The 144179-nt window shown below is 41.8% G+C and overlaps 3 protein-coding genes across 5 annotated transcripts; 2 read left to right on the top strand and 1 right to left on the bottom strand.

The window, feature by feature from the left end:
- Positions 1–43962: 43962 nt before the first annotated feature.
- Positions 43963–45829, bottom strand: ch25hl2 (cholesterol 25-hydroxylase like 2). The gene has a single exon (XM_073047672.1). It carries the CDS (start codon positions 45352–45354, stop codon positions 44440–44442), a length of 915 nt encoding a protein of 304 aa, XP_072903773.1. The 5' UTR covers positions 45355–45829; the 3' UTR covers positions 43963–44439.
- Positions 45830–68256: 22427 nt separating this feature from the next.
- Positions 68257–95928, top strand: s100z (S100 calcium binding protein Z). Of its 3 annotated transcripts, none has more exons than XM_073047670.1 (3): positions 68257–68455; positions 79829–79981; positions 95226–95928. In XM_073047670.1, exons 2-3 carry the CDS (start codon positions 79841–79843, stop codon positions 95388–95390), a joined length of 306 nt encoding a protein of 101 aa, XP_072903771.1. In that variant the 5' UTR covers positions 68257–68455; positions 79829–79840; the 3' UTR covers positions 95391–95928. The 3 variants fall into 3 exon arrangements, with proteins under 3 accessions (XP_072903771.1, XP_072903772.1, XP_072903770.1); XM_073047671.1 differs by lacking the exon at positions 68257–68455 and adding an exon at positions 78755–78796; XM_073047669.1 differs by lacking the exon at positions 68257–68455 and adding an exon at positions 79166–79472.
- A 14410-nt stretch (positions 95929–110338) lies between these two features.
- On the top strand, positions 110339–133493 carry crhbp (corticotropin releasing hormone binding protein). Its single transcript, XM_073047668.1, has 7 exons — positions 110339–110510; positions 111436–111526; positions 114139–114296; positions 117562–117772; positions 124407–124549; positions 127356–127473; positions 132991–133493. Exons 1-7 carry the CDS (start codon positions 110430–110432, stop codon positions 133167–133169), a joined length of 981 nt encoding a protein of 326 aa, XP_072903769.1. The 5' UTR covers positions 110339–110429; the 3' UTR covers positions 133170–133493.
- The last annotated feature ends 10686 nt before the right edge of the window (positions 133494–144179 follow it).

Below are 144179 nucleotides of genomic sequence, written 5' to 3'. Positions count from 1 at the left end.
GTCAATGACCCATTTGTGTAATCAAACTCATCAGTCTCTCCGATGTAGCCAGCCATTTCTGATTTTTAAAATTATTGCTATCACACGATACACAAACATGTAAATTTTTCTATTTTCTGATTTAAAAAAAAATTCAATCGTATCTTCCATCCCGAAGAACACGTGCTGCACTTGAACAGGTTAGTCGCCATCTCAGGTTCATTTTAAAAATATCTTGTCACCAATGTTATGTTTAGTAACTTCAAAACATTAAACTACTTCAAAAGTAGACACAGGAGTCCGAAATGTGGATCAAACTTTGAGTTTACTTTAAGCGAGGTGAGCGTGTGTCACATGGCTGTGTGATGACGTATGCAGTTAACACATTTTTACATAAGACTCTCAGACCGTACGATACAGGAGCAGAAATAGGCCATTTGGCCCATCAGGTCTGCTCCGCCATTTCATCATGGCTGATCCATTTTTCCTCTTAGCCCCATCTTCCTGCCTTTCCTCCCATATCCCTTCATGCCCTGACAAATCAAGACTCTATCAACCTCTGCATTAATAAACATTTAGATTTGGCCTTCACAGCTGCCCGTGTCAAGTAGTTCCAGAGCTTCATCAATGGAATACCTGGTAAGGCTCTGAAAACCTGTACCAACCAACTAGCGGGAATATTCAAGGGCATTTTCAACCTCTCACTACTACTAGTGGAAATTCCCACTTGCTTCAAAAAGGCAACAATTATATCAGTGCCAAAGAAGAATATTATGGGTTGCCTTAATGACTATTGCCCGATAGCACTGACATCAACAGTGATGAAATGTTTTGAGAAGTTGGTCATGACTAGATGACTCCTGCCTCAGCAAGGTCCTGGACCCATTGCAATTTGCCAATCGCCACAATAGGTCAATGTCTCTCCATATGGCTCTAGACCACCTAGACAACACAAACATCTATGTCAGGTGAACAGCATCGACTGTAGCTCAGCATTTAATACCATCATTCCCACAATCCTGATTGAGAAGATGCAGAACCTGGGCCTCTGTACCTCCCTCTGAAGTTGGATCCTCGACTTCCTAACTGGAAGACCACAATCTGTGTGGATTAGTGATAACATATCCTCCTCGCTGATGATCAACACTGGTGCATCTCAGGGGTGTGTGCTTAGCCCACTGCTCTACTCTCTATATAAACATGACTGTGTGGCTTGGCATAGCCCAAATACCATCTATAAATTTGCTGACTATGCAACCATTGTTGGTAGAATCTCAGGTGGTGACGAGAGGGTGTACAGGAGTGATATATGCCAATTAGTGGAATGGTGCCACAGCAACAACCTTGCACTCAATGTTAGTAAGACGAAAGAGCTGATTGTGGACTTCAGGAAGGGTAAGGTAAGACAGCGGCTATACTTTATTAGGAGTTTGAAGAGATTTAGCATGTCAACAAATACACTGTAAAACTTACACAGTTGTATCATGGAGAGCATTCTGACATGCTGCATCACGGTCTGGTATGGAGGGGCTACCGCACAGGACCAAACAAAGCTGCAGAAGGTTGTAAATCTAGTTAGCACCAGCTTGGGTATTAGCTTACAAAGTACCCAAGACACCTTTAGGGAGCGATGTCTCAGAAAGTCAGCGTCCATTATTAAGGACCTCCAGCACCCAGGGAATGCCCTTTTCTCACTATTACCATCAGGTAGTGGGTACAGGAGCCTGAAGGCACACACTCAAGTGATTCAGGAACAGCTTCTTCCCCTCTGCCATCGGATTCCTAAATGGACATTGAAACTTTGGACACTACCTCACTTTTTAAAAAATATACAGTATTTCTGTTTTTGCACTTTTTTTGTAATCTATTCAATATACGTAATTGATTTACTTGTTTATTTGTTGTTATTTTTTATTTTATTGATTATTATTTTTTTCTCTCTCTACTAGACTATGTATTGCATTGAACTGCTGCTGCTAAGTTAACAAATTTCATGTCGCAAACCAGTGATAATAAACCTGATTCTGATTCACTGTCTGGCTGATGCACCATCAATAACTCTTGGAGATGGGAGGTGAATGATAGGCTTTTATTAGCTGCAAGAGACCACGATTAGCAGCAAGAGACCACCACACAACATCCTGGAGACTGAGGGAGGAGCAGTGCCTCCAATTGCCTTTATACAGGGGTCTGTGGGAGGAGCCATAGGAGCAGTCAGCAGAGGGGCGTGTCCAGACAGGTATATGTGGTTCACCACATTCACCCTCCGTTTGTTTTAAAAGAGAGTCCCCACGGGGCAAAGTTTCTTACAAGTATATTTACAGGTTAAGTCTATCAGGTGGTCGAATCTGTTGCTGCGATCTATGTAGCACCGGCGGTGATTGCACCGGTGACGGTGGTTGTGCTGGTTCCGGCCTGACTTGAGGTTCCAGCCCATTAGGCGTCAGTAATCCCTCATGCGTGTGCGAGGCGCCCGGTATGGGAGTGTTGTGAGGAGTTTGTGTAGGGCTTGGTGTGCGTGGTGTCAGGTGGGTATACACCTCGGTGGGTACGGGATTCATAGTCACCGTGGAGTGTTCGGGGTAGGGGTCTGGTGCTCCTGCGGGCGCCAGGTCGCGGACGGAGACTGTGTCCTCCCGCCCATCAGGTAAGACCACGTAGGCATACTGGGGGTTTGCATGAAGTAGGTGAACCCTCTCGACCATCGGGGAGTATTTATTGCTCCTCGCATGTTTCCAGAGCAGCACTGGCCCTGGGGACGTCAGCCAAGCCAGTAGGGTGGTTCCAGTGGCAGACTTCCTGGGAAAAGAAAAGAGTCGCTCATGAGGGGTGGCATTGGTGGACGTGCATAACAGGGAGCAGATAGAGTGGAGTGCCTCAGGGAGGACCTCCTGCCAGCGAGAGACCGGCAATCCCTTTGACTTAAGGGCTAAGAGTGTGGCCTTCCACATAGTGGCATTCTCCCTCTCCACCTGTCCATTCCCCCGGGGATTATAGCTCGTGGTCCTACTAGTAGCAATGCCCCTAGCCAGCAGGTACTGGCGCAGCTCGTCACTCATAAAGGAGGACCCTCTATCACTGTGGGTATAGCAGGGATATCCGAACAGAGTGAAGAGCTGGCGCAGGGCTTTTATGACGGATGTGTCAGTGGTATCGGGGCAAGGGATGGCAAAGGGGAACCGCGAGTGCTTGTCGATTATGTTGAGAAAGTAGACATTGCGGTCGGTAGAGGGAAGGGGGCCCTTAAAGTTGACACTCAGTCGCTCAAAGGGGCGGGTGGCCTTGATAAGTTGTGCCTTTTCAGGGTGGTAGAAGTGCGGTTTGCACTCAGCGCAGACTTGGCAGTCCCTGGTCATCGTCCTGATGTCCTCAAGGGAGTAAGGCGGGTTCCGGGCTTTCACGAAATGGTAAAATCGGGTGACCCCCGGGTGGCAAAGATCTGTATGGAGGGCGCATAGCCGGTCGAGCTGCGTGCTGGCACACTCTCCCCAGGATAGGGCATCAGGGGGCTCATTGAGCCTTCCAGGCCGGTACAGGATATCATAGTTGTAGGTGGAGAGTTCCATTCTCCACCGCAATATTTTATCATTTTTGATTTTGCCCCGTTGTTTGTTTCCTAAACATGAACGCAATGGGGTGCCGGTCAGTCAGCAAGGTGAACCTTTTGCCGGCGAGATAGTGCCTCCAGTGCCTAATAGCTTCCACTATGGCCTGGGCTTCTTTCTCCACCGCGGAGTGCCAAATTTCAGGGCCTTGAAGGGTATGAGAGAAGAATGCTACTGGCCTTCCTGCCTGATTGAAGGTAGCAGCCAGCACGAAGTCGGAGGTGGTACTCTCTACTTGGAAGGGAATGGTCTCATCCACCGCATGCATCATTACTTTGGCAATGTCCCCTTTAATGCGGCTGAAGGCCGCACGGGCCTCGGCTGAGAGGGGAAATGCAGTGGACTTGACCAGGGGGCAGGCCTTGTCTGCGTAGTGAGGGACCCGTTGGGCGTAATAGGAAAAGAAGCCCAGGCACTGTTTGAGGGCTCTGAGGGTGGTGGGAAGAGGGAGTTCCAACAGGGGGCGCATACGGTCGGGGTCAGGGCCAATGACCCCATTCTCCACGACATACCCAAGAATAGCAAGTTGGGTGGTTCCAAACACACACTTGTCCCTGTTATAAGTGAGGTTAAGAGCTTTGGCCGCTTGGAAAAATCGTTGGAGGTTAGTGTCGTGATCCTGCCAGTCGTGACCGCAGATGGTGATGTTATCGATATGGGAACGTGGCCTTCAGTTGGCACTGGTCCACCATCTGGTCCATTTCCCTCTGGAAGACAGAGACACCATTCGTGACACCGAAGGGGAGCACAGGAAGTGATAGAGCCTGCCGCCCACCTCGAAGGTGGTGTAGAGGCGGTCCTCCGGGCAGATGGGGAGCTGATGGTAAGCGGATTTCAGGTCTATGGTCAAGTACACCTTGTACTGAGCTATCTGATTGCCCATATCAGCGATGCGGGGTAGGGGGTACGCGTCAAGCTGCGTGAACCTATTGATGGTCTGGCTATAGACCACGACCATCCTATTTTTCTGCCCTGTCCAAACAACGACCACCTGGGCCCTCCAAGGACTTGTGCTTGGCTCAATGATCCCCTCCCTGAGCAGCCGCTGCACCTCCGACATAATGAAGGCCCTGTTCCCCGCGCTGTACCTCCTGCTTTTAGTTGCCACAGGTTTACAGTCGGGGGTCAGGTTGGCGAACAGTGGTGGGGAAGGGATCTTGAGGGTGGAGAGGCTGCAAGTGGTGTCAGTAGCGCGGCTGTTGGCATGGTGTTGGGTGGGATGTGCAGGTCGGTGTGTGTGTGTGGTCAGTAGCGGGGTATATGACGAAGCCCCACAAAACTGAGGATTTCTGACAGAGATTGGTGGGAGGGGCCCATCATACTCCATTGTCACACTTTTCAGGTGGCTCTGGAAGTCGAGCCCCAATAGCACAGGGGCACACAGTTGAGGCATGACCAGTAACGCAAAGTCCCGATATTTTGTGCTCTGCACCACCAATGTCGCTACACAACTCCCCCGGATGTCTGTGGAATGCGATCCAGAAGCCATGGTGACCTTCTGGCTTACCGGCTGTGTCACGAGTCCGCAGCGTTGCACCGTGTCTGGGTGAATAAAACTCTCAGTGCTGCCCGTGTCAAACAGGCAGCTAGTCCTGTGCCCCTCCACCAGGATGTCCATCATTGACCTTGCAAGCTGGTGTGGAGCGCTTTGGTCGAGGGTTACGGAGGCCAGAGTTGAATCGCCGTCTTGGTGCCTGGTAAGCACCCGTGAGTCAGAGGCGGGACGAGTTGGCGCTGACAAAGATGGCCGCCCCCATGCCTCGCACAAGGCAGGCAGGCAAGATGGCGGCGACCATGCCTCACACGCAATGCTGCCCGACCCTGCTCGTGGTTTAGACTTACAGGCCTTGGTGAAGTGGCCCTTCTTTCCGCAGCTGGAGCAGGTAGCTTCTCAGGCCGGGCAGCGTTTTCGGGGGTGCTTTTCGAGTCCGCAGAAGTAACACTGCGCGGACTTGCGACTGGCAGCAGCCGTGGTCGGTTCGCCGGAGGGTTTGCGGGGAGTTCACAGACTCGCGAGTGGCAGCAGCTGTGGTCGATTCGCCGGCGGGTGGCGGGGTCTGCAGCGTCCATGGGACCGGCGGGAGATCGCGTGGCTGGACAGCGTCAGCGTTGTGCAGAGCAGCCTCCAGCGTGTCGGCCAGCTCGATCGCTGACTGTAAGGTAAGATCGGCGTTTTCCAGCAGCCATTGGCGCACGTACACTGACCTGATCCCCATAACAAAGGCGTCTTGTACCAGGAGCTCCGCATGCAGTTCCGCCGTCTGTTCCCTGCAGTTGCAGGCCCGCACGAGTGTCTGTAGGGCCCGGACAAACTCAGCGCTTGACTCTCCAGCCCGCTGCCGCTGCGTCGCTAAGCGATGTCTTGTGTAGACGGTGTTCACCGGCCACAGGTACTGTCTTTTGAGGGGGTCCAGTGCCCCTTGGTAGGTCGGCAGGTCCCTGATTAGGGAGTAGACCCGTGGACTGACCCTGGACAGGAGAACTCTGTGCATGATAGCAGGCTCAGTCACGCGAATCTCTTCCAGGTACGATTGGAAGCATGCAAGCCAGAGTTCAAAGGCAATAGCTGCTTCTGGAGATTGAGGATCAATGTCCAATTTGTCTGGTCGTAAAATGCTCTCCATGTTTTAAAATTGCAGCTCATAAAATTGATGCACCATCAATAACTCTCGGAGATGGGAGGCAAACGATAGGCTTTTATTAGCTGCAAGAGACCACGATTAGCAGCAAGAGACCACCACACAACATCCTGGAGACTGAGGGAGGAGCAGTGCCTCCTATCGCCTTTATACAGGGGTCTGTGGGAGGAGCCACAGGAGCAGTCAGCAGAGGGGTATGTCCAGACAGGTATATGTAGTTCACCACACTGGCAAAAGATATTCTTCCTCATCTCCATTCTAAAAGGATGCCCTCTATTCTGAGGCTGTGTCCTCTGATCTTAGACTATCACACCATATGAAATATCCTCTCCGCATCTACTCTATCAAGAACTTTCACCTTTCAATAGATTTCAAAGAGGTCACCCTTCATTCTTCTGAATTCCAGTAAATACAGGCCCAGCGCCATCAAATGCTTTTCATATGACAAGCCACACAATCCTGTAAATATTTTTGTGAACTTCCTTTGAACCCTCTGCAGTTTCAGAACATCCTTTCTAATATAAGAGGCCCAAAACTGCTCACAATACTCCAAGTGAGGCCTCACTAGTGCTCTATAAAGTCTCAACATTACATCCTTGCTTTTATATTCTAGTCCTCTTGAAATGAATGCTAACATTGCATTTGCCTTCCTCACCATAGACTCAACACGCAAATTAATCTTTACGGAATTCTGCATAGTCCATTTGTGCCTCAGTTTTTTTTGTATTTTGTCTCCATTTAGAAAATAGTCAACACTTCCATTTCTTCTACCAAAGTGCATGACTATACACTTCCCAATACTGTATTCCATCTTCCACTTCTTTGCCCATTCTCTTGTTTGAGTCCTTATGTAGCCTCTATGCTTCTCCAATGCTAACTGCCCCACCACACCTTCCACACAGCTGTTAATTGCATCATGCAAGTCATTGACATTTAAAGTAAGAAGAATCAGTCCCAACACAGACCCCTGAGGAACACCACTACTCACTGGCAGCCAACCAGGAAAGGTTCCCTTTATTCCCACTCTTTGCCTCCTGCCAATCAGCCACTGCTTTATCCATGGTAGAATCTTTCTTCTAATACCATGGACTCTTAGCTTGTTAAGCAGTCTCATGTGTGGTACCTTGTCAAAGGCCTTCTGAAGATTCAAGTACACAATGTCCACCCATTTTCCTTTGTCTATCCTGCTTATTATTTCTTCAAAGAATTCCAACAGATTTGTCAGGCAAGATTTTCCCTTGATGATATTATGCTGACTACAGCCTATCTTATCATATGCAATTTTCCAGTTCCGCAGAACCGTGCCAGATCTACTGATTCTTGAATGGTCATTCCTAAAGCCTCCACATTCTCTTCAGACAACTCTTTCAGAACCCTGGGGTGTAGACCATCTGGTCCAGGTGATTTACTTATCTTCAGACCTTTCAGTTTCTCAAGCACCTTCTCCCTAGTAATGGCAATTTCACTCACTTCTGCCCCTTTACACTCTCGAACTTCTGCTTGCGTCTTCCACAGTGAAGACTGATGCAAAATACTTATTCAGTTCGTACACCATTTTCTTATCCCCCATTACTACCTCTCTAGCACAATTTTCCAGCTGTCCGATATTTACTCTCTCCTCACTTTTACTGCTTATGTATCCGTAGAATCTTATGGTATCCTCTTTAATATTATTGGCTAACTTGTTTCCAAATTCCATCTTTTCCTTCTTTAAGACGTTTTAATTGCCTTCTATTGGTTTTTAAAAGCTTTCCAACTCTCTACCTTCTTCTTTGGAATATATCTACACTGTACTTACAAAATTGCTCCTAGAATCTCCAGCAATTGCTGCTCTGCCGTCATCTCTGCTAGTGTCTCCTTTCAACTAATTTTGGCTAGCTCCTCTCTCATGCCCCTGTAATTCCTGTTAGTCCACTGTAATATGAATAGCTTCTTCTCAAATTGCAGGGTAAATTCTATCATATTATGATCACTGTGCCCCTAAGGTTTCCTTTACCTTAAACTCTTTAATCAGTTTAATCAACACCCAATCTAAAATATCTGAAACCACAGTGGGCTCAAACACAAGCTGCTCTAAAAAGCCACCTTTAAAATTGCCTCTCTTGGGATCCAGCTCCATCTGGAGTTTCCCAATCCAGCATATAGAAATACCCCATGACTACCATAACATTGCCCTTTTGACATGTATTTTCAATCTCCCATTGTAATCAGTCATCCACAACAATTCTACACCTTCCAGTCCTATGTCACATCTTTCTAATGATTTGATTTGATTTCATACCAACAGAGCCATGCAATCCCCTCTAGCTAGCTGCTTGTCCTTTCGATACAAAGTTTATTCCTGGATGTTAAGCTCCCAGCTACAATCTTCTTTCAGCTATAATTCAGAGGTGCCCCACAACATCATACATGCCAATCTGTAACTGTGCTACAAATTCATCTACCTTACTCTGTATACTGTACATACTTTCATATAACACCTTCAGTCCCGTATTCATCACCCTTCTTGATTTTGCCCACCATTTAAATTGCAACTCATCCCGTTGTCTGCAATTTTGCCCTGTTGTCAGGCTGTCCTTGCTAGCAGTCTCACTACACACTGCCTCTGTTTGTAAACCAATTACTTCATCCTCAGCCTCATCACTCCAGTTTCCAGCCCCCTGCTAAATTAGTTTAAACCCTCCATAATAGCACCAGCAAACCTGCCCGCAAGGATATTGGCCCCCCTCAGGTTTAGGTGTAACCTGTCCCATTTGTACACATTGTACCTTCCCCAGAAGAGGTCCTAATGATCCAGAAATCTAAACCTCTGCCCCCTACACTAGTTCTTTAGCCACATATCCTCTTGCCAAATCATCCTACTCTTACCCTCACAGGCAGCAATCCAAAGGGTACTGCCCTGGAGGTCCTGTTTCCAGCTGTCTATGTAGCTCCCTAAAACCTCTCTCCAGGACCTCCTCACCTTTTCTACCTGTGCCAGTGGTGCCAATATGTACAAAGGCTTCTGAATGCTCCCCCTCCCCCTTGAGAATACCATTGATCTGATCCAAAACATCTCTGACCCTGGCACCTGGGAGGCAACATACCATCCGGGTGTCTCTATTGTGACCACAGAATTTCATCTCTATTCCTCTAATTCTGGAATCTGCTATCACTATTGCAGTCCTCTACACCTCCCCTTAGCTGCAATGCCAGACTCTGTGCCAAAAACATGGTTGCTACAGCTACCCATAGTAGTTCATCCTCCTCAACAGTATCCAAAATGGTGTATTTATTAATGAGTCCCCTTTTTCTGCTCTCTTCCCACTCTCAGTTCACAATGGAGACCCATATCAGAATCAGGTTTATCATCACCACCTGCAAGGTGGGCATGCAGGTACAGCAGGTGGTGAAAAGGGCAAATGGTATGTTGGCATTCATAGCAAAAGGTTTTGAGTACAAGAGCGGGGAGGTTCTACTGCAGTTGTACAAGGCCTTGGTGAGACCGCACCTAGAATATTGTGTGCAGTTTTGGTCCCCTAATCTGAGGAAAGACATTCTTGCCATAGAGGGAGTACAGAGAAGGTTCACCAGATTGATTCCTAGGATGGCAGGACTTTCATATGAAGAAAGACTGGATCGACTAGGCTTATACTCACTGGAATTTAGAAGATTGAGGGGGGATCTTATTGAAATGTATAAAATTCTAAAGGGATTGGACAGGCTAGATGCAGGAAGATTGTTTCTGATGTTGGGGAAGTCCAGAACGAGGGGTCACAGTTTAAGGATAAAGGGGAAGCCTTTTAGGACTGAGATGAGGAAAAACTTCTTCACACAGAGAGTGGTGAATCTGTGGAATTCTCTGCCACAGGAAACAGTTGAGGCCGGTTCATTGGCTATATTTAAGAGGAAGTAAGATATGGCCCTTGTGGCTAAAGGGATCAGGGGGTATGGAGAGAAGGCAGGTACAGGGTTCTGAGTTGGATGATCAGCCATGATCATACTGAATGGCGGTGCAGGCTCAAAGGGCCGAAGGGCCTACTCCTGCACCTATTTTCTATGTTTCTATCACTCATATATGTCATGAATTTTTTTTTGCAGAAGCAGTACAGTGCAATACATAAAATTACTACAGTACTGTGTGCTCTGTTGGACTATATGTACTGTGTTTTGCACCTTGGACTCAGAGTAACACTGTTTCATTTAGCTGTATACAAACGGTGAATGACAATTAAACTTCATCTTGAACTTGAACTTGGGTAACAGGGAATTTCAAGGAATTAGACATCATTGTGTTAAAGAGTTGAAAGTATTGCACATTGGAGTGCTGATCAGGACCAAGGACTGTAAGAGGGGATTGAAAAGGATGAATATCACGTGGAGAAAAGGACTGGGGGGGGGGCGGGATTAGGATCAGGAGGATGATGGAGGAGAAAATGTGACTTGGTTCAAAGGATGGGATAAGGGTTGGAGGTGGACAGCCCATGAATGGGAGGAGGGATTGGCTGGAGAGATGGGAAAGGGCAGCTAATGCTTCTAACAGGACATTTGTGCTAATCCATCTTGTATATCTGTGTCCTCAACTTCTCAATGTTTTTTTCTAAGTGAGACTGATAGGTCTTTGAATGTGCAAAACCCATAATAATATTTTATTAAATATTCTTTGCATTTCTTTGCATTTTTGACATAGTACTGTAAGCGTAAAATAATAAATTGCTTAAATTGTTTCCCATTTTCACTGCATTTTTACATTTTCTGTCCTGGTTGATTTGGCATGTTCCTACCTGTAGGTCTCCAAAATTGGCTGCTTGCAATAGCAAGGTGTTATACTGAAATAACCATAGAAAATTGTCAAAATGCAAACTATCATTTAATCATGGATTCAGAAGAGATTCAGATGCTGCAAATCTGGAGCAACACACAAGATGCTGGAGACTCAACTGGTCAAGCAGCCTCGATGGAGGAAATGGAGAGTCAACATTTCAGATCAAGACCCTTCATTAGGACTGGAAAGAAAGAGGGGAGAGAGCCAGTATATGAAGCTGTGGCAGAGTTGCAGGGAAAGGATGGAGAAAGAACTGGTGGGTGTTAGGTGAATCCAGGTGAGGTGGGATGATAATATGATAGGAAGGGACAGTGGACCATGGCATAAATTTGATCATCTGATCATGATACTTAATGGAAACCTACTGTTTTTATGAGAGAGTAAGTGATTCTCCTCCTTAAATAGACCAATGCACACCAAAGTTTATTTCAGATTCTACTTTTTTTTACCCTCCACTACTGCTGGCAAGTGAGTGTTCTCATTGTCTCTCATCACACCTACAGAGGCAAGGACAGACAAAACAAGCAATGCAGGCATTACAGGTAATCTGACTGTCCTATAGATGAATATTTTTTAAAAAAGATAATAAGCAAAGTTAAAGCCATTGGGAACAAACAGAAAGTGTTTTCTTAGATGTAAAAATAATCAGAGTTGACATGAATTGTTACTTAATAAATAGGATGGGGAAGGGAGAAACATTGAGTGGCATCTCCTAGGGGGTAGCATTGGGACTCTGCACTTTTAAAGATATACTAATGTTCACATCTTGGGCATAAAGATCATATTTTCAAACATTGCAAATGATGTAAAACTTTGAAATACATAAACAAGGAGAAGAAAAAGAGATGAAAACTCAGAGTAGGAAGGTGGGGGGAGGGGAGGAAAGAAGTACAAGGTGGCAGGTGATAGGTGAAACAGGGAGAGGGGAAGAGGTGAAGTAAAGAGCTGGGAAGTTGATTAGTGAAAGAGATAAGGGGCTGGAGAAGGGGGAATCTGATAGAAGGGGACAGAAAACCATGGAAGAAAGGGAAGGGGGAGGAGCAACACCGGGAGGTAATGGGCAGGTGAGGCGATAAGGTGAGAGAAATAAATGGGAATTGAGAATGGTGAAGGATAGGGGTGAGGCAATTACCAGAAGTTCAAGAAACTGATGTTCATGCCATCAGGCTGGAGGCTACCCTGATGGAATATGAAGTGTTGCCCCTCCAATCTGAGCGTGGCCTCACTGGGAACATATTCTAATCGTTAAGCAAGGTGAAGGCGTATACACCTATGGATACATATGCAAAGGAAACAGCATTATGAAGGACCCCATGCACCCCTTATACAATCTCTTCTCCCTCCTGCCGTCTGGGAAAAGGCACCAAAGCATTCGGGCTCTCACGACCAGACTATGTAACAGTTTCTTCCCCCAAGCTATCAGACTCCTCAATACCCGAAGCCTGGACTGACACCTTGCCCTATTGTCTTGTTTATTATTTATTGTAATGCCTGCACTGTTTTTGTGCACTTTATGCAGTCCTGTGTAGGTCTGTAGTCTAGTGTAGCTTTCTCTGTGTTTTTTTAACGTAGATCAGTCTAGTTTTTGTACTGTGTCATGTAACACCATGGTCCTGAAAAATGTTGTCTCTTTTTTACTATGTACAGTACCAGCAGTTATGGTTGAAATGACAATAAAAGTGACTTGACTTGATACATTCATATCATTGAAAGTTGCAGATTAAATTTACAAGATTATTTGTAAGGTTTTTGGGAAAACTGACTTTGTAAGTAAAAGCATAGGATATAAATAGTAAGGACATTATGTGTTGGATGCACCCTAGTCCATCACAGGAAAAGCCCTACCCACCTTAGAGCATATCTGCAAGGAGTGCTAACGTATCAAAGCAGCATCCATCATCAGGAACATCCACCTTCCAGGCTATGCTCTCTTTTTGCTGCTGCCATCGAAAGAGGTGCAGGAGACTTAAACCCCACACAGTCAGATTCAGGAACAGATACCACTCTTCAACTATCAGGCTCCTGAACCAGCTTGGATATCTTCACTCACCTCAACACTAAACTAATTACAGAACCTATGGACTCACTTTCAAGGACTCTACAATCTATGTTCTCAGTATTATTTATATATTTGTTTGTACAATTTATATGTCTTTGTTCTACTGTGAATGCCTGTAAGAAAATGTATCCCAGAGTAGTGTATAGAGACATGTATGTACGTATATTCACTTTGAACTTTGAAATCAGTCGCTAAGCCCAAGTTTGTACAACATGGTCGGTTCCAGCAGTACACATTCAAAGGTTAAATCAGATCACCCCAACTGCCCTGATCACCCGATGACTACAATGACTGTATGGTAGCACATCAGATAGTTCTTTTACCTTCATATCTAGAGACCCCAGTTCAAACTTGATATCGGCTTCTGTTTGTGCCAAGTTAGCACTTCCTCCCAAATGTTTTATTTTTTATTTACTTTTTAGACATACAGCACGGTGACAGGTCCATCTGGCCCTTTGAGCACACACGTACTCCCATGTGCCAACTAACCTACCAGCCTGTCCTTCTTTGGAACATGGGAGCAAATCAGAGCACCCAGAAGAAACCCATGTGGTCACAGGGAGAACGTACAAAGGTCTTACAGACAGTGGCAGGAATTGAACTGGGGTTGCCGGTGCTGTAATAGCATTAAGCTAACTGCTACGCTACCATGCTGCCCATGTCTGCATATGTTTCGTCTGGTTTCTTCCACCTTCCAAAAACTGTGTGTGTGCAATTGTCCACTATAAATTACTCCTTTGTGTAGTTAAGGATCAAAACAGAATGGATAGTATAAGAAAGGGAGGGAGGTCAGACGCACGGCTACAGGGATGATAAAGAGAGGTGAAAGGGGATTGCCCTCCTTAGAGCCACATGGATTTGATGGTTCACTCTGTATTGTAAAATCGTTAACAACTACTCAGTTACACTCCCAGCAAAGCGTGTGGACCGAAATTAAACTGAGATTGTAACAGTATGAACTGTGTGTGTGTTTTTAATTCATTTATTTGTTTTTATTTTGATACCCTCTATCTGCATTAAAACATCTAAAACAGATAAAGGAACGAAAGACCCAAGAAAGTACTTGTTGTCCTGGGTTTGCCTTTTTCCCGGGCTACAAAACTTGGTCCCAGGAGTGGTGTAATTCCAAGGCAGTTCAGAGGGCTTTTGATTTTTGAATGCAGTACAATATACAGCAGATAATACGGTCGCGGTGAAGAACAGGCCAGCCGTTCCTGTGGTATGGAAAGAAAGCCTGTAATCGCATGGACAGCCTTGAGACTAGAGGTTCAAGTGATGGGCGTGAAGATACCCAAATGAGATTTTCTAATAGTCAGGGATTCTGTTAGCACTGAACAACCTATCCCACGGATTGGAGGCATGAACATTACAAGCAGATGTGTATGCAGAATTTGACACGACCCTAGAAGGAAAGTTGCATTCTGATTGGAGACTTGTTTTTCAGAAAGTGCAGATGCGCACTACCGAAGTGAAAGCTGTAGTCCGAGTATTGGGAAAAATACTCAGCACGTTCCTGCTGAATCTGTAGTTACCATGGCGGCAAGGAGGGCCACTGGAGATGACCATACAATGTTATTTGAGCCACTTAATACCCCTGTACAAGATGGTCTTGTAGTTATTCCCATGGTCATTGACTCTCGACGTACCAGTACAGGTTTTAAACCTCCCTCGAGAAGATGTAAAGGGCTCACCCAGGACCCAGATGGGTATACTGTAAAAGGTAGAGAGCGTAGACAGTGATCAGCAATGTGCTGAAAGTTTTCAGCGTATCTCAGCTGGCATTGAACTAGTGAGAGTTGGTGTAAAGGAGGAGGGTAGTAAGCACAACTTAAAGAGAATTCTAGACAAGCTCAACATTGGGGGCTTTTGAAGAACAACAAGCTCGGCTAAGAGCTTTATTGGCTAAGTACCTGGATATTTTTGCAGTCGAAGATAAAGACCTTGCGTATACTGACAAGGTCAAGCATGAAATTCATTTAATAGATGATGAGCCTGTTTCACAGTCGCGTTCCGCCCAATCTATGCAATGAAGTGAAAGAGCACATCTCAAAGTTGTTGAAGAACAGTCTGATTCAGGAGAGCAATAGTTCATATGCCTCACCTGTAGTGTTCATAATTCTGTGTGTAGATTAACGGAGACTGAATTTTAAGACTAAAAAGGACGCGTTCTCATTCCTGCATATTGATGAGAGATTTGATACCCTGCAGGGTGCACAATTTATCTCGACAAGAGACCTAGCGAGTGGTTACTACAAAGTGGCGGTAGAGGAGCGTGATATGCCCAAGTCTCTTTTTCTTTGGGCGATTTAAATATCTTCTCATGCTGTTTGGGGTCTGCATTGGGCAGCGATTTTTCAAAAACTCATGCAGGCAACCAAATTATGCTTGTGTACCTGTATGATCTCCTGGCGTATTCACAGACGTTCCAGGAACACTTGGAAAGGTTTGACACTGTGCTTCAGCGACTGAAGGAGACTGGTCTGAAGGTGAAATTGGAAACAATGTCATTTTCTGCAGTCAGAGACCAAGTTCTTAGGACACCAAATATCATCCATGGGGATAGGCACAGATCCCGAGAAGGCATCGGCTGTTCAGCAGTGCCCAGTACCATCTACGGTCAAAGACTTCAGATCATTTCTTGGTTCATTCAGGAATTCTCAAAGATTGCAGGTCTGCTGTATGATGTAGTGAATTTGTGTCTTAATGCAGGGAGTCCCAATAAAACAAACCAGCTGTTAAAACAGTCTTGGACAGAAGAGCATCAAACTGCCTTTAACTTGCTCAAAGAAAAGTTCACCCATCCTCAGCTTTCCTGATTTCACACAACCTTTCATGCTGGAGACCGATGGCAAGCAATCCTGGACTAGGAGCTGTTTTATACCAGCAACAGCAAGAGTCAAAGAGGGTTAGTGCATAAGCAAGCAGGCGATCGAGAAGCGCTGAAAAGAATGATGGGAATTATAACAGCGTGAAATTAGAGCTACAAAAATGCTGGATGAACTCAGCAGGTCGGGTAGCATCCGTTCAATTAGAGCTGTTTGCATTGAAGTGGGCTATAGTAGAGAAGTTTTGTAGTTACTTATTTGGTTCCAAAATTCATTGTAATTACTGACAATAATAAGAACATAAGAAATAGGAACAGGAGTAGGCCATCCGGCCCATCGAGCCTGCCCCACCATTCAATAAGATCATGGCTGATCTGTCCGTAAACTCAGCTCCATCTACATGCCTTTCCCCCATAACCCTTAATTCCTTTACTATGTAAAAACCTATCTAACTGTGTCTTAAATATTTTTAGTGAAGAAGCCTCAACTGCTTCCCTGGACAGAGAATTCCACAGATTCACCACTCTCTGGGAAAAACAGTTTCTCCTCAACTCTGTCCTAAATCTTCTCCCCTGAATCTTGAGGCAATGTCCCCTAGTTCTAGTCTTACGTACCAATGGAATCAACTTTCCTACTATCTTATCTATCCTATTCAAAATTTTGTATGTTTCGATAAGATCCCCTCTCATTCTTCTGAATTCCAGATAGTATAGTTCCAGGTGATTCAATCTCTCCTCATAGGTTAACCCCTTCATCCCTGGAATCAACCTGGTGAACCTCCTCTGTACTGCCTCCAAAACCAGTATATCCTTCCTCAAGTATGGAGACCAGAACTGCACAACGTACTCCAGGTGCGGCCTCACCAGTACCCCACATAGCTGCAGCACGACCTCCCTGCTCTTGAATTCAATCCCTCTAGCAATGAAAACCAACATTCCGTTGTAACCTGTTGTACCTGCAAGGCAACTTTTTGTGATTCATGAACAAGCACTCCCAAGTCCCTCTGCACAACAGCATGCTGCAATCTTTCATACTTTAGATAATAATCTGCTCTTCTATTATTCCTCCCAAAGTAGATGATCTCACATTTACCAACGTTATAGAACATAGAATAGTACAGTCCATTACAGGCCCTTCGGCCCACAATGTTGTGCCGACCCTCAAACCCTGCCTCACATATAGCCCCCCACCTTAAATTCTTCCATATACCTGTCTAGTAGTCTCTTAAACTTCACTAGTGTGTCTGCCTCCACCACTGACTCAGGCAGTGCATTCCACGCACCAACCACTCTCTGAGTGAAAAACCTTCCTCTAATATCCCCCTTGAACTTCCCTCCCCTTAACTTAAAGCCATGTCCTCTTTTACTGAGCAGTGGTGCCCTGGGGAAGAGGTGCTTGCTGTCCACTCTGTCTATTCCTCTTAATATCTTGTACACCTCTATCATGTCTCCTCTCATCCTCCTTCTCTCCAAAGAGTAAAGCCCTAGCTCCCTTAATCTCTGATCATAATCCATACTCTCTAAACCAGGCAGCATCCTGGTAAATCTCCTCTGTACCGTTTCTAATGCTTCCACATCCTTCCTATAGTGAGGCGACCAGAACTGGACACAGTACTCCAAGTGTGGCCTAACTAGAGTTTTATAGAGCTGCATCATTACATTGCGTCTCTTAAACTCTATCCCACTTGAAAACTGCAAAGTTGGAAGCAATTGAACGGAGATGTATCTCAATTCTGTCAGTGTTTGACTTTGATGTTCAGTATCCTCCAGGTCCGAGCGATACAGTGGCTGATGCCCTCTCTGGGCAGCCATTTGCAGGAGAGCCTGAGCCTGTCTCAGAGGATGCTGAGTTTGACGGGTCTGTGGCAATCAGTCACGGCACTGCTCTTGGCCCCGCACTGGTTACTGCTGGTGTTAAAAGCTGTAAAGTTATGCAAATTCGAACTCTTGAAGTTGGTACGACCGATATAAATGGTCTGATGCAAGGAAACCACCCCCCCCCCCCCAAACCCTCCTGGGTTATTCCAATGGAAACTTGCACACTTTTCAGAAGCAAATTAAGTGTCTTCAGAAAATTGTGGGACAAAACAAATGAAAGCCAAATGGCAAGAAACGTAAAGCTCTTCCTAAACCTGCTTTGTCTCAGTTAAAGCACTGGGACAGTATCAAGATACGAAAGGGATTACTGTATCGTGCAGTTGAGGAAGAGAAGTATAGGGTCTATTATCAACTTTTGTTACCTTCCAGCCTGAGGAGTACGTACATGGGCCATCAAGACATAGAGCATACTCTGCAGTTGTTGATAAGCAGATGGTTTTGAGTGGGCATGCACAAGGATATAGCACGGTGGATCAGAAATTGTCCTGGTGTGCCAAGGCGCCGCACTTTAAAATCCGTCTCCCCAAAAAATAATTTCTCACTTCTCGGCCATTCGAAGTTGTTGCTGTAGACTTCACTGTGCTTGAGCCAGCAACTGATGGGCGTGAGAATGCCTTAGTAATCACAGATGCTTTTACAAAATTCACCCAAGCATTCCCAGCTCAGGATCAAAAGGCGGATAGCACAGCAAAGGTGCTCTTGAGGGAATGGTTTATGAAGTACGGTGTTCCTGAGAGGTTGCATTCTGACCCGGGCCGAAACTTCGAAAGTGAGGTCATTGCTCAGCTCTTGCAAACTGTACAGGGTAAAGAAAAGCCGCACACCCCATCATCCTACCGGCAACGCTCAGAGGGAGCATTTCACCAGGACCATGCATGATTTGTAGCGTACGTTGCCTCCAGAAAAGAAACGCAGGTGGCCAGCCAGAGCATCTACCTGAGTTCGTGTATGCGTACAATGTGACACCTCACACAGCCACCGGATATTCCCCTTATTACCTGCCGTTTGGTGCTGATCCAAACTTGTCAATGGATGCTCTGCTGGGGCAAGAACAATCTGAGGACAGGAATTATCTCTGGTTAGCCATACACCAGAAAAGACTGAGTGATGCTCATGCCAGAGCAAAAGAATGCTCTGAAAGAAGGCTGCAGAACACATCGCCTTACAGGAGGATAACATTCATTGCCCTATGATTGACGCAAATGCACTGGGATACCTCAGAAACAGGCCATTAAGCTGTAATAAGTTCCAGGGTGCTTGGAAATCAACATTCCACAGGGTGATAGAGGTACCAGACAACACATACACCATAGAATCTTTGGAGGGAGGGCCCATCAAGAGGGTGAACAGGGTAGACATCAGGCCCTGTGGAACCTTTCCACCCTAAAGGAGACTGCAAACTCCAGTAATTCAGGCTCGCCCTCCCAAGGACATGAATCAGATTCTGGGGATTCAGAGAATGGTGTGATATTGGGAGAAAATGTGTCAGAATAGGGTGTATAGACTCCAGATCTTATAGCATGTCATCTGGAACTGTAAAAACTTCTGGTACGAGAGCGCCCATGACTGCTGATACAGGTAAGATGTTGGTAGTTCTCCTGTGGCAGTATCCCATAGGAGTAAATGCTGGAAAGCACTCTAACCCACATCACGAGCCAAGATCAGTCCCGATGGAGCATCCATAAGTCCCTCAGCAGTGTCGCAGATACTATTTTCAGTTCTCTTCAGAATGCAGTTAAAGAGGTTAAAAGTACCTTTTCAGTGACCGAGCAATGCAGGATACTTACCTGTATGCAGGGGGAAATGAACCAGGTGACTGCTGAAAATTTTTGTTGTTAAAGTGCATTTATGTATTCACACTGCTAGTGCTAAAATAGCTGCCCGTGCCTTTAAGAGAAAATGCTGGCATTATTATACATGCACGGAGTTGAAAGAAGACTTACAAAGTTCTAGAACGAATGTTGAATGCTAGGAACTGCTTTTTCCAGGCGTGGCAAGGAAGGATTTTCGCGAGTATCGGCACTGGATAGTGTGGTTGTGCGAAGTTCCTTATCGGCCTGGTAGGTTAGTCATTCTAGTGATTTTATCTATAAGGCAATATTTTGGAAAAGTTTTTGTAAAGCTTAACTTTTGTCTTTATTGTTTGTTGACTGATCGTGAATGTGTTAATCTGTGTGAGCGAGGAAAGAACTCACTTCAGGGTCTAGCCTATATGTGTTTGCAAGTTAAGCAGGTGTGGACCAAAGTGAGTAGACCTCTTAATTAAGATGAGATGCATTTATTTATATTTTTGATGTTGCGTTTAAGTACAGAGTTGGTGGGATTCTAATGCTGTTTGTATTTTTTTCACATTGTTGCTACCATATTGGTTTTGTATATTTTGTTTTATTTATTTTCATACTGTATATGTAAGTAGTTGATACAAACATGTGTGGACCAAAGTTAAACAGAAATTGTAACACCAGGAACTGTTTTTTTTTAAGAATCACTTTGTTTTTTTTTCATTTTGATACCCTCTTTCTACATTAAAACAGATGAGGAATGAAAGACCCAAAAATGTATTTGTTCTCCTGAGTGTGTACTTTTTTAGGCTACACTATGAATTTGCACATATGTCCAATATTCATCCAGGTGAAAGGTCATTGAGCTTGGTTCTCTAGTCACATGCTCAACCTGGCCTGCTCAGCATTTTTGGTTTTTACTTTAGCTTTTCATCATACTTTTCCTATTGCTCTGGTTTCTACAAACTGTCTCACCCCACACACCTACAGCAGTTGCCAGGCTCATATTCAGATATTGCACCTTTTTTTTTAACAAAAATTGGCAATGCCGCTCTGCATGCACAACACACCAATCACAGCCCTCTTGTTGGATACCTGGAGGCTGCAGCAGCTGGATGAAGTGGGAGAGGCAAGCTGGCAGGCTCTGACTTCCTTTGAGAATGTAATACTGATGATTATGAGAGGGGCATTGCTTAGGCTGAGGCCAGCAGCAATGTTGAAGCTATTGAAGATGACTTTGTCTACAAGCCATATCCTCCTCCTCACATCCTACTTCTTCCCCCATTCCAAACGTCTTCTCTTGGAGAAGATGCAGAAGGTATAAAGAAGAACGGAAATTAAATCACAAAACGCTGGAGGTCAGGCAAAGTGTTGTGGTGGAGACAACAGAGTTCATTCACATCAGTGATTTATCTTCGAACCATCAAATCTTCTAAGATTATAGCACAGAGGTGGCTGTTTGGCCCACATTTACACCAGATCTCTGCCAGAGCACTCATTATGTTTATCTAACTCCCCTTTGAGTGCCACAATAGACAGCGTAAGCTGTCTCCACCATATCCACAGCCACCACAATTCAGACTCCAACCAGAGAATTTATAAAATGAAATGTTTTTTCTTATATAACTTAATTCTCTTTTGTCAATATACGTATACTGTAATTGATTGATTTATTTATTTACTATTATTTTTATTTTATTTATTATTATGCTAAGTTAACAAATTTCACGTCACATGCTGGTGATAATAAACCTGATTCTGAGAAGTTGTTTTCTTGACACCACTGTGTCAGAGAGATGAATTCTTCCCTGTAGGCCACCTTGTTATTGTTTGAGATAAGGCCAATCAATGTAGTGTCATTGGCAAATTAATTATCAGATTGGAGCTGTGGGTGGCAATACAGTCATGGGTGTACAGGGAGTAAAGGAGGGGACTCGGTCTGCGGCCCTGAGGGGCTGCTGTATTGAGAGTCAGAGGGTTGGAGTTAAGGGAGCTCACTCTTACAACCTGCTGGTGATCTGACAGGAAGTCCAGGTTCCAGATGCACAAGGCAGGGTCAAGGCCGAGTTCTCTGAGCTTCTTGTTGAGCCTGGATGGGACTATGGTGTTGAATGCTGAACTGTAGTCCTAGAACAGCATTCTCACATAAAAATCCCTTTTCTCCAGATGTGTGAGGACAGTATGTAGAGCAGGGACTATTGCGTCATCTGTCGATCAGTAGGTGAATTGTAGGGGGTCCATTTTGGGTGGTAGCAAGCTGCAGATGGAATCCTTGACCAGCCTCTCAAAGCATTTACTTATTATTGAGGTGAGTGCGATAGGACGCCAGACATTAAGGCATATTACCTTGGTCTTTTTTGGTAAAGGGACAATGGTGGATAATTTGAAGCAGGAGAGCACTCTACACTGGGAGAGGGAGAGATTAAAAATGTCAGTAAACACACCTGCCAGTTGTGCTGTGCACATCCTAAGTACTCGCACTGGGATGCCGCCTGGTCCCATAGCCTTGTGACTGGCCACTCGGTGGAAACCTCAGCCTCAGAGATGACCAGGTTGTAGCGGTGGCCTTCCTCGGAGGCTCAGAGTTAGCACATCGAACCTAGCATAAAAGCAATTGAGCTCATCTGGAGAGAGGTCGCGATGTTAGCGGCACCACAACATCTGGCTTTGAAGTCTGCGATTGTCTCAGCACTCGCCACAAGTCATGTGTGCTATTCGTTGAGAATCTAGACTCAATCTTCACCCTATATTGTTGTTTCGCAGCCTTGATAGCTTTGCGTAGATCGTAGTTGGTTTTCTTCAGCTCTAGTTGATCACCAGCGATGTAAGCTCTATGGCGCACAGTAAGTGCTGCTCACAAGGAACTATCGATCCAGGATTTCTGGTTCGGGAAGACCCTGACCGACCTCTGGGGGACAACATCGTCGATGCACTTCCGGATGAAGCACGTGACTCCATCAGTGAACTTGGAGACATCCTCATCATGGAGGCTATCAGAAATGTAAAGGGAGCCATTAGGGGAGAGGTGACGGTCAGATAGAACCAAAACGACATAGAGGCAGGATGGTGATGGGGAGAGACCTGTGCGTGCACTGACGGATGGAGCTAGGAGAGTGAGGAGGATGAAGGTGGGTGATGCGGGAGAGGCGTTAGGATTGGGGTGGCATGGGAAAAGGGACAAGAAAATGGGAGGAGTATCCGAAGGAGAGAAAGGTGGGGGGGGCACGTGGTTGGGGAAAACCCACCAGAGGGGATAGTTACCTAAAATTAGAACCTCAATATTTATGCCATTGGGTTGTTGAGTACCCAGGCAAAATGTGAGATGTTATTTCTTATCTTTGCATTGGACCTGACCCTTGCAGTGAAGAACGCCAGGAATGGACAGACCAGTGTGGGAATGGGAAGGGGAATTGAAATGGCATGCAACTAGAGCTCGGGATGGCAAATTTCTGCTCTAGTTGCAATGATAATGACTTTTTGGAAAATTGACAAGAGTTCTAATGGCGTGGTAGGCAGACAGAAAATATTGAATTCTAAGGTCTCATCCCTAGGTGGTCAATCTTCTGCCTGTTACGCTGCATCTCTAGATGAGGGATGCTATCTAAGAAACAGATTAATAAGGAGGATCATTATCCAGAAGAACTTTTTTTTAAATAGGTAGGGGTGCATGCAAATATTAAGTTCATCAGACATGTTTTTTGTCCCACATTACTTCCTCTCCAGCGATGTTTTCTATTAGTTGGATATTCACTCTTGCCTCTCTTACTCTATCTACGGTAGCTGAATAATATACAGCATTCTGGACTATCATCTCCATGGAAGTCACAAATGTAAATTGTTTTTTTGTCGAGACTGTACACTTCCATCTCATAGACCACACAAACGTTTAACTGCCTGATTTTACAGCTTCACCAAGTTTTTGATTCCATGTGCCAAATTAATATTTCTCTTCCTATCTCAAATGGATCACAGCTGAAGCACTCCTTTACTATTTGGACCACATCCACAAACTAGATTAGGCCATAACACCCATAACCTTTGACACCCTTAATATTCAAGAACTTATCAACCTCTACTTTAAATTTACCCAGTGACCTGGTTTATACTGCCATCTGTGCAATTCCACAGATTCACCACCCTTTAAGAAATTCCTCATCATCCATGTTCTAAAGGGACATCGTTTAATTTTGAAGCAGAGCCCTCTGGGCTCTGGACTCTCACACTACTGGAAATACCATGTCAATGACGACACTATTCAGCACTTTTAATATTTGGTAAGGAACAATCAGCACCCCACCCTTCATCCTTCCAAACTCCATTGAGTATAGGCCCAGAGCCATCTTCATACATTAACCCTTTCATCCACAGGATCATTCTCATAAATTGCCTCTGAATCTTCTTTAACACCAGCATATCCTTTCTTAGATATGAAGCACAAAATCATCTGCAAACTTGGCGACAAATTATCAATCTGTCATTCAGATTATTAACCTACAACACGAAAAACAGCAGGCACAGCACTGCCTTCTCCAGAACACCACTGGTCACCAGCAGGCAACCAGAAAAAGACCACTTCATTCCCACTCTGAGGTTCCGCAGGATTTGGTGCTTGGGTCTGTTGTTGTTTGTCATCTATATCAATGACGTGATTAACTGGAACAACAAATTTCCAGATTGCACCAATACTGAGGTGTAGTGGGCAGATGAAATTTAATGCAGACAGATGTGATGTGTTGAACTTTTGTAGGATCACCAGAGTAAGTCTTACATAACGAGCGATCAGGCACTGAAGAGTGTGGTGGAACAAAGATCTGGGAAAATAGATCCATAATTCATTGAAACTGTCATAAAGAAAGGTTTTGGCACATTGGCCTTTATAGATCAAAGGAGTGAGTATAGGAGTTGGAATGTTGTGTTGAAGTTGTATAAGACGTTGATGAGACCTAATTTGGAGTATTGTGCGCAATTTTGTTCACCTACCTAAAGGAAAGAAGTAAATAAGACTGAAAGAGTACAGATAAAATTTATAAGAATATTGTTGAGACTGGAATTACAAGGAAAGTTTGTTCAGGTTAGAACTTTATTCCCTAGGACATACAATGTTGTGGGGAGATTTGATTGATGTATACAGAATTATGAGGGGTATAGATATGGTAAATGCAAGCAGGATTTTTCCACTCAGGTTGGGTGGGACTACAATTAGAGGTCAAGAGTTAAGGGTGAAAGGTGAAATGTTTAAGGGAAATGGGATGAGAAACTTCTTCACTCAGAGGGTGGTGAGAGTGTGGGATTGAGCTTCCAGTGCAAGTGGTGCATGCAATCTTGATTTCAACATTTAAGAGAAGTTTGGATAAATGCATGGATGAGAGAGGTATGGCGGACTATGATTCAGGTGAAAATTGATGGGGCTGGGCTGTTTAAATGGTTTGGTAGGATGAGATGGGATGAATGGCCTGTTTCTGTGCTGTAAGTTAATGGTTTAATTTAATATTAGAGAATGTATATAGTACACAACCTGAAATTCTTAGTCTTCACAAACATCCATGAAACAGAAGAAAACCACAAAGAATGAATGACGGAAAAAGTTTAGAACCCCAAAGCTGGCCCACCCCCTCTCACGCACAAGCAGCAACAAAGCATCAAACCTCCCCCTCACCTCCTCCACTTGTTCCAGCCGGAAGCATCTGTACCACCTCCCACCAAGCAAAGGCCCAAAGAGCCCAAGATCTGCAGAAAACTACAATCCATAATGCAGCATTTCAACATGCCACAGGCTTTGTCTCTTACAAACAAGGGAACAGAATGATGTCACCCTTTCCACAGTGCTAGGGACACCAACAGACCACTGCCTCAATGTCACAAACTGAAGTCACGCTTTTCGCGCCCACCCGACTCGAGAACTGGCAGACACTGCCCGGCACCCCCAGCAAGGGGGTGGGGGGGGGAGAGAGAGAGTTTGATCGTCTGAGGCCTCCGACGGTCATACCCACTGTTCCGATGCTCCAATCTCTGCAACGTTCCAGTTGGCAACACGTGCGAGGAATCGAGTCATCCACAGGGGCTTCCGGAGGCAGCACCACCGAAGGCACTCGTGTTCCCGGCTGCTCCTGAAGATAACAAAAACGCTAGGCCATTCAGCTCTGGAAGTGGGAACACACCGCCCTATGGAACCACAGCTGTAGATTACAGACTTCAACAGGACCCCAGCTACCTTGACTCTATGATTCTATTACTTTCTCCTTAGTAAAAGTGACTGCACCCACTTCTCTTCCTTGACTCTCTTGAATTTCTGGCATGTTGCTGGTATCTTCCACAGTGAAGACTTATGCAATATACTTATTCAGTTCATTCACCATTTTTTTCTTTCCATTATTGCCTCTACAGTGTAATATTCCAGTGGATCAGTGTCCACTCTTCTTACATACCTAAAAGAAAACTTTGGTATCCTCTTTTATATTATTGGCTAGCTTATTTTTAGATTTCATCTTTTCTCCTCTTATTACTTTTTAAATTGCCTTCTGTCGGTTTTTAAAAGATTCTCAATCCTATAGCTTCCTGCTGATTTTTGCAATGTTATATACCCTTTCTTTTGCTCTTATGCTGTCTTTGACTTCCCATGTCAGCCCAAGTGACTTATCCACCCTTTAGAATGCTTCCCCTTCTTTGGGATAAAATGTTCCCACATCTTCAGAAGTACACCTTGAATTCCTGCCCTTGATGCATCACCATGATCCCTGCTAATGTTCCTTTCCAATTAACTTTTGCCAGCTCCACTCTCAAGGCCCTGTAATTACATTTATTCAACACTAATACTGCAAATCTATTTTTGTTTCTCCCTCTCAAACTGCAGAATATTGCAGAACCAGGATACTCTCACTTGTATATGTTGTGAAATTTGTTGTTTTCTGGCAGATGTCTTCATCCGTTACTAAAAGTGCTCCTCTATTCAGCCAAGGTGGCATGCAGAGGTGAGAAATATTGTCCAGAATTGCCAGGGTTTTCCATAGGGTCCTTTGTTCCACCACAGCCTCCAGTGTGTCCAGTTTGACTCCTATAACAGAGCCAGCCTTTCTAATCAGTTTATTGAGCCTGTTGGCATCACCTGTGTTGATGTCGTTGCCCAACACACCACCATGTACAAGATTGTACTGGAGACAGCAGTCTGCTAGAATATGTAAAAATGAGGCCTGAAGTAGAGGCAAATCTGGCCCTTCTTGTACACAGCCTCTGTGTTGGTGCTCCACCCAAGTCTGTCATCCAGGTGCACCCCCAGGTACTTGTAGTTCCTCACCACATCCAGATCAGTAGTAACAGGGAGCAATCCAGGCTCAGTCTTCCTAAAGTCCATCACCATCTCCTTTGTCTTATTAATGTTGAGCTGCCGATGATTCAGCTTGCACCATTTGTCAAAATCCTTCAACAGGGCCCTGTATTCATTCCCCCCCCCCCCGCCCCCATTCTCCCTTATACACCCAAATATTGCTGAGTCATCAGAGAATCTCTCCAGGTGACGACTCAGTGTCGTATCTAAAGTCTGAGGTATACAGGGTGAACAGGAAGGGAGCCAATACAGTCCCCTGTGGGGCCCCATTGTTAGTAGCCAAGTCTGACACACAGCACTGAAACCACACATACTGTGGTCTGCCCATCAGGATACAATGCAAGTGCAAATCTGCATTGAACAGAGTGTTTCCCTCAGAAATGAGGGTTGTATGGTATTGAAGGCACTTGACAAATCAAAAAACATGATCCTCACTACTTCCCTATTTATCTAAATGGGAATAGGCTCTGTCCAGCAGGTAGGCGACAGCATCCTCGACTCTAATGTACTAGACAAACTGGTAACAATGAATGAAACGAGGACATGTCCTGAGTGATGAGAGTCCTTAATGATGGATGCCACTTTTTTGAGGCATTACCTCTTCAAGATGTCATCAATGCTGAGGTGGATACCACCCATAATGGAGCAGGCTGAGTTTATAACACTGCAGTTTTATCCAATCCTGTGCAGTGGCCCCTCCATACCAGATGATGATGCCAACAGTTAGAATCTTCTCCACAGTAGAAATTTGCTGGACTCTTTGGGGACATAACAAATCTCCTCAAACTCCAAATGAAGTATAGCCACTGTTGTGCTTTCTTTGTAATTGCATTTACCTGTTGGGCCCGGAATGGATCTTCGAAGATGTTGACAAACTGGAACTTGAACTTGTTCACTCTTTCTACTGCTCATCCCTTGATGAGCACTGGTGAGAGTTCCCTCAACATCCCCTTCCTGAGTCCACAATCAATTCCTTGGTCTTACTTTTAGAACAATGCTGTTATTACTGGGTGATTATGACTACTATTTCCTGAAGATTCCTTTACCTTAAGCTCCCTAATGAAATCTGGTTCATTGCACAAAGCTCAGTCCATAGTTCCCTTTCCCAATGGGACTGACCACTATAGTTGCACTATAAGCTCATCTACCTTGTTCTGTACACTGCATGCATTCAAATATAACACCTCTCCTCTATTCACTACCCTCTTCTCAAATTTGTCTGCATGTTGCCAGAAGTTAAAATCTTAAGCCTTTCTAAACTTTCTAGTTCTGGAGACTTCAGTAACCTGATCTCTGGCTCGTTCTGTGAAGCTGCTGAATCATTGATTGTGTGACAGACTTCACAGCCAATTCCTGCAAATAAAATAATTTTTTTCCACTGCCTCCCTGCAGCATGTTATCAGCACCATATTCCAGTTCAAGAATATTTATGGCCATGATAAACAGCTCTCTCCTCACCATATCACATGTTTTGTTATACACCCCCAGGTTGGCTTTGAAACCGGCTTTTACATTAATTATCATCTCCTTACATTTCTCAGCAGTACAGACCAAGCCACCTGCTTCACTTTAACTCCCAGTTTGCTCCACTCATTGTAGTAATTCATTGCAAAGAGAATACATTCTGTTCCTTGCTTTGATTTTATTTAAAAATTGGTCACTGTGGATTTAAAATAAATTGTTGCTATTTGGATATCTCTCTCTGTCTTTTTCATGTGATCTGAGAACCTGAACGTGATACTGTTCTTCTCACTTTCAAGGGATGCACAAGATAAAGATGCCCTTTTCTACATTTAGTTTTCTGATTATTTTTAACCTTTTGTATCCTTTTCACCAATTGTCATATATCCCATAAGATTACTTATGTGAAGAAAATTTCCACTTACAGTTACTGTTTCTGGAACTCCGGAGCTTTGGTACTGTCTTATGACAGAGGGAACACTGCCAATGCGGTATGTAGATTTTAATCATGTTGACGCCACTACACACTGTAACTAAATAAGATAACGCAGTTAGGCTGGGTAACAGCTTCTTCCCCCAGGCTGTGAGACTTCAGAACAGCCTGATACCACCCAGTACACAGTATTTATGCCAGTGCCAGTAGCATTATACTGTTGTATACTTAACTCTATGTTCTATATGCACCGTTATCTGTTAATATCATTGAATTGGTATTATTTTATGTGCTTTATGTGATACATGTACTGTGTTTTGCATCTTGGTCCCAGAAAAATACTGTTTTGTTTAGCTATATACATGAGTATGGTTGAATGATAATAGACTTGAATTTGTATTAGTATAACTATATACAAACACATGCACAGTAACTCATGGAGCAATCCCCCCATAGATGAATGCAGATACATCTATTTCATCAAGCTGCTGCTTTCATTCTCCCAGTAATAACTAAGCTTCAAAACCCGGGCTTCTGTACTTCCCACTACAACTGGATCCCCGACTTTCCTATTGAGAGTTAAGTGGGGATGGGTAATAACATTTCTTCCTTGCTAACAACACAGGCACACCTCAAGAATTCTTGCTTATCCCACTGCTCTACTCTCTGTAGAGCTAAGCACAGCTCAAACACCAGCTATGGATTTGATGATCACACCACTGTTTCTGGTAGAATCTCAGGGGGCATTGAGGAGATGTACAGGAGTGAGATAAATCAGCTGGTTGAGTGTTGTCACAGCAATAACCTCACACTCAATGCTAGCAAGACCAAGGAACTGAAGTGGACTTCAAGCAGAGGAACTTTTGAACTCCCCCATTGCAGGGAACAATAGTTATTGTTATTGTCCTAACAACAATAAGGTGGTTCTTAACCACCTTATTTACTTGTGCTACTACTTTTAACAATCCCTGGAAATGTTCTTTTTTCCTTAGTACTTCCTGAGGTCCTAAAATTCATTGTCTACCTGCTGGTTTTATTAATCTTCCCAAAATGCAACTCATTTTTTTGGGATTAAATTTACTTTAGCCATGCTGAAAACCATTCTTCTCTCTATCCACACCAACAATTATCATGTCACTCGGCCCTTCTAGTCCGTGCTAAATGCTTACTCTCACCTAGTCCCACTGGCCCGCACTCAGCCCATAACCCTCCATTCTTTTCCTGTCCATATACCTACCCAATTATTTTTTGGCCAGTATATCACTTCCCGAGCTCTATGTTTGTATTTATTTCTCACCATGATGCCCTTCATGTATCTTCTGGAGCATTTCCTTGCATAGTGACACTGGAATCACAAAGCCATTCCCTTTGAAGGCCACATTTTCCACTACTGGCAGATGAGCTCTGCATGTCCAATAATTCCAAATACACATTGGACAGTCATTATTAGTTGCTGACCATCCTTTCTGTATTTTCTCTTTGAGTACTTTCATTCTTTCATCTGTCCCTGCTGCTGTCCTAATCTTCTCTGTCCTATCAAGAGATACAGGAGTGGAAGCGACCGACAATCATGTTCACATTAATACCTTGGTCACTCTTTTCTTTCATGTTGACTGCTCAAGACAACACATCAGCAGCAGTCCTTTATTTGCCCAGTGTGTAGATCATCTTCACAACATATTTTTTGCAGCCTTGTCAGCATGTACTGTAACCTCATGGGGCAGTCATTCAGTGGTTTGGACATAATTGAGACCAGTGGTTCACTGTCTGTCTTCACTTCAAAAACTTGTCCATAGGTACACTGATGAAACCTTTCACATGAATATGTGCTGGCAAGAAGCTCTTTCTCAATCTATGTATAGTTGGCTTCCGCTCTTGTTAAAGCCCTTGAAGCATAGGCCAAAGGTTGTCATGTGTCATCATGCTGCTGTAGTAGTACTGCTCCAAGGCCATACTGGGGTGTATCCGCCGAGATCCTGGTATCCCTTTACAGATGTCACAGCCACGGATTCAGCAGCACAGTAGATACAGCAACTACACTTGTGAATTTGCCCGTGTCAGCTAATTATTATTTAATCATGATAGTATTTGACTCCATACTTGTCATTGTAGTGCTTGTTGAACAAAATTGAACAAAAAGGAACAAAATTGCCAAAAGCAGCATTAAGTATGACATGTCAAGGAATTAATTTCCAAATTTAACATCTGAACTACAAATGCTTTGCTGCCTGTTTGTTTTCAGCCTTCCCTGAGAAATCAGACTTTCGAGTCAACTGACTCTGAAGACTGGCTTCATTTAATGTTTAGATTTTCTTTTTAGCTGCAGTGTAGGCTTCATTTTCCATTTGAGAGTTTTAGTTAATGGCCCTATTTGGCCTTGCGTTTATTGTTTTATTTTCCTTTAACACTGTTCATATTAAAGTTTGTGAACTATCGACTTGCTTCAGTGTCTCTCACTCCACACTTGGGCCACATCATATCATATGCTTGCCCTGTGCAGCTTTCTAGCATGTGCTCATGTAGTCTCTGCTGCCCTATACATATTCAAAGTGTTTTCTAACACCAAATCTTTTTCACAGAACAATCTCCCTCTGAGCCCATTATCTGGGATTCCTCAAGCTATTTTCTCTCTAACTTGTGAGTCTCTGAAATCTCTAAACTCAAAGGACTTACACAATGTGTGAAGGTCAGCTAAGTATTGGTCAAAGCTAGCACCTTGTTTCCAGTCACAGGAAAAAATATCTCTCTCAAACATGATATTTTTACTTGAGACAAAATACTCAACTTTTGTCATTAGAGAGGCTATCTCATCAATCAGAAAGCTGTCGTAGATATCCAAAGCATCTTCACCAATTACATGCAGAAAAATGGCCGCTTTCAATTTCTGATCAGCCCCTCCCACCATGCTAGCTGCTTAATATATATTGAATCGCTGTTCGAATGTTTCCAGTTATCTGTTAAGTTGCTGATAAACTGCATAGGAACAGGAGGACCAAGCTTCTCCATGATGGGAATTTTTGGCCTCTTACCTGAATTTCTCTAGGTTAATTTGGGAACAACGTGATCTCTCACCTCGCTGGTTTCCTCTCCGTCGTAACAAGCATCTGATGTCACTTGCTGCTGGCACCTTCCATACTCTCACAGTCTTTTCCTTAGTAGCACACAGTCTTCATGTACTCTCCATATACATCCCACTTCTGATACCATGTTATATTTGTTGAAGCAAACTTAGCATGGGTAGAAGCTAACACACTTTATTCGCAAAGGCTCCAGCTCAATACTAAGCCTGTGCTACCATCTCATCAGTCACTTCCCAATCTGGGGTGAACCACCCACATCCACACTGGGAAGAGAAGTTCTTTATTATATACACACATGATAACACAAAAGCCATGTTGCCAATCCTTGCAGATCTTTGCTTTTGCATATGCAGTTTGATCCTGTCCTTGGAAAGTTTTCCAATAATTTCCATACCACTGACATTAGGCTCAACAGTCTGGATTTATCTGCCTTACCCTTATTGCCCTTCTTGAAAAATGTACCACATTCACTGTTCTCCAATCATCTCGCACCTCTTCTGTAACCAGTGAAGACTTGAAAATTTTTGTCAGAGCCCTAACAATCTCTTCTTTTGTCTCCCATTTGACACTGGAATCATCTCATTTACCCCTAGGACTGTATCCACGTTGAGGTCAACAAAGGATATAACACCATCTTTTTTCTGATGATAATTTGTTCTAGAGTTTCATTGTCACCCGCTCTGATTCTCCAATTACAATGTCTGTTTGAAAAGTAATTTAATTCAATTTAAATGCTCACCTATGACCTCTCACTCCATTCACAGAGTGCCCCTTTTGTCTCCAATAAAGTGTATAATTAAATTTTTAGTTCCCCTTTTGGGCAGCGGCCCTATTTGCAGTTCTCCCTCTTTAATTCTTTAAAGAAAGTTAAGTGCCAAAACGTAGGCAAGTCTACCCAGTCCAATCTCTCTCACACTAAATCAGAATCAGAATCCGGTTTATAACCACTGACATGTGTCATGAAATGAGTTGTTTGTGGCAGCAGTAAAGTGTAATTCATAAAATGTATTACAGATCACAATAAGAAAAAAAATGAATAAATAAGTAGGGCCAAAACAGAGTTAAAATATTGAGGTAGTGTTCATGGGTTCATACAGCATCAGAAATCTGATGGTAGATGGGAAGAAGCTGTTCCTGAATTTGTTCACTTGCAGTCCACATCTGATACTGACGTTTCAAAGGTAATTTTGATTTTCAGTAGAAGTACAAACTGTTTGAATTAGCCACACATTGTACACTTATATTGCTTTCCATCTGGATGGATTTATATTATTTGTTTTAATCTATTATCTCTGATTTAAAAAAATACCTCACCATGTGAAATACTGCAGGGAATTTAAACAACAAATTAATTGGAAGAAATAGAAGACTTAAGGTACTGATTCACTGATAAGAACTTGCAAAGGATTTATGAATAATTGTATAAATTTGTAAATGTTCCAGCAATCATTTCTTTTAAAGGCATGCAAGAGGGGAGAGGGATGATGTTGGAGGAAGAAGGTACATGGAAGTTTGAATTTCAAAACTTAAACAGTAATGTTTTTTTCTTGCAATTTGCACAGAATATTTGCTATAGTACACTTTTGGATTGAGGTTGTGGAAAATTTCCTCAATGATTCTTCCACTTTTTCACCCTAATTTTGGAGAAATCCTGTTTTATTTTTGTAAGAATTCAAATATAGGGGCTTACAGGTTTACAGAAATCATACATTTCAGAGCATTTTTCTAGTTTGTAATAGAACCATAGGACATTACAGCACAGAAACAGGCCTTTTGGCCCTTCTTGGCTGTGCCAAACCATTTTTCTACCTAGTCCCACTGACCTGCACCTGGCATAATGGTAGTAATATGTTTTATAGTTTTCATTAATGACTAGATACAATATATATTCCATTAGGAATGGAACCCTTATCGAACCTGATAACAGCCTGTAATCTTCAGATGATCATAGACCATTAAGACAATTGATAGCATGAGAACGGCTTCTGAAGTCATTCAAACTGAATTAGACTTTGGATTTAATATTGTATAAAATATTGATAATAATAAATTTTAGCCGAATGTCTTATTTTAAAATTTGAGTATGCGTTCACAACTCAGACAATCACTATTTTAATCCAAAATAGTTTGTTTTTTGGGCACCAATTCCAAAATTGTTTCTCTCTCTGTATTGTCAGAGATTTCTTCAATTAGTTCTGGGTCACAAAGCAACTCAATCCCATCGAGATTGATTTTGGAATCTATCAATGTAACTATTGTTTGCATATCAGCATGCAAACTTCTCTGCAGTTTTTGCACAACATCAGTTAACTCAAGATTCTGCCAACACTCTTGCACAAATGTCAATTTGAAATCATTCCAATGTGCGAATTGTTTAAAGTGCTTTTTCAAGAGGGTTTCTTCAAATTAATAATGGCTTTGTCAAACGTCAGGACTTCATATTTAAAGTTCCCTTAAAGTCTGCTTGACCCATATTCCACCCTTGCTCCATCATAAGAATTTTTAAATAGGGATTTTATCTCCAAAAAAAAAGATTTTTATTCCCCATTTTCAAAAGCCCCCATCATAATATTTGCAAAACAGTTATTTGGGATAAGACTTAAATTAATCAGTTTGGTTTAAGAGTTTAGGCTCCACTTGAAGATCAGAATTATCAGGACAAACTGGAACACATTTCTCTTAACGATATTAAACTGGAAAAACAGGGAGAGTTTTAATATGCTCCTTGTAGGAATTATAATCCAATTGGACACACACTGTTCATTTTCTATTCTGCAATTTCTGTTACACTACTGCTTTCTGAGTATCTAAGATGCTGACATGATACAGGTGAGGCTTCCTTAAGGTAGAGAAATCTGAAACTTACTTAAATCTGCCTCTGTAAGGATCCCACTCAGTAAAATGTGGTAGAAACCCAATTGATGTAAATATCAATCCGAGCATTTTGGGACAGAACAAGGATATCAAACCCAGAGAGAGAGAGTTGAAGGAAAAAAGACTGCAGATGTTGAAAGCATGAGAAAAATACCCAGTCCTGATATAGGATTTCAACCAGAAACAACTGACAATTCCTTTCAGAATCAGGTTTATTATCACTGGCATGTGTTGTGAAATTTGTTAACTTAGCAGCAGCAGTTCAATGCAATACATAGAAGAAAAAAACAAAATAAAATAAATAACAACTAAATAAATAAATCAATTACAGTATACGTATATTGAATAGATCAAAAATTGTGCAAAAAACCAGGAATAACATATATTAAAAAAGTGAGGTAGTGTTCATTGTCCATTTAGGAATCAGATGGCAGAGGGGAAGAAGCTGTTCCTGAATCACTGAGTGTGTGCCTTCAGGCTTCTGTACCTCCTACCTGATGGTAACAGTGAGAAAAGGGCATGCCCTGGGTGCTGGAGGTCCTTAATAATGGATGCTGCCTGTCTGAGACACCGCTCCCTGAAGATGTCCTGGGTACTTTGTAGACTAGTACAAAGATGGAGCTGACTAGATTTACAACCCTCTGCAGCTTCTTTCTGTCCTGTGCTTTAGACCCCCATACCAGTCAGTGATGCAGCCTGTCAGAATGCTCTCCATGGTACATCTATAGAGGTTTTTGAGTGTATTTGTTGACATACCAAATCACTTCGGACTCCTAATGAAGTATAGCTGTTCTCTTGCCTTCTTTCTAACTGTATCAATATGTTGGGTCAGGTTAGATCCTCAGAGATCTTGACATCCAGGAACTTGAAACTGCTCACTCTCTCCACTTCCCTCTATAAGGATTGGTATGTGTTCCTTCATTTTACCCTTCCTGAAGTCCACAATCAGCTCTTTCATTTTACTGACGTTGAATGCCAGGTTGTTGTTCTGACACCACTCCACAAGTTGGCATATCTCACTTCCATACGCCCTCTCATCACCATCTGAGATTCTACCAATAATGTATGTATCATCAGTAAATGTATAGATGGTATTTGAGCTATGCTTAGCCACACAGTCATGGGTATAGACAAATTAGAGCAGTGGGCTAAGTACATACTACTGAGGTGCACCAGTGTTGATCATCAGCAAGGAGGAGATGTTATCACTGTTACGTACCCCGTAACTGGGTCACTTACCAGCAAAGATAGAGAGGTCCGTTGAAGTCTGATGGTACTATTTTTAACAGTATTTATTGATACAAATACACAAAAATAATATCAATGCAAACATACAGATAATATACGTCGTCAATACTAAATCTAAAAGCGCGGGTATAATAATAATCAATAAGAAATAGCTCTATCGTTGTCTAGGGGATAATGTATTGTCCGATGGAAATATAAAAGTCACTTTAGTTCAGTCAAGCTGTAGGCTGCAGCCTTTTTGGTTGGAGAGAAAGACGGAGGTTTAACTTGCCCATTCCTTTTATGATGTCAATCCTTCGAGAGTCGTTGGGGGACTGATTTCCCCTTCGAGGTTAGCTAAAGCCGTGCTTCCATGGCAAGACCCACCAATTCCGAGGCAAATGGAAAAGGACGAACGTGGGCTGTTTCCACCGGCTTTCGCTGTTACGCTGTTACAGGAGTTCTAGCGTTTCTTCTGGTGCGTCTGAAGGGGCTGTTCCCCAGACCCTCTTTTATCCTGACTCACAGGGTCTCAGATGTCAAGCAGGTTGGGATGATGCAATCCCTCCACCAACCACCCCCCCCCCCCACCCCCCCGGTTCATTGCCTCGGGGCTTTGATGCATCGTACAGGATTCAATACACAATTCCGTCTCCAAGAGACAATAGCCGTTATCCATGGTTCCGCCTTTCGGAGGCCAGGACACATTCCAAACTCTTTGTGGATTCTGCATGTCTTTCTCTCATTTCCTGGGTCTCCTGAACTGACTTAATAGTGATCTTGCGATTCTTAAAAAGGAGGGGGCCACGGACGTAACATCACCAATCCACATAGATTGTGGATTTCCGGTTTGAAAGTCAAGGATCCAATTGCAGAGGGAGGTACAGAGGCCCAGGTTCTGTAACTTCTCAATCAGGATTATGGGAATGATGGTATTAAATGCTGAGCTATAATCGATGAACAGAATCCTGACATAGGTGTTTGCATTATCTAGGTGGTCTAAAGCTGTGTGAAGAGCCATTGAGATTGCATCTGCTGTTGACCTATTGTAGTGATAGGCAAATGGCAATGGGTCCATGTCCTTGCAGAGGCAAGAGTTCAGTCTAGTCATGACCAACCTCTCAAGTCATTTCATCACTGTCGATGTGAGTGCCACTGGGCGATAATCATTAAGGCACTCTTCTTAGGCACTGGTATAATTGTTGCCTTTTTGAAGCAAGTGGGAACTTCCACCGCAGCAGTGAGAGGTTGAAAATTCCCTACAAATGCTGCTTGACCTGCTGAGTCCCTCCAGTAGATTGTTTGTTTCTCCAATAAGAAAGTTCATAGTTGCCTCTGTTTCCCTAGCTGTGAGACCTTCATAACTTTCTTACATGAATTACCTGACTGCTGTTTGAAAACCTCAGAGCCATTTTATCTTGACAGGCATAGAATCTTTGTAGGTGTCCTCTTCCAGGCAACAGCAAGGCAGAAGGATGTCATAGATTCAGGAGAAGGCCAGAACTCAATCCTGTGCAGGTACTTACTCCTGCTCGTATTCAATTATATCAACATACAAAATGCTGGTGAAATCCAGCAGGTAATGCTTGACTAATCTATTGGAGTTTTTCGAGGATGTAACCAGGAAGTTAGACAAGGGAGATCCAGTGGATGTAGTGTACCTCGATTTTCAGAAGGCATTTGATAAGGTCCCACATAGGAGATTGGTGGGTAAAATCAGAGTTCATAGCATTGGGGGGAAGATATTGACATGGATAGAAAACTGGTTGGCAGATAGAAAGCAAAGGGTAACAGTGAATGGGTGTTTCTCGGAATGGCAGGTGCTAGTGGGGTGCTACAGGGCTCGGTATTGGGACCACAGCTGTTTACGATTTACATCAACAATTTAGATGAAGGCATTGAGAATAACATCAGCAAGTTTGCTGATGATACTAAGCTGGGTGGCAGTGTGACATGTGATGAGGATGTTAGGAGAATTCCGGGTGACTTGGATAGGCTGGGTGAGTGGGCAGATACTTGGCAGATGACGTTTAATGTGAATAAGTGTGAGGTTATCCACTTTGGGAGTAAGAACAGGAAGGCAGATTATTATCTGAACGGTGTAGAGTTAGGTAAGGGAGAAATACAAAGAGATCTAGGAGTCCTTGTTCATCAGTCACTGAAGATGAATGAGCAGGTGCAGCAGGCAGTGAAGAAGGCTAATGAAATGTTGGCCTTTATTACAAAGGGAATTGAGTACAAGAGCAAGGAAATCCTTTTGCATTTGTACAGGGCCCTGGTGAGACCACACCTGGAGTATTGTGTACAGTTTTGGTCTCCAGGGTTAAGGAAGGACATCCTGGCTGTAGAGGAAGTGCAGTGTAGATTCACAAGGTTAATTCCTGGGATGTCCGGACTATCTTACGCAGAGAGGTTAGAGAGACTGGGCTTGTACACACTGGAATTAAGGAGATTGAGAGGGGATCTGATTGAAACATATAAGATTATTAAGGGATTGGACAAGATAGAGGCAGGAAATATGTTCCAGATGCTGGGAGAGTCCAGTACCAGAGGGCATGGTTTGAGAATAACGGGTAGGTCATTTAGGACAGAGTTAAGGAAAAACTTCTTCTCCCAGAGAGTTGTGGGTGTCTGGAATGCACTGCCTCAGAAGGCAGTGGAGGCCAATTCTCTGGATGCTTTCAAGAAGGAGCTAGATAGGTATCTTATCAATAGGGGAATCAAGGGATATGGGGACAAGGCAGGAACAGGGTATTGATAGTAGATGATCAGCCATGATCTCAGAATGGTGGTGCAGGCTCGAAGGGCCGAATGGTCTACTTCTGCACCTATTGTCTATTGTCTATTGTAAGGCAGCATCAAAGGAGAAAGCACTGTCAACGTTTCAGGACAAGACCATTTATCAGGACTGGAAAGGAAGAGAGCAGAAGTCAGAAAACAAAGGGTAAGGGGAGGAGGAAGAGCAGGAGCTGGCAAGGGATAGATGAATCTGGTTGAGAAAGGCAAGGCAGAAGTTTGGGAGAGGGGGAGAAAAGGGAATAATGTGAGAAGTGGGTGGTAATAAATTGGGAAAGCAGAGGGATGAAGAATATGGAATGTGTTTGGAGAGGACGGGAGACCATGGAATGAAGGGAAATAGGAAGGGAACCAAAGGGTGGAAGGTGATGGGCAGGTTGTGAGATTGGTGAGGGGAAAGAGGAGGAGTAATGATGCACAGGGATAAGGGAAAATAAAGAGTGGTATGAAAAGAAGGGAGTAGTTTCCAGCATCTGCAGTCTCACTTGTATTCCTGTTGACTTGTGTTCTCATATTCCTATGTCTACATCAGGGTTTCCCAGCCTGGGGTGTATGGACCTCGCAATTAATAGTAAGGGTTCAAGGCATAAAAAAGTTAGAGTCGATATCTTTTAAAAACATTGACTAACCTCAATGTGCATTTGTTTTCCAAAATTATTCCATTATCCCTTTTCCTATTTTCTTAAAGTTAAGCATCAAAGGACTTTGCCGTATATTAGTCATGAAGTTAGCTGAATCATTTGCCAAGCGTGTAGAATGTTTAGGAGATGAAGTGCTGTATATATTTATGGCAATGGGTTTGCAGAGGGTGGTTTCTGGTGGAGTGGCGCTGTTCCTCAAGGTTGTCATACCCGGGCAAGGTAAAGGGGATAAGCTCCCACAATCTATTAAGTGCTCCCAATGGTGGGTGTCTCAAATAGCATCTGACAACGTAGTCTGGCTCCTGGCTGTCACATGTGGCTTAGCTACTAAGACCAGCGGAACTGTTTCAACTGACAGGAGAAGGGGCAAAGGCACTTTAACTGATATTTCAAGCCAGTCGCCTCAGCGGATGGGGTTCATCATCAGCTGTGGTTGGCTGCTCATCTAGGAGAAGGAAAACTCTGGTCTCCAACCACACCCTGTCACTCATGGGACCCATGGGGAAGGCTTCAGGAGTAAACCCTGAGGAAAAACACATTCCTATATTCCCTAAGGCAATCCTTTGTTGGGTTCAATGCTGAATGGCAAGCCCTGTGATGCTGCTAGTGTCAGATTGTATTGGTTTCCGCCGTTCCTTTGGATTCATCAGCTGTGTGGAGAGGGCCTCCAGGTTAGTTGGAAGAGCCAAAGAGCAGAGAAACAGCATGTACCAGCCCTGAATAGAGCAGACTTCCTGTCACGATGGTTGCAGTGCACTCTCCCATCTTTGCAGTTTCCTATCTCTTTATGAAACCCGAACCATGGGTTAAAGGCATTTGGAAATTGAATTAAGACTTGTAGATCTGCCAAGTGCAGATATGTGTGAATGTTGATTTGGGCTTACAATCTTGCTTAATTAACTGCCGACACAAAAGCAGTTGTACAGGAAGTGGACACAAGTCTCATGAGTTGCTTGGCTACTTTCTGTGTGTTCTTGCAGAAGGATTGGCAAATTATCTCAGTAAACATCAAGTCTTTCCCTCACAGTGGTACTTGCATGTTTATTTCCTGAGTGCAATTCAACATTAACTAACAGGGATAAAAATTAGTTTACAAAAACAGAATCATACTTGAAAATAGAAGCAGAGGCCAGTCACTAGGACCCAAATTCATTCTCTGACATTCATACCTTCTGTGCCAGATGTCCATTACACTCAGTTCCTCAATCTATTGAATATTTACTTGACTCCACCTTAAATTAGACATAGAAGCAGAATTAGGTCATTTGACTTATCGGGTTTGCTCTGCCATTCAATCATGGCTGGTTTATTATCCCATACGGCCCCATTCTCCCACCTCCTTCTAACCTTTGATGCCCTTACTAATCAAGAACCTATCAACCCCACATTAAATATACACAATGTCTTGGCCTCCGTAGTTGTCTGTAGCAATGAATTCCATAGATTCTCCTCCCTCTGACTAAAGAAATTCCTCCTCAATTCTGTTCTAAAGGGGCGTCTTTTTATTCTGGAACTCTGCCTTCTGGTACTATACTCCGTCACTAGGTGAAACATCTGTACAAATCTCTAAACATCTACAGTGCCTATAAAAAGTATTCACCCTGCCCTTGGAAGTTTTCATATTTTATTATTTTACAACATAGAATCACAGTGGATTTAATTTGGCTTTTTTTTTGACACTGATCAACAGAAAAAGGCTTTCATGTCAAAGTGAATATGAATCCCTACAAAGTGATCCAAATCAATTAGAACCATAAAACACAAAATAACTGATTGCATAATTATTCAGTTTTTGAGGAAGGCCTGTTCTGCACAGATTTACACCTGTGACATATTCTTTCCATGTCTTGATGAATGACCTAACTGTACTGCAATGGATATTCAGTGACTTGGAAATTTTCTTGTATCCATCTCCCAAATTGTGTTTTTCAACAACCTTTTTGCAGATTTCCTTGGTGTGTTCATCTTCATGGTGTAGTTTTTCCCAAGATACTGACTCACCAGCAGTTGGACCTTCCAGATACAGGTGTATTTTTACTACAATCAATCAAAACACCTTGACTGCACATAGTGATCTCCAGTTAACCAATTATGAGACCATTAAAACCAATGGGCTGCACCAGTTATGATTTGGTGTGCCATATTAAAGGGGATGAATACTTGTGCAATCAATTATTTTGTGTTTTGTATTTGTAACTAATTTATCACTTTATGGAGATCTGTTTTCACTTTGATGCAAAAATCTTTTTCTGTTGACCATTGCCAAAAACAGCCAAATTAAATCCACAGTGATTCAATGCTGTAAAATAATAAAACCCAAGGCAGTTGGATATTTATAAATATATCTAATGACCTGGCCTCCACCACTCTCAGAAAACGTAATGGATGATTTATTTCAATCCTATTCTCCCACTTTCTCCCTCAAATTATTTATCGATTAGGATCCTGTTAATCACTATATTAAATAAACCCAATGACTTGCCCTTCACAGCCCTCTGTTACAATGAATTCCACAGATTCACTACTCTCTAGCTGAAGAAATTTATCCTCGTCTCTGTTTCAAACGGCGTTCCAAAAACTCACCACTCTCTGCGTTAAAAACTCCCTCTGACGTCTTCCCCATATTTTTCTCCACTCATTTTAAATACCTCTGGTATTAGTAATTGCCCCCTTGGTTAGAAGTCGCTGGGTGTCTTTGTTTCTTTGCTTCTTACAAATTATATACCTCTGTTAAGTTGCTTATCATCCTCCTTCACTCCAAAGAAAAATAAACATAGTTCATTCAACCTTTTCTCCTAAGGTATGTTCTGTAAGCCAGGGAGCATCCTAGTAAGCCCCCACCCTCGTTAAAGCTTCCACATCCTTCCAATAATGAGGCAAACAGAACTGAACACAATACCCCAGGCATGGAGTTACCAAGTTTTAAAGAGTCGCAACACTAGTTCAGGACTCTTAAACTAAATCCCTGACTAAGGAAGGCTAACACACCAGAACCCGTCCTAACCACCCTATTAACCTGCAGGCAAATTTGAAAGATCAATGGACTCGGACCCCAGGATCCCTCTGCTCCTCCACACTGCTAAGAATCCTCTCATTAACTTTGTACACTGCTTTTAAGTTCATTCGTACCAAGTATTATGTCACGCTTTTCTGGATTGAACGCCATTTCTCAGGGCAGCTCTGAATGCTGCCAACATCCCGCTGTAACCTCAGACAACCTTCTCCATTATCGACAATTTAACCAGATTCACGACCTGCTATCCATAAAGCCATTAGGACCATTCCAAATCGGACTATACTTCTCCGATTGCCCGTAAATCCTCTCTCTCAGCATTCTCTCATTTTGTTTACCCATTACTGATGTAAGACTCACTGGTCTACAACAAAATCGATCAACTAACTATTTTCCAATAACCCGCACTCTTCCCCACCCTACAAAATGAACTCTTCCACTAAGCATGTGCACCCGATTAACTCTTGTCAGACAGAGATAATGAGAATTACAAGGCGACGCGGTAGGGGGCGAGAAGGAGAAATTACTCGTGTCGGACCGTTCTGTCACACCCTTTTATCCCTGATCAGTCCTGCCCTCACTCTTATCATCCTCTTGTCCTTCACATAAGTGTAGAGCACCTTGGTGTGTTCCTTAATCCGACTCATCAAGCACTTCTCATGTCCCCTTCTAGCTTTCCTACATCCCTTATTAATATCCTTTCTGGCTACTTTATAATTCTCAAGAGCCCTGGCTGATTTTCGCTTCGAAAACCTTAAGTATGCTCTCCCTGATTACTTTGCATACCGTCTGCTCCTACCTTTGTCCATTCCTATGCTAAAGGTCAGGCAGCTGGGGTCTTTATCTCCAAAATGCTCACCCACGGAGAGACCTGTAACCTGACCAGGTTCATTACCCAGTACTGTATTGGATCCAGTATGGCCTCTCCTCTAATCGGCCTGTCCACATATTGTGTCAGGAATTCTCCCGGAACACAAATAGAATTGTGAGTGATATTTGTGCCTCAAAATCAACCAGAATAGACTGTTCAGTACAAAATGAAGGGTTTGCACAGTCAGCTGGAGAGGGGCGATATATCTTCAAAGACCCAAGTAGGCAGAGCAGAGGGAAGGATAACCTTCAGGGGACATGGATGGGAACTTGTATAAAGTATCCTCGAACATCTGGTTGAAAACACCAGACGTTTTGTCAACTTCGACAAGCTGCACCACAGTGAAGGCGTGACATTTTAGGTTCACATTTACGTCAGATCATTGCAGATGAAAGGTCACCGATTTAGTTAACTACTTCTGTGCAGTGTGAGAGTCAGAGAATGCTGAATAAACAGCAGCGCCCTCTCCGACTTGTCATTAAAATAAGGACCATTTAATGTATGTGTTAAATTCAGTTATTAACATTTTCAAGTATGTGCGACAAGGTCGGCAGACTAAATGCGCTGAAATTTTATGTGAGCCTTTCCCATCAACACGCCGTGCTACTTCAAGAGAACTAGTGAACACAGAACCAGAAACATATAAAAAGTGAACATTTTTATTTGCATTCGAAGACATTTTGCATTTTAAGGACATATTTACATTTTTGCCTGTATTCCATAATCTACTCTTAAATACATACGATGTATTATTTTAAATATTTGGGGCAAAAGTTTTGCAAATGCGTAGAAATGATGCCACAGGGGTTTCTTTCCAATATACATTACATAATATACGCAAGATAATTGAAACATTCATAATCGTGGTACCTCGTTAAAATGGAATATCGTTAAATATTTACCTCACGTATAACGGTAAATACAAATGTAGCACGTTTTTATATCGCACTACACATAGCTTACTTCAAAGGTTCGTTTTAACGTGAAAAAATAAATAACTGCGATATTTAACGTCAGAATATTCCGGCAGTCTCCTCAATCGAGATTTTTTTTTTTAACCATTGCACTGCCGGTCTCTCTGTCGTCTCCAACCGGCTTCTTTTGACACCTTGTTTTACGCGGGAGAAATGCGGCTTTTATCAGATGGCGGGATCTAGATATGTTTCTTGTTTTTGGTGGCTTTGCGTCGTTTCTTTTCCACCTCTAAATAGGCGGGCGAGCGCTTGTATTCGCAACAAGTGCCGCAAAGCCAGTCCCAGTGTGAGAAGTAAGGGGCAAAATAGTACTGTGGCTTCTGGTGGTGAGCGTCGTGCTTCACAGAGCCGCCCCAGAGCCCGAAAGGGATAATGTTGTGAAAAGCCCAAGGGAAGTCATAGCCGCTGTGGTCATCCACTGAGAGCCAGACGTTTAAGATCATGAAGGTGAACCCAGTCAGGTTGTGGCACTGCAGGATTATCGGGTCTATGGTGGTCCAAAAGCCAAGGCTGATCAGTTCCCAGGCAGATAGGTACTGCGTCGACCAGGAGAAGGGAGCGTAATATTCGTGATGGATGGCGTGGAAAGTCGTGTAGAGCCATCGAAACTTGTGGTGCATTAGGTGCCAGAAGTAATACTGGAAGTCGAAGAGAACTGTGCAGCTGACGATTCCTATAAGGAACTCGGAGAGCTGTGGTGCCTCTTCCTGGAGAGGGATCGGAGGTCTCCAGTACCATTGGAACGCGGCTGCCGGGAAGACAAAGATAACGTGGTTGTAGCCGGTAAGCCACAGAGTCTTGAGAATGTTTGCCCACGTTACATGCTGGTCCGGGTGGATCTTGTACCTGTTAATGGCCGGGCACCTGCGAGCCAAGATGTCGAGCGTCATGTAGAAGGTGCAGGTGAGGAAATAGGTGGAGACTGAGATGATAACTGGAAAGAGCGGCGAGCGGAGGGTATCCTGGTGGTTGACTCGCAGGTAGTCCCACAGCGGTTGCAGCAAGGACTTGTCCCAGGCGTACTGAGAAATATTGGCATTCTGGATTACCCGGACGTATGGGTCGAAGACTTGGGTCGCTTCTAGAAAATACATCAGGATCGGCTGCCACAGAACGATTGCACACACTCGCTGCTCTTAATTTCGCGCTCTGTACTTGCAGGACTCTGAAATGGACGCGAAGGAAGTTAGAGGGTTAATGTACACCATATAGTGCCCAGTTTATTCTCCCCGTCTTCCTGACGGTTGAAAGGAGGTTCAGTGTCGAGGTGGAAGGCTGGCTGGCTTTGCTACAGTATTTATAGGCATGCGAGCCCTGAGCCCAGGGTTATGTGCTCAAAGTGCGGCCCCCTCTTGAAGACGCCCCACGGCTCCGATTGGCCCTAGACAGAGACGAAAACCCAAGGGTCACATGGTGTTGGGATAAACACTACGTTAGCTAAAAAATCGTTCACATACTCGTGCAACTGGAGTGCATCGCCCCAATGTTCAATCCGGTTTCGCCAGTACCATGGCAAGAGCAGTTGTGCGGAGGGCAGTCAACCCCGATAGAGATTCGGCAGGATTCCGCCTGACTCAGTCCAACTCTTCAATGATTAAAAAATATATATACTGTATCAGGAGTTCCATTCCTTGCTCTTACAAGAACAGTTAGATTTTTAACTCCATCCTTTCAGCTTCCGTACACGTTACCAACAGACCATGCACATGCAACGGCTACCAATAAATCAAGACTGTCCTGATTAGAGCTGAGCTCGAGACAAGCACTATACATGAAACTGGCTTCAGAATGAAAGCTTTTTCATCTTCCAAACTGTCGATTGTAATTTATCCCTGTTCATTCGTTAGTCAGTTACAAATCCATATCGGTGACTGTTAAAATCTTCAGTAAGCCTGGACGTAGAGCTAATAAACTGCGGCAGGTAAAGTTGACGCCAATCAATTTATTTTAACTTTTCGCTGAAAATCCCGTGTGTGTAAAGACGGAAAGAAATGTTTCCTCGGCAGCAAGGTCTGCTGCCATCTCGTGGTGAGCTGTGTTTCTACATCTGTGTGAGGATGATCAGCACAAGCCCATTTCTCCCAAAATTGAAAAAAACGGAGAATGTTGATTTAAAAAGAGGAGGTTTAAACTTTATAAATCGATTCATGCCATCTTATAATAAAAGCAATGAGCGTTGAAGTGTTCTGCATTTACACACCAAATTCCTTTACGAAGTTAACAGCAGTCAACACCGTATCCCTGCAAACAACACCAGCACTACCAATATTCCACTAGCGGGAGTTCCCAATATTTTTTATGCCATGGCCCAATACCATTAAGCAAGGGGTCCGTGGACCCCAAGTTGAAACCCCCTGCGACTAGAGCCATGCAAATTGTACGCTTCCCCACAATATTCGCAGATAGTTCGAGCATTGAGCTTAAATATACAGCATGTGTACCGTGTCCCTCGCACTGTTAACAAATTAATTCCGCGCGCAGTTGCTTGAAGTATTCAGACTGTATGGAATTTAATTTCACCTTTTCACTCCTGTTTATAGATTTCATAGATTTCTTTCCTTACACATTAATTTTGGTTATATTGTAAACGCTACTTTTTCTGCACTGAAGTTTCCACATTTCAGCCCCCCTCCTGACTGTTTCGGGTACATATTTCTGGAATTGTAAATGCTAATATCCGAAATACTCAGAGGACAGGTGAAATGAGACACGATTTCAGATCATTGATCCCTCATCAGACCCAGAATAGCCAGAGGAGTAATTTTTAATTTGTTAAGTGGAAAGCATAGAGACAATGTCTAGCATAGGACCAACTGCAAGGCCGTCCGGACTTCCATTATTTTTGGTGCCTCATTTAGGAGGAAACAAACAGAACCACAAGCCGGAGAGCACGGCAGTGGCAGGAAGATGTTCCGGAGGTCAGGATGAAAACTGGGTCATCGGAGAGGTGAGGCAGTAGCGCCACCTACTGCAGCATTGCCTCACTCACATGTCCATAGTGAAACTATTTCAGTTGTTCTCACATTACAGCTGTCAATCCTTACCTTTGTCGGGGATTTATCTCCCATTCTGGTGGTGGTGGGTTCCATATTACTCTCCTACTCTTGGATGACATTCTTCTCAACTTCCCACTAATCATTTTACCTATTACCTTAAATTTCACATCCCCCGTTTCTGATCTCTCTCTGTCAAGAGCAATCATGCTTTCAGATGCAGGGGTTCGAACTGAGATAGTAATAATTCCTTTCCTCCCACAGATGCTGCTTGACCTGGTGAGTTCTTTCTTCTCCACCTTGTGTAAACTTCTCATAATTTTATTGACCTCAATTAAATCAAGCATTAAGCATTAAGAAGAGGAACGCCTCACATCTTAATAAGCTGGTAAGGAAGGCGGGCTCTGTCGTGGGCAAAGTACTGGAGAGTATAACATTGGTAGCTGAGCGAAGGGCGCTGAGTAGGCTACGGTCAATTATGGAAAACCCTGAACATCCTCTACATAGCACCATCCAGAGACAGAGAAGCAGTTTCAGCGACAGGTTACTATCGATGCAATGCTCCTCAGACAGGATGAAGAGGTCAATACTCCCCAATGCCATTTGGCTTTACAATTCTACCGCCAGGAGTAAGATATGTTAAAGTGCCGGGGTTAGGACTCAATGTATTTAAGTAAACTACTTAAGAACTTTTTTTAAAAGCTATTATTAATGCTTTTTGAGAGGGTGATTTTAGATGCATATCATATTTTTACTGAGTTAAGTATTGTATGTAATTAGTTTTGCTACAACAAGTGTATGGGACATTGGAAAAAAAGTTGAATTTCCCCATGGGGATGAATAAAGTATCTATCTATCTATCTATCTATCTATCTAAATCTACCCATTGATTCTAAAGAGAACACCCCCAACCATTCTCTCCTGATGTAGAGATCTGCTCTGTGTCCTTTCTAAAATTTAATGAAACACGCCTGGATGCAGGAGAATGAGGAGAGATTGGATAGAGGTATACTAAATTATCAGAGATGCAGATAGGGTTAATGCAATCAGGCTTTCTTTCCACTGAAATGAGGCAAGCCTAGAACTATAGGTTTAGGGTAAAAGGTGAAACCTTTCACTTAAGGAGAAGTGAGGGGGAACGTCTTCACTCACAGGGTGGTGCGGTGTGAGAGTGAAATGAGCTGCTAGTGGAAGTGGTGAATGGGAGTTCGATTAGAACATTAATGAGGAGTTTGGATAAGGACAGGGATGGCAGGTTTTATGGAAAGCTATGGTCTAGCTGTGGATCAATGTCACTTGGCAGAACAACAGTTTAGGACAGACTAGATGGCTTGAAGAGTCTGTTTCTGTGCTGTATTGATCTATGACTCTCTGAATCTAAGTTTTCAACTGTGACTTAACTGGAGCTTTGAGGAATTCCAGGATGACTTCCACATGATTACATTCCATGATGTGCACACTACATCATATAGCTTATTTACTGTACTGTTGAATCTGCTCTCAGGGATCCAAGGACAGGGTGTCATGGCCCCCTCTGGCAATCGCCCACCTGGTTATTTTCCTCAGGAATGGGGCCTCAATCACCTCGTTTAGTTCCAATCATTCCCAGGTTCCACTAACTACAAACACCTGCTTTCTATCAGCAAATGCAGTATAAGAACCCCGTGACCACAGCAAGGAGCTGCCAGTTCATTTGGTCAACTCGTGTATGAGTAACCTCGCTCCATGGTTCTTAGGACTATCAATTCTAAGTCTAGCATCATTCCTGAATTCTCTACTAAAACCAAGACACTCTTGGCACCAATTCCACGCTCGCTACGACCGTAACGCCTCCCGACTCAGCCTCCGCGCCCGTGTTCAGCACTTGGGTTCGTTCCACCACCACGTCCTAGCGACAGAACGAACTGGCCACGATGAACCCAGCGGACACGGATCCCGTACAACACGCTCAGGTACCTATTAGCCAGGGCTACTTATTGGGCGCCCACGACCAACTACTTCGGGAGATCACGGTGTGGTGAACTAGATATACCTGTCTGACTGCTCCTGTGGCTCCTCCCAAGACCCTGCTGACTACCCCTGTGGCTCCTCCCACAGACCCCTGTATAAAGGCGACTGTGGCCTGCTGCTCTCCCTCATTTTCCCCAGGATGTAGTGTTGTCCTTCAGTCAATAAAAGCCGATATCTCACTTCCTAAGTCTCGGCGTGAGTTATTGATGGTGCATCACACGGAAAACCTTCGGACACAAACCACGAATATGCAGAAGGTCAGTGAACAAGTGGACCAGGTCTCCGCTTCTGTTTCTCCGTCCTCTTCAAGAACCCTGGATACCCAAACTGCACCGCTCGGGATGGCTTCGCCCTCGGAATCAGCAACACCATCCCCTCGAGAGCCGTACGTACCCAAGCCTGAACCCTACGCCGGGGACCTAGGTAGGTGTCGGGCCTTCCTGTTACAATGCTCCCTAGTCTTTGAGCTGCAGCCACGTACCTACACTTCCGATAAATCAAAGATTGCGTACATCATGGGGTTGTACGAGGGGATGCCTTGGCCTGGGCAACCGCGATATGGGAAAACCGACCAGAGGTTTGTTCCTCCTACTCCTCCTTTGTCGCTGAGATGAGGAAGGTCTTCGAATAATCCATTCGCGGTAAGGACGCCACAAAATGGTTGCTTCGTCAGGCTTCGCGAAGTGTGGCCAGGTATTCTAATGAGTTCCGGACCTTAGCCGCAGACTCCGGGTGGAATGACGAGGCCCTAACGGGAGGTGTTCCGACAGGACCTCTCGGACAAGATAAAGGATGCGTTGGCCATGAGGGATGACACGGACTGTCTGGACTCTCTGATCTCGCTAGCCATTTAATTAGATTATCGACTTCGAGAACGTCCGAGAAAGAAGACCAGTTATCTTGTTCCTCAGGCCATCCCACAGGCCACCGTACCTTCTCCATCCAGCCCTAACCTCTCTCCCCCTTATGTTCCTCTCAGAGCTCCCGCTCCTACTGTTCCGGTGGGTCCGACGACACTCCCTTCAGCCCCCCAGACTCGGATGCAGATCCCGGCTACTGTGAATTACCAACGACAGTCTCTGTCCCTATCCGCTTTGTTGGATTCCGGTGCTGAGGGCAATCTGCTGGACGAGGACATAGCCTCCCTGGCTGGAATACCTCGTGAGCTGCTAACTACACCCCTGGAGGCCCGGGCCCTGGACGGAAAACTGCTGGCTCGGGTGATCACTGTACGCCTCCCCTGACCTTGATCCTTTGTGGCCCTTACTAGGCTCCCTTCCTCTGAAGAAACCGCAGATCTTATCGTCTGCCACGTCTTCTGCCTCCATGGAATCCCCGCGGACATCATCTCCGATCGAGGTCCCCAGTTCATCTCGCAGGTATGGAAGGCCTTCTGTCAAGCCTTGGGTGCATCGGTCAGCCTGTCATCCGGCTTCCACCCCCAGGCGAGCAGGCAGACGGAACGGGCCAACTAAGACCTGAAGGCAACGCTACGTTGTGTAACGGCAAACAACCTGCTGACCTGGAGCGGCCACCTCCATTGGGTTGAGTACGCCCACAACTCTCTGGTGAGCTCTGCCATAGGGAGGTCTCCATTCGAGTGCTCCCTCGGGTACCAATCCCTGCTCTTCCCCGCGCAAGAAGAGGAGATTGCGGTACCGTCGGTTTGGGACCATATTGATCGGTGCCTTAAGATTTGGGAGGAAACATGCACGGCCCTACTCGGATCAACAAATCGAAATAAGAAGACAGCTGACTGACACCGGACTCCGGCGCCAGAGTACCACCCTGGGCAGATGGTGTGGCTTTCCTCCAAAGACATCCCGTTCAAAAACGAACATGGGAAACTCGCCCCTCGCTTCCTGGGACCATTCAAATTGAAAGGGTTATCAATCCCACAGCAGTCCGCCTGAAGCTGCTAGGGTCCATGCGCATCCACCCAACTTTTCCTGTGTCTCAGTTAAAGCCTGTTTCCGTCAGCCCCTTGTGTTTCCTAGCTGAGACTCCCCCAGCTGCCCGTATCATTGACAACCATCCGGCATAGACCATTTGACTACTAGACGTGCGCCGTCGGGGCAGGGGTTTCCTATACCTGGTGGACTGGGAAGGGTACAGTCCAGAAGAGCATTCCTGGGTCCCCTGCTCCTTCATCCTAGACCCTTCCCTCATCCAGGATTTTCATCGGGACCATCCAGACAGGCCTGGAGGATCACCTGGAGGCTCCCGTTGAGGGAGGGGTGATGTCATGGCCCCTTCTGGCAATCGCCCACCTGGTTATTTTCCTCAGGAATTGGGCCTCAATCACCTCGTTTAATTCCAATCATTCTCGGGTTCCACTAACTACAAACACCTGCTTTCTATCAGCAAATGCAGTATAAGAACCCCGTGACCACAACAAGGAGCAGCCAGTTCGTTTGGTGGACTGGTGTATGAGTAACCTCATTCCAGGTTCTTAGGACTATCAGTTCTAAGTCTAGCACTGAATTCTCTACCAAAACCAAGACTCCGTGTAAAGACTCCCTTGGCACCAATTCCATGCTTCCTATGACCATAACGCCTCCTGACTCAGCCTCCTCGCCCGTGTTCAGCACTTGGGTTCGTTCCACCACCACATCCTTGCAACACAGGGAATGCCTCTGTTCCTCAGTGTTAATCATCATCTTTTCCTTCATTGTTTTTCCTCAATGCTTTCTTTGTCCTTCCTGAAGATATTATCTCACAATTTTCCAGAACAAATTCCTTTTGTGAATATCTGACAAATGTATTTGTATTTTCTTTCATTCTTCTTCCTAACTGTTTGCTAACATCATACAGCCAACTTTTGCATTCAACTGAAACCATCCTAATCAAAGCCCTTGCATTTCTACCTAAAATTTATCTTGTGTACACTTCTCCATCCTTCTGCTAAAGTCAATGACTCAATTCTCATTTTCAAAGAGATTAATTTAACCAGAGGGATGTTCTACATAACAAAGTTGCTCTAAACTCTTGCAACAAATCAGTGGTGCAGTGGAGTTACCCACAAAAAACTACTGGAGGAACTCAGCAAGCCAGGCAGCATCTGTCCGATGTCAAAAGAGTAAAGAGACAGAAGGAACTGGAGAGATACTATTGCCACGAAATTTCACAACACTTTTGGAAGGATTAACAAACCAATGTCAGCATCATCTCCCAGTCAAGCAACCATCAGTGCTGAGACCCAACCATCAGTCAGGTCATATCATTCAGGTGCCTGGCATCAGTGTCCAAAAGCAGACACACTGTTCAATGGGAAGTGATTACCAGGTGGACACTGAACAGCTGGAAAATAATGCTGGTAACGGAGACAAGAAAGTAGCGGACAGACTGAATAAGTATGTTGCCTCAGTCTTTACTGTGGAAGAGACTAGCAGTACACCAGAAGTTCAAGATAGTCAAGGGGCAGAAGTGAGTGCAGTTGATATTACTAGAGAGGAGTTACTTGGGAAACTGAAATGTCTGAAGTAGATAAGTCACCTGGATCAGATGGACTACACCCCAGGGGTTTGAAAGATAGCTGAAGAGATTGTGGAGGCATTAATAATGTTTCAAGAATCAATAAATTCCGGTATGGATCAGGAGGACTGGAAAATTGCAAGTCTCTCTCCACACTTCAAGAAGGAAGGCAGACTGGAGAAAGCAAATTATAGGCCAGTTAGCCTGACCTCAGTGGTAGGGAAGATGTTGGAGTTGATTATTGAGGATGTGGTTTCAGTGCACTTAGGGGCACTTGATATAACAGATCAAAGTCAACATGGTTTCTTTGAGGGAAAATCTTGCCTGACAAATCTATTGGAATTCTTTGAGGAAATAGCAAACAGAATAGACAAAGGAGAATCAGTGGATGTTGTGTATTTAGATTTTCAGAAGGACTTTGACAAGGTGCCACTTGAGACTGTTTAACAGAATAGGAGTCCATTGTATTACAGTAAAGAAGGCAGCACTGGCTGTTTGGCAGGAGGCAGTGTGTGGGAATAAAGGAAGCCTTTTCTGACTGGCTGCCAGTGACCAGTGGTGTTCCGTAAGAATTGGTGGTGGGACTGCTACTTTTTACACTGTTTGTCAATGATGTGCATGCTGGAATTGATGGCTTTGTGTACAAGCCTGCAGATGACATAAATGTTGATGGAGCAGCAGGTAGTGTTGAGGAAACAATGAGGCAACAGAATGACTTGGACAGATTAGAAGACTGGACAAAGAAATGGCAAATGGAATACTGTGTTGGGAAGTGTATGGTCATACACTTTGGTAGAAGGAATAAAAGCATAGATTATTTTCTAAACAGAGAAAGTTCCAAAGTCTGAGGTGTAAGGAGACTTGGGAATCCTGGTGCAGAATTCCCTAAAGGTTGAGTCCGTGGTGAGGAAGGAAAATGCGATGTGAGCCTTCATTTTAAGAGGACTGGATTATAAAAACAATGATGTAATGAAGAGGCTTTATAAGGCACTGGTAAGGCCTCACTTGGAGTATTGTGAGCAATTTTAAGCCCCTTATTTGAGAAAGGATTTGCAGACATTGGAGAGGATTCAGAGGAAGTTCAGAAGATGTCATGGTCTGGTCCGTGAAGTCTGCATTCCGGTTCACGGTCCGGTCCATTATACCTTATTCCAGGTTTTCCGGTTTTCCCTTGTTCTGTTGGGTGCTCTAATTGAGGCACCTGATTCTCATTTTGGGATGGTTACATAAATAGCTCCTGGGTTCAGCTTCATTTGCTGGACTGTTCCCTTTCCTTCTGAAGCCTTGCCTGTATTGCTATCAAGTTCTACCACTGGAGCAAGACTGGAGCCAGACTGGAGCCTTGCTCTGTCTACATAAGGAACTGTCTATTATTGTTTGGAACTGTCTGTGTCCATGCCTTTGCTAGGTAGGTCTGGCTGTTTGCTGCTAACTTGTGTTGGGAACTGTCTGTGTTCTGTGCATGAGTCCTGGCCCAATGTCCTGCTCCCTAGGAGGGGTCCTGACTCTGTAGAGCTCTGGCCCAATGTCCTGCTCCCTAGGAGGGGACCTGACTCTGTAGAGCTCTGGCCCTAAGTCCTGTTCCTAAGGAGGGGTCCTGGCTCTGTGTTCCATGTCCCTATGCTCCTGTCTCTCTGAAGGCCAAGGCTCTGCGCTCCTGTCGCTCTGAAGACGGAGTCAAGGCTTTGTGTTCTTGTCCTGTCCATGTGCCTCGTCCTGTGCAGGAGTTCCATGTCTAGTCCTGTAGCTGTTTCATGTTCTGGGGTCCGAGCATAAGTCAAGACCCAGGTTCTGGGTCCTTGTCCAGTCTCTGGCTCAGAGTCCAAGCCCAGGCTCCTAGTTCCCAGTTCTTTGTCCTGGTCTCACTTTCCTAACCCAAGTCTTTGTCCTGTCCCGTCCCTAACTCTAGTCCAGTCCAGTTTCTAGTACTTCAGTGTCTGTGTCTTGCATTTGGGTCCGTCCTCGGCACCCCCATTATGACAGAAGAAGTATTCCTGGAATGAAAAGCTTATCATGTGAAGAGTGATTGGAGTCTTGGAACCCGGAGAATCATAGAGTACAAACCTGGAGCCCAGAGTGCAAATTCCATTTCAACAAACTGGGAACAATCCAAATTGCTTGAACCTTCAGGCAGCAGTACCTCCTACTGCACCACTAGGTATCATGGGGAGCACGCAGCAACCTGGTATAAAGAGACTCCTAAACCATTTGCTCAATCTGTAACCTCTTAAGTCACCTCACAACCCACTGTACTGGAGTCATATTTGATCAACAGACAACCTATCAAGAAAAGCAATCTTTTAAAGTATTTTCAAAATTATTTCTATCGCTGCTGAAATTCAGTTCTGCTCAAAGTATTTTTCCCACAAAAAGCATGGATTTCTTTGCAGGAAGCATTTAATATTTATTTTATTCTTTTGTGGATGTGGGCAGGATAAGCACAGTCAGTAATTATCGTCCCTGAACTGAGTGGCGTGCCAGGCTGCTGAATGAAGACACAGCCATATTGTAATATGTGACAGCAAGACTGGGTACAGCAAACAACTTCCCTTCACTAGAGATCGTGATTGGTTCTGATCCATTGTAACCAGTATCTGGTGATATTTTGTGGTCACTAGTACTGACTGCCTTCTTATCCCAGATACATTACTTGAACTTGCCAACTCTTCTGGATTATGGATCGGGAAAACTATCCCAGGGGCAGCAACTCAATGCATAAAAGCATGCGGACATGGTCAAACGGTTCAGTTGTTCAGACCAAACATCAGAATGGGGAGGAAATTTGATCTAAGTTACTCTGACCGCGGAATGATTGTTGGTGCCAGACAGTGTGGTTTGAGTATCTCAGACACGGCTGATCTCCTGGGATTTTCACATACTACTTTCTCTAGAGTTTACAGAAAGCTGTTTAAAAAGAAAACATCCAGTGAGCAGCAGTTCTGAGGGCAAGAATGCCTTGCAAATGTGAGAGGTCAGGGGAGAATGGTCAGGTTGATTCATGCTGACAGGAAGGTGACAGTCACTCAAATAACCAAACGTTACAACAGTGGTGTGCAGAAGAGCATCTCTGAATGCACAACGCATACAGGAGGTACCTAATAATGTGGCTACTGAGTGTATGTCTGTGATAGTAAACCTGATTTAATTATTCCACTATGTACCATTGCTCTAAGAGGACCAAGTGAGAAGAACACTCAGATGAGGTGAGATTAAATGCTTTTGAATCAGGTACCACCAACGAATTGACATGGATGGTTATTCATCACAGAATGACGATGAAGGCTCTCTTGTTTAAGAGTTATCACAGTTTGACAAGGGTAAACAGGAAGGAAAGGGACTGGCAGCCTGTTGTCAAACCGAATACAATGAAATAAGATGAAGTTTGGTTCACCAAATAAAGTCAAATGCCCACAATGTCCCTAATTTCCCAAAATTGCTGCCACCTTCTTCCTAAATCAGAATCCATATTTCCACCAGCATTATCTAATTTCCAGACGCTGGAATAATCATGCAATGAGCTCCACTTTTCACCAGGAAGTGGCAACAGAATGAACTCTTGCGAATTAAAGCTCCCTTTGTTTCATTTTAATTATTTAATTTGCCCACTGATTTGAAATGTTTCTTGGCTCAACTGAGCTTGAGAGGGGAAGTTGGATATTGGTGTGGTTACCCTGAAACCTTACAGATTTAAAGTTCACCTGTGCCGCAAAACAACAAGTTTGATGGCATATGCCAGTGGGTGTCTGCTGCTATTCCAGAGAGAGGGTGAACCCATTAGATTAAGAAGGCAAGCCAGGTCTGTCACTGAAACTCTCTCGGTTGAAGAGATTGGGGAGGCTCTTGTGAAAATGAAAGAAACTAACTATTTATCTCACTTCCACAACCAATCTAGCTATCCCTGAATCTGAATCAGAAATTTATATAATTAAATAAGTAATGCAAAAGGAGAGAGAACTAAGTAGTGAGCTAGTATTCCTGGATTCATTGTCCATTCAGTAATCTGATGGCAGAGCGGAAGAAACTGTTCCTGAAAAGTTGAGTGTGTTTCTTAAGGCTTCTTGATGGTAGCAATGAGAAGAGGGTATGTCCTGGGTGATGAGGGTCCTTAATGATGGATGCTACCTTTTTGAGACATTGCCTTTTGAAGGTGTCCTCAATGCTGGTGAGGCTAGTGCTCATGATAGAGTTGGATGATTTTACAACTTTCTTGTGACACCACTCAACTAGCTGATCTATCACTCTCCTGTATGCCTTCTCATCATCATCTGGAATTCTTCAAACAAATTTGTGTCATTGGCAACCTTATAGGTGGCTCTTGAGCTATGCCTAATCACATAATCGTGGGTGTAAAGAGAGCACTGCAGTGAGAAAAGCATGCGTCCTTGAGGTGTGCCAGTGCTGATTGACAGTGTGGAGGAGATGTTATTTCTGATTCACACAGACTGGTTTCCCAGAGGGAGGTCATGGAGTCAGTTGCAGAGGGTGGTACAGAGGCCTAGATTTTGGAGCTTGTTTGTTGGTTTGAACTGTGGGTATGACTGTAGAACGATAGAACACTACAGCACAGTACAGGCCCTTCAGCCCTCCATGTTGTGCCGACCCATATAATCCTTAAAAAAAGTACTAAACCCATACTACCCCATAACCCTCCATTTTTCTTTCACCCATGTGCCTGTCCTAAAGGCTCTTAAATACCCCTAATGTTTTAGCCTCTACCACCATCCCTGGCAAGTCATTCCAGGCACTCACAACCCTCTGTGTAAAAAAACAAACACAAACAACTTACCCCTGATGTCTCCCCTAAACTTCCCTCCCTTAATTTTGTACATATGCCCTCTGGTGTTTGCTATTGGTGCCCTGGGAAACAGGTACTGACTATCCACCCTATCAATACTTCTCATAATCTTGTAGACCTCTATCAAGTCCCCTCTCATTCTTCTACACTGAAAAGAGAAAAGTGTGTTGAATGCTGAGCTATATATATATATATATATATATATATATATGTGTGTGTTTTACGAGACCAAGTTGCGAGCTCGACATCAACCCGGCACGGATGGAGAGCACACTCAGGGGCAGCCTGTCACTGGATCAAACTCAGGAGCCTCCGTTCTCGAGCCTGGTGCTGATCTCATTGCACCTCCAGCCGACCTGTTCCACAATGTAAGCAGTGCGTGGAAGATATTAAAGTGGAAAAGCCTTGCACAGAGTCAATCCCACTCTCTCGGCCTCAGAAGTCAGGATCCAGTGGCACAAAGAATCGTTTTGTCTGGCAACTTCCTTGGCTGCATTGGATGGCCGTGTCTTCATAAGTGCTCTGCCGCGCCCTACACACTCCACAATACGCTGCTGCAACGCCTTCTCCTCCGCCTGATCCACCGAAGCAGTCTTCGCATGCTGGGATGAGCAAATTCCCATCTCACCAAGGGTTTCAGACCTGTCGGCTACCCTCACCTGGTTCAGCCGGCCTGTCGAAGCCGTTGCCCAGGGTGTGGCCGCTGTCGCATGCAAACAGCTACGAGGAGCCACAGGTGAGTGCTGGGCATTGGTGGGGACCAATAGATGACGATCCACTCCTTGGAGTGAGACAAGCCCCCCATCTAGAGGTGCGACCCCTCCCATGCACTCCAGCTGAACTGTAATCAATAAACAAATCATGATGTAGGTATTACTATTGTCCAGGTGATCCAAGACTGAATGGAGAGCCAATGAAAATGTATCTGCTTTAGACCTATTGTAGCAATATGCAAATTGCAATGGGTCCAGGTCCTTGCTTAGGATGGAGTTGATTCTAGCCATAAGCAACCCTTCAAGGCACAATATCACAGTAGATGTGATTGCCACTAGGCGATAGGCATTGAGATGGTTCGGCCCTCTCTTCTTGGGCACTGGTATGATTGTTTCCCTTTTGAAATAGGTGGGAACTTCCAACTGCAGCGGTGAGAGATTGTAGACATCCTTCAACAGTCCTGCCGGCAGAGGTTTTCAGAGCCCTACCAGGTACACCATCGGAGCCAGATGCCCTACCAGGGTTCACCCTCTTGAAAAATGTTCTGACATCGGCCTCCGAGGTCACAGGGTCACCAGATGCTGCAGGTATTTGCATAGATGTTGTATTCTCCCTTTCAAAGTGAGCAATAAAGGCATCGAGCTCATGTGGGAGTGACGCATCACTGCCGTTCATGATGTTAGGTTTTGCGCTGTGGTAAGTAATGGCCTGCAAACCCTGCCACAGCTGATGTGCTATCAATTCCATCTCTAACGGCAATCGGAATTATTTATTTGCCCGTAAAAAAAGACTTTCATAGGCCATGCCTGGGCTACTTGTATAGTTCTGCATCACTAAATCTGATCGTAAAATGTTTGATTAATCACGAGATTCAGAACAATATAAAGAAACACTGGTGGAAATCGGCAGGTCAGGTAACAGTTATGCAAAGCAATCAACATTTCAGGTTCGGACCCACAAACTGCTGAGTTCCTCCAGTATTTTGTGTACATTATCCTGGATTTTCAACACATGCAGAATCTCTTGTGTCCACAATAATAAGAAGCCTTCAAAGACTTGTGTGTTTCAGTATTTAGGTACAATGGTCCACATTGTGTTTCAATGTGGAAAGGAGAACTGGCTATGGTAGAAAGTCTCTGAGATTGGAAGAGCCAATCAAGTAAAGGAGTCTGATAACAGTAACAGATTTATGTTCAAACTCTAAGGTACACTTTGGGAAAATCTTTCGTCATAAAGTAATAGAACTCTACAGTACAAAAACGGTTCTTCTGGCCTACAGAATCCTTGACAAAATTCCTCTCCCCACCTGCAATAATCCCATTGGCCTGATTTAGGGCCAAATCCTATGCCTTGATTATTTTAGCATTTGTCTGAATGCCTTTTAAATATTGTAATTGCCTCTGCTGGGTGGTGCGGTGAAGACATGTCTCTTCCAGAAGGGGTGTAAGACACTCCTGCCCTCTGCTAGACTGAAGGTCACCCTTGGGCAAGGTATAGCACCTGCTTAGCCCCACAGTCAGGGTAAGATGAAGCCATGGGAGCTGTTGGTGGATGGTCTTATGAGCAGCTGATGCATATCACAAGACCTGGTTATGTGACCACTAATGTTAGGCAGACAATCTCTGAAGAGTGTTGATAATGGCTGGGGTTACCCATCTTGTAAAGACACTACCAAAAAGGCAATGGCAAACAAATTCTGTAGAAGAAATTGTGAAGACCAATAATGGTCATGGAAAGCCCACGATCGCCTACATCATACAACATGGCACATAACGAACAAACAAATTGCATTTGATTGCACAACCTCTGTGTTCTGAACACCAATGAGTTTAGATATCAACCAGTAAAACAGCTTTACCCCAGATCCCTCTTAAAGGTCTGTCCTCTCATCTTAGTCTATGCCCTCTTGACCTTGATTCCTATGACTTTGTCAATCAACCCTATCTATGCCCTTCATATTCTTATACACTTCTATCAGGTCACCTCCCAGTCTCTTTTTTTTCAGGGTAAACAACTGTGACCCGTCCAATCTCTCCCCATAACTAAAATCCTCCAATCCAACTGGTGGAACCATTTTGCATTTCCTCCAGCACAGTTACTTACTCCCTATAGTGTAGTGACCAGAAATGCACACAATACTCCAAATGCGATCTAACCAGTCTTTCATAAAGTTGCAACATAACATCCCAACGCTTATACTATATGCCCTCAACCTAAGCAGGCATGCCCTTTTTCACTACCCTATTGACCTGTGTTTCTATCTTTAGACAACCATGGACCTAGATCCCAGGTCTGTCTGTTCATCAGCATTCCTTAGTGTTCTACCACTCACAGCAAATATACTAGCCCTATTTGATTTCCTTAAATGCCTCACTTCCCACATGTTAGGATTAAATACCAACTGAAATGCCCCAACCAACTTTTCAGCTTGCTTTAGACAATCTTCCACACTATCCATTCGCATAAGCTTATTTGGAATATATGCAGGGGGATGTTTGTTTCACTCAGTTATAAAATATCATTCTTTGGCACCAGAGGGAGCTATGGCAGCATAAATGATTGTATTTTGCAATGAGCGAAGTAGGTATAAATTCATCAAAGTATCTTCATGAAGTATTTTCTTTCAAAACATACCCTACCCTTTACATGAGTCAAAGCTTTCATGGCTGAACTGTGAAGTAGAATCAAAAGCTAAAAGACTTGACAAAAACACAGCAAATAGAATATAAAGAGGAAAAATGTGTGGTTCACCACTTTTTTAGGCAAAACTAGAATGTAGAGTATTTTTAAGACAGTAACAGATTAGGCAGCATTGATCTTCAAAGTGGTCTGTACACTTTTGTACAGAAATCAGTACGGAGGTGCCGCAAGCAAATAGGAAGACAAATGGCAAAGATAGAAGAGAGAACTTTGCAGATCAGGCATCATCTATGGAGGGAAGTGAACAGTGAGCTAAGACCTGGTATGCTGATTTTTATTGCAAGAGGATTTTAGTCTAGGAGTAAAGACATTCTACGGAAACTGTATCTGGCCTTGTTGAGACCTTATCAGAGAATTGTACACAATTTTGTCTCCTCACCTGATTGCATAAAGGTATCAGTGAGGATTCACCAGACCAGATTTAGGCCTGATGGATTCGCTGTCAAATAAGTCTATACTCTAAAACAAAATCAGGAAATACTGGAAACACAGTAATCAGGCAAAGTATGTGGAGAGAGAAATGGAGCGAAAGTTTCAGGTCAAAGAATCTTCATTAACTCTGATTCTCCTTCTATAGATGCTATGTGATGTGCTAAGTGTTTCCAGCATCACTTGTTTTTGATTTCTAGAATCTGCCGTTTTGATTTTCATTTAGGTCTCCACGCTCTAGAGTTTAGAAAATTAAGAAAAGATCTCAATGAAGCTTGCAAAGTTCTTAAAAGTCTCAATACACTTCATGCAGGGACAGTCATCTTCCACAAGATGATTGTTGCCTCCATATATCCCAATCATAATAAAAAGAGATATATCCTTTTCAGGCAATTACACCAGAATTTTCAAATCTACTTTATACTACCTCAGTGTACTGTGTAGTAACTTAAAGGCGAGCTTTTCAATGTACCTCGGCACATGTGATAATAATAAACCAATTCCATCAATCACTGTTCCTTCATTATCATTAGATCAAAATCTTGGAGTTCCTACCCAATAGCAACAACACTTTGCAAGGACAGTTAAGGAAAGGCAATAAATACTGGCCTTGCCAGAAATATCCACATCCTATATATGTATTAAAAAGACAATACAAATTCCTAAAATTTAAAAGCATATGGTGCAAATCTTCGCCATTTTGGAACAATAATCATCTATCTGGGGAGAAACCATTCATTAATCGAACTTGGGAGGATGAAAGTATTATTACTCTTCAAGATATTAATGGGGCAAGTACTATCCTTAGCTTTCAAGAACTGGTATCTCAATATAATATTGATAAACACTGTCTTCTATTTTAGAGTAAGATCAGCTTGTAAAGCCTACGGGTTTCCCTGGGGTCAGATTTAAAGGACCATCCCATTTTAAGTTGGATACAGAGTGCTCCAAGGCAGATAGTGTCATATATCTATGATAAGTTAAACTCCCAGAAACATATGCCCACGTCAGGAATGAAATCCTGGGATAGGGACATATCTGAATTGGGACAAGACTTAGACTGGGATACGATTTGGGATAATGCTGCCAGTGCTTCAAAAAACCCAAATCATTGGTATATACACTTGAAATTTTGTCATAGAGCATATTTAACACTGAGAATTAGACATCAAATGGGACTGGTTCCTGACCCATATTGCTCATTTTACCCCCATGAAACCATTGGCTTTTTTATACATGTTGTATGGGAATTTCCAGGGGTTCTTGGTTTGTGGGGGAAGGTTATCAGTACTCTTACAGAATTAACGGGGGTACAATTACCAATGGACCCCACTGTACATCTTCTAAATGATGACTCCCACCTTTCCCTTCTGGAAAAAACAAGCAAAGTGTGGCTGGCAGGCCTGACTGCAGCCAAGAAGATTGTAGTCCAGCGTTGGAAACCTCCTCATGATATTTCAAGTGCTCACTGGCTTTGGAGCTTTTTGGACATTTCCTACCTGGAACTATCATCAGCAAGAATAAATGACGCACGACTAAACAAAATCTTAATGTGGATAAATTCGATATCTAACTTAAAAGATCTTCTGTTAAAATAGGAATGCTCTGTCTGTGTATGCACTACTACTCAGTTGGTGGAGGGGAGAGGGGAGGAGGGGTGGAGAGGGGGGTTTGGATGAGGAAGAGGATGAGGGGTGAAGGGGGATGGCGATGAGGGTTGGGGGGTGGTTGGGTTAAGCAGTCAAAATATAATCAGCAACTGGTTGTATTGAATATAATTTGTTGGTGTTGCAATAAAAATTAGTGATATGAAAAAGACAATACAATAACCCAATGCATATTTTCCATATCAACCTGTTTTTCTTAATAGTGAGTTTTGTGCTGTTACTAATCCTCTTGTTCTTTCAGTGATGCCCTTCTGAACACACTGTTTTAATGTGTGGTTATTTGAGTTACTGTCGCCTTCCTGTCAGCTTGAACCAGTCTGGCCATTCTCCTCACACCTCTCTCACCAACAAAGCTTTTTTACCCACAGAGCCGCTGCTTACTGGATCCTTCCTATAATGAGGTGACCAAAACTGAACACAAGAGTCCAAGTGTGGTCTAACCAGAATCTTATAGAGCTGCAGCATTACCTCACAGCTCTTGAACTCTATCCCTAATGAAGGCTGACGCATGATACTCCTTAACCACCCTATCAACTTGTGCAGCAACTTTGAACAATCTACGGACTTGGATATTATTAAATTACCCATCTGTAGGGACTGAAAGTAATGAACAAATGCAAGGGTAATACCATTTAGCAATAGGTAAAGCACAGGGCCACACTGCTGAAGAACAACAATATGTACCTTATCACTGAAAGGCTGATATAGACCACAGTGATTGTCAATAAATGCTACAGTGACTAATCGATGTGGGCACGCTGTTGTGAATTTGTCAGAAGCCACATAAAAATGATGGGATAGAGCATATTGAATTGGATGGCTCTGGAATCTCAGAGGAGAATGGGAGATGTGAGAGTAATGGGTGAGGACTCATTAGGATCAACACTGAGTTGATTACCAGGGGTAATAAAAAGATGACCATTTGACAGCATCTGTGAACCATTAATTGCTCCTCTCTTCACATTTGCTGCAAGACCTGCTGATGTTTCCCAGCATTGTTACTTTTCCTACCTACGTCTTACTTTACAAAGAAAGATGTGCACAGCAGGTATAGGCAACAAGGAACAAATGAAATGGTTGAGGTTGATAAGAAATACAAAAGAACACTTAAGAGGGAAATCAAGAGGGTAAAAAGAAGGATGCTCTAGCAGACAAAGTGAAAGAGAATCCCGAAGGTTTCTAGAGATATATTAAGAGCAAAAGGATAGCGAGGGATAGACACGGTCCACTTGAAGATTAGTGTGGTCTTCTATGCATGGAGCCGAAAGAGATCAAGGGAAATCTTAAATGGATTTTTTGCATCTGTATTTAAAAGAAGGCAAACACAGAGTCTATAGAACTGAAGCAAAACAGCAGTGAGGTCATGGATCATATACACATTACTGCAGAGGAGGTGCTTATTGTCTTGAGGCAAATTAGGGTGGATTATTCCCCAGGCACTGAGAAGGTAGTCCCTTGGACCTTGGAGGAGGCTAATGCTGAAACTGCAGGGACATTGGTAGAGGTATTTAAAATGTCTTTAGCCACAGGTAAGGTGCTGGAATTGAAATTAATTGAATTGACTTTATTTCTTACAATCTTCACATACATGAGGAGTAAAAATCTTTACGTTACGTCTCTGTCTAAATGTGCAATGTGCAATCATAGTAATTTATAATAAATAGAACAATAATATTAAATAAAACAATCAATGTAACATAGAAATACACTCAAATCAGCGTGAGTTCATCAGTCTGATGGCCTGGTGGAAGAGTTTGTCCCAGAGCCCGTGGGTCCTGGCTTTTATGCTGCGGTACTGCTTCCCGGATGGTAGCATCTGGAATAGATTGTGGTTGTGATGGCTTGGGTCCCCAATGATCCTATGGGCCCTTTTCTCACACCTGTCTTTGTAAATTTTCTGAATCATGGGAAGTTCACAACTACAGATGCGCTGGGCTGTCCATACCACTCTCTGCAAAGTCCTGCGATTGAGGGAAGTACAGTTCCCATACCAGGCAGTGATGCAGCCAGTCAGGATGCTCTCAATTGTGCCCCTGTAGAGAGTTCTTAGGACTTGGGGACCCATACCAAACTTCCTCAACCGTCCGAGTGAAAGAGGTGCGGTTGTGCCTTTTTCACCACACAGCTGGTATGTACAGACCACGTGAGATTCTCGGTGATGTGTATGCTGAGGAACTTAAAGCTGGTCACCCTCTCAACCCCAGATCCATTGATGTCAATAGGGGTTAGCCTGTCTCCATTCCTCCTGTAGTCCACAATCAGCTCCATAGTTTTTGCAACATGGAGGTAGAGGTTGTTTTCTTGACACCATTGTGTCAGGGTGATGATTTCTTCCCTGTAGGCCACCTCATTATTATTTGAGATTAGGCCAATCAATGTAGTGTCGTCGGAGGACAAGAGGACAGCAAATGTTGTTCTGTTGTTCAAGAAAGATACTAGGAATAAACTAGGAAATTATAGGACTGTGAGCCTGATGTCAGTAGTGGGTAAATTATTGGAGGGTATTCAGACACAGAATATGTATAATTGGATAGACATGGCCTGATTAGGGATAGGAACATGACTGAATGCATGGTAGGTCATGTCTAACCAATTCCATCAAGTTTCCCAAGGAGATTAACTAGGAATGTTGAGAAGGGAAGGCAGTAGGATGCTGTCTCCATGGACTAGTCAATGTGGGTACACTGTTGTGAGCTTGTCAGAAGCCAGATTAAAATTACAAGATGCAACGTATTGACTTGGATGGTTTTGGAATCTCAGAGAGGAGAATGGGAGATTGCGAGTAATGGCTGAAAACCTACCATGCACAAAGCCATGTTGATATCCTTACGAAGCCCTACATGGGAGGCTGATCCAAAACGTTGAGCTGCTTGGCATTCAGGATGAAGTAGTCAGTTGGATTCTATGTTTGCTTAGTGGGGCAAGCCAGAGAGTGCTAATAGACGTATGAATATTGGTGTGTCACACGGAATACTGCTGGGTCCATTGTTGTTTATCATCTATATTTATGACTGAGATGATCATGTGGTAAAACAGACCTGCAAATTTGCAGACAACACCAAGATTGGGGATGTAGAGGACAGAGAGGAAGGCTATCGAAGTTTGCAATGGGATCAGGATCGGCTGAAAATTTTGGCTGGTAAATGGCAAATGGAATTTAATGCAGACAAATGTTAGGGTGTTGCACTTTGGGAGGACAAACCAGGGTAGGACTTACACAGTGAACAGTAGGGCACTGCGGACCGGTAGGCAATGGGACGTGGGAATACAGATCCACAATTCCTTGGAAGTAGTGACATAGGTAGATAGGGATGTTAAAAGAGCCTTTGGCACATTGCCCTTCATAAATCAGAGTATTGAGCACAGGAGTTGGCATGGTACATTAAAGTTTTATGAGACATTGGTGAGGCCAAATTTGAAGTATCGTGGGCATTCTTGTCACCTATGTACAGGAAAGATATCAATAAGATTTACAAGGACAGAAAGGATTTACAAGAACGTTGCCAGAACTTGAGGACTGAGTTATAAGACCAAAAGATATAGGAGCAAAATTAGGCCATTTGGCCCATCGGGTCTGCTCTGCCATTTCATCATGGCTGATCCATTTTCCTTCTCAGCCCCAATCTCCAACCTTTTCTCCATGTCTCTTCATGCCCTGACCAATCAAGATCTATCAACGTCTGCCTTAAATATACCCGATGACTTGGCCTCCGCAGCTGCCTGTGGCAATAAACTCCACAGATTCACCACTCTCTGGCTAAAGAAGTTCTTCCTCATCTCCTTTCTAAAAGGACGCTCCTCTATTCTGAGGCTGCGTTCTCTAGTCTTAGACTCCCCCACCAAAGGAAACATCCTCTCCACATCTACTCTATCAAATTCTTTCAATATTTGATAGATTATAATGAGGTCACCCCTCATTCTTCTGAATTCTAGTGAGTACAGGTCCAAAGCCACCGAATACTTCTCGTAGGACAAGCCTTTTAATCCTGGAATGATTTTTGTGAACCTCCTTTGAACCCTCTCCACTGTCAGCACATCCTTTCCTAAATAAGGCACCAAAACTGTTCACAATACTCCAAGTGAGGCCTTACCAGTGTTTTACATCCTTGCTTTTATAATCTATTCCTATTGAAATGAAGGCTAACATCACATTTGCCTTCCTCACCACTGACTCAACCTGCAATTTAAACTTTAGGGACTCCCAAGACCCTTTGCATGTCAGATTTTTGAATTTTCTCTCCATTTAGAAAACAGTTTACCTTTTTATTTCTTCACTGTATTGCATCTGCCACTTTGCTCATTCTGCTGATCAGTCTAAGTCCTTCTGTAGCCTCTCTTGTTCCTAAAACTACATGCCCTGCCACCTATCTCTGTACTAACTGCAAACTTGGACACAAAGCTATCAATACCGTCTTCTAAGTCCTTGACAAATAACATAAAAAGAAGCAATCCCAACACAGACTTCCAGCATACTGCTGGTGTATTTCACAGTGAAGACGATGCAAAATACTTAATCAGTTCATCCACCATTTCCTTGATCCCATTGCTACCTCTCCAGCATCATTTTCCAGCAGATCGATATCCATTCTTGCCTCTCTTTTATACCACTAGTCACGGGCAACCAACCAGAAAAGGCACCCTTTATTCTCACTCTTTGCCTCCTACTAATCAGCCACTGCTCTATCCATGCTTGTATCTTTCCTGTAATACCATGGGCTCTTGATGTATTAAGCAGCCTCGTGTGTAGCACCTTGTCAAAGGCCTTCTGAAAATCCACCAATTTTCCTTTGTCTATCCTGCTTGTAATTTCTTCAAAGAATTTGAACAGATCTGTCAGGCAAGATTTTCCCTGATGGAAACTATGCTGATTACAGCCTATTTTATCATGTGCCTCCAAGTACCCAAAACCATATCCTTCACAATCAGCTCCAACAGCTTCCCAACCACTGAGGTCAGACTAACTGGCCAATAATTTCCTTTCTTCTGCCTCTCTCCCTTCTTGAAGAGTGGAGTGACTTCTGTACTTTTCTAGTCCTCCAGAACCATGCCAGAAGATATTGATTCTTGAAAGATCATTACTGGTATTGATGGAAGCACAAGATTACTGGTCGCGGGCGGGAGCCCAGAATTCCGGGGGGAACGTAGACCCTGTGTGCCCGTTCGAGCTCAGGCGGGTTCGGAAGCAAATATTTCCCGAATATCTCACAGAGAAACTCGGCGAAAAACTTCACTGTTGATCCCTGTTCGGTGGCCTCTGGCAATCCAAGAATTCTAAGATTGCAGCGTCTGCTGTGATTTTCGAGATCCACCATTTTGGAAAGGAGTTTGTTACACTTTTCCTCTAAGTTGGAACAGAGAGTCTCCAAGTATCGAACACGACTTTCTAAATCTTCAGAAGTCGAATCGATGCGAGGTAAGTGTTCAGCATGTTTGTCCACTTTATCGTTGATCCGATCCAGTTTGTCTTCCAACTGTTTGAAAGCGGTTTTAAATTCCTTTAAAATTTCGTCTCGGAGCTGTCCGAGCGCAGCCAGGGTCTTGTCTGAGAGAGCCGTAGCTTCCTTTCTCCTGGATTTAGAACTCTTGCTAGATGTTGTAAGTTAGATGTGTTCACAGGCAAGTAAGAGATACCGAAAAAGTTCCCAACTAAGGTTTAAAAAATGGAGACATTTAGTGCAAAGATAGCGACAGTAACGGAACAAAAGTTCGGAGCAGCTAAGCAATCGCCATCTTACCTGGAGTCCGAAAGATCATTACTAATGCCTCCACAACCTCTTTCAGAACCCTGGGTATACACCATCTGATCAAGGTGACTTATCTACCTTCAGTCCTTTCACTTTCCCAAAAACCTTCTCCTTAGTAATGGCAACTTCACACATTTCTGCCCCGACACTCTGTGCCTCTATGATCCTAAGTCATAATTATAAGTGTTGTTTCAATTAGGAAGTCTTTCCATTCCGCATGAACACCAGGTTTCCTGGTTATGAGACCACATAATGCCAGTGGGCATTCCTGGGATTACAGTAATGTGCAAGGATTCAGTATCCAGGCGAGTATGCAGAGAGTGTTCTAAATGACCAGCTGCACAATTGTTTTTCCAATGCCTTGACTCCAAGCAGATGAAGTGAATGCCCATTATCACAATGTTAAATTACACATCCTTTTCAGATCTCCCAATCTGCTTCTGTAGCCTCCTCCAGCATTATAAGCTCTCAGTACTGACACACATGTATCCAGATGCTAATTGATTCTATCGTATTGGCACGGTGTTCAGAGATGGCCCAAGTGCAGAGGAAGAGACTGTAAGGAAAAAGTTAGAAGTGTTTCTTCCTTGGCATATGCTGAAATAAAATGAAAGTCTGAAGACAAAATGCTGTTAGTTTGGAGGAAGTACAAGAGAACCAGTCCACAGCAATGCTTTGAGAAAGTTACTGGAGTACAAGTCTATAGATAACAGAGGAATATGGTGAAAAGCATGTTTTTCACAGGAAGGCAAGGTCTTTGTGCAGGAGCAGGTACCAAATGCATGGAAAAATACCCGTGTAAGGGGTTTCAAAGGGTATAAAAAGGGGCACCTTCTTGATGCTGCAGGAGATAGTTTTGTCCTAGGCTAGGTCATGTCTGGTGACTAATGTTAAGAAAGGGAGCAGTACATCAAGAGAGTCAATGCGTCATGTTGAGTCAGAGTTCGACATAGAGAGAAAGGGAGAGTGAGAGAGAACAGTCGTAGGATTTGTGGGCCCCTCCAGATCAGCTTGCTTAGTGGATGATAAGTTTTATTTTGATTTCTGTACTGCTACAGCGACTTGTTTTTCCTTTTGTATTGCGTGTATGCTAGTTATAATAAAGTGTTTTCTTGTGGCCTTACATATGGGTGAGATCTCCTTTGTTTGTGAATACATATGCAAATATCCTGAGCTGAACCAGGAAAGAACTCGTAACAGATATTAAAATGATTTTTGGTTTATAAATTGGCACTACAGGCAAGATTCAGCATAATGGCTGCTATGTATTGTAAACCACAGAACAAATCTGAGGATGAGACTGAGATTAAGGTAGCAGGGTGGATGGACAACACTCATGGTTTTGCTGCAGTGGCCAGCATGTTGTCTGAGGGCTGCCCACTCTCATGTTAGAGAGCTGAGATGGAGAGCAGTAGAGGTGATGTCCTGGGCATGGCAGCCACTCTGGTAAGTAAGGTAAGGTTTCCTAAACTGGAAGCCGGTAAGGGAATGGCTCGTTGGAGTTTGCTGTATGCTTTGAAAACTGCACTTGACATGTATAGGATAGCAGAGCAAAGGTTGTCTGCCGTAATGACAGAATTGGAATCATGGAACAGCAAAATCTTACTTCAGCTGAATCCGCTAGGACAGCCCTTGAACAAGCTGACAAGGCTAAATCCCAGCAAACCACCCTAGCATGTAAATGACTTAGAGCATAGCAGGAGCACTGGGCAAAGGTGAGTGATCAGCAGCCTGAAATGAGAGCAGTAATGGGTAAAGGATGGGACCCCGACAGTTGGGAGGGCAATATCTGATATGGCACTGATAGTCAGTGTGGTGACAGCCCTGAAGGTTTGGCACTGAGATCCGAGCAGAACGTCACACATGAGGGCCTGGCAGTACAAGCTCAGACGGTAACAGTGCTGACCAGATTGAGGAAGCTCACATTTGGCATCTTAACAGCAACTGTTTTAGTGGGGGTAGGTAAGCGGGTGCCTCTTACTACACCGCCATCGAGTGCCATGGTTCGTGTGAAACAGTACCTAATAGCGGGAGGACATACAGAGGTCTCAGAGCAGAGTTATTAAAACAAGGTGTGATCACACGTGCAACGTTTGAGTTTAATAGTCCTGGCCAGTAAAGAAGTCCAACAGTAGCAACAGGATGACAGATGATTATCGCTGCTTAAGTAAACACTCCCCTCCATTAACCGCTGCTGTCCCCGACATGAGTGACCTTCGTGTAAGCAATGTCACAGGGAGAGGAGAAACGGTACGCTGTGATAGATCTGGCCAACACACTCTTTTCCATTCACCTGGTGCCAGAGTCTTGGGATCCATTTAACTTCACAATGGGAGGCAGACAGTACACTTTTACCAGACTGCCTCACAGATGAGTGCATAGCCCTACCCTGTGTCATGGAGTGACAGCGGGAGACCTTGATGCACGTGCTCTCCCGCCTGATATACAGGTAGTTCGCTATGTCAATGGCATCGTGCTAAAAGGATCTACTGAGGAAGGAGCAGCTGAGGCCCTGGACATACTAGTAAACCACAAATGGACAGAAGATGGGTGGTGAATCCATAGAAAACACAGGGGCCAAGCCAGACAGTCTAGTGGTCTCAGGACATCAAGTTATTCCAGATAAAATACAGAATAAGGTAAACAAAATGGCTACTCCAACAATAAGCACGAGACCCAAAGGATCCTGGGGCTACTGGGATAACGTAGGCAGCATATACCACACCTAACTGTCCTGTCACAACCCTTAGAGAAAGTAATTAGGAAGAAAGCAACTTTTGAATGAGGTCCAGAATACAACAGGCATACAAGGCCTTCAAGGAAGAACTAGCCCAGGCCCTGCCTCTGGCACCCTGCCCAACACAGCTGAACAACACATGCCCTTTGAAAGACAGCTGCTAGCCTATTACTGGGCCTTGGCAGAGGCAGAAGGAAGCAAGGCAGTTATGAGACCTGACCTCCCCATTATGACATGGCTCATGGTTGTCCTCAAAGAGTTCCACTATCGGTGAGGAGAGCACAGCAAGCCTCTGTAGCAAGAGTTCCCAACTTGGGCTCCATGCACCTCTTGCTTAGTGGCATTGGTCCATGGCATGAAAAAGGTTGGGAACCCCCGCTCTAATGTGAAATGGAAGTGGTACACCACAGAACAAGCTAATAAGGACTTGTGGGAGTCAGCAAATTACACAAAAGTGTAGCCCACATACCTGTGGTTAGAAACAGTACCAAAACTGCAGAACCCCCCACACCAGTGCCTCTTTCTCCTGTTAATTGTGGTGTATCATAGTTGCTGAAGCGGACAAACACCGCACCTGGTTTACGGATGGCTCCAGTCACTGGAAAGCCACCGTGCACGGATGGGGAGCTGCTGAGATGAACCAGTCTCAGGTGCAGTTCTGCACCTGGTACATTTGGGGTACATGGCACGGTCAAATAGGCTAAACAACAAGGTATACAACTAACAGTAGACATGACAAAAGAAGTTATTACTGCACGGGATACTTGTTAGCCCTCCCTGAGAAGCCAACAACCCACAATAAAAGGGGTGGGTGGGAAGATGATCCAGCCCAAGAATAGCAGATTGATGACATCGGACACCTGCCACAGCAGCAACGATTTAAATATTTGCTTACCATGGTTTGGTAATGGAAATTACTTGCACAAAAGCTGACCAGGATCACACACATAAGTTAATTGGTTGTTAAATAGACTCTTGAGAAAGACGGTCAGATAATGGGTTTCACTTCTCGGGGTAAGCTGTGAAAGACTGGGCTGGCAGCAGAGGAATTCATTGGGCATACCACATCCCCTATTACCCTCATGCATCAGGGTAATCGAAAGAATGTATGCACTTTTAAAACAATAGATCTGTATTTTGACACCAACTCACACCTCAGAGGGGTGGTTGACTGTACCATGCCAAGCCTTCTACAATCTGAACAACAGACCTTTACCCCAAGGATCGCCGATGGCCAGGATGATCAAGTGTAGCCTAGAGCCAGACGAGGAAACAGTTACTGAAGAAAGGGCTCCCATAATGAGAGGTAAATATGGGTGCACATTCCAAATTCTCTGGTCTGCAAGGGGGAGGTTGTAGCAAATGGAGACAGTAACACTTACTGGGTATCAGTACAACGGACAGACCATCTCGTGTTTGAACAGTGAGAAAATGGCCAAACCAGAATGATTTAACTTCTTATAAGACTGATAATAAAGGATACAGTACTTGGGTTTTCTCGGTGAAATAAAAGCCTGGAATTAATCTTGTGGACGGCATGGACTTTCTCCTGAGCAGAGGTCACTGCTTGAACTGTGAAGAAGAACACACAAAGACCAGCTACAGAAAAAGAAAACATCCACATTGCAACGATGCCACCTACACGTCCGTGAAATTTAACCTTGATAATTATCTTCAGATTTGCATTATTCAAAATAAAGTTTGCAACTGGGGAATAGTGGACATGAACAAATCATATTAGTTGTGATTGAAAAGCAGTTTATTTGAGCTTATTGCTTATACAGAATTATTAGATTATTATAATAATCCTATTGCTTAATTATATCAGAATAATTCTAGCTAACTTGTATTCACCGTAAGTTTTATATAATGTACCAATGAGGAATCAAGGGGTGGAGTGTAAGGAAAAAGTTAAATGTTTTCCTCCTTGGTTTATGCTAAAATAAAATGGAAATCTGTAAGACAAAGTTCTGTTGGTTTGGAGAAGGATTGTCTTGAGAAAGTACAAGAGAACCAGTCCATAGCAATGTTTTGAGAAAGTTGCAGGAAAATGGCGAAAAACATATTTTTCACAGGAAGGCAAGGTCATTGTGCAAGAGCAGGTACCAAATGCATGGAAAAATACCCATGTAAGGGGATCTTGAAGGGTATAAAAGGGGCACCTTCTTGGTGCAAGAGGTTTTGTCCTAGGCTAAGTCATGTCTGGTGACTAGTGTTGAGATAGGGGACAATATGTCAAGAGAGTCAGTGTATGTCGAGTTAGACTTTGACTCAGGGGAGAGAGGGAGAGCGGACCCCTCCAGATCAGCTTGATTAGTCGATGATAAGCATTATTTTGATTTCTGTACTGCTACAGAGATTTGTTTTCCCTTTTGTATTGCATGCATGCTGGTTCTAATAATGTGTTTCCTTGTGGCTTTGGACATGTGCGTCATCTCCTTTGTTTGAGAATACGTATGCAAATATCCTGAGCTGAACCAGGAAAGAACACATAATGCATTTTAAAATAATGTTCCTTTACAGAGTGGAATGAACAGTTCACTGAGTTTTAATAAGAACTGTACAGAACTAAAGGAAAATAATAAGCGCGAAGCCAACAGGGCACTAGCTAAAACTCTCAAACTAACACTGTCACTGTGGCTGGGAAGCAGTAACTTAATACTAAATTAATACCACACCTTTACAGTGTCAATCTAAACTGTAATCTTCTTTCCTGACTAATGAAAGTGTGGAGCATTGCCGTCACTGTGCTTTGGTCAGGACTCAGCGAGTCTGAAACAAAAGGAAGGCGATTCAATACAACCACCAAGAAACCCTAACTGGTTGGAGTATGCATTCTCACAAGCGTCATCGCCATCCCCTTTCAGCTGCCCGCCTACAAGGGCACCAGGACTCCGCAGCGGAGTCCTGGCTGTGATAAGAGGCCCCTACCTAGGCACAGTTCCGGAGGTGCCAGAGACCTGTACCCACTGGAAGTCCAGTGAGAGACTTGTTCGGGATGTCATGAGCTGGAACCCAAAAACATTCCTTTGGGCCGTACCAAGGTACTGGACCCTGCTGCACACCAGGCTAGATGTCAGGAGGCACAGCACAAAACAGACCAGGGACCCATCCACCAAGTGGGGAGGAAGGGAAGGGGAATGACTGTAGCAAGGGGGGAGGAATTCACCAGCTTAAGCTGCAAAACATGCAACATTGGGTCAATCTTCACAGATGATGTTATGTGCAGCCTATATGAGACTCTTTTGATAGCTTTCTCCACTACAAATTGTCCCACATAGTGCAGGCTGGAGCACTCTCAAAGGAAGATCTCTAGACACCAGTCAGACCTTTTCCCCTGGCTTGAGAGACCTCACCTGTCAGCAGGGCCAATCAACATGCCAGCATTTTATTTCTGAGTGTTCAGGAGAGAAGCCCTGGCCCCAGAAGATCATGGGCTTGCTCTGGTGACTCTCCAGGTAGCAAGCCTGGGTGGGAAGATTTGAAGAACCAGCTGTTACCCATGCAGTGGGTACCCCCTCTCCACATCATTGATGTAGTCCAAGGGAAGAGCAAGCGCCAATACAGCTTGGCACCAGTGTTGTCGCAGAGGTTGATAGAATGAAGTTCTAAACAACATCAAACTGCTTTAGGGACTCTGAATCCAGATTTCATCCTCAGGGTTTACTTCCAAAGCCTTTCCCATGGGTGGGTATGGCGCATTGCAGTGGAGGTTTAAAATCAGAGTTTTCCTTCTCCTAGGCAGGCTGCCGTCCAAGGCTGATGAGCCCCACCTGCCCGAAGCAACTACAGAGTTTTGAGGTGCCAGCAGTCCACCTTTGCTTCTTCTCTTGTCAGTAGGAACAGTTCCACCGGGCCTAGTACCTAAGCCACACGTAAAGGCCAAGAGTTGGGCTTGGTTGTCAGAGGCTGTTAGAGTCGCACGCCATTTGGAGCACTTTATAGGTAGTGAGGGCTTTTCCCCACTACCACCCCCGGCTATGACACCCTTATGACACGGCTATGGAACAGCAGCAGCATTCAAAGGGTGACATGCCAGTGAAGGACATCTGGAGATTATTGTGGGCAATCTCTACCCATTCCAGTTGGTAACTTCACGTTGTGGGGTTGGAAGGGACAAGGCAGTGCAGGGTTGTCTGCAGCTCCTGATTCACTCTCTCAGTCTGGCCTTTAGATTGGGGGTGGAGAGCAGGTGAGAGACTGGCTGTGGCTCCCAAAAGAGAACAAACAGCCTTCCAAAAATACAACGTAAACTGTGGTCCTCGATCAGGTACCAGAGTGGTAGTGTTCCCATCCTACAGAGACAGACCAGTGATGAAATCTAGCAAGAGGTGGGATAGGGTTGGTGAGGCACAGGCAGAGCAGACCAGCAGAGCACTAACGTGATGTCTTTTCCCGGGCACAAGTGGGACAGGCAGAGACGAAGTCATGGACATCTTGAGACACAGATGGCCAGCAACATCAATTTAGTAAATTCCAGGGTCCATTGAATCCCCAGGTGGCCAACTAGATGGTTAGAGTGACCCCACTCCAAACACCCAGTTGGGAAGCCAACTGTTGGGCAGCACTCGCCTCTGTTCCTATTGCCAAATTACTTTTATGGAGCTGCTATGCACGATCAAGGAAGTATGGCCTCTGGATTGGCATTGTCCTCAGCGATGTCAAACTGGCAGGTGAGAACATTGGTTTTGGTATTCTTGCTGCCAGGATGGTAGGTGAGTATGAAATTAAACCAGGTGAAGAAAATAGTCCAATGGGCTTGATGAGAGTTGAGTCTCTTGGCATCACAAATATAGGCGAGGTTCTATGGTCTGCCCATACCATACCAGAAAGGTGAGCCAGCATTGGCATGACTCCAGGACCTCCTTGACAGCCAGAAATCCTTAGTTCCTGACATCATATTTCCACTCAGCAGGAGTCAAGCGACAGGAAAGTAAACCACAGGGGTACAGCCAATTATCTACGGGGAGAGTACAGGTCTAATTCTGACATCTGATGCATCAACCTCTATGATAGATGGATGGAATAAGTTTGGAATTTGCAGCACAGGGGGAATGCTGAAGTGTCACTTTAACCCAGAGAATGCTTGTTCTGCTTCACACGTCCATGGGAATCCTGCATAGGTCTTCTTGGTGAGTGCATTTGTGTGAATCACAATGGAACTGTAGTTTCTGAAGAAGCAGTGATAAAAGTTTGCAAACCCCATGAAGCATCTGTTTGACCATAGATGCTTTGGGTCACTCTGTAACTGCCTAATCATTATACAGGTTTATTTGAATACCGAGGATATAACCCAAGTATGACACCTGCACTTTGTAGAATTCACACTGGCTTGGCATAAAGCTTCATCCCAAGGAACCATCTGAGAAACCTCCAGGCATGTTGAACATGTTCCTGGTGAGAGCGGGAATAGATAAGAATGTTGTCCAATTACACAAAAACAAACTGATTCAACGTGCTCCAAGCACGTCATTTTCCAGGGTAAGGGTGTTGGCCAGGTTAACGGGCAGCATTAGGTGCCCAGTGCAGGTGTTGAAAGCTGTCTTCCACTTGTTTCCCCACCACCACCCTTCACCAATGCAAATTAGGTTGTAAGCATTGCACAGATCTATCTTGGAGAGTCTGGTTGCTTCCTGCAGAGAGGGAATTTGTTGAATGCCTTCGAGATGGCATTTTAGAGGAGCTTGTCTTGCACATACTTGAGTAAAGGCGATCTTAGATTGGGTATTGTGTAATAAAATAGAGGGCTATGGGTAACCCAAGGTAATTTCTAAGGTAGGGACATGTTCGGCACAACTTTGTGGGCCGAAGGGCCTGTATTGTGCTGTAGGTTTTCTATGTTTCTGTTTCTAATCCAGATTTTATTAGGGATCTTAAGGTAAAGGAGCCATTAGGAGGCAGTGATCATAATATGATTGAAACCCGCCCCCCTCTCCCTACCGCAATTTGAGAGGGAGAAGCATAAGTCACATGTATCAGTATCACAGTAGAATAAAGGGAATTACAGAAGCATGAGACAAGAGCTTGCCCAAGTGGATTGGAGGGTGATACTGGCGGGGAAGACAGAAGAGCAGAGGTGGCTCAAGTTTCTGGGAATAGTTAACAAGGCACAGGGGAGAGATGTCCCATGGAAGAAGAGTTCTCAAATGGCAGGAGTAGGCAAACATGGCTGACAAGGAAAGTTAAAGACTGCATAAAAGCCAAGGAAAGAGCATATTAAGTAGCAAAAGTGAGTGGGAAGTTCGATGATTGGGAAGTTTTAAAAATCCAACAAAAGGCAACTAAAAAAGCTACAAGAAGGAAAAAGATGAAATACGGGGGCAAACTAGCCAATAATATAAAACAAAATACTAAAAGTTTTTTCAGTTATATAAAGAGCAAAAGGGAGGTGAGAGTTGATATTGGACCACTGGTGAGATAGTAATGGGAGACAAAATATTGGTGGATGAACTTAATAAGTACTTTATATCAATCTTCACTGTGGAAGACTCCAGCTGTGTCAGGGAGCAGGAGTGAGTGCCATTGCTATTACAAAGGAAAAAGTGCAAAGCAAACTGAAATGCCTTAAAGTGGATAAGTCACCTGGGCCAGATGGACTACATTTCAGAGTCCTGAGAGAGGTTGCTGAAGAGATAGCAGATGCATTGGTTATGATCTTTCAAGAATCACTTGATTCGGGCATGGTCCCGGAGGACTGGAAAATCACAAATGTCACTCCACTCTTTAAGAAGGGAGGAAGGCAAAAGAAAGGAAATTTCGGGCCAGTTAGCCCAACCTCAGTGGTTAGGAGAGTTTTGGAGTCCATTATAAAGGATGAAGTTTCAGGGTACTTGGAGACTAATGATATAATAAGTCAAAGTCAGCGTGGTTTATGTAATGGGAAATTTTACCTGACAAATCTGTTAAGAGTTCTTCAAGGAAGCAACAAGCAGGGAGGACAAAGGTGAGGCAGTGGACGTCATTTACTTAGACAGTAATTCTTTGTTCTACTGTGAATGCCCACAAAGAAATGAATCTCCGGGTAGTATATGGTGACATATGTGTACTTTGATAGTAAATTTACTTTGAATTTTGAACATTGCATTAATGGATATTGCCTGTTTTTGAAGCCCTAGGCTCTGGCATGTCCTCCTTATTTTCTTTGAGGTTTGAAAACTTTTATTAAACATCTCCTTCACTGTCAAATTGTGTTGGATTACTTCCTCGTGAAGCAGTCTGGGACTCCTTTTTCACTGCGCTTTGGAGCTGCCAGTTGCTGTATTGCCTGTACCTGGTAAGCTGTGCCTCAGAGAGAAAAGGGAGCTGTGGAGAGGAAATGGGCACAGTGTTTAATTAACAGGCTATTTTAGAATGCATGCTATCCTTGAACAGTTCGACGTCCCAGAGAGAGACGGAAAGGAAGGAAAAAAGTGCATCCAACAAGGGGATTAGGACACCTGCTGCAGGAGCCAATAGGAACAATAACAAACGCTGATAACGCGGTTCTTTCGCAGTAGACTCAGAAAAAAAGTAGCGGCTTCTTAAAAGCACGAATTATTTCATGAAGGAATACCGCTAATGGGTAAATTATTGGTAATAGGAAAGTGGGGCTCGATTTTCGAAAGCCCGTTAAAGTGTGTTGTATAGTATGGTTCCTGTTTACATAGAGGTGGCCAGCCCCTGTTGGAGAACACGCCGTCTGTAGAGAGACAGGAAATAACCATAGGTGACCCTCACGGGTGGCATCGCCACATGCGGCGAAGAAACGAACACTTAATTCAGCACCTTGGGAGGGCTGTTGTTTTTCCTTTTGTATCCCGCCGGCCGAAGTTTTTTTATCTTATTATTGGCTGATGCGCTGATGGAATAGGTGTGTTTAAAAAGATATTTCTGCTATAAATTCAGCCGAGAGTTGCCAACTAGTCCACTGCCTTTCGCCCGCTTGATCCTTGTTATCTTTCCAAGAGAAGGTAATCATGCCCTCGTTTAGTTTTCTGGTTTATTCGGCTGTTCTGATCTAATGTATGTACGTGGATTTTTTACGGGGGAAATTTCTGATCGAAGTTGCTGAGTTGAGCGACAGCGCGCTGGTTTTCTTTCGCGTAATGCAATGATTGCGGTAATCATACACACTCGGGCTGTGGATGGGTTTCTGTAGCCAGTACAGGATTTCACCCAACTATACGGGACAACTTTAGGTGATTGCCAGCCCGTTTGTATGTGCCATTTAGCCGAATCACTTTGCATCTGTATTCTGCTTGAGACAGAAAGAGAGAGAGAGAGCGGGAGAGTTATTCTAAGGTTTAGACTTTGTCTTGTTCCTCAGAACTCTGCCACCATGCCATCCCAATTGGAAGGAGCCATGGATTCGCTCATCCAAGTCTTCCATAAGTACTCCGGCAAGGAGGGGGACAAGTACAAGCTCGACAAAGGCGAACTCAGGGACCTTCTGCAACACGAGCTGCAACATTTCCTGGCGGTAAGAAACATGGCGAAGGGGAAAAGGACGGATTGAATTCCACAGAGCGACAGAATCTTTCTCTTCCGTTCTGGCGGAGAGTCTTCGACCTGAACCAATAACCCTGCTTCTCCTTCCACAGATGCTGCCTGACCTGATGGGTGTTTCCACCATTTTATGATCTTATTCATCTTTTCTTACTCTATTTTCTGAGTGTCTCAGTCAGCAGTTCATGACTTTCCCTAGCTTCACCTTGTGGAGAAAATTACTAGTGTTGAGCAGTTGTGTCAAACCTTGGAGTGTTATTTTAAGGAAATTAGGTATCAGTAATAAGATCTACTCTCTTCCCAAGTCTTATCCTTAAACATTTCACCTCCCTCGGGATTTAGATAGGATAATTAAAGGGAAACTCATAAACAAGAGAAGATCTTCAGATGCTGGAAATCCAAGCAACACACACAAAATGCTGGAAGTACTCAGCAGGCCAGGCAGCATCTGTCGAAACCAGTAAACAGTCGACGTTTCAAGCCAAGACCCTTCATTATCCCGAGTGTTGCTTAAAGAGAAATTGTTGCCATTAATAGAGGAAGTCCCGCAGTCAGCAACAGGTTTACAATTTTTGGACGAAAGATACGATATGGATTGTGGATTGTTCTTCACATGGAGAGTAGTTGTGATTTGCAGCCACTCTCTGTAGGGCAGTGGGAACAGAATCAATGGAGACTGTGAAAAGGGAACAATGGATGTGAGGTAAAAACACTCACACACATACACACAAGTCTGTGAGGAAAGAGTAAGGAATGGGACAGATGTGTTACTTTATTAACAACTGGCATTAGATAGGGTGAATAACCTGTGCTGTAACAATCATTCCATTAACAATGTAAATGTGATTAAAATGTATTATAGAATCATGAATATAGGCCTTTCAAGTAGTGATAGCTCTTTAGAAGAGTTTCCCCCTTCAGTTCCATCCCCCTGCTCTTTCCCAAAAGATCAGGAAACACTTTTTCTTTAATTATACTTTCATACTTTCCATCATACTTTCAGGCAGTGTGGTCTAAATAATACGTGTAAAAACTTCATCATCCCTTTAGTTATATTAGTTCAACGGATAGTATTAATATAGCAAGAAATATTATTGAGTTCAATTGGCACTAGTAATTTCAAGAGTTTGACCTTGTTACAAAGCAATATGAGATCCACTACTACAGAATTAGACATTATCTTGAAAAGCAAATTGGATACTAATATAGGCAAAACGTAAATCTTTGCTGCCAGAACAGCTGAGCTAAACTTTAACTCAATAACTGTTTTGGTCTGCGTTTGATTTCTAAATCCAGAGCTGAAAGATTTGAGACAAAACCTGCTATTAAATAGTATGAATGCATAAATCCATTTAAGACAACAGTAGATAATACAGTTAGAGAAAGGAACAGAAGGACTTAATGGTGGAGTGAAATGAAAGAAGGTGGAAGAAAACTTGAAACGGAGCACAATGTCAAGTATGGGTCTGTTAGAGGAAGTGGTATATTCCTGTGTTGCAAAATACTACACAATTCTGTGTAATTTTCGACTGTAGAGGTTAATGTCTCAGTTTGGCACAAACTGGCAAATTCACTGAAGGGATTTTCATGGGGTGACTTTGTCACAAATGGGAAAGTATAAAAAAACTCAGACCTATTTGCAACCCTGCACATTGCAGACTATCTAGTTTCAAATGTCAATCCCTGACTGATCCTGTGGATCACAGAACCTGCTTCTTCCTTTCGTTCTGTATCATGTCAATTTGTAGCTCCAGGCGCATAGATTTAAACTAAGTAGTAGAAAGTTTAGAAGGGTTGAGTGAAATCTTGCACTCAGAATGTGATTAAGGGCTGGAATTCACTAACCAAAAGGATGGTAGAAGCAGAAATCACCATTATGGTTAAAAAATTGCTTGAACGTGTTCTGGTAAAGCCATGGAGCTCAAGAGCTGGAAGCTGACATTAGGGTTAGGGTCAGATCTAAGGATCTCCAAGGAACATTTTTTGACCACTGTCTTCAAAGAATTGTCCATGGTTCAATGATAGAAATTAACATTTAATCCCCAAAAGGATTGCACAGGTGCATAATCCAAAATAAATTATTGACATCCATCACTTTGATGATTTTTTTGCTTAAAGTAGGAAGATGGATGTCATTTCTGGGGGTGGGGAAGTATTTTCCATTACAAACTCCCTGTGTAGGCATTAAGTCTTAGTGAGTCAGGAAGAGTGAAAACTATTGCGGCACACATCCAAGTAATGCCCTTTATTCCTGACCTTAGAAGAGCACTCTCTGCCATTTCTTCTACCAAGCATTATGTTTGAATAATGTTGATGATTAATGGGCTTCATTAGAACATTAATGCTCAGAGGGATTTTTATTTAACCATCAGAGGAATGTTATAGATAATGGATAACATGTGTTATGCACCTATATACTCTTTTACAAAATTTGCTTATAAATATTAGGTTTGGTATATGAAACAGGCAGTGCAAGTGACGTTGCTAGTCAATGTTGCTAATTGAATGATTGCAATGGTGGTGGCATGGCTGTCAATCAAATTGTGCTTGATTCCCTAAGGTATGTTTTTATTGCTGGTTTGGTGATACGTCAAATACACTTAAGGTGTTATACAGTATCTTCAAATTCATCATTGTTTTTCTCCAAAAAGCTTCCCATTCTAAAAAAAAATCTAAGGAACAGTTCATAGTGTGATACTGTTTTCTAAGCATACAAACATTTCATAAAATATAAAGGCTTGTTACTATATTCTGTTGATGAATTAGTCAAGTCAATCATAATTAGTTTATTCTATTACAGAAATCAACATTTCAACGCTTAAAACAAAAATAAAAAACACACAATTTGCAATAAAATTAAGATACTAAATTGTAATATATTGTAATTCAATCAAGAACCTAAAGGCCTTGAGCACTCCCAAACCCACAGATTTGCATATGATATTTTTGCTCTATCCAAATCTGTTTGAACAGGTATCATGTGCTGAAGTTCTTTGTATGTCAATGAACTCTGATGCTCAGTGGGAGCAAAGATTGCTGCAGCAAAATATCCCAGGCTATCAGAACCCACAGTTACACAAGCTGCATGTTTTAGTGTTTGCTCTGACGATCTCCAAGGTTTCCCTCGTACATCACAGTCAGATCTAAGGATCTCTAAGGAACATGGTAATTGGTAGCTGGTGATTAGTAATTGGTCGGTAAGTGGTTTATTATCGTCACACGTACTGAGGTACAGTGGAAAGTCTTTGCTTGCATGCCATCCAGACAGATAATTCCATAGAAAAATACAATGACGTCAAAAAGGAAAAAAATACCGAATACAGAATATGTGTTACAGTTACAGAGAAGGTGCAGTGTAGATAAGTGAAGTGAAAAGGTTTTGATGGGGAGAGCCCAGAGCATTCCCTATGCTGTTTACTACGAATAAGTCTGTGACTGGGTGTTAACTTTCTGAGTGGCTTACACCTGCAGACTGTTAAAAACCATTTAATTCACTGCTAGGGATGGCGTTATACATTGGCTATATCAATACACTAACTATGCATCTTTTTATTGACATCCAAAGGAGGAGGCTGAGGGGGATGCAATTGCAGGGGATAATGGAATAGAAATAAAAGTAGTGATTTTGTGGCTCTGAGATCAAGACCGCTTGCAACCATTTGGTCATAAAGTAATTTATGACCAGGATGTAATAATACTGGGGTTAGAAAAGGAGGGAAAAGAGAAGGCATCCAGACACTCACTCCTGTCCTGCATTGAATTAGACCATGACTGACAAATCCGTATGTCCTACTGGGATTCATAATTTTGCCTGACGAAGTCTTCCAATTATAACACAAGTGAATCAGAGGTCCATAAGAAATAGAATCTTATTTCATAGCAGATATTGATGACAATGAAAGAAAACATTTCAACGGAATCCCAGCCGTAAAAAGGCCATCTTCCCTGCCCATCTCCTCCTTCTGGTTCACCTCCTCCTTCCCGTTCCTTCACGGTCCACTGTCCTCTCCTATCGGATCCCTTCTTTTTCAGTTCCTTACCTCTTCCACCTATCACCTTCCAGCTTCTTATTTCATCCCTGCTTCCCTAACCACTCACCTTACCCCTTACCTGGTCTCACCTATCACCTGCCAGCTTACCCACCCCCCACCTTCTTATTCTTGCTTCTTCCCCCTCCTTTCCAGTCCTGACGAAGGGTCCCAGCCCAAAACATCCACTATTTATAAACCTCCATAAATGCTGCCTGACCTGTTGAGTTCCATCAGCACTTTTTGTGTTACTCAAGGTTTCCAGCGTCTGCAGGATCTGTGTCTTATGATGTGCCACTGACAGGTGTGGTCTTTTACCATATAGCATATGAAGGCAAATTACAATGAGCCAGAACATGCTCTCTAACACTGCCTGCACTAAGCATCTGTGTTCATCTCACTTTGCAATACTTCTTAAGCGTAGAAATGCAGCACTGGTCACTTTTTTATGTGGGATTTAAAATTCAAAACAGAATCTAAAATAACATCCACTTTGTTACTTCTGACTTTACAAGGGAAGCCAAGTTCTCAAGCTTATCAAGAAGTATATCTCTTTTGGCTTTGGGACTAGCCAAAAGTATTTAAGTTTTATCTTCATTTCATTTTAGAAACTTATTGCTCATGCATTTGTTTATTGCAGCCATACCAGAAGTCAGAGAAGATAGATTGTTATTATCATCAGGCTCAAATGAGATAAACAATTGTGTGTCATCTACATAACTGTAGAAATCAGGTTTATGCTCTCTAATGATATCTCCACGGGGGAACACAGGGGTGAAGAGTAGGGAACCAAGACAGATTCCCTGAGCAACATCACAAAGTGCATCATATATCTTAGAAAACTGGTCTCTAGGACAGACAAAAAAAAAATTCTCTCTAGGATATAAGGCAATACAGAGGCTAACTCAGTTCTCAAAGCAATCTAGAGAATGTTGTGGTCAATTGTGTTGAAGGCAGCACTTAGATCTAGAAGATATAGAACTGAGGCTCTGTTTGCATCGGTGCTAAGCCTAAGGTCTCTGACAATTTTGGTAAGGACTGTCTCCATGCTGTGGTTTGCTCTAAAACCTTACTGAAACTTTTCTAAAATATTTTTCTCATTCTTGAAGTTGTTGAGTTTGTTGAAAATGACTTTCTAAAGAATCTTACCCAGGAAGAGAAGATTTGATATAGGCCTGTAGTTAGCTAGTATCTCACTATCATGGAACACTATGATGGAAGTAAAAGCAAAAAAAAAATATATGGAACTCAAAGTTTGTAAATAATTATAGCTGGTTAGTTTCACTCGAAAGGGGATGGATGAAAATCTGGAAAAGTGGTGAAAGCTGAAGTAACCCAAAAGTCTGGTAGAAGAAAGAAAGAACTGACAAGAGCAGTGTGGACCACTGTAGATAGGAATGCATATCTTCGACATAAGTACAATAGATGTACTGGTACACTGACTTTACTCCACCAGCATTTAACATGAAGAAAATATACTGAAGATGCTCTGGTGAAGGTCATGAATTTTTGTTAAGCCCAGACAGCCACATGCTGCCTAGCAGAAAGACGAGAAGCATAAAGGTCTGGATCTTTGATGGTCAAAGACTGAGAAGCTCCAACTCGCAATGGAATGGCGTAATCTGACAGGAAACAAAGACCTATGGTCAGTAAAATGATGTTCAACCAGCTTGTCTAATTTAGATTCCCTGATATAGAATAGACTGCAAGGTGTGCAGTGTTTATTTTACAAGCCATCTCCGTTCTGTTCAAAAGCTGTAATCTGTGAACTCAGGAATCTTTGATAAATCTATTGCTTGTTTTCCTTCTACATTGCTTGATTTCAAATTTTATCCTTGTAACTTTGACATTCTCTCCTCTGCACATTGCATTATTTTGTTATCTATTTGCGGCTGCCCTCTCATCTTCTGCTCTCCATGAACAGGTCCTCTCAAATGCCTTCTGCCTATATTACTTCCAGCTCACCGCGTCATAGCATCCATCACCATGGGCTCACTGCCCTATAATAGCTTGTGGTTATAGGTGGAATGTCATAGAATGGTGATAGTGATAACAGTGATCCAATGGTTGGACTAATGACCTGGGAAAATGATTCAAGTCCCAACATGGCAGATAAACAATTTAATTCAATTAAAAGCTATAATTAGTAATGAAGACAATGCAAATACTGGATTGTCGTTGAACCTAGCCGGTTAACTAATGTCATTAAGGGTTAGAAGTATGCTGTCCTTATCCACTTTGGCCTCTTTTTCTCTATTTATCCGACAACCAAAAATATGACTCTTTGATCTTTCATTTTCCTCGAACATGGGTTAAAAAGCCATTTGATCCAAAGCATGTTGGGAATGGACAATAGATTTTGGCTTTGCCAACTGAACTCACCTCCCATGAAGTAATAAATGAAAACACATTTCAAATTCCCATTTCATTTTTCAGATCCTACCATGACCCAGACTTTTCATGTCATTGACATCAGTTCCATTGTTACATCTTTCCAATCTGCATTTCCTTTAGATTTGGCTTCTGTGTATCCCAAATTTTAATTGCTCAATAATTGGCAACTCTGCCTATCATTGGGAATTCCCACCCTAAGTCGGTCTGTTGCTTCTTTCCTGCTTTGATGCTCCTTAAAGATCTAAGGCTTTGTTGCATTCCTTAATACCTCATTCTGCAGCTCAGTGTCACATTTTGATCAAAATAAAAAAATACAGCCAGTCATAGATTTTTGGTGTTGGTTATGCTCTCTTGAAATTTATTGCAGTCCACTATATGTTTGCTAATTACCCCAGTTTTGTTTCATCAATAAGCTTTGATAACAAGATTCAAAGTTCAAAGTAAATTTACTATCCAAGTATGTGTATCTTACTATATAGAACGTAGAACTGTCCAGGCCGTTCAGCTCATGACATTGTCACAAAACTTTAACCTACTCCAAGAACCAATCTAACCCTTCCTTCCCACATAAACCTCATATTTTTCTTTCATTCATGTGCCTATCTAAGAGGTTCTTAAGTGTTCCTATTGTATCTGCCTCTATCACCACCCCGGGAGTGCATTCCACGCACCTAACACCATAAAGTTATGTCCCCTTGTATTAGCCATTTCCTTCCTGGAAAATAGTCTCCGGCTGTCCACTCTATCTATGCCTCATATCATATTGTACACCTCTATCAGGTCCCCTCTCATCCTCCTTCTCTCCAAGCTCACTCTCTTGAGAATTATTTTCTTGCAGGCATTTACAAAAGAAATACAACAGAATTTCACGAAAAACTCTGCATAGACAGACAAAGACAGACACCCAATGTGTAAAAGAAGAAAAACTGAGTAAATAAAATAAATTATACTGAGAACAAGATTTTTAAAGAGTCCTTGAAAATGAGTCTGTAGGTCATAGAATCAGTTTAGAGAAGTGGAGATTGAACTTGTAAGAACATAAGATCATAAGACATTGGAGAAGAATTAGACCATTTAGCCCACCATTTCTTCATGGCTGATTTTATCCCTCTCAAACCCACTTTCCTGGCTTCACCCCGTAACCTTTGACACCCTGACTAATCAAGAACCTATCAACCTCTGCTTTAGATATACACAAGGACTCGGCCTCCACAGCCATCTGTGGCAATCAATTCCACAGATTCACTATTCTCTGGCTAAAAAAAGTCCTCCTCATCTCTGTTCTAAGTGGATGTCCTTCTATTCTGAAGCTGTGCTTCTGATCCACCATAGGAAACGTCCTCTTCACATCCACTCTATCTTTGCCTTTCAATATTCGATAGGTTTTAATAAGATCACCCTTCATTCTTCTAAATTCCAGAGCCATCACAAACTCTACATATGATAATCCTTTTATTCCTGGAATCATTCTCATGACCTTCCTCTGGACTCTTTCCAACACCAGCATATCTCTTCTTAGATAAGGGGCCCAAAACTGCTCTCAATACTCCAAGTGTGATCTGACCAGTGCTTTATAAGGTCTCAGCATCGCATCTACACAATTTCAGGAGCTTTATGCAACTTACATCCAGTCTCTCAGGAATAAATATACTGACTCCTCATATTTCTCATTTCTAATCATAACAATTTACTGTAGTGCTTTATTTTTATTCTGATTTATGCGTTGCTATGCGGATGATACAGTACTGACAGCAAACAGCGAAGTAAATTTACAGAAACTAGTATCTACCATCAACAGAGAGAGCGAAAGACTTGGACTAACCTCAAACAAAAGGAAAACTGAAGTAATGGTAATATCAAAGAAACCTGAAATCCCAAACTGCAGGATCGTATTGGGAAATGAAATCCTGAAATAAGTTCACAACTTCAAGTACCTTGGATCATGGGTAACATCTGATGGCAAATGCGAAACAGACATAAAAGCAAGAATAGCAATGGCAAGAACAGCATTTACCGAATTGAGAAACATCCTAATGAAAAAGAAAATAGCAATTGACATCCACCTTAGAACTCTCAGCTGCTACATTCTTCCTATATTGGTGTATGGCTGCGAGTCATGGACCATGACAAATGCAATGGAAAAAAGAATCAATGCAGCAGAGATGTGGTTCCTCAGAAGAATGCTATACATATCATATACTGACAAGAAGTTCTACAGAGAACAAAAACAAAATGTACATTACTTTAAAAAAATCCAGAAAACAGCAATCAAAATCCTTTGGACACATCATGCGAAGAGAGACATTAGGACATTGAGTTACAACTGGAAGGCTGGAAGGAAAAAGAAGCAGAGGCAGACAGAGAATGAGAATGATAGATGGATTAACATCACGGTTAGAAACAGAGGAGGCAACAACTACAATTCGGAGGGTCAGGGACCGTGATGGATGGAGAGACATAATCGCCCACGCCGAATGGCAAGGCATCTGAAAAAAAAATGTTGATACTTTACTCCATACTTTCCATATATTTTGTCATTACAAAAGTATCTCTTGTGCAACATCTTGCTGAGTTATTTGACAATTCATTACAGGATTTCCACTCACTCACGTGAAAATTATCCCTGTTGGTTTATTTATTTATTGGGATACAGCGCGGAATAGGTTCTTTCGGCCCCTTGAGCCATGCTACCAGCAATCCCTGATTTAACCCTAGCCTAATCATGGGATAATTTACAATGACCAATTAGCCTACCAATCAACACATCCTTGGACTGTGGGAGGAAATCGGAGCACCCAGAGGAAACCCATGCTGTCACAGGGAGAACGTAGCAAGCAGCGGCAGGAACTGAACCCGGGACACCTGTACTGTAAAAGCGTGGTGCTAACCACTATGTCACCATGCTACCAGTCTAGTCAGACCGAACTTTCCATTTTACTGCAACATGTTGACTGCCTTGCATTGGTTCAACTTGTAATTTATTGCACAAAGGCCATATCTATAAATAAGAATAAGCCATCTTCAATATGATGCAGCTAGGTAGGCATTATTGAAAGATTCATCAAATCATCACCAGGAGCAAAAGAATAGCTCAAAAACAATGTTGATTTCTGTATCAATTAGTTGCAATTAATTGCTGTAAACAATTACTGGTTACATTCAACCACGGATAAGCAAAACACTGTTTTATCTATTTGTTCTGAACCTTTTGTAAAGTTCCTCTGACCTACAACCACACTCTGTGAGGGAGACTAACCGAATCCTGAGAAAAATGATATAAATAAATAACCTTAATTTTTAATGATATTTCTCCAGTGTTTCAGCTAATTAGTTGCTGAAGATAAGTTTGAGATGGGAGTATTCCATTCTTGTGAGTCACTGGTTATTTGGTTATACATTTTAGAGGTTAACAAATGAACTGGCTGGTTCATAAGCCTGAGTGTCAGATGTTATGTTTCCATCCGTGATTAGCTCCTCCCTTTTGTTGTATGATCAGCAGAGGTAATGGCACACTGAGGTGACCGCACTGTGTTTCTTCAGGTATATATTTCTTGTACTTGGGAATACTGCACTGCTACCTTGCTGGGTCAAAGTCCTTGAACCTCTGACCCAATTTCACCGTAGGACTAGCCGTGCAACCTAGAATGTAATGGCAAGTGATCGTGTCTCAACAGCACTTCACCATCACGGGAAAGAATGAATTGCAATGAAAGCAGTCAATCCCAACAGCTTTAAGTTATTTTCTCCATATGATCATTTTTGTTGAAAGCCAAGAACATTTACAGATGCTGGAAATTCAAGCAACACACACGGAATGCTGGAGGAACTCAGCAGGCCAGGCAGCATCTGTAGAAAACAGTAAACAGAGATTCTGCCTGGCCTGCTTAGTTCCTCCAGCATTTTGTATGTGTTGCTAATATTTTAGTTGTACCAGGCAAATCTGGGCTTTTAAAGTTTAAATATAATAAAGTGAACTATTGATTAGTTCCTAAAGGTTTATTTCCTATTTAGTTCTCATTGGAATTATCTTGGATTTATCTTGGACTTATGAAGTTGTACATTTAATCTTTATAAGTGAAGGTAAAGCATTAGTCCATATGAATGCCTGTAGGTGTGAATCAGTTTCTGCTGTGCCAGATCTCACCATAGAGTCATAGAACACTAAAGCACAGAAACAAGCCCTTTGGTCCATCTAGTTTTTGCTGAACCATTAATCTGCCTAGTCCCATTTTGCATGCACCCAGACCAAAGCCCTCCATCCATGTCCCTATCTAAATTTCTCTTAAATGTTAAAATCAACCCACATCCACTACTTGCACTGGCAGTTCATTCCATACTGTCACCATCCTCTGAGTGAAGAAGTTCCCTCTCATGTTCACCTTAAATATTTCACCTTTTACACTTAACACATGACCTCTAGTTGTAGACTCACCCAACCTCAGTGAAAAAAGCCTGCTTGCATTTACCCTATCTATACCCCTCGTAATTTGGATACCTCTATCAAATCTCCTTTCAATCTTGTAAGTTCTGGAGAATAAAGTCCTAACCTATTTAACCTTTCCCTATAGCTCAGGTCCCCAAGTTCCAGCAACATCCTTGAAAATTTTCTCCGCATTATTTCAATCTTATTTGCATCTTCCCTTTAGGTAGGTGACCAAAACTGGGCACAATACTCCAAAATTAGGCCTCACTGACATTTTGTAACATTTCAACATAACATCCTAACTTATATACTCAATACATTGACTTAATGAAGGTCAATGTGCCAAAAGTCTTTTTTTAATGATCCACTTGTGTCATCACTTTCAAGGAATTATGGACATGTATTCCCAGATCTTTCTGTTCTACCGCACTCCTCAGCGTCCTAACGCTCACCTAGTCTGGTTGGTCCAACCAACTTGTCTGCGTTAAATTTCATCTGCTATTTTTCCAGCTAGTCCAGATCCCACTGCAAGCTTTCATCAATGGCAGCAGATTGACAAAATCCTTTGGGAAATGCGTAATTAGTGAGAGAGTTAATTCTCCAAGGGTTTCTTCAGTCATCCAACCATCTTTCTATAGGTTATAGCTGAAAACTGGGATAACATCAACAGCAATTTAGCACTAGGAATTCTGGAGACATGTTCTATAGGGAAAGCTAGCCAATTCACATGCCTATCGATCCAAAGAAGTAGAAACTGACTTAGCTTCAAAAGAAAGGGCAGCACAGTAGCACAGAGGGTAGCACAATGCTTTACAGCACCAGCGACCTGGGTTCAATTCCCACCACTGTCTGTAAGTTTTTATTTTCTCCCTGTGATGGAGTGGGTTTCCATCAGGTGCTCTCATTTCCTCCCACAGTGCAAAGACATACCATTTGGTAGGTTAATTGGTCATTATAAATTGTTCCGTGGTTAGACTTTGGTTAAGTCAGGGGTTGCTGAGCAGCGTGGGTCAAAGGGCAGGAAGGGCCTTCTCTGCACGGTATCTCAGTAACTGAATAAATTAGTGTTAAAATCTAAAAAAACTGAAGATGCCAGAAGACTGAAACAAGAGTAGAAAATGCTAGAAACACCTAGCAGCTCAAGTAGCATCTCTGGAAGGAGAAAAAGAGTTAAAGAGTCGGATCAAAGATCATTCATCAGAGCTGATAAAGCTCTCAAGGAGCAAATCAATAAAAGCCTGGGCTTTATGGCCTGTTAATGCTGGGGATTAGTGGACCTAGTCTCCATGTGAGCTTTGAAGAAATTGTTTTTCCAGTTAAAGATGCCAATTTCCATATCTGGTGTTGTTTACTTATCCCTTTACTGACGAGTGTGTGACGTATGGTGGGTTTGCACGAGGACTGCGTAGTGAAGCAGCTAACAGAGCGAGCAGCTCCAGCCGTTGGGTTCAACCCTGACATCTGATGTTATTGGTGTGGAGTTCATACCTATAACCAAGTGGATTTCTTCAAAGTGCCCCCCTGTCCTCACACATCCCAGAGAAGTTTGGGGTGGTAGATTAATTGTCCACTGTAACTTGCCCCCAACGTGTTGGTGGGTGATAGTATCTGGGGGAAGCTGACAGGAATGTCGAGAGAACAACGTGGATTGGTGTAGGATTATTAAAAATGGGTGCTTGATGGTCAGTGCAGGTTCAGAGATTGGGAGGGCTTGTTTTTGTGTTGCGTGTTGCAATAACTGAGGGCTTAGAATTCAAAATTCCTGCCCCATTCTCCCCTTCTCCCTCAGAATTTCAAATGTCAAACAAATGGCTGTCACAGATAGCTGATTGAATTGAGGTTTTCAGGCGGAAGTTATTTTCTGAAAAAAAAAAGTTTTCAAATGTTTTAAAATGAAATATCCAAATAAAAAAACTCAAATATAATATATTATTTTTGAAATACATTACAATAATTGCATGCATGCAGTGACACAATATACGTGTTGGAAGCAGGGTCTTGTTATGACATCTGTATTGGTCTCTAACCCCACTAATAGCCCAGAGGTAGGTGTGGGATTAGCTGAATTAAAAGTAGCCTAATGTAACTACTTTAAATGAATAGTTTCTATTTTTGGGGAGATTAAAGGCAGAAAAGGATGAGTCAATATCAGCAAATGAGTAAAATGGCATGTCATTGCAATTGAGGGTCAAATATAAACATTATCCTGCCACTTAGGTTTTTTTTTAGATGCTAAACAACGCGCTACACATTTCAAGCATTTTCTATTATAAATTTCATTGGCGATGATAGCAGATAAAGGCTTAATCTGTTTGTATAGCAACATTCTCTTATTCTATCAGCTGAGATGCAGTCAGCTCCAGGGTTCAATGGCAGCTGCTGATAGATTCTAGTCAGTGCAAAGTATTTCAAATCATGCATCAAGGTGGCAAGGTTTACAGACATTATTCAAGTAAATCTCATCAACTTCTTTACTGTTCATTCTAAATTCCAGCACCTAGGGAAGAATCATAAGAGGGAAATTAAAACTATCAAATGTATGTACAACCAGCGTAGCCTACTTATTATCAACAGAAATATCTTTCACTGAAGGAAATAAACTTTCACACAATTCAGCTTGTTTGAATGCCCAGAAAGCTGGGGGAAATGGAAACAGTTTAATGTCAGCATATTTGAGTTTCTCTGAGATGTACAATGGACATTGTCAATAAACTTACAAACCTATAATTTCAGCTCTCCAATTGTTCAAGTTCATCTGAAAACTTCAAGTAATCATAGTGGCAGAAGGTAACACCTAATTCACTGGAAGCAATCTTAACTTAAACAAATGGACTACTTCTCTCCAATGATACTTAACCTTTGGTTAATATGGGGCTGAATGTAAGATGGGGTTATGATCCTATCTTAACTTTGCCTGCTGGTTGGTTTAAGTTCAAATGATCCCCATGGCTTCTGCTAACACATAGTCCCCATATTCAATCAATCAATCCCAATTTTCAATTCCAGAAAAAAAAATCTGTTGCAAAATGTTTATGAGCTAATTTGTACATTAAAAGCACAATTATTATATCTACACGAATCAGTAATAGAAGCTTTACTTTACAGCGGGAATAGTAAATACACGTGATTAAATAATTCTATTATTTCAGTAAATCACTTTTATCACCCGAACTATTATTTGTTCAAAACTGATGCATATTTTGGTAGCCTATTGTGATAGCCCATTATGGTAGCTTTATCATTTTATTTTAAGTTTTAATTTCCATTTTGTCTTTGTTCCTCTCCACACCTTGTGGCACATCAGGTGGCAACCTTTGCCATTTCCTTAGCATTTGTCTGTTTTTTATGAGGCCCAGTTGCTATCTCAATGTTCATTTCATTTCATTTTTCGATCTTTTTTATTGATTTCCAAATAAAGAATATACAAATCGGAAGAGGAGTTTAACAAGTAGATAATATAAAAGACATATAAACAGCAATAGTAAAAACAAAAAGTATATAATATCAAAATCAAATAGGTAAAATATTATGCTGTTATATATAATGGTCAAAAAAACTACAACTCCTCATAACAATCATAAAAAAAAGATTGGAAATTTTATTGATAAGGAGAAAAAACCCCACTAACTAAACTGAAACAAAAAAAAGAAAGAGAAAAAAAGGAAAGAAAAAGAAAGATTGGGCAGTCCAATTGAGGATAAAATTAGAAAAAAAGAGAGAGAAAAAACACATCCTTCCAGTCATCTCCGAACCTTCATGGATAAGGATTTCCCCCAAAGAGAATAAAGAAAAATAAATAAATAAAAATAAATTAAATCATGTGAAAATATTGAATAAAGGGTCGCCAGACTTGTTCAAAATTAAAGGATGTATCAAATGTCCGGCTTCTAATTTTCTCCAAGCTTAGACATGACATAATGGAGGAGAGCCAATAGAATCAATGTTCAAATCAGCACAGACGGAAAGCATGCAAGGAGTGGACCAGATTCGAACCCAGGACAACTCGCCTCCATGTCTGGTGTGGACACCACTACAGCACCAGCTGACCATTTTCCATGTTACATAGAGCTAAATAAAACATTAATTTATTTGTTATCTTATCTCTGGGAATTCTTGTGACATTTAATGATATATAAGTTTATCGGTGGTGACTAACAATACCCTACCATTGAAATTTATGTGTAAATTTTCATAGAAGTTTTATTATTTATTTGTATTCACTCTGTGCTATTATGATCAATTTTTAAATAATCTGCAGTATTTTCTGGGTCATTGGATAACTTTTGAATAATTGACAATTCTATTTAGTGGTATTTTAATAATGTTGTGCCTATTATGCTAAATGACTAATCAGTCTTCTCCTTTCTTTTCAGGCTCAGAAGGATCCATCACTAGTGGACAATATCATGAAAGATCTTGATTCCAATAGAGACAATGAGGTGGATTTCAATGAATTTGTTATTTTAGTTGCTGCTCTAACTGTTGCCTGCAATGACTTCTTTCAGGAGACACTTCGGAAAAAATCACAGGCCAAATAGAGCTTAAAATATATTAAACAGGCATCTTAGTAAATTCCATACTAAAAATGATAATTTAGCCTGCCACTTTTCCCATATAGAACTGCTGTAACTTCTATTGTATGTGTATGCATTTTGTAAGTACCGGTATATATAATTTGCTTGAAATGCAATAAAATTCCTAAAGATGTTCAAATGCTTTTCATAAAATTATTTCTCACCAATATATTGTCAAAGGACTCCCCTTGTTAAGCTTCATGTATATTACTGTTTTCCCACACTGCCACCAGGATGGACAATCTGACCTGTTTTGAAATATATTGTAGTGGCCAGAGTGAGTTGGCAGCTTTCAAAGCAGTTTGCAGTTTACTTACAAAATAAAAATAACAAATAGATTCAGGAATAGGCTATTTTGCCTCTTGTAACTGCTCTGCTATTCAATCATACTGAGATCGAAGGATAATAACTCATATCTCAGTTAGCAATTGTGGTAAACTATGTATACCTGTCTGGACACGCCCCTCTGCTGACTGCTCCTGTGGCTCCTCCAACAGACCCCTGTATAAATCCTCCCTCAATCTTCGAGATGTCGTGCTCCCTTTTTCTGTTAATAAAAACCTATCGTTCACTTCCAGTCTCCGAGAGTTATTGATGGTGCATCAGCAATAAAATTTGCATGTAAAATGTAGCACAAATGGTTACAGCTACTAATTAAAATATGTATGTTAAAGTTAAAATAGTTTTTCATCTTCTAAACAAGGGGATAAAGTCAAATGGTTTATAGAGTTATGAAGTTAAATACTGTAAACATATTAAGTTAATATTTATTAAAGCATAGCATAAACTGAGAGGCTTACAAACTAGCATATGCATTGAGAATCACAATTTGAATCTTGATACCAGAATATAGTTTGCAAGGTTTTCATTGTATTTGTACTAGACTGAGTCCAGGGATATACAAATACTTTAAACTAGTAGATATTCACAGATTTAAGCAACACTGCCTTGTATCCTTTCTCCAAAAAAACTGTAACCTCTTTATGTTTCCTTCTATGTTTTTCTCTATATAGTTTATTCAGAAAAGGCTGAACTTCTCATGAACTCTGGGGAGTAGTTCTGCATATAAATACCTAAGTTATGATGTTGGTTGCATTGTTCCCTGACGGATCAAATGTCCTGAGAATGAACCCCTCCATTAAGTAAAGTAACTTTAATCATCCAAAGTTTAACCAAGACCTAAATCCACAAACGTAGACCCATTTGCTTACAAGTTGTACTCTGTTGTCTCTTCTGGTAGGTAATAACCCCAGTCAATGATTGCCCTTGATATAATTGGTCAAATAACACCTTAAGAGCTGAAATGAATGATAGCTAGTCCTGTGTTTCCTCTCTGAACAATATTGCCCATGGCAGCTGAAGAGCAATTGTCTTTTGAATAAGGAACATTATAAATCTGTGACTTGAATAGTTCACCACCATGTCAGTATGCTTAATTGCTGGTGCAGGAATTAAATATTTAATCTTCTGAATTAGTAATAAATATATTACTAAGTAAGCAAAAGAAGCACCTAAGATGACTTTCAGGTTTCTCACCAGTTATGACTGACAATCCTGAAATATATATTCTGAATCAAATTTTAAATTGACAGGAATACTTCATCACAAATGGCAATCACTGTATTCTGAATTGACTTACAGAGCTCCTAAAATTAGTAATCAAAATTCTAACTCTAAAAGAAGGGAATACAAAATCATATAGGGAAAATCAAAATAGTTAGTGCATAAATGTAAAGTGAGAGGCCATGATAATTGCCTCTACTATGAAGTGCTTAATGGTTCAACTTCATGGCACAAATTAGGGTTGGAAAAAACTGGCCAATATTAACAAACTGCCATAATTGCTAAATTTAAATGAGCAATATGTAGAAGAGAGAGCAAAACATTTGTGTAATTGTAAACAATACCTTTTACTTTAGAAAAAGATATGCACTCAAATTTGGTTGGTTTCCTATGTGCCTGGAAATAAATCTATGGTATTACAGTTAAGTAACAAACTATGTTTAACTCTAAATATAATTTAAACATTAGAATTGTTCCTACTAAATGACATTCAATACAAACCAATTAATTTTATGATTCAAGCAAGTTACGTCAGCACTGTGTCAAATATTTTGGCCCTTTGTTTAATCATCAAAACAACCATTAGGCATTTTCAGGTGGCATTGATGACGGATAATATACACTTCTTGTGCAATGGACTCCACTTATGTCTGTGCGTTGGTTCCAACTGGCCTGTGATGTAACTGTTAAAAGCCTAGTTACTTCTCAAGCGTGCCGTTCCAAGAGACATTTGTAAGCAAGCAAAGCACCAAGTAATTATAACTGCATATATGTAATTCATCCGAGCCATCAATAAAGAATGTCATATTTAAATAAAGGAGCTGATTCATCGTCTACCAAGAGTATCTTTCAATGTTATTAGTTGTGAGTCACTTTATTCATTAATTTTATAATTAGCCACAGGAAACATCTAAAGGACAAAATTCAAAGAAGTACTCATATCATAGTAAAGAATATTTTTAAATTGACCACAATATTAAACACAACAAAAACAGGACTAAATCACATTGCAAATTTTATCTGGGAATGTGAGGTAAGAGCAGAAAGTCTGACAAACTTTACTAAAACATATTGTCTAATTTAAACCATAATTAGAAACATTTTATCTTTGGTCTTTCAAGAAATAGTTGCTGAATTCAAATGGCAATTACTAAGTATCTTTATATATATTGAAAATGTATTATTTAATGTGAATTAGATATAGGGAACACAGCAAATATTTCCTTTCATAAAATCTAATTCATTCCATACTTTGATAGTAGATCTCTGTCAGCTGAAAAGATCTTTGCAGCATAATTGTCCACTGTGGCATTGACTCCACCAGAGCTAAACCCATGCCTTTCTCAACAAAGTGTTTGCAATACCCGTTGATTGGGTCTCACTCAAACTGGGTCTCACTCAAACTACTGGGAAGAGCTAAAGATGCTGCATCATTTAACAGAGATGTCCTCCATTGATGTCTTGCTAATAAAAGCCTTGTGGACACCATGTGAAGATGCTGTAAAATAATCTAAAAATTTATTAAGCCTACAACAAGTTCCACTTCATGCCTGGCACCTTTCAATGTTAATCTTAAAACTTACAGCTGATAATATAAAAAATCTGCAGGATCCACTTAATACCCTGAACACAGCTGGGAAATGTATTCAGAAATGAGAATGATTTACTAAGTTAAAGGTGCGATATAAACACAGAACTGTTTTCCTTGTTGACTGTTACACTTGAGAAACGTAGCACTGTAATTACTGATGAAAGCAGAAACTTCAAAAATTTATAAATAGAGTATCTACAAATTTTCCTTTTGTATTAGATGCATCCTAGTACAACCAATATACTTGCAAAACATTAAAATTTCATCCAACTTTTATAAAGTTTGGAATAATATCCATGAAAATCATTGTTGTGTCTGTGAAGATATCATTAAATTCTTTGACTAGCATTTATCATGCAAGGATCTGTCTGTATAAGACTAATTACACAACATGCTTGACAATATAATTTTGACCAAGTCATATTTAAATTCATGAATATCTTTTAGACTCACATTGAAATATAAACATACTACTGAATTTTACTGAATGTGTTCACCCAGGTAATATGATATCTGACAAAATACACTAATAATTCTTCAATATATTCTATCTGTAATCTATTAATACCTGAACTAGATTTTCATGTCCACAGTTTTAAAACATATGTTGAGTTCTGATTAAATTTCAGCCTCCATCAGCCTGTCAGCCAATGATGTTCAGACTGCTCCCATCCTCTGGATGAAAAATGACGTTTTCTCAACACCCCTCTAATCTTTCTACTAATTGCTTTAGATCTATATACTCTCCCCCCACCCCCCTCCCACACACACACACACTTGTTCTTGACCTTTTAGATAAGGGAAATACTGTAGGTCCTTGTTATTTAACGTATCTACTTGTTCCTTCTTCAGAATCCACTTCTACATAATATAGGAACTCTGCAATGATATTTGCTACAATTGCTCTTTTCAATTATTTATTTATTGGTATTCAGCAATATCTCTGGTGATGAGAAATAGAAGAATATATGCTACTAAACACATTGGTGTACACTTTGTTAGGTATTTCCTGGCCACTGAGTGTATGCCTGTGGTCCTCTGCTGTTGCAGCCCATCCACTTCAAGGTTCGATGTGAGCATTCAGAGATTCTCTTCTGCACATCATTGTTATTTGATTTACTGTCACCTTCCTATGAGCTTGAACCAGTCTGGCCATTTTCCTCTAGCCTTTCTCTTTAACAAGGCATTTCGCCCTCAAAACTGACGCTCACTGGATGTTTTTTTCTCACACCATTCATTGTAAGTTCTAGAGACTGCTGTGGCTGAAAATCCCAGGAGATCAGCTGCAATTTCTGAGATACTCAGACTACCCCATCTGGCACCATCAATCACTCCACAGTCAAAATCACTTAGATCACATTTCTTCCCCATTCTGATGTATGGTTTGAACCACAACTGAACCTGTGACTAGGTCTGCATACATTGAACTACTACCACATGATTGGCTAATTATATATTTGGATTAACAAGCAGATATACATGTGTACCTAATAAAGTGGCCACTGAGTGGATAACTATATTCTCTGTCTACCAATCATCAAGTGCGGAGCTGTCTGTACAAGACTACTCACATGACATGTTTGACAATATAAGTTTGACCAAGTCATATATAAATGCATAAAAATATTATAGACTCACATTTCAATATTAATGTACTATTAAATTTTGATTAATATTTTCATCTAGGAAGCATAACTGGCATAATACACCAAGTAACATTTTGATATATTCTGTCTGTTTATTCAGCAATCCATTCAATACTAGAATTGGGTTTTCATGTCCACAGATTTCAAAAATATGTCAAATACAGTTTATATGTGATGAGAATTTTGGCCCCCACCAGCCTGTCAGCCAGTCATGTTCAGACAGTTAACATCCTCTGAATGAAGAATAACATTTCGTCATCTGATTTCTAATCCTTTTTTACTAATTACTTTAAATCTATACCCCTTTGTTTTGTAGATAAGGGAAATACTACAAATCCTTGTTATTTAATCCATCAAGGCCCCTTCTTGAGAATCCATTTCTAGATAATCTGGGAACTCTTCAATGCCATTTTCTGCAATTGTTCATTTCAATGATTTATTTATTGATTTACTAGTATATATTGCAGAGCAAACACAATAGACAGGATGGTCCTATGTCTTATCATATTCAGCCAAGTCTGTGGTGGTGAGATATTGAAAGATTAGAAGCATATATACAACAAAGCACATCAGTGAATTTTCTCAAGGCAACACTTAAATTCCTCTCAGAAACACAGAAAAATGGAAAACCGAAAGCACAATACAGGCCCTTCGGCCCACAATGCTGTGCTGAACATGTACTTACTTTAGAAATTACCTAGGGCTACTCAAAGCCTTCTACTTTTCTAAGCTCCATGTACCCATCCAAGAGTCTCTTAAAAGACCCTATTGTTTCCGTCTCCACCACCGTCACCAGCAGTGCATTCCACGCAATCACAACCCTCTGCATAAAATACTTGACCCTGACGTCTCCTCTGTATCTACTTCCAAGCACATTAAAACTGTACCATCTTGTGTTAGCCATTTCAGCCCTGGGAAAAAACCTCTGACTATCCACACAATCAATGCCTCTTATCATCTTATACACCTCTATCCGGTCACCTCTCATCCTCTGTTGCTCCAAGGAGAAAAGGCCAAGTTCACTCAACTTGTTCTCATAAGGCATGCTCCCCAATCCAGGGAACATCCTTGTAAATCTCCTCTGCACCCTTTCTATAGTTTCCACATCCTTCCTGTAGTGAGGTGACCAGAACTGAGCACGATACTCCAAGTGGGGTCTGACCAGGGTCCTGTGTAGCTGTAACATTACCTCTCGGCTCCTAAACCCAATCCCATGATTGATGAAGACCAATACACCGTATGCCTTCTTAACCACACAGTCAACCTGCGCAGCAGATTTGAGTGTCCTATGGTCTCGGACCCCAAAATCCCTCTGATCCTCCACACTGCCAAGAGTCTTACTATTAATACTATAGTCTACCATCATATATGACTTACCAAAATGAACCACCTCATGCTTATCTGGGTTGAACTCCATCTGCCACTTCTCAGCCCAGTTTTGCATCCTATCGACGTCCCGCTGTAACCTCTGACAGCCCTCCACATTATCCACAACACGTCCAACATTTGTGTCATCTGCAAATTTACTAACCCATCCTTCCACTTCCTCATCTAGGTCATTTATAAAAATCATGAAGAGTAGGGTCCCAGAACAGATCCCTGATGCACACCGCTAGTCTCTGACCTCCGTGCAGAATATGACCCGTCTACAACCACTCTTTGCCTTCTGTGGGCAAGCCAATTCTGGATCCACAAAGCAAGATCCCCTTGGATCCCATGCCTTATTACTTTCTCAAGAAGTTTTGCATGGGGTACTTTATCAAATGCCTTGCTGAAATCCATATACACTACATTTACTGCTCTACCTTCATCAATGTTTTTAGTCACATCCTCAAAAAATTCAGTCAAGCTCCTAAGGCACGACCTGCCTTTGACAAAACCATGATGACTATTCCTAATCATATTGTGCCTCTCCAAATGTTCATAAATCCTGCCTTTCAGGGTCTTCTCCATCAACTTATCAACCACTGAAGTAAGACACAATGGAATATAATTTCCTGGTCTATCTCTACTGCCTTTCTTGAATAAGAGAACAACATCTGCAACCCTCCATTGCTCCAGAACCTCTCCCGTCTCCATTGGTGATACAAAGATCATTGTCAGAGGCTCAGCAATCTCCTCCCTCGCCTCCCACAGTAGCTTGGGATATATCTTGTCCGGTCTTGGTGACTTATCCAACTTGATGCTTTCCAAAAGCTCCAGCACATCCTCTTTCTTGATGTCTATATGCTCAAGCGTTTCAGTCTGCTGTAAGTCATCCCTACAATTGCCAAGGTCCTTTTCCATAGTGAATACTGAAGCAAAGTATTCATTGAGTACCTCTGCTACCTCCTCCAGTTCCATACACACTTTTCCACTGTCACACTTGATTGGTCCTATTCTCTCACATCTTATCCTCTTGCTCTTCACATGCTTGTAGAACGCCTTGGGGGTTTTCCTTAATCCTGCTCACTAAGGCCTTCTCATGGAGCCTTCTGGTTCTCCTAATTTCATTCTTAAGCTCCTTTCTGCTAGCCTTATTTTTTTCTAGATTTCTATCATTGCCTCTTTTTTTTTAACCTTTTGTAAGCTTTTCGTTTCTTCTTGACTAGATTTTCAACAGCCTTTGTACACTACAGTTCCTGTGCCCTACTACCCTTTCCCTGTCTCATTGGAACTTACCTATGCAGAACTCCACACAAATATCCTCTGAACATTTGTCACATTTCTGCAGTACATTTCCTTGGGAACATCTGCTCCCAATTTATGCTCCTATTTCCAGCCTGATAGCTTCATATTTCCTCTTACTCCAATTAAATATTTTCCTAACTTGTCTGCTCATATCCCTCTCCAATGCTATGGTAAAGGAGATAGAATTATGATCTCTATCTCCAAAATGCTCTCCCACTGAGAGACCTGACACCTGACCAGGTTCATTTCCCAATACCAGATCAAGTACAGCCTCTCCTCTTGTAGGCTTATCTACATATTGTGTCAGGAAACCTTCCTGAACACACCTAACAAACTCCACCCCACCTAAACCCCTTGCTCTAGGAAGATGCCGGTCAATTTTGGGGAAATTAAATTCTCCCATCACAACAACCCTGTTATTATTGCACCGTTCCAGAATCTGTCTCCCTATCTGCTCTTCAATGTCCCTGTTACTATTGGGTGGTCTATAAAAACACCCAGTAGAGTTATTGACCCCTTCCTGTTTCTAACTTCCACCACAGAGACTCAGTAGACAATCCCTCTTTGACTTCCTCCTTTTCTGCAGCTGTGACACTATCACTGATCAGCACTGCCAAGCCCCCACCTCTTTTGTCTCCCTCCCTGTCCTTTCTGAAACTTCTAAAGCCTGGCACTCTCAGTAGCCTTTCCTGCCCCTGAGCCATCCAAATCCCTGTAATAGCCACCACATCATAGCACCGAGTACTGATCCACGCTCTAAGCTCATCCGCTTTTTTCATGATACTTCGTGCATTTAAATAGACACATCTCAAATCATCAGTCTGAGTGCATCCCTTCTCTATCACCTGCCTATCCTCTATCTCACACTGCCTAAAAGCTTTCTCTATTTGTGAGCAAACTGCCCCTTCCTCTGTCTCTTCAGATCGGTTCCCACCCCCCAGCAATTCTAGTTTAAACTCTCCCCAATAGCCTTAGCAAACCACCCTGTCAGGATATTGGTCCCCCTCGGATCCAAGTGCAACCTGTCCTTACTGTACAGGTCACACCTGCTCCAAAAGAGGTGCCAATGATCCAGAAATCTGAATCCCTGCCCCCTGCTCCAATCACTCAGCCATGCATTTATCCTCCACCTCATTCTATTCTTATACTCACTGTTGTGTGGCACAGGCAGAAATCCCGAGATTACTACTTTTGAGGTCCTGCTTCTCAGCTTCCTAACTCCCTGTAGTCTGTTTTCAGGATCTCCTCCCTTTTCCTACCTATGTCGTTGCTACCAATGATACACCATGACCTCTGGCTGTTCACCTTCCCACTTCAGGATATCATGGAGACGATCAGAAACATCCTGGACCCTGGCACCTGGGAGGCAAACTACCATCTGTGTTTCTTTCTTGCGCCACAGAATCGCCTGTCTGACCCCCTAACTATAGAGTCCCCTATCACTACTGCCTTCCTCTTCCTTTCCCTATCCTTCTGTGCCACAGGGCCGGACTCTGTGCCAGAGGCATGGCCACTGTTGCTTCCCCCAGGCAGGTCATTCCCCACCCCCCAAGAAATACTCAAACAGGAGTACTTACTGTTAAGTGGGACAATCACAGGGTGCTCTCTAGTATCTGATTCTTGTCCTTCCGTCTCCTGACTGTTACCCACTCATCTGTCTCCCGAGGCCCTGGTGTGACTACTTGCATATAGCTCCTCTCTATCACCTCCACACTCTCCCTGACCAGACGAAGGTCATCGAGCTGTATCTCCAGTTTCCTAACGTGGTCCCTAGGGAGCTGCAGCTCAACGCACCTGGTGCAGATGTGGCTGTCTGGGAGATTGGGAGTCTCCCAGACTTCCCACACCTAACACCCAGTACAGAACACTGGTCTCACAGACATACTTCCTGTTCCTATTCTTCACAAGTAACTTACCTCGCCTCAACCAGTTATCGCCAAAGCCCCCCTACTCTGACTCTTACTGTGCCACACTAAATAAGACCTGTCTGTATTTCCTACACTTAGCATTGCCTGTTTGTGGGGTAAGGTGTGGTGAGTGGGAGCAGGACGTCAATGTGCTGCCTGTGAGTACTCATGGTGGCTGGCAAATCACCAGATGTTGATCTACAATTTCTTTGGAAGCATCCACTGCTTGCAGCCGAGTCCAAGGCATCATCTTATACCTGATCATTCCCATGGTTCTTCTTTCAAAGTCAGTTTCATATAAGGCATGGCACTTTCAAAATGAATGTAATGGGGTCATGACAGAAGGAGCAACTGTTACTTATTTTTTTGGCTTCCTCCACATATAGAGCATTTCCTCTTGATGGCTGCTTTATTCAATACAGCTGTACAGCCGCTTGTGGACGCAAATCTCCATTTAGCCAATCACGTGGCAGCAACTCAATTCATGAGAGCATGCAGACATGGTCAAGAGGTTCAGCTGTTGTTCAAACCAAGCATCAGAATGGGGAAGAAAAATTATCTGAATGACTTTGACTGTGAAATGATTGTTGGTGCCAGATGGGGCAGTTTGAGTATCTCAGAAATTGCTGATCTCCTGGGATTTTCATACACAATGGTCTCTAGAGTTTACAGAGGATGGTGCAATGAACCAAGCCATTTAGTGAGCAGCAGTTCTGTGAGAGAAACGCCCTGTTAATGAGAGAGACTAGACTAGTTCAAGCTGACGGCAAGGGGAGAGTAACTCAAATAACCACGTGTTGTAACAGTGCATCTCTGAATGCCCAATAAGTTGAACATTGAAGTAGATGGGCTACAGCAGCAGAAGTTCACAAACTTACACTCATTGGCCACTTTATTAGATACAGGAGGCACCTAATAAAATAGCCACTGAGTGTACATGCAGTCCAGAAATTGCATCCCTATGTAGTGGGGCATTTTGTAAGGTCATTATTTTTCATAATCTACTCATACAGTCGATGCATTATAAATTTGAAATCAGGAAGTTTGCACAGACTGATAGGTCAGGGTAAATGATTAGTATAAAAGACAATTCAACCACCGTGGTACCTGCCTGCTTAGTTTTTCATTAAGTATCTAGCTCCCAGCAGCAACAGCAGAACATTGGGAGACAGTCAACACAGGCTGGGATGAGCAAAACAAACTGCAGGGAGATGACAGATGATGACTTTATTGCTTTAGAGTCGTTTCCAATTACATGCATGCATAGCTTCTCGGCTGACACCACTCCTGGCCATCCTGAGGAAAAGGAGTAACAGAAGCTTGAACAATGCATAGAACAGGCTTGGACAACTCTGCCCTCTGGCCTCAGCCTGAGGAAAAGGTTCCTCACATGTTGCTATGGCAGACAGTCAGGGAAGAAGTAACCAATCACATCCCCTGCATCTGGATTGGGCCGTGGATGATAGGTGAACTGGAACAGATTAATGAATTCATTTTCTTCATCCCAGTTATGTATAAATATTGCTTTTTATACCAATTGAGAGTGGGAACAGAGGCAAGAGCTGTCAGCTCCAAGCCAGCCCTCCTATGGGCCCCTAACTTTTACCATGATAGCTGCATCATGATGGGTTATTAAATACCCCACAATGCCTGACAGAAACCAAATGTTTCAAGATAGATCACCAGTTGAATTAGCAGTAGCATAGGTCTTTCGGATTTACTCTGCTCAATTGTAATAGCAGTGTCCCTGGCAGCCCAATTCTTCCACAAATAACAGGATATTCTGTTTAAACAATTGTCAACAAATTCTCAACAGAAATAAAATCTGTTGAAAAGGATCGATGTATTCATTTCCCCTGAGGGAAAGTCTATCACAGCTTAAACTCTATTAGGCTTTAAGCACCAGTTGATTAATAGGGGGAGCCTGCCTGCCAATTTAATGGATTTATTCAAACTACACAGCCACAGGTTAAGAAAAGGTACTGCAAAAAAATCACATTTGCTTCAGAATTTGCAAAAAGTATTCTAACCCTCTGCAATGTCAGCACACTCTTTCTTAGACAAGGGACCTCACAATACTCCAAGTGAGGCTACACCAGTGCTTTATAAAGCCTCAGCATCACATCCGTGCTTTTATTTCTAGTCCCCTCAGAATGAACGCTAACATTGCATGTTCCTTCCTCACCAACGACTTAACCTGCAAGTTAACCTTTAGGAAATCCTGCACAAAGTTTCCCAAGTCCCTTTGTATCTTGGATTTTTGAATTTTCTGCCTATTTGGAAAATAGTCTATGTTTTTATTTCTTCTACCAAAGTGCAGGACCATACACTTCCCAATATCATATTCCACCTGCCACTTCTTTGCCCATTCTCCTAATCTGCCTATGTGCTTCCGTAGCCTCCTTTTTTCCTCAACACTACCCGCCCCCCTCCACCTGTCTTGCTATTGTCTGCAGATTTGGCCACAAAGCCATCAATTTTATCATCCAAATCATTGACATGGAATGTAGAAAGAAGCGGTCACACCACAGACCCCTGTGGAACACTACTAGTCTCTGGTAGCCAATCAGAAAAGGCCCCCTTAATTCCCACTCTTTACCTCCTGCCAATCAGCCATTGCCCTATCCAGGCTAGTACACAGAGGCACTTCGCACTGTCTGCCCAATTCCATTGTGCTAACTATGTATTAATAGAGGAAGAATGAAAAAGAAGAAACTTATCAGATGTTTACCTTGCCCAAGCCTGTTCTTGTAGAAGCCTGATGAGCCAAAGCCTCACCACTCCTACACTGGTCCACTCACACAATTTGAGAAGTCCAATCACTTTTACTTGAGCATACGTTTGTTGCCTGTTCCTTTTGCTCAGATCAAATTATTATGTCATGGATCAGTTTAGTTGTGATAAAGTTTGTATCATATCGTAGGAATCAAGAAACAATGTCAGTACTTTTTTATGAGTTGTTTCCTTTTTACTAAACTCATGTCCGATAGCAAGTCTAAATGAAGTAATGTTTCGCTTATAAGCATAATAAATCACAAACTGGAAATCTGAAATGAAACAGAAATCATTGGATCAGGCAGCCACTATGGACAGAAAACAGTTAATGTTGCAAGTCAACAAATACCAAAGAGAACTGAAATAGTTTGAGATATAGCAAGCGTTAAGATGCAGAGAGAGGAGTGTTTAAGGTCTATCTTCACTTCTTCCTTGAACAGTCCAGCTAGCATTGCCATCATCCTCCTTCCCCTGGAAGATGTTGTCATGCTTAACAACAGTTCATGAAAGGTCAATGTTCACTTATTTTACTTTCTACAGATGAACATTTCCAGCATATTCAGTTTTGGTGGGTAGGACTTCAATCATCAAATTTGCTTTAATATTTTGAGGGTCTTTGAATTGACTTACTTGGAAATTTACTATGGGAACCTGCAGAGGTCCAGGCGTTAGCATATGTGAAACATCTTCTATTTTAGTCAATTGTATTTCAAAGAGCCAGCGGTTTTTTTCCCCTCTGTAACTCTGTTTACATCTCCAGAGAGATCAGCTGTGATTAACGACACTTGGCCATACTCCCTCTGCCTATACCAGCACCCTTTATGTCATTCAGCTTCTTTCGGTTTCCACCCTATCACAAATATTCCTTTGGCTCCCTCCACTGCCCCTCCTGCCCCACAATTATTAACTTGCTTGATTTCTAACTTCTCCTCTCCCTGATGAAAACTCATTGACCTGAAATAATTATTGTGCTTCTCCACAGACGCTGTCTCACTTGCTCAGTATTTCTGACTCTGTCACATCTTTCTTTGATGATGCCAGTGTTTTAGATATGTCTTCCTTCTTCCTAGCTGTGGATGCCCATTCATCATAGTTGACAGGGCCCTTGAACATACCCATTCCCTATAGTATTACTCTTACCCTTATATTCAGTCTATTATTAAGGCTGAGGTTTTGGGGTACTTGGAGACACATGATAAAATAGGCCAAGGTCTACGTGATTTCCCAAAGGAGAAATCTTACCTGACAAATCTGTTGGAAATCTTTGAGGAAATAACAGGCAGTATAGGCAAAGGTGAGTCAGTGCATGTTGCTTACTTGGATTTTCGGAAGGCCTTGGACAAGGTGTCACACATGAGCCTTCTTAACAAGATAAAAGCACATGATATTACAGGAAAGATACAAGCATGCATAGAAGATTGGCTGATTGGCAGGAGAGTAAGAGTGGGAATAAAGGAGGCTTTTCTGGTTTGTTGCCAGTGACTAGTGGTGACCCACTGGAGTTGTTGTAGGGACCGATTCTTTTCATATTATATGTCAGTGATTTGGATGGTGAAATTGATGGCTTTGTGGCCGAGTTTGCAGATGATATGGAGATAGATGGAGGGGAAGATAGTGTTGAGGAAGCAGGTAGTCTGCAGGAAGACAGACAGATTGGGTGAATGGGCAAAGAAGTGGCAGTTGGAATAATGTGTAGAGGCTGTATGGTCATGTACTTTGGTAGAAGGAATAAAGGCATAGTCAAGTTTCTAAACAGGGAGAAAATTCAAAAATCAGAGGTTTAAAGAGACACAGGAGTTCTTTTGTTGAATTCCCCAAAGGTTAACTTGCAGGTAGAGTTAGTGGTAAGGAAGGCAAATGCAATGTTAGCATTAATCAGACTGCACTTAGAGGATGGTGAATCTGTGGAATTCATTTCCATAGACGGATGTGGAGGCTGAGTCATTGGATATACTTAAAATGGAGTTTGATAGTTTCTTGATTAGTCAGGGCTTCAAAGGTTACACGGAGAAGGCAGGAGAATGGGACTGAGAGGGATAATTCATCAGCCATATTTGAATAGAGGAGCAGACCTGATGGGCCAAATGGCCTAACTCTGCTCCTGCATGTCTTATGGCCTTATATGTAATCTTCTCTTTATGTTATGATGAAGGATCTGGGCTTGAAACGCCATCTGTTTATTCCCCTTCGTAAATACCTCCTGACCTGCTGAGTTCTTCTAGTATATTATTGAGTTGTTATGTATGATAATTGTTGTTTTATCCCAAGCTCTTCCCAGTTGGACTGTAAGGTCAATGACCTGAAACGTTTATTCCATTTCTCTCTCCGCAGATGCCACTTGGCCCGTTGAGTAGTTCCAGAACCTTCTATTTCAGAATTCCATCATCCGTGGCCTTTTGCTTCGGTTTAAAATGTCCAAATAAATGTAAAAGTTTAGCAAGATTCTTTTCAAACTGAAGTTATAAAGCTCAGAGACGTGCTGGAAGTTCTGAAGTGTAATATTTCTAGTTACTCCTAAAGGCGAGCTTTGGGTTGTTTTTGTTAATCTAGAACGGTTTCAGGACATAACGCTGGAATCACATGGCTGGCTTGATCGCTTTGTATCTCCATGAACATCTGGCCTGATATTTCTGTCTTATTGACAATGTGAGCCCGTGTCCTGCCACCGTCACATTCGCGTAACTTGAAAACAGACAGGGGAGTCTTGGTGACTAGATTGCTATCAGCGACTTCAACCCACCACGTGCGTTACAGACCGCATTCAGCGCGCTATAAAAGAGGGGGTTGAAATCATATTCTCTCGTACTCGTCACTGACTGCTAGCCGCTAACACACGGAGACAGAAAGAAAGATGTCTTCTGGCTTCAAGGTTCCGCTGCACTTCGCGCTGCTATGGACGGCGATTCTCCAGGGACAAGGCAGATACATAGAGGTGGGACACTACCATCAGTCAGTGTCTGCGAGACAGGGATTCCGCTGTCCATCCATGTATTCATCCACATACACACATTTGTCTCTTTTAGTCTTTGCTTTACATCCGTGATTTTTCTCAATCAGTTATTTTGATAGCTGCTTTGTTTTTCATTCCACATTGAAATAAATCGGATTATTTATTTTGTATTGACGATTGATGCACTAATTCTCATAATTTAGCAAGCTCTTTAACCCAGCATTGTCTTTTGATTTTTTTTCACGTGGAGACGCTCGCGTCTTTGGGGCTTTCTTACTGCTGGATGGAACCTTACTCAGAAAACGTATTGCTTTTTTTTTGTTGCCTTTCCTCTTCAGCCGTCATGTTCAATAGACTGCAAGCTGTTTCTCCTCAGTGTACAGGAGCATTCAGAAAACAGGTTTGAAAACAAACTCCTACTGCAAATAAAGCTAACCGCTTCGGAGAGGTTGACATCTATTTAGAAGTCATTCAGAGAGACCACAGGGGAAAAGGCTGTTGATCTAATCTAACCTCCAGTTTTGATGAAAGGTCTCGCCCCGAAACGTCGGTTCTTTTTTGTTATCCATAGATGCTGCCTGACCTATTGAGTTTCTCCAGCATTTTGTGTGCTTCACTGTTTAATCTTGCGGCGTCAAGTACTAAATTCATTAAATTTGTTTATTTGTTAAAGTCTGGTTTGATGCGTTTGTGAGGAAGTTTCTGAAAGAAAAAAAGCACTTTGAAGTTAACTCGGGTTATTTTGAAGGAAGGAATTTATTGTGCAGAAGTAGGAGCGAGACCGTTAACGGAACATCATGTTCGTTTCTAAAATAGTTATTAACAAGCCTAGCGCAGTTCACAACGAAGGTTTTTTCAAAGATTTCTCAAGTGTTTAACGTTTAACATAATCTCCAATGTTTTAAAGAACAACGACATGAGCGATAACCCGCTTGGGCTTCTAAATTCGGAGATGAAGCGATCACTTTCTCAAGGATACGTTTACAGTCGAAGTCTTAGTAAGTATCTCGGGACGGACGGGTGAGTGAGTTAGCGATTGGTGGCTGTTCAAGCCCCTGCTCGGCTCAGACCCGGCCGGTTGTGAATCAAGCAGAGTTTAAAGAGGCAATCCACATGCCGGCATTAGCGGTGGTCAGCACGGATTGTCGCTCTGCAGTGATTGCTTCAACCGTGTACAAAACTAAAACCGACAATAACGCTGCACATCTTTTCAATCCCACCATGTCAAAGAGATGATAATCTCGCCCTTTGATTCGGGATAGGCAATTATTTAGATTTCCTGCCCAAAATGCATCCTATTTTTTATATGGAAGGGTGAGTAATTTTATTTTCGCTTGTTTTCAGGTCAGCACAGCCACGGTCCTTCTATGTCAACCTCACTTAAACATACGGCGTCCGGGCTTTCTTCACATTGAAACCTAGCAAAATATTGCAAACGTTGAATCTCTGAGGGGTTAAAAAAAAGCCGGGAGGAGGAGATTGTGGGAGATAATTGGGAAAACCCTCGGGAAAAAAGTATACCGAAGATGGGAGTCAGATTGACGAGAAGCGCTCAGGCCATGTAATGAAATAATGATCCGTACACTATTGCCTGGCGGCTTCGGAGTTAAACCTGGACTGGTCGTGCTGCTCTAGAGGTGCCCCCACCCTCCCCTCCACTGGCTGCACCATCTTACTATTGGGGACAAGAATCACAAACAAAATATACCATAGAGTGGTGCAGCCCTGAAAAAGGCTTTTTGGCCCACTCTGTCCTTGCCAACTACCCAGTATGTATCTGTATTAAACCCATTTAGCAGCATTTGCTCTAACCCATCTATGTCCTAGTGATTCAAGTGCCCATCTAGATATTCCTTGAGTGTGTGTTATGGTAGTCCAACATGACTTCCTTTCTATGTACTCAAGGCTCACATAAAGCCCAGGATTCAGTATGATATTTTAAGCACTTTCTCAGGCTACCTTGCCCCCAATCAAAGAGAAACGTGGATATACTGATAGTCCCTTCTGTTCTTGTTCAACTTTAAGATCTGTGTCCTCTAGTTTACCTTCCTCTTTTTTCATTCTTCCTACTGACGTGTAACCCTTCCTATTTCTTTGTTAAGTTTTATCCAGCCTCTATCTGCTTATTCCATCACCTGTCTTGATTTCTAATACTATTCTCCCAACTGTTTGCTCCAGTTCCAAATTTTGAGTCATCTGGAAATCTGATCATTTTGTACTGTAGAGACAAGTCCAAATCATTTAATTGCATTAAGAAAGGCAGTGGTCCTCGTACTAACCACTGGGAACCCCACCACTCATTTTCTTCCAGTCCACGAAACAACTTTTCACTGCTTCTCTATTACTTCTCTATTACTATCGGTACTACGGTTGCCTCTCTTATATAAGAATTGTATGCAAAGATCAATAATAAGTCTGTCCAATCTGAAACCAGAGTCTTAAATGGAAACAAACTCTGAAGCCATGAGCAGAAGCTGGTTATGGTAGTTTGGGATAGTGCAGTAAAACAATGAACGGGTTAAAAGAGCAAAATAAAAGGTTGGAAAGATAGAAGAAAATGTAAGCCTGAGGATGGCAACATTTTGGAATTCAGCAAGAACCATCAATGCATTGATAATTTCTCACTAGAGGAAAGACATACTGGCTTTGGAAGCAGTGCAGAGGAGATTTACTAGGTTGTTTCTGGTGATGGGAGGAGAGTGGGGTTAACCCATGAGGAGAGATTGAGTAACCAGGAATTATACTTGCTGGAATTCAGAAGAATGAGAGGGGATCTTACAGAAACATATAAAATTATGAAGGGGATAGATAAGATAAATGCAGGAAAGTTATTTCCACTGGTAAGTGAGACTAAAATTAGGGAACATAACCTCAAGATTTTGTGGAATGTGGAGAAGCTGCTTTTCCCAGAGAGTAATGAATCTGTGGAATTCTCTACCCAGAGAAGCAGCAGACGCCAACTCATTAAATATATTTAAGGCACAGACAGATTGTTGCATAGCAGGAAAATTAAAGGTTATAGGGAAAAGGCAGGGAGGTGGGATTGGGTCCATGGCCAGATCAGCTATGGTCTTATTGAATGGTGGAGCAAGCTCAACGGGCCCGATGATCTACTCCTGCTCCTATTTTTTATGTTCTTATGAAATGGTAAAATAATGGGCCAGTGGAAACGAATAATGCCCATTGCAAGAGATTATATCAATATGTAAAATGGAAGTGATTAGTGAAAGTTAATATGGATCCTTTACAGACAGTGACAACAGAACTTGCATTAGGAAATAAGAAAATGGAAAAAGATTTAGACAAATATTTTCATCAGACACAGAAAGTTGCCTAGCACATACCTGCATTTATTTCTTGCATTCTTAAATGTTCTATAACCTCTTTCTTCATCAAATAGAAAGCAACAACATAGCTTATTCATCAATTCAAAATCTGTAAAGCAGAAGCTTGTTCAAATTAGCACAGTAATTCTGATAACATAAAATTAAAGTGTTACAGTTTTCATTTTAAAGCATTCCAGTTTGGACTCTCTTTTAATTTTGTCAATTTAGTAGTGGCCCTTCACTCGATAAATCAGATAACTTCATGCAATTCTTTCTGTCTACAGAATGTGTTGACATGTTGAGTGTAGATGGTCAGTTCTCATTCAGGGCAGATAGACCACAGCTCAACTGTGCCACCTTCTTCATTGGCAATCCTGATGAAGTTATCTCCTTGGAGTACAATAATGTCAACATAGATTGTCAAGGTGGAGATTTCCTTAAGGTAAGGACAAATAAGCTTACTATTTAAAACAATTATTCCTTTATCACTACCATTGCTTCAAACATGTATCACTAGATTCTTTACCCAAGAATGCCTAATGTGATTAGTACATCCATCTTACATGTTTGATAATTTTTTCTCATAAATTGAAATTCTTTGCCTTATTTTCTTTCTAATCCAAAAGGTAATTTCACAATTCTTCCATTGTTAAACTTGCCTCCAGGAATTGTTTACTACTTCTTGTTATTACTTATTTTCCCCACTTTTTAACATTCGCTTTCAAAGTTATGCTCCATGCTAAGTCAGAATAATTCTCACCTTTCAGAGAGAAACTTTGTAATAAACATACAAAGCTGAAAAGAATATCTGCATTTCTACCTGCAGAATCCAAAAATTTTTGCCTATGAAGTCCTCATCATTTTATTAATATCATTGTGGGCTAACACACATTCCTAACTCATTAGGCACAACTTCAACTTAACTTGTTAGTAGGAATCAGGAACACTTACTGTAAGTGAAATGGCCTTTTTACATTTCACCAAAATGTGCTACATTATAACTTCAATCAAAATGAAAATCAGAAATCAGACCATGAGTATTCATCCCAGTGTGCTTATTTCCATTTAATAGTTAGGCTAAAATTACACTCAGTGGTTTTCCCCTAGTGGGAATTTGTATGAAACTCTCATCTATCTCAATCTTTCCTTCGTTCTCTGCTATTCATGATCTCCAGACATATTGTATACTGTGTTTACTTTTACTGCAGGTAGAAAATCCATTGGACATCCGGCTTTGTACCAATAGTTTCTGGTATACACTAGGTAGCCAGTTTATTAAGTACACCTAATCATTAAAGCAAATATCTAATCAGCCAACCATGTGACAGCAACCCAATGCATAAAAGCATGCAGACATGGTCAAGAGGTTCAGTTGATGTTTAGACCAAACTTCAGAATGGGGAAGAAATGTGATCTAAGTGACTTTGCGTGTGGATCGAATGTTGGTGCTGAAAGGAGGGGTTTGAGTATCTCAGAAACTGCTGATCTCATGATTTTCACACAACAGTTCATAGAGTTTATGGTGAGTGGTGCAAACAACAACAAAAAAAACACCCAGTGAGTGGCAGTTCTATGAGCAAAAATGCCTTGTTAAGGAGAGAGATGTGAGGACAATGGCCAGACTGGTTCCAACTGACCGGAAGGTGAGAGTAATTCAAATAACCACATGTTACACCAGAGGCATGCAAAAGAGCATTTCTGAATGCACAACACATCAACCTTGAAGTGGATGGGCTACAGCAGCAGAAGACCACAAACATACACTCAGTGGCCACTCTATTAGGTAGAGAGCTACTCAATAAAGTGGCTGCTGCGTGTACATCATGATCAGAAGGCTTACTTTTTTTGTAATTTATTTTTTATTGAAGTTCATCAACGAACAAACATTTCCATAAGATGTATTTCAGACTGTACATATATATCATATAATCATATATATCACAAATCTGCACGAAGTATTTATCTGAGGTATAGACTTATAGAAAAGAGCAGAAAAAGAAAACATACAAAAGGAACAAACTATGTACAAGTAGGGAGTAATCTTTTTTTACAACATATTCATTGATTCGTGAGAATAAAATCAGGCCTATGAGGCATTATGTAGTTAAACCACTTTTCCCAGTTTGAATCAAATTGTTCCAGCTTATGATTAACAGATGCTGTTATCTTCTCCATTTTGTAAATGTCCATTGTAATTTCCATCCATGCGTTTAAAGTTGGGCTCTCCTGTGATAACCATTTCCTAGTAAGAGTCTTTTTACCAGCCACCAACAGTATATTCATTAAATATTTATCTCTTTTCAACCATTCTTGAGGTATATATCCAAAATATATGGTCTTACTCTCTAAGGGAATTTCACATTTAAAGATGTCTTGTAGGGCATTGTGTATCCCCCTCCAATAGTTTTTGATAACAGGGCAGTCCCAAAAAAATATGATAATGATTTGCATTTTGATTTCCACAATTTCTCCAGCAAACAAGGAGGTTACTATCATAATGGGATTTCTGGGAGGGTGTAATAAAATATCTTATCAAGTTTTTCCATCCAAACTCCCTCCATTTCTGTGAACTGGTACACTTCCATTGATACCTTCATATTATCATCCATTCTTCCTCAGATATAATTATCCCTCCTTCCTTCTCCCATTTTGTTTTAATGTATGAAGTCGAATGTGTTTTAAGATTTGACAACCCCTTATACATGCTTGAAATGATTCTACTACTGTTATCTGAATTATATGCTTTTCTAAATAACTGTCAAGCATGTACTTGCCTTGGTTACATTTTTAAGGTTCTTATTAACATATTGTCGCATCTGTAAATACCGATAAAAATCTTGTTTTTCTAATAAGTGTTTCTCTTTAAGCATTTCAAAACTGAACAGTGTTCCTTACTTAATAGAAATTTAACCTGAATGCTATTATCTCCTGCATTCCTAAAGGTCATGTGGAGAAACAGCTAATGTTTCAGCTTGTTGATCTTTAATCGGCAGCTAGGTAGGCAAGGTTCTGACAGAGGAGTAATAAAGCTTTGGTTATATATGCCTAAAGCAGAGTGATATTGAAAAGAAAATTGGAGGTGGCAGTGTTGCCGTGTACATGTTTGACATATCCATTCTTCTTGGTGGAAATTGCAGATTTGAAAAGTGCTGTTCAAACAAGAGGAGGACAAATGGAAGCACAGTGATCAGAAAAAATGGATACTGAATCAAGTTGACAGAAAAAAAACAACATAATTTGAATTAAGCACCTTCTCTCTATCATTCTCTCTTTCTCATTCTCCCCAACCCCTCTCGGTCTCCCTGTCTCTCTCTGTCTCACTCTATCTCTGCTTCCCTCTGTTTATCTTTCCCTCCATCATTCTAATAACCAGTGAGAAAGAGAGGAGGATTTAGAATAGGAATGGAACTTGATTGGTTATCAAATAAATGCAGTTTATATTGCAATTTGACAATCTTACATTGGATCATTATAAATAGATCAGGTTAATAATTACATGTATGGACAAACTGCATTATTTAACATTTTTGGTCGTGCAAAGAGAAAATGCTGGAAGTAAAGAAATACTAACTTACTTTTTAATTAATTTTGACTTTTCCTATTATTAGATTTTCTTCTTGATATTTCCTTACATTGCACAACTGACTAGTCCACAACAGAAACATTCTCCTTGTATCCTTCTAAAATCATATTCTGTTAATGCGTAGGTCTTTGATGGCTGGATAATGAAGGGGGAAATGTTTCCGAGCATAATGGACCATGCTCTCCCCATGTCAGAGCGCTATGTTGATTTTTGTTCTGGCAGCAACTTCAAGACAACTATTAGGTCTTCTCAAAATTCAGCAATGATCCTCTTTAGAATTCACAGGCCTGGAAATGGGTTTTCTTTTACAATAAAGAAATTAATCAATCCCTTCCGTAAGTATAAAATGGAATTATTATTCTTGTGTGTTAAATAATTTTGTTTGAAAAAGAAAAGTGGGTGGTATATTACCAAGGTGTCTTGGGGGCATTATGTCATACATTTTTCATTGTTGCCTCCTGAGGGCTTATCATGCTGTGATTCAGCCTTCTCACCTTTACATTTCATCATAATGTCTTATTGTAGCATGCGATCTTAGTTCTGTTACGTACCCCGTAACTGGGTCACTTACCAGCAAAGATAGAGAGGTCCGTTGAAGTCTGATGGTACTATTTTTAACAGTATTTATTGATAAAAATACACAAAAATAATATCAATGCAAACATACAGATAATATACGTCGTCAATACTAGATCTAAAAGCGCGGGTATAATAATAATCAACAAGAAATAGCTCTATCGTTGTCTAGGGGATAATGTATTGTCCGATGGAAATATAAAAGTCACTCAAGTTCATTCAGACTGCAGCCTTTGGTTGGAGAGAGAGAGACGGATTTTTAGAACTTGCCAGTTTTTCCTTTTTATGATGTCGATCCTTCGAAATGTCGTTGGGGCTGGTTTCTCCTTTTATCTAAAGCCGTTCTTCCGTGGTAAGGCCCACCAATTCCGAGGCAAATGGAAAAGGACGCACCTGGGCTCTCCACCGGCTGTCGCTATTACGCTGTCATGGGATTTCTAGCGTTTCTCCTGGTGCGTCTAAAGGGGTTGTTCCCCAGACCCTCTTTTATCCTTACTCACGGGGTCTCAGATGTCAATCAGGTTGGGATGAGGCCATCCCTCAACCAGCCCACTATTGGTCATTCCCTGGGGGCTTCGATGAATAGCACAGTACTCAATACACAATTCCGTCTCCAAGAGACAATGGCCGTTTCCCGTGGCTTTGTATCGCTGAGGGGCCAGGACATTCCAAACCCCTGTGGATTCTGCGTGTCTTTCTCTCATTTCCTGGGTCTCCTGACCTGAATTAATAGCGACCTTGCGATTCTCAAAAAGGAGGGGGCTACTTTGTACCATTTGGCCCCTCAGAGTTGGGGCACAGGCATAACAGTTCTTAGATATCAAGTATTGTATAACAGTGTCTATGTATGATGGTGATGGGGGAAGGAGTGGGGTGTGCATTTGGGGGCTGGGTAAAGATTATTACCAAAATCAAATCCCATCAAACGCCATCTCTACCTCTCCTGACATTTCACAACATGATAACTGGAGTGCTGGGTGATATTTTTAATAGGAATATTATTGTGAAATTTCTGAATTAGTATTTAGAGGACGAGACTAATGGAAAACATGAGCTGAAGTTCCACTGTGGCAGCTAATGAAATATATTTCAAAAAGTTAAAATTGCAAAGAAAATTTAAAAGGATCTTGCCAGGACTTGAGGTCCTGAGTTATATGGAAAGGTTGAACAGGTTAGAACATTATTCTCTGGAGCATAGGACAATGAAGGAGATTTGATAGAAGTATACACAATTATGAGCATAGATAGGGTACATGCAAACAGACTTTGGCTGAGACCAGAACTAGAGGTCATGGGTTAAGGGTGAAAGGTGAAATGTTTAACGGGAACATGAGGGGGACTTGCTCACTCAGAAGGTGGTGAGAGTGTGGAACAAGCTGCCAGCAGAAGTAGTGAATGCAGGTTTGATTTGAACATTTAAGAGAAATTTGGATAGGTCCTGGATGAAAAGGCTACCGTTTGCAGTTTGGTATTTAATAGTCTGGCATGTTCTAGGTGAGCTAAAGGGCTTTATTCTGTGCTGTAATACTCTTATGGCTGTATGACTAAAAATATCCATACTTTAGGAAAGAAGAAAGTAAGTCTCCATTCTATCTTTTCCTGGTCTGTATAGGATCCTCAAATCATACACGTTGATCATTAGCTACTTTCTGAAATGACCCAGGTAGCTGCTTATCTTAAAGCCAGTAAAGGCTGCTTTTATCAATGGTACCTCATGTACAGTTTAAAAAGAAAACCATTACTTCAGCACACAACGCTATTACAGCTTGTTGCATCAGAGTTCAGAATTCAGTTCCGGCATCCTTCCTAAGAAGTTTGTACATCCTTTCTGTAAGCACGTGAGTTTCCTCCAGGTGCTCCAGTTTCCTCCCACAGTCCAAAGGTGTACCAGTTAGTAGGTTAATTGTCCTGTGATTAGGCTGGCATTAAGTAAGTGGGTAGCTGGGCAGTGCAGCTCATTGGGCTGGAAGGCCCTGTTTCGTGCTGTATCTCTAGATAAAATAAAATAGACCAGTGGCTGAAATTTAATTAGTTTTACTTCTTACCCTTCAGGTCAAGTAGAGAATTAGTCACTGAGAATGCTGTGCATGCCAATAATTTTAAGAAAATATAAAATTTAAATCTTACATTGGATTTGGTATGAGGTACACTCAATCTGTGTTCCTCTATTACTGTGCTATAATGACTCTAGTGTGATCTACATGTTGGATGCATTGCCATAGTTTACCAAAAGCTGTTTTGTCTACATCCTGAGTACTCATATCTAGAGAAACTACAGGTGGTAACATGGAAAAATTATCGACTCCAATTTATCTTCCACACCACATATATTCTTAAATGTAGCCATTCTATTCCGTTTCTTATTAGAATCATGGAGTTCCTAACAGGCAGCAATGAGGGAACTCATTCCCTACAATAGTTCAGGAAGGCAGCCTACCATCACTAGCTCAAGGGCAGCTATGGTTTGTCAATGAGTGTTAGCATCACCAGCAATGAGCACTTACCCAAGAGTGAACTTTTAGGATATTTTGGATCTCAAAACTGATCCGATAGCTCTCCCAGTGAATCGTCCAGAGTGTGAAAAGACAGATTCCTGTTAAAGATCAGTCATGGACATCCACCAGAAGACTGCACATACTCAACTTCTTTCTCTTCACAGCTTTTTAATACTTCACTGTCATTATCATAATCATCACAATCATCATTGTCATCATCATCTATATTATCATCAACATGATCATCATCAAATTTGCCAATACACCAATTGAAAATGGAAGCAGGAATGGGGTAGACTGAGGAGGTGAGGGTGCTGGAAGGCTTATTGTGGCCAGTGATGAAGGGGTGTTGACAGAGATATCTTACCTTTAGGCAGATTGCCATCCACATTTTGACAGACTTGAAGAGCAAATTAGAATATGGATCATGTGAACAATCCAGTCACCTAATCAATATCGAAGGGAGAAAATATCTGGAAGTGAAACAGCGATAGAAATTACATTAATCAAATTCCAAAGCAATCGGATGAGTTTGGTGAAGGGGGGAGGAGTAATTGTAGATTTAAACGGTATCATTTACTAGACAAAAGAAGCTTAAAAAATTCAATGCCTTAGAAGATTCATGTCTTACCCGAATGCTTAAACTTGAAATAGTAACTGATAATGAGTCCACCAACAAATCCAAAGACTTCCATTGTCCCGTTGTGCTAGTTCAGGACCATCCCTGCACCACACCATAGTGCTTACCTCCAGATCTCTAAAACTCATTTGTATTTATAACAATATAATATGTGAAAATATGCTGTAATATTACAGACATAAAAATACAATAGAAGAGTCTTTTGCGAATATTTCAAGCATAAAAAGGAAAACATGTAAAAATTGAGGGATGGCTTTCTGTCATTGAGCAAACATGGCACATCACAATGAAAAATTGTAGCAACCAGATTATAGTCATATGCCATAAATCAATTGAATGGAGTTATTTGATTAACATTAGTAGTGCAGGCAGCCAGAGAGAGCTGTGAAAATACACGTGCATGTAAGGATTGATCATTCCAAATCCATTAGGTTCTGGTGACAAACATGACTTCTATACAGATTAATTTTGGAAATTTGTTCACCGGGATGCAATTAATTCAGTCTTTCACAAACAATGTTTTGCAGTAAAGATGTTAAATTTTGATATCTTAAAGAAAATCCAGAAAATATTCAGATAGACTGTAAGACCTATTTATAAGATTTGTATTTGATCAAATCCCTCATTTGTTACTTCCATATTAGTTGTTGCCTAGGTTGTGCCATTTACTCATTCTCAATTAAATCCAAGTAAAATTGATTGAACATACCTGAGTGTCAAAATCTATGTTGAAATAGTGGCACAATACTGCTCTGAGGGAATGCTGCTTTGTGAGGGGTGCTGTATCATGAAACCTGCTCAGCTGGGCGGATCACTCTTCTGTGAAGCAGTCATAGTTTCATCTGGCCAAATGGCAGAATTCTGGGCTGTAGCCATTTGATGATTGTGTGGATTGACAGCAAAACTTCCAAACTTGTGAAAGTGACAAAAATGTTCATTGGGTGGATAGTATTTTTGGATGTCATGTGATTTTGCAAGCTAATTTATTTTCTTCTAAGAAGCATAATACAAATCCAAGCTGGGAAGAGCAATGTAGAAATTAGCATTCCATTTTTGGGGTTTAAACAGCACAATCTATCAATAGGTCAACTGGCCCCTAGCAGTGCCTTATTAAGGCCCAGTTCAAAAATATACCACTGTGCACTCCAAGCTCCAATGAAGGCAGCACCTGACAAAGAAAGTGAATCAAAACAGATACCACCTGTTAGCTAAGCTGTCCAGGAAGGCTGATCAGTGGCAGTTTACTACAATTTCTGAATATTTAACTCTCACTACCCAAGTTCTTTTAATCCTTGGGTTTCTAGCTTTGGCTTCCTAATCCCAGTCCAAGTCTGAATTTGAAAACTCTGCATGATTATTTTCGAGTACACGTCATGATGATCTTCGATTTGGGAAAGATCAATGCTTAACTCTGCATATTGTGACCAGAAAGCCAAGTCTTAAAGCTAATAAAATGTATGCATGTAAATTAACCATGTAAATCATTGCAGTTGGCAACCATCTACATGTGTTAAAACAGCTAGCAATCAGTACAATTTCATGCCTCCAAAGCATTATACTTCCATTCCTCATTTATGTTTATAGCTGATTAAATCTATTATGAGAATTTCATCATATAGAAGCAACAGAGAACACTGAATTCATTTCCCGGAAAATATTCTGTACTCACATACGAGGGCTGATTGTTAAGTTCATGGCCTAGGTTAAAGGAATCAATTTTAGAAAACCTAGCACATTTATTTTTCAACATAGTCCCCTCCTACATTTACACACTTAGTCCAGTGGTCGTGGAGCACACGGATCTTGGACCTCCAGAAAGTGTCCACAGATGGGTGATTGATAAGTTCGTGGCCTAAGGTAGAAGGAGATGAGTTATACAGCTCTCATTACATGCACATGCAGTTGAACTCTTTGAGTGATTATGCAGAAAGTTTGTTAATAACTCATCTCCTTCTACCCCAGGCCACAAACTTATCATTCACCCCTCGTATAAGTTTGATGGGTCTTATACAGTATACAGAACACAACAATTAACAAGATATTTATCACTTTTAAGATTGAAATCTAGTTATAACGTATGTACAATTTTGATAAAATCCAAGGAAAATTATTTGAGTAGTTTCTTTTATGGATATTTTGAAAATTTAATATTCAAGAGTAAAGAATAATCTGGTTTTAATGCTGTGACAATAGGTATAAAGCACACGTACTTTTTTAGAACATGGAAGTCAGTTACATCTAATGCTTCACATGTTTTGCTTTCATTGAGCAGACATTTGATTGGAATGAATTTCAGTTTTTATTTAAGAGCCTATACCTACGTTTTATCCTCTTGTAGTGTAGGGAGACATCTTCAGTGCTGCTGGGCATTCATTTGCTATTCTGATCTATTGATCTATTAATGATTATGTGAATTGCTCAATTAAATTTGATAGGCTTCTCTTTATGAAGTAGAATTTCATTTTGTCGACCTTCAAGTTAATAATAAATCTAGAATATTTTAGCATTTTCTATCTCCCCTCCAGACTTTGTAATCAATAGCTTTTATAGATTTGTGGTAGCAATGCTGGGCTGCTGTGGTGAGCAGCCATTCCTGACATCCAGCAGTATCACAGCGCAGGTGACACAAGCACAATGTTTCACCACTAGATCTGTCTTTTGTCCATGAGCTAACCCATAGGTACTTCTTGAGAAACGAAGAAAATCAATAAAGTTATTATCATTTAATAAATATGTTAAAATCTGTACAAGCAGAAAATACATATGAAACCCCAGAGAAATAACATGATAGATAAAATATCAGGCATTTGAAATATAAATAAGACTTGTATTCACATAGCATTCTTGACAGCCTGAGAACGTCCCAGATTATTCAATGAGCATGGATTAAATATCACTGTGTGTAATGTGGTAACGTAACACCAATTTGTACAAAGTGAGTCCCAGTGGAAATAATCTGTCGTCGTAACACCGAATAAAGGAAAACGTATTTAGGACACAGGGAATCTAACTTGCCTGCTTTTCTTTGTAATAGTGTCATGAGTTCCTGTAAGTGCATCTTAGAAAGCAGGTGGAACTTTGTTTTAACATTGCAAGGGAAGGCATCTCTGATCCTCCACAGTACTACACTGGAGTGGCAGCCTACACCTTTCTTGTGCTTTAGTCTCTGGATTGGAACCAGAGCCCTCAGTCTTCTGAGTTTGAAGTGAAGCGTTTTAGTTATTCTAACTGTGCAATGTCACTTATTTATGTCCAAAGCTTGCAATATCATTTCCCAGACACCTGATGGAAGATTCACAATGGTTATTCCTCATCAGAAGAGAAACTGCAGCTTTTCAATCATTTACCCAACAGTAGTCAAGATCCTGGAAATGACTCTTGGAGACTTTAATGATCTACAGGTAAATATTATACACAAAACACTCCAGGAATCTACAACTCAAGTTCTCAGTATTATTTATTTCCTTATTTATTTTTTATTATTATTAATGTTTTTGCATTTACAGTTTGTCTTCACTTGCACATTGTTCTTTTGTCAGTCTTTTCTTGTGCATTTTTTTAATTGATTCTATTGCATTTCCTTGTTCTCCTGTGAATGCCTGCAAGAAGAGAAATCTCGGGTGGTATGTGTTGACATATACTTACTTTGATAACAAATATACTTTGAACTTCAGTTCAGCCATTATCTCATATTAACACGAGAAATTACCACATAGATTGTTTTTTTGAAAATTAAAAGCTGCTACTCATTGTAATAAAATAATTATTTATATAACGATTATAATTTAGTAAGTATTATGAAAATAAGCCCCTGAAACTTAATGATTCCTGTACATTTTAATTACTAAAGCAGATGTATGAAAAAGCTGAGGGGTACACAAAAGCAGCAGACTGTAAATCTGTTTTCCCTGATCAGAGTAACAGGTTGAAACTAGCACTTATGTCAGACAAGGGCTACAAACTTAAGTTATTTAAATCTTGGTTCTGCAAAGCATAGACCCTGCTCAATGTGGCAGGACTTGTCTTTAAACTGTAATGCTCATCCTGACAGACACAAAGGTTGATCAATTTGTGGCACATCTCTGATCTTGATATTAGTGGCTTATAAGCTTAAACATATATTGCATATCTGTGTGACTGATTCAGAATCTTGAGTTTATTTATAGCAAGCAAACTTACCTGTTTTATCCATTGTACCTTTGTCCTCCATCAGTAAGTTAAAGTAATTTTCTTTCAATTCTAATAACTAAATAAGCAGTTTGGAATACTGTTTTTCAATCATTGTTTTCTTTCTAAACTAATCCTATCTATTGACATATGGTCCTTCTACTTCTATTCCCTCTCTATCCACATGTCTGTCTAAATGCTTCTTGAACATTATTATTCTATCTGCCTCTACCTATCCCCTGCAGCATATTCCAGCAGGTACCACTGTCTAATTAAAAAAAGTTAACCTCATAAATTTCCTTTGAACTTCCCCCTCTCACCTTAAAAATACTCTTTTTAACGCTTCCACCTGGGAAAAAGACTTTGACTGTCTACACTATATACGCCTCCCAAACTTTTAAATACATTTGTCAGGTTATCTCTCAGCCTCCAACTCTCCAGAGAAAATAACCCAAGTCTGTCCTATCACTCCTAATAACGAACGCCCTCCAATCCAGACAACATCCTGGTGAACCTGTTTTACACCGTGAATGTCTCAGGGATCCTGTTACTAAGTTAAAAAAACAGAACAGATTTCATTTCTGAGCTTCTACTGAAAAAAGTCAACCCCGTGAAAAACAAAACCAAATTGAAGAGTACTTAGTAAATTCCTGTGTGTGATCAAGAGAGGATTATAATTTACTGAACTGTAATTACCATCTATTGAAAGTAGTTGTTGAAATAAATCTGTAATATATTAATTTAGTTCAAGATTAACACAGGTACATTCCTATCAAGTTTCATGGCATTAATTGCACTTTACATTACATAATCCTGGAGATGTAAATGATGCCCAGGGACTTGAAGCTGCACATCTCTTTCCACCACAGACCCTTCACTGAAGGCTGTTGTGTGCTGTCAAATCACAAACAACAGAAAATCTGCAAATGCTGGAATTCTGAGCAACACACGCAAACTGCTGGAGGAACTCAGCAGGCCAGGCAGCATCTGTGGGAAAAAGAGCACAGTCGAAGTTTCGGACCAGAACCCCACTGAGTTCCTCCAGCATTTCGGGTGTGTTGCTCTTGTGTGTTTTCCTGACATCCCCCTTCCTAAAGTCCACAGTCAATTATCAGGTCTTGCTGATGTTAAGGTTGTTATGGCGACAACACAACAAATTTCACAATATATGCCAGTAATCTAAACCCAATTCTGATTCTGAGATGTAAATGTTGTATAGTAAGGCTTCTACTCTCATGCATGCTAAGACTCAGCTTACGTTCTAACTGAAGACAGCAGCTGAAAATGACAAGAACGATTAGGCGTGGTGTTGCTCGCTGCCCAGTGAAAATGGATTTCTGCTCATGTGAGTCTACACGCATGCTTAAGACTTACCAGCATCTAATGCTGGTAAGAGACAAAATCATTTTAAATTTCATCTTTGAATCATACCTCAGCTGGTGAGATGCCCAAGCAGTGTAACATAAGCCCCTGGAGGTGGACGTGCGGCACTTTGATAAATTGAATCCAAGCAATTTGATGTCTGAATTACACTTCACAGTTTGTGATGCTGCAAGCCGAAAAGTGGTTTCACTTATATATAAGCTGCATAGAATGACTGGAAGAGCAGTGACAGCTCTTTTGACACAAATACTGGAGATGTGAAGATTCTTTCCTTATTCCCAGAGGGGTCACACCTCAATGTTCAGAAAATTGAACATAAACCTCTTGCAGAAACATCACAAATCCCCTGACAGATTTGACATTTGGAACTTGTTTCCGAGTTATATCCCATGGGCTTTAACGTGAGGCTTCACTTATATAATGTATAACAGCCTCACCTGAAGGAGCTGACCTGTTTCTAAAAGCAAAAAGATGTAAATATTAATCAAAATATTTCAGCTGGGATGAATATTTCCAGTTAAGTCAGACTGACTTGCCCAATATTTTCTGTGACACATGACTTATGGTATAGTATTTTGTACTGTGTTGCCCTTTGGTGATATCGTTTATTACATATGTAAAAGAACCTTAATGGATTTCCCTGTGCTTTTCCAATAGACTCCTGTCAGAAGCTGTGGTGGAACAACTGATTTTGTGCAGCTTTTGGGAGGAAATACATTAGACACCAGCAGGATGTACCCAGTGGCTGAAATTTGCTATTCATTCAGTGGATCAGGTGAGAGAGGTCAACTATCAATCCAACAATTCACTGAAGGCTCTAAAAGAGTTTTAAATATATATCTTGCAAGATTCCTTTTATAGAACAGTCTATTTTCTTTGTATATTATGGTTTCAATTCAGTAATTATGAACTGTAATAATTACCATTGCTAAATTTTTCTGGATATTTATTAGAATTTTGCAGAGCTGTAGTGATTAATTACAGAGCAAGTATATGTGACTAATTAGATAGCTCTTTCTTTCAAAATTACATTCAATATATGATATACCATAATTTCAAAAGTAAGAACTATATCTACGCTGTGAAATGTTATATAATCATCATTATTTTTCCATTTTTTTAATATTTCATTACAATATAGAAGAAGGCTATTTGGCCTGTTGAGTTTATCCTAGCAATCATAACCCCTTCCCTAGTTAATTTAATTATCATCCTTCCCCTCTGTCTAATCCACACTTTCCTATGTTCACCTTTCCTAGCCTCCTACCGCCACCCCCCGCCCTCATTTACTATCTGTCCATCACTCTCCTTGTGTGAGACACACACACACACACACACACACACACACACACACACACACACACACACACACACACACTCACACACACACACACACACACACACACACTCACACATACTCACACACACACACTCACACACACACACACACACACACACACACACACACACACTCACACACACACACACACACACACCCACACACACTCACACACACACACACACACACACACACTCACACACACACACACACACACACACACACACACACACTCACACACACACACACACACACACACACACACACACACTCACACACACACCCGCCTATGCCCAATGTCCTCCCTCCCCTCGCTTAGTTCTACATATTACATACCAGCTCTTCTCACTGCTATATACTAACCATCTTTCCTCTACAATTCCAGTTCTGATACAAGGTCTTAACCTGAAATGTTGACGATTTCTTTGCCTCCACATCGCTGCTTGACCGTTTGAGTTCTTCCAGTAGTTCATCTTTAAGTTGGCATCACCTGTCAGCTTAGGAAAAAAAACAAGTATACTTATAGATTATGGCTACCACACATCACCACAGTCAACAACCGAAAAGAAGATATGTACCATATTCATAACTAAAAGTACTTCACGGACAATAAGGCATGTTTAAAGAGTAGCTGTCAGGTTCTATATGGCATTGTTGTTGTTGGAAACATGCAGGAATATAAAGCACAGATAAAACGTTCCCAGCCAATATCTTTTGTTAGTTGTCCTAGTTGGCTAACTCATAATAAGGAATACCACTGGGAAATGTTTATCAACTCTCCAAGAACTCTCACAAAAAAAGAAAAAAAATATCCAATTGAACAATCTGAAGATTTCTTTCATTTTTTAATACATACACAAAGTAGGGTTGTAACTGGCTTTCAATTCTCATCTGTAGTTGCCCAGAAGTGATCAGTGATAAGCATTTTCTTGACTTGTTGCTGTTCTTGTATTCATAGTGCCCCCATTGAGTGTTGATCAGGAAGTTCCAGAATTTTAGCTTAGTAACACCAAAAATAATGATATATTTGGATGTCAGATGGCATGTGAACTGGAGGAAGACTTATATTTTTCACCCTGCCTCAAAATCATGGGTTTCACAGGTGCTGTTGAAGAACCTCTAGTGCATTGTTGTCATGTATCTATTGTGTACTGGTGTTCCCAACACATACTGCTGTGGAACACTACTTATCACCAGCAGCCAACCAAAAGGCAGACTGCTTTCTCTTGTATGGTGTCAAGTATTGTCGGAGTTTCACTCATCCAGCCATGTTCTATTACGGTACATAGTGATTAGCACATCGCTTTACAGCACCAGCAGCCTGGCTCCCATTCCTCTGTAAGCAGTTTGCACGTTCCACACATATCTACGTGAGTTTCTTCCGGGTGCTCCAGCTTCCACACACATTCCAAAAAAGATTGTACAGAGCAGTAGGTTAATTACTCATGTGGGTATAATTGGGTGGCATGGACATATTGGGTCAGAAGGACCTGTTACTGTGCTGTAAACAAAAATAAGTTACACAAGGAATGATAATAAGGCTCTATCCAATTGTAGGATGCATAACAAAGGATTTTACAGCCAAGTTGTGGAAAAGACAGACAGGCAAAATAGTATTTGCATTTTTTTTATGTGCAGTAACTTGCAAAAGGCATCATATTAATTTCTGAGGGAAATAACTTACACTATGTACAGAGCAACATGCAAAATGCTGGAGGAACTCAGCAGGTCTGGCAGCACCTACAGAGAGGAATAACCAGCCAACATTTTGGACTGAGACTCTTCATCAGGACTGGAAAGGAAGCGGGAAGAAACCAGAACAAGAAGGTGGGGAGAGGCATAGCTGGCAAGTCACTATAGACGCTACATACAATTCTTTACTTTAAAAAAAATTAAAATCACATTATCAGTGGCATCAATGGAATTATTTACCTTCACAGTTATTCTCCTTGTTCAATTCATATTTCTTGGTGCCTCACAATTCGCCGCTACAGTCCAGGATGTGATTGGTTTGGTTCACAGGGACCAGAAACAGTGATCTGGGATCTGTGATTGGTTGGGTAGAAGACGAGCACTAGGGAGGGCAAGAAGGAGGCCAATCACCTTGGGAATAGTGGATATCGAGGAAAGGACCAGGAAAGTAAGAATAAGTCAACCATCTGGTCCATTGTGATAAAGGTTTGAAAAATTGCAGAATTTGCAATATCCACAATGCCATAATATAGGATGACATTAGCAAACCAAGTGGATTTTCACCACAAACTGTTGGCTTCATGATTGCCATTTCTAATAGCAGTTTTTTTTATTCCAGATTATTTAATTAATTTAAAATTTCCATCTGTCTGGGCAGGTTTTTTATTTCATATCTCCAAATCATTTGTCTAGATTTCTGTTCTACTAATCCATGTGTAAAAGACATTTGCAGGGCCATGTGTAGTTCACATCACTGTTTTCTAGCCCTGATGGAGATTAATTAGTAAGATAAATTTAATAAAATAAAAACAGAATAAAACATAAAAACACAAAGAGAGAGTAAATAACTTGACTCCTTACATGCTGTTCAATACTTTTAATTAAAATTCTGATTATTTTGTATGCATATCTGATGTCAGTGTGAAAGTGGTTTCTTGCACTAATTCTAGAAATGTTTGTGTCCCCTGGGATTTAGATGTACACTCATTAAAAAAAGGTTTGCAAGACTGCCTGGAAAGAGTAGGGGAGTGTAATTAACTAGATAGTTCTTTCAAATACTAGCAACTTCAAGCTAGTCAGCACAATAGGCAGACCCAGTGACAGCAGATATTGCAGCCTGAGCAACAATCAAAATGCTGCAAAAACTCAGTGGGTCTGGATCTAGAAGAAGAGTCTTGACTCAAAGTGTCCATTTCTGTAAGACCATTAGATGTAGGATCAGAATTAGACTGTTTGGCCCACTGAGTATGCTCTGCCATTTCATCATGGCTGATCCATTTTCTCACTCAGCCCCAATATCCTGCCTTCTCCCCATATCGCATCATGCCCTGACCAATCAAAAATCTATCAACCTCTGCCTTAAATATACCCAATGACAAGGCCTCCACTGCTACATGTGATAACAAATTCCACAGATTCTCTACTCTCTGGCTAACGAAATTCCTTCTCATCTCTGTTCTAAAATGGCACCCTTCTATTCTGAGGCTATGTTCCCTGGTCTTAGACTCCCCCACCATAGGAAATATTCTCTCCACATTCACTCTACTGAGGCCTTTCAACATTTGATAAATTTCAATGAGGTCACTCGCATTCTTCTGAATTCCACAGAATAGCGGCATAGAGCCATCAAACACTCTTCAGATGACAATCCTTTCAATCCCAGAATAATTTTCATAAACCTCCTTTGAACCCTGTTCAATGTCAGCACATCCTCTTGTAAGGGGCCCAAAACTGCTCACAATACTCCAGGTGAGGCCTCACCAGCACTTAACATTACATCCTTGCTTTTATATTCCAGTCCTCTCGAAATGAATGCTAACATCACATTTGACTTCCTCACCACCGACTCAACCTGCAAGTTAACCTTGGGAAATCCTGCATGAAGATTCCCAAGTCTCTTTGCACCTCAGATTTTTGAATTTTCTCTCCACTTAGAAAATAATCTATCCTTTTGTTTCTTCTACCGAGTGCATGATCATACACTTCCCGACATTGTATTCCATCAGCCACTTCTTTGCCCATTCTCCTAATCTGTCTAAATCCTTTTGTAGCCTCCCTATTTCCTCAAAACTATCTGGCCCTCCACCTATCTTTGTATCATCTGCAAACTTGGCCACAAAGCCATCAATTCTATCATCCAAAACACTGACATATAATGTAAAAAGAAGAGGTCCCAACACATACTGCTGTGGAACACTACTAATCGCCAGCAGCCAACCAAAAAGGCACCTTTTATTCCCATTGTTTGTCTCCTGTCAATCAGCCAATTACCAATGCTAGTACCTTCCCTGTAATACCATGGGCTCTTAACTCAATAACCAACTTCATGTGCGGCATCTTGTCAAAAGCCTTCTGAAAATCCAAGTACACAACATCTACTGATTCTCCTTTGTCTATCCTGCTTGTTATTTCTTCGAAGAATTCCAACAAGTTTGTCAAGCAAGATTTTCCCTTAAACAAACAATACTGGCAACAGCCTATCTTATCATGTGCCTCCCAGTACCCCAAAACCACATCCTTAACAATTGACTCCAACATCTTCCCAACCACTAAGTCAGAGTAACTGGCTGATAATTTCCATTCTTCTGCCTCTCTCCCTTCTTGAAGAGTGGAGTGACATTTGCAGTTTTCTAGCCTTCCAGTGATTCTTGAAAGATCATTACTAATGCCTCCACAATCTCTTCAACCATGTCTTTCAGAACCCTGGGCTGTAGACCACCTGATCCAGGTGACTTATCTCGCACAAAAGGTTCCCACTGTACCCAAGTAAAATCTCCCAAGCTTCACAAGTGAGTGCAATGGACAACCACGACTGTATTGAAGGGACCAGCAGTAAATTCAGAATCAGAATCAAAATCAGAATTAGGTTTAATATCACTGACGTATGTCATTAAATTTGCTGTTTTGTGGCAATAATACAGTGCAATACATTAAATGCTATAAATGAAAACAAAGAAATATATATTAAAAATTAAATTCACTAAGTAGTACAAGAGAGAAAAATAGTGAGGTAGTGTTCATGGGTTGGTTCATTGACCATTCAGAAATCTGATGGCGGAGTGGAGGGAACTGTTTATAAAACACGGAGTGAATTACTACCACAACGATACAGCACCACATCACTGCAGTGTTTAGATTATTAGAACTGAATTTTATTGTTTGGGCTGCTCTATTATTGTTTCAAATGCCTCTGTGCTTCTATTCTTTTGAAATACCAGCTCAGGGTCTTGTTCTATTACACTGAATGCTCTTTCTCTCCAGTACAAATGAAGGTCGGCTGTGACCACACCGTGGTACGTATTGTGTCCAGCGGCCAGCATACAAACCGCCTGACATTTGAGTACAAGCAGCTGGGGCAGCAGGATTTGGAGAAGCAGAGTGAAAATGGGGTTGAGGATTTCTGCTCACCTGCCGCCATGCAGACTCCACCTACTCTCTGATTAAAGGATCAAAACTGCAGCTCATCTGTCAAAATCACATGATGGGATTTGTAGGCAACGTCTGCTCCCACTTTAATTAATTTATTATAACCTTGCCAGGTAGCTTCTACTTTATCTTTCTGATTAATTGATGGAATTTGTGAATTGTGAAGCAAAAGTCCAGCTGGATCGGCAGCCACAAGTTCAATAGGCAGAGAAAATAGTTTGTTGCTTGCCAAGACATTATTTAATTAAAAAGAAATGCATATTATTGTTGAATTGATTCTGTCATGCCAGACTATCAGCACTGTGAGGTATTTAAACACTGTGCAAATAAAGATAATGAACAGCAATGTCTTCTTTCCCTTCTGTGTGCTCCAGAATACAGAAAGGGGGTTGGGGGTTCCGTTGCCCTGGCAGATTGTTTACTTCAGTCACAGTAAACTCAGTGATATGGTGAACAGTGGAAGATATGTCTGTTTTAAACTGTGTTCAAAGACGCAGCATCAGTCAATAAACAGTCACATCTGAAAATTTCGAAAGTGAAGCAGGTTTACAAATAATTGATTGCGAAAACCGGAAGAGTTCATCACTGATACATCGATTCAGCATTCCTATTTAGAGATATCATTAGCCTTAAACAGACTGCTGAGTCTTTAACAGGGACACAAGTCATAAGACATGAGACACAGGAGCAGAACTAAGCCACTTGGCATACTTGCTTCCATCAGTCAGGGTGCTGAGTATGAAAATTGGGAAGTTATGATTAGGTCTTACAAACGTAATTGAGTTTTTTTTGGTGGAGATGCTGAAGATGATTGATGGGATGAGAGCAGTGGACTTTCATAAAGCCTTTGAGATAGGCTCAAAGATAGGCCTTTCATGATAGGCTGAGCCAAAAGATGAAGGCAGAAGGGAGTCATGGAAATTTGTTAGCTTGGATTTAAAATCGGTTGCTGATCAAAGAGAGTCATGTGGACAAGTATTATTCTGACTAGAGGTCTGACAAGTGGTACTCCACAAGGATCAGTGTTTGTGATATATATAAATGGTTTAGATGAAAATGTGGGTGGCCTGATTGACAGGGTTGTGGATAGTGAGGAAGATGACCAAATGATTCAGCAGAATATGGACCAGTTGCAGAAATGGGCAGAGAAATAGCGGATGGATGTTAATCTGGACAAGTGTGAGATGTTGCTCTTTGAGAGGTGAAATGTAAGAGATAGGTATATGGCAGGACCCTTAGGAGCAGTGACGTATTGAGGGGCCTTGGGATGCAAGTCAATACCTCACCGACATGGCAAATCAAGTAGAAAGGGTGGTAAAGAAGACATATAGCCTTTATTAGTCAGGGTATTGTGTATAAAAGTCAGGAAGTCATGTTGTACTATATAAAACGTTGGTTAGGTCTCATTTGAAGAAGATGCAGAAGAGGCTCACTAGAGTATTGCCTAGATTGAAGAGTATTAGCAAGAAGAAGAAGAAGATGGATTGTTTGCTCTGAGGCTTCAAAGACTGAGAGGTAACGTGATAAAAATATATAAGATTATGATGAGGCGTAGATTGGTTGATAGAGTCTTTTTCATAGGATAAGATATTAAATGCTAGAGGGAATAGGCTTAGGGTGAGACGGGGAAAGTTGAAAGGAGATCTACAAGGCGGGTTTCTAACACAAGTGACTGAAACCTGCTGCCAGGGAAAGCAGTAGAAGCAGAAACAACAGCAATGTTTAAGAGGTACTAAGGCAGGAACATGAACATGTATGTCTACAGAGGGAGGTAAATCAAGTGCAGGAAGATGGGGTTAGTATGGATTGGCATCATTGTGGACCACAGTTGCACGATCAATTGGCCGTCATGGTTGAAGGGGCCTGGCTAACTCAAAGCCAGACCGACAAACATTACTTCATTGAAGTGGGCTGGAAATAAATGAAAAATGGCAGCTGATCCTGTTGCTCAGATTTCTGACACTACATGGGAGGCTTCAGGAGGGAATAGAGAGATTTCTTGCTTGAGGATCATGAGAATCCCAAGGGTGGGGTGAGGGTATCAAATTCTGAGTGGAATACTGTAATAAGTTTATTATTCTCATTTGTGTAGTCAGGTTAATGTCATCTTTAAATTTTAGTATCACTGGTTTCAGATACTCCCAATCAACCACACCCTCGACAACCCACCAACAACCACTATCAATCAATACTCCACTTAACATCACTGCAGGCCCCACGTCCACACCATCCATACAGTGTCAGCTAGTTAGCCATGTCAAGCATTTCAGTAAACACATGGCATAATACCCACTGGGAACAGCATTGATGTCTGTTGACTTTCAGAGGTACTCCATGTACACAAGTCATTAAATGTTAACATTTAAGATCAGCAAATAACTGAACAACTTTAATTCCAATTCCTATTCCAACATGTTGGTCCATGGCTTCCTCTTCTGCCACAATGAGGCCACACTCAGGGCGGAGGAGCAACACTTCATATTCTGTCTGGGTAGCCTTCAACCTGATGGCATGAACATTGATTTCTCCTTTAAGTAATTTTTTTCCTTTCCCCTTTCTTCTTCTCCTATTCCCCACTCTGGCCTTTTATCTCTTCTCCTCACCTGCCAATGCCTCCCCCTGCTGCCCCTCCTCCTTCCCTTCCACCCATGGTTTTCTCCTGTCTGATTCTTGCTTCTCCAGTCCTTTGCCTTTCCACCTATCTCTTCCCAGCACCTAACTTGATCACACCTCCCTCACCCACCTAACTTCACCTATCACCTTCTAGCATGCCATCTTTCCCCACCCCTCAATGAATTATTCTGACCATCCCCCTTTCCTTTCCAGTCCTGATGAAGGGCCTCGGCCTGAAACGTCAACTGTCTATTCACTTCCATACATGCTGCCTGACCTGCTGAGTTTCCCCAACATTTTGTGTGTGTTTCTGGATTTCCAGCAGCAGCAGAGAATCTCTTGTGTTACTAATTGAATCTGTCAACCTAAAATAGAGGAGGTTTTAAGTAGATGCAGCTGGTGAAACCATATTTGGAATATATGTATATATTCCTGGTGTCACAACCTGAAGAAGGAGACACAATGGAGGGATTACATCAAGGTTCACCATACTGATTCCTAGAATTGCTACAAAATTCCTAAATTGCTAAAGGGTCTTCAACTAGAAATATTAATTCAGTTTTGAACCTATTGTCTCTCACATGACTAATCCCCATTAATCCTCCTCTTGCCCACCTATTACTACAGTAGAAGTGATTTACCTGCTAAACTCTCAGTAAATGTTTAGGACATGGAAGGAAACCAGAGTATCTGGGCCTTACGGACAGGGTGACAGGGACGATATGCATATCCACACATTTATTACCAGAGGTCAAGACTGAAACCCTAGTTAGTGTAATTGTGAAGCAGCAGTTCTACCAGCTGTCTATACCACATGGATACATAGTAACTCCATATCTGTGGTGAGGGATAGAGAATTAACTAATGCAGCTGTTCTGTTGAAAGGTCGTCAGCCTGACAATATTAATTTGAAATGTCACCACCCAGCCCAACTGCCTTCAATGCAGCTACAGTCACCATTAAGATATTAAACCTGTCATTAAGTCTGTCAGCTCTCTAGCTTAAAAGGTCACAACATTATCTGGAGAGGAGCTGGGCAGATATCCCTGTGTAATACTGATCTATCATTCGGCATTACCGAATGCAGGTTATTTGGCCATTATCACATTGCTGTTTGTAGGAGTGGGCAAGTTGTCTGCCATGTTCTCCACACAGATACAGGTATGCATCACTTAACGTCCACGATTCGTTCTGTGAAAATGGACGTTATGTGATTTGGACGTTGTGCGAACACCATATTATATACTTAGCAAACCTAATATGGAGTACTGTAGTGTACCTATATTGACTAAAAAGCCAAGAACTTACACTAAAACTGTATACTGTACACTATAATACATACACTATAATTTTTATTTCATTTTAAACTTTTTAATTTTTTTCACTTTTAAACTTTTATGCGAACACTTTCTTAGCCTTTATCACACACAATTTACCAAAGAGGATCAGGAGCATCCACATCACTGTTCTCAACTTCCTCGTAGTGTTCCACTTCTTCAGGAATATGTCCAGTGTTGTTTGCCTAGTTTGCTTTTTCTTTTCTTCATAAATTCCACCTTCATATTGTTTAATAGCCTTTTGTTTCACTTCCAAATCAATACTTTTTCTTTGCCTCTTGCTGCTGCTATCACTAGGAGTGGCTTTGCTGCGTTTGGAAGCCATGATGCACTTTACGGTAATACTTTCGAAAGAAAATTAAACAGGAAGATAACTCAAGAGACGCGCGATACACGAGATTGGCTACGTCTGCTACGTCATGTTCTCTGATCGGGACTACATACACGAGACGCTGTCCGAATGGACATTAAGCGGCGCACACCTGGTATACTGAATGAGAAAGGCGCTGTATATAAAGCTTTCTTGTTCTCAATAGATGCAATTACTGTCAACGTCGAGTTTATTGTCATTCACACATGCTCAGGTGCAGTGAAAAACTTACTTGTAGCAGCATCACAAGCACAGAGCATCATATAAGCAGCATTCACAAAGATTATAAGTTACCCATAAATTCTGAAGTAATTTATATGAAAGAATACAATTAGAACAAAAAGAAGACTGTTTTACCGCTATACCGATATCCTATACTGTGCCAGCCCGGTGACAGAGGTCAACAACTTTCGTCAGAGTCTGCACATGGTCTAAAGTGCAAGTATGGGCATTGGCCCCAAAGTTTGCACCTTTGCAACCACGTGCCCATGATGACCTTTTGCAAGAGACCCCTTGGTTCTCCACTGTCATCTCAGGAGGCCATTGCGTTAATCAGTAAATGGGAAATCTGAGTAGGAGCCGTTTCATATCCAATGGAACAAGACTGAAACGGTGATTGAACTCCCTTTATGTGGAGGACAGAGGGTCAAAGATGTCATCTATTGAGCTTGAATAAATATGTTTATTTTGAAGGGGCTCTCCACAAAAATATCCAAGAAATAAGTGAAATAATTGATTTGTCTTTTCTAAGGCGGAAATCCTTTGTTTCCACTTCCTTCTACAGTTCATAGATGTCAATTTCCTCCCATTAGCACTGAGATATAAAAGTAAAGAAATGATGGAAAAGGCATAAGAGAAACAGATAGGATTGATCATCTGCTGAGAACTCCTCATTCCATTTTGATTTCTATAGGGAAATTGTGACAAGGCAAAAAAGGTAAAGTTACTGTTCCAGTTCTGCCATGACTTCACAGGTTGGAGTTGACTCCATGGCTTTCCCTGCTTCTATCTTCTATACTCTTCTTACAGCCAAGCCATAAAGGGAAAAAGATGAGTTGGCAGTAGCGGTGAACGTAAATTGGTAAAAGGACCAGTATAGCATCATAAAATGGCAAAAGATTCATGGAGAAACACAGGACAGAAATAATTCCTTTGGCCTACCAAGGCTGTACTGATCCCCAACAGCCAATTACACACCAATTCTACATTAATTCCTATTTTTGTTCTCCCCATATTCTCATCGACTCTACCAAAGTTTACCACTCACCTACCAACTAGGGCAACTTCCAAGCTCAGGTAATCTACCAGTCAGCATGTCTTTGGGATGTGGGAGGAAACCAAAGGCCTTGGAGGAAACCCACACAGGGAGAACATGCAAACTCCACACGGCCAGAACCTGAGGCTGGGGTTGCAGCAGGGTCCCTGCCACTGTGGGTAGCAGCTCTACTAACAATGCCACAATACCACCCTTAATCAGTACACCAGTGCATACAGCATGTGTTAAACTGGTAACGTTAGCAAGATGACTGGTGAGACAAGAGTTTGCAGATGCTCAAATCTGGAGCAAAAAATCAATCATGGGAGGGATTCAACAGATTGGGCAGCACCTGAGGGGGAAAAGAACTGCCAATGTTTCAAGTCGAGAGCCTGCATCGGTCCCAACAACCAGAAACGTTGATGTAATTTCCTCCAACAGATTCTGTTTGGCTCACTCAGTCCTACCAGAAAATTATTTGCTCAAATAGCAATAGGACAACATTGGTTAGAGAGTTAACTTGCTTTCACATCCGGCTAGCGCTTACACAAGGGAACATTTAGAGTATATTTTGTCACGATCATTAAATAATTTCAGTCTTCAGCAAGATAAACATCTGAAAACATAAGGCACAATTCGAAATTTGCCCTTCCACATACAAAAAGAAAATTCCAGAAACACTCAACAGATTAGATAGATTCTATGGAAGGTGAAACAAAGTTAATGTTTCCTACTGAAGTCTCTTCGTCTGAGCTGAGGAGTAGAGACAAGTTGGTTTAAAGTTGCAGAGAGAGGGGAATGGATGAAAAGGACAAAGGCAATATCTTTGAAAGGAAGAGGCCAGAGTTGCCATGGGGATGATGTAGAGGTAAATCAGTTCATGGGGGTAACTAGAGAGAGAAAATAGGAAAAGCTGTGAAATCAGGACAGAACAGAAACAAAGGAAGATAGAATTTGTGAAATGCAGGGCTGTGAACATGCCTTTCAGGTTAGGCTGTGCTAATGGAGAGAGAAAAATATCTCAGCTGGATGATATGGAACAGAAATGGTTATGCATTAGGGCTAGAATGCAGACTAAACATTAACTATTTCTCTTTCCACAGATGCTGCCTGAACCTGGTGATTGTGTCAGCACTTTTTTTGTTTCTTTTTCAAATTTCTAGCATCAACAATTGTTTGATTTTACTGCACATTGTGCAGTCCTGACAAAAGGTGGCAAAATTGAGGTAAGTTTTTGACTATACCAACAATTTTCAGTTAAACAAATTATCAACTTTAGCTCTTTCTGAAATGAAACCCCAAAGCAGGAATCACAGTGCACCATGGATTATCATTAATTGTCATTGAATACTTCTGTTAGTCCTGATAAATGTATTATTCTCTGCAATTATGCCATAGATTTGACAGCTTTTAAGTGTAACAATTATACTAAATAATAGACCTGTATTATAACCCAGAGACTGTAAAAAAGGCAAAGATATGTCCAAAGATATTGACTGCAAGCCTTTAAACTACTGAATGATATCACTAATGAGATATCAGATACCAATAGTAACATATTCCTGAGTTAATGGTATGCAAACTGTTTTCAGATGCACTTGTGACAAAAGATATCAAGCCTTGCTCCAACAATCAATTTCAATGTTCTATTTTGATGGTTGTAATTAACTTTAATAACATCCTCACAATCCATTTAGTAATTTCTCTTTGTTATTGAACATCAATTGTATAATGAATGTAGTCACAGGGACAGATGTATTTTCTCAATGAATTATAGAGCAAATATTTTTCTCAGATGATGTACATAGGATCCTTAATATATGATTAAAACTTAATGTCTTCCATTTTCTCTTGTTCAGCAACACCACAATGCATTCCCTTCTAGAAAATTATTTTTGGCAAATTATATAGAAAAAGTATTGCTTTGGACAGTGAAGTTTTGAAGAGGTATTATTGCATTTGGATTAAGCATGTCTTGTTTTTTTTTAAAAAAGACAATTATCCATTTAAATATATTAATCCCTTCCTTAAAAGATAAATTTGCCTATCATGTTAAGAGTTTATACTATATTTTTACCTTATATCTACAAAGGGAACACCTTATTGATAGACACTGACATTTTTCAATTGTATTCATCATACTGTTTACATCAATGTAATCAAATTTTATACATAGTTCTTTGGAAAAGAAAGCTGACCTCCAAATCTCTCAACCAATAGTCAAAAGTCCATGGATAAAATTGCACAGAATTATAATTCATGATATATGCTTTATATTTCTACACTTCCTCCTGAGGAAATAGGCATAAATATTGCCCAGTGATATTTGCACTGTTTCTGCATTCGTTTATATCTGCAGTAATTCAAATGCCCAAGTTAAAATCCAGCAGTAGTAGTTGTGCTGTATACGTGACACGTTCTTTAGCTGCAGCATACTAATTCAAGAATTATTTCCTGTAGCTGGGAAATAGTTTTGCTATTTCCTAAAACAATTCTTTATGATTTTTTTCTAGTAGATAAAGAATGTTGCTTATAGGTAGTAACAGATTAATATCAGAAAGCTGTTGGGTGTAATGTTCTTGGTGCATATCTTGCATTTATAAAAACTTAAATTCAAACTTTGTGGCTTCCATTCAAAAACCAGAATCACTTCCCCATAATATGTAGAGTGCAGGTAATACTTATGCATTTGCAGATTCTGAGATCAAGCTCAAAGTAATCTTCACTGAAATATACACTGAGTAGTAACTTTATTAAGTAACTCCTGTACCTAATAAAGTGGCCACTGAGTGTATGTTCATGGTCTTCTCCTGCTGTAGCCCATCCACTTTATAATTCAATGTGTTGTGCACTCAGAGATGCTCTTCTGCACAGCACTGTTGGAACACGTGGCTATTTGAGTTACTGTCGCCTTCCTGTCAGCTTGAACCAGTATGACAATTCTCCTCTGACCTCTCTCATTAACAAGACATTTTTGCCAACAGAACTGCCACTAAATGGATGGTTTTTAGCTTATTGCACCATTCCCTGTAAATTTTAGAGACCGTTGTGTGTGGAAATCCCAGAAGAGCAGTATTTTCTGAGATACTCAAACCACCCTGTGTGGCACCAGCAATCATTCCACGGTCAAGTCACTTAGATCACATTTCTTTCCCATTCTGATGTTTGGCCTGAACAGTAACTGATTCTCTTGGCCATGTTTGTATGCTTTTATGCATTGCGTTGCTGCCACATGATTGGCTGATTAGATATTTGCATTAACAAGCAGGTATACCTAATAAAGTAGCCACATACACATAATAAAGTGTTTGGGGATGGGTCTTACACTAAGCATGAATAGGCCTTCCACCAACCAGTCCCTGCCACACAGCACTAACCTCCAACAGATATGATCCAGAACATCTTGCAATCCACCTCTCAACTAACTAGAAGGAGACCAATGACAAAATTCCTACACCAGAACCACATTCAGACACTCAAGGAAAACAGTGATCAAAGATTGATTTCAAATGCAACACCAAGCCCATGGTCTATAGAGAAGCGGAGGCTCCTGCTCTCCGTATGCTTCAGAGATGCGGACAACTCACAGTAGGAAAAGCGCCAGAGAGCTGCCAAATGGAGAGGGAGTTTCCAGAGGTCACTGGACGAGCAAACAAATTGGAGAGGAGTCAATGTGGAAGAGTTTTGGAGCCTGTCCACCTAAACCGGGAACGCATTTGGATCAATCGAAGCACCGAGCCAATTAGGAAAGGTCAAGATTGGCCTCGGGCTTGGTGGCAAGGTCTAGGTCCAGAATGTATCATTGCGGGGGGCCCAGGTCCTAGTGCACATACGATAAGGTGTCTGGATGACTTAAATGCTGGCCCAGATAGACTGAAAAGACAGGGTGTACGGACCGGAGGTGAGGAGTTTTCACTCCTTTCTCTGCAGTGCTGAGGCTGTGAGACTGCTTTGTGTCTGTGAGCTTCACACGAAACAAAAACAATTTGTCCCACTGAGACGGAGGCAATAGGCCTACTCCGAATGTTCTGGGCTCTGAGTCTATGGACTCAATTTGGTTCAGAGAGTTGGTGCTTGCTTTTATTGTTTGCAAGATTTGTGATTTTTTTCCCTCTTTCTCGTGCATTTGGGTTCTGGTCTTTTTTTAAATTGGGTTCTTTTGGGTTTCCTGTTTAGCAGCTGCCTGGAAGCTAACAAATCTCAAGGTTGTATAATTTATACATTCTTTGAATCCTTTGAACACATGGATTCCTGCAATACAAGGCCATTGCGTGAGCAGTGAAAGGAACATGCAGCTTCCCAAGCAGCCTATCCAAACGTTTTGTCAAGATAGACCTGGGACAAGGCTTGTGATTCTTTCAAAGGTTTCATTTCCCACCTCAGAGTGAAGTGAAGACAAATCATTACCACTCGCCAAGATCTATGTAAGAAAAGATATTGTAAGGTCTTTAGTTCTTCCATGGGCTAGTCATATCAGCTTAAATTCTCATGTGCACTTAAGAACTCCATATCAAATTAATGAGAGATAAAGTCAGTGTAATGATCATAATTCCCCAATTCACTCTAACCGTGGGTTGTTTAGACGGCTCATTAAGCTATTTCATGGGAGTTAGCAAGTGATTGCTTCAAGCAAAATCACTATGATATTCCATATGCCCATTTTCCAAAATAACTTGCACAATTAATTTTGGAGAAACACACAAAATGCTGGAGGAACTCAGCAGGCCAGGTGGAAAAAAGTACAGTCAACATTTCAGGCAGAGACCCTTTGGCAGGACGGAGAAGGTTAGTCTGCTTGTTTTAACACTTATTTTTGATCAACTTTTCTTCAAAACCACAAGAAATTGCAGACATGTGAACACATCCAAACCTGTCACCAAAAGTAGCTTTTCCTTTATGGGCTCTGAGTACACTTCTCACAAGCAGCCAACATGATCTAAGAACTCCTCCCTCCTTGTTCATTCTCTCTGTCCCCTGCATCCATTAGACACAAGGTGCAAAAGCTTAAGAACACATACCAATAGGCTCAAGGGCAGTTCTATCACACTTTTATAAGATTCTTGAACAGATCCTTCATCAGATAAAGATGACTTCTTAATCTCTCAGGCTATCTTGCCGTGGCCCTTTCACCTTATTTATCTACCTGCGCTGCACTTTCACTTCATATATACTGCATTCTGTTATTGATTTCCTTTACTACAACTTCAATGTACCAATAAATGGAATGATCTGTCTGGATGAAATGCAAGGAAAGCTTTTCACTGCACCTCAGTACATCTGCCAATAATAAAGCAATCGTAATAGGTGAACATAAGATGTAGCAATAAGAGCAGGCCATTCTGCCCCTCTAGTCTTCAGTAGCAACTGGGTTACTAAGGGAAGAGGAGAAGGTCTCACAGTTGTGATTCTTTCTCTTCTCCCCTGTAATTGCTACCTTTATGAAGTTGCT

This window comes from Hemitrygon akajei, chromosome 6, assembly GCF_048418815.1.
Source record: "Hemitrygon akajei chromosome 6, sHemAka1.3, whole genome shotgun sequence".
Taxonomy (NCBI): Eukaryota; Metazoa; Chordata; class Chondrichthyes; order Myliobatiformes; family Dasyatidae; genus Hemitrygon; species Hemitrygon akajei.
This window is presented reverse-complemented; position numbering and strand designations above follow the sequence as displayed.

Excerpts from the sequence above, each read along its gene's own strand:
- ch25hl2 (XM_073047672.1), bottom strand. The coding sequence starts at position 45,354 with ATGTATTTTCTAGAAGCGACCCAAGTCTTCGACCCATACGTCCGGGTA.
- s100z (XM_073047670.1), top strand. The coding sequence starts at position 79,841 with ATGCCATCCCAATTGGAAGGAGCCATGGATTCGCTCATCCAAGTCTTC. Across the intron at positions 79,982-95,225 it reads AGCTGCAACATTTCCTGGCG|GCTCAGAAGGATCCATCACT; the intron begins GTAAGAAACATG and ends CTTTCTTTTCAG.
- crhbp (XM_073047668.1), top strand. The coding sequence starts at position 110,430 with ATGTCTTCTGGCTTCAAGGTTCCGCTGCACTTCGCGCTGCTATGGACG. Across the intron at positions 117,773-124,406 it reads GAAATTAATCAATCCCTTCC|CTTGCAATATCATTTCCCAG; the intron begins GTAAGTATAAAA and ends TTATGTCCAAAG. Across the intron at positions 127,474-132,990 it reads CTATTCATTCAGTGGATCAG|TACAAATGAAGGTCGGCTGT; the intron begins GTGAGAGAGGTC and ends CTTTCTCTCCAG.